The sequence below is a fragment of the Eubalaena glacialis genome, chromosome 19, assembly GCF_028564815.1.
Source record: "Eubalaena glacialis isolate mEubGla1 chromosome 19, mEubGla1.1.hap2.+ XY, whole genome shotgun sequence".
Lineage (NCBI taxonomy): Eukaryota > Metazoa > Chordata > Mammalia > Artiodactyla > Balaenidae > Eubalaena > Eubalaena glacialis.
In genome coordinates this window covers 51,031,867-51,170,937 of record NC_083734.1, presented here as the reverse complement: position 1 = coordinate 51,170,937, position 139,071 = coordinate 51,031,867, and the positions used below count along the sequence as shown (strand labels likewise).

The 139,071-nt window shown below is 51.8% G+C and overlaps 7 protein-coding genes, 1 long non-coding RNA gene and 1 other non-coding gene across 16 annotated transcripts; 5 read left to right on the top strand and 4 right to left on the bottom strand.

The window, feature by feature from the left end:
• Positions 1-12,842: 12,842 nt before the first annotated feature.
• LOC133080867 (testis-expressed protein 19-like) lies at positions 12,843-13,421 on the bottom strand. The gene has a single exon (XM_061176948.1). The coding sequence runs from the start codon at positions 13,419-13,421 to the stop codon at positions 12,843-12,845; it is 579 nt and encodes a 192-aa protein (XP_061032931.1).
• Positions 13,422-29,825: 16,404 nt separating this feature from the next.
• Positions 29,826-30,404, top strand: LOC133080865 (testis-expressed protein 19-like). The gene has a single exon (XM_061176947.1). The coding sequence runs from the start codon at positions 29,826-29,828 to the stop codon at positions 30,402-30,404; it is 579 nt and encodes a 192-aa protein (XP_061032930.1).
• Positions 30,405-42,331: 11,927 nt separating this feature from the next.
• On the top strand, positions 42,332-43,486 carry UTS2R (urotensin 2 receptor). Its single transcript, XM_061176586.1, has one exon. The coding sequence runs from the start codon at positions 42,332-42,334 to the stop codon at positions 43,484-43,486; it is 1,155 nt and encodes a 384-aa protein (XP_061032569.1).
• A 10,338-nt stretch (positions 43,487-53,824) lies between these two features.
• OGFOD3 (2-oxoglutarate and iron dependent oxygenase domain containing 3) lies at positions 53,825-73,598 on the bottom strand. Its single transcript, XM_061176522.1, has 9 exons — positions 73,385-73,598; positions 71,136-71,353; positions 68,098-68,173; positions 66,924-66,966; positions 64,394-64,458; positions 63,779-63,835; positions 62,688-62,841; positions 59,263-59,386; positions 53,825-55,877 (listed from the first exon to the last, which is right to left on the bottom strand). The coding sequence occupies exons 1-9, from the start codon at positions 73,456-73,458 to the stop codon at positions 55,741-55,743; spliced, it is 948 nt and encodes a 315-aa protein (XP_061032505.1). The 5' UTR covers positions 73,459-73,598; the 3' UTR covers positions 53,825-55,740.
• Positions 73,369-91,823, top strand: HEXD (hexosaminidase D). Of its 5 annotated transcripts, none has more exons than XR_009698538.1 (15): positions 73,369-74,136; positions 74,439-74,488; positions 76,265-76,405; positions 79,164-79,273; positions 80,982-81,069; positions 85,787-85,951; positions 87,076-87,259; positions 88,099-88,170; positions 88,301-88,496; positions 89,274-89,356; positions 90,288-90,366; positions 90,442-90,543; positions 90,728-90,817; positions 91,193-91,336; positions 91,428-91,507. XR_009698538.1 is itself a non-coding variant. In XM_061176519.1 (15 exons), the coding sequence occupies exons 2-14, from the start codon at positions 74,474-74,476 to the stop codon at positions 91,292-91,294; spliced, it is 1,371 nt and encodes a 456-aa protein (XP_061032502.1). In that variant the 5' UTR covers positions 73,369-74,136; positions 74,439-74,473; the 3' UTR covers positions 91,295-91,336; positions 91,428-91,507. The 5 variants fall into 5 exon arrangements, 4 of the variants coding, with proteins under 4 accessions (XP_061032502.1, XP_061032501.1, XP_061032503.1 ...); XM_061176519.1 differs by having other exon boundaries at positions 91,249-91,336; XM_061176518.1 differs by lacking the exon at positions 91,193-91,336 and having other exon boundaries at positions 91,428-91,823.
• Positions 91,770-102,642, bottom strand: LOC133080563 (cytochrome b-245 chaperone 1). Of its 4 annotated transcripts, none has more exons than XM_061176525.1 (10): positions 102,622-102,642; positions 99,179-99,262; positions 97,941-98,159; positions 97,348-97,587; positions 96,767-96,894; positions 95,890-95,931; positions 95,214-95,287; positions 94,530-94,626; positions 93,760-93,904; positions 91,770-93,347 (listed from the first exon to the last, which is right to left on the bottom strand). In XM_061176525.1, the coding sequence occupies exons 5-10, from the start codon at positions 96,849-96,851 to the stop codon at positions 93,227-93,229; spliced, it is 564 nt and encodes a 187-aa protein (XP_061032508.1). In that variant the 5' UTR covers positions 96,852-96,894; positions 97,348-97,587; positions 97,941-98,159; positions 99,179-99,262; positions 102,622-102,642; the 3' UTR covers positions 91,770-93,226. The 4 variants fall into 4 exon arrangements, with proteins under 4 accessions (XP_061032508.1, XP_061032507.1, XP_061032506.1 ...); XM_061176524.1 differs by having other exon boundaries at positions 97,348-97,566; XM_061176523.1 differs by lacking the exon at positions 97,348-97,587.
• A 152-nt stretch (positions 102,643-102,794) lies between these two features.
• NARF (nuclear prelamin A recognition factor) lies at positions 102,795-123,463 on the top strand. Its single transcript, XM_061175322.1, has 11 exons — positions 102,795-102,978; positions 103,923-104,003; positions 107,016-107,159; positions 109,661-109,793; positions 112,351-112,485; positions 116,370-116,488; positions 117,084-117,213; positions 118,235-118,298; positions 119,237-119,374; positions 119,655-119,812; positions 121,802-123,463. Exons 1-11 carry the CDS (start codon positions 102,952-102,954, stop codon positions 122,041-122,043), a joined length of 1,371 nt encoding a protein of 456 aa, XP_061031305.1. The 5' UTR covers positions 102,795-102,951; the 3' UTR covers positions 122,044-123,463.
• Positions 123,464-126,592: 3,129 nt separating this feature from the next.
• TRNAM-CAU (transfer RNA methionine (anticodon CAU)) lies at positions 126,593-126,664 on the bottom strand. Its single transcript has one exon. It is a non-coding gene; the product is annotated as a tRNA-Met (tRNA).
• Positions 126,665-132,651: 5,987 nt separating this feature from the next.
• Positions 132,652-133,738, top strand: LOC133080587 (uncharacterized). The gene is made up of 3 exons (XR_009698547.1): positions 132,652-132,722; positions 132,820-132,883; positions 133,499-133,738. It is a non-coding gene; the product is annotated as an uncharacterized LOC133080587 (long non-coding RNA).
• The last annotated feature ends 5,333 nt before the right edge of the window (positions 133,739-139,071 follow it).

The window sequence follows — 139,071 nt, the reverse complement described above, 5'->3', positions numbered from 1 at the left end:
TTATTCTTTTTAAAATGGGGTTTGAACCAGAGATTAAGCCATCGAAGTAGGCAGATAGTGGAAGGAACATGACTGTATTCTGTTATCATGTTCTTCTGGGTCCTTTCCAACTTTACGGAAATAAAAGCAAAGAGAAATCTGTTTTTTTACACAAAGGCAGCGCATCAGTCTGAGTTTGGAGCTCGGCCGTTCTTACCAGCTCTCCTGGAGACCTCCCTGCCTGGGGCTGCACAGGGCCTGCTGGGCCACGATTACTCACAGTCCACATTGCACGCGGGCTTTGGGCTTACTTCTGACCTTGAGTGATCTTGTGATGGATGCCCTGGTTCATTGCTTCCCTAAGCAGGCTGCCGACTGCCTCTGCTCTGCGTGTGCTGTGGTGGGGGTGGGTTTGTCCATCACCCCTAAATTGGCTGCACCAGGTCCCACTCTTATTGGTAGATAGAGGGCCCTTGTGGCCCTGAGAATGGCTGCGTTCTGCCTTGGTCCCTGAGCTGTGGCCTTCCCTCTCTGCACTCTTGCCTCCTCAGGCTCTGTGCTCTAATATCACCCAGGGCCATGCCAAGTTCTGGACAGTCTGCCCCCCTGTGCCAGCCTGAAGCTGCTTGTCCCCAGAGAGCCTCCTTGGCAGGATGTCAAACAGCCACATGGGTCATTTCTACGAGCAGAGCCCCACAAGGTTAGTCTTCTGGATGCAGCTCCACATGGCAGAGCTGCCCAGCCGGCCCCTGGTGTCCGAGATCTCTGCCGTAGACACCACTGGACTGAACTTCCCAGACCCTTTGCATCAAGACGGGACTCAAAGATACCCGTTGACCTGAAATAATAAAATCCAGTGCCATTCCTAAAAGAATTTTTCATGAGATTAGAAAAACTGGTTCTGAAATTCATATGAAATAGGAGTGTCAGGAGTGGCCAAACCATCTTTGAAGAAAAACCGGGGTCTTACCTGCTGACCTTAGGGTCCACATGGCTCTTCTGGCTTCCCCGGCCCCCAAGCCTAGGCTCCGATTGTGGGGGGCAGGGTCACCTCCGGAGCAAAGAAGCCAAGGAGCAGGTGGCCAGAGGTCTGGGTCCTCAGGGAACATGGCCAGCCCAGACCAGAGCCAGGAGGGGTGTGCGTTCTGGGTAAAGCTCTCTGACCTTCCACATCTCGGGTGGGTGTGTGAGGGAGGTAGTGTGGGTGTTGGGGTGTGTGCGTGCGTGCATGCGAATGTGAGGCGGTGTGTGAGTGTGAATGTGGGGGTGAGGCACGGCAGTCCTGAGCTGGGGGCTCTGAACCAGACGTGATGGATGAAATATCCTAAAGGCACAGTGAAGGTGCAGGTGAGCTTGCCCCCTAGCGGAGGGCGGAGCAAATTGACCCCCAGAGGGCGGCGGTGACAGCCGGACACACTGCCCTCAGACCCTCGGACGCTTATTCAGAACTTGCTGCAGAGCAGAGGAGGGGAAGCCTAAGCCAATGGCGGGATGTGGCCCCAAGGAGGCAGGTGGCCAGCCCAGCAGGAAGCGCCAGTCCTGCCCACCTGCCCTGAAGAACAAACACACACAAGCCCTCAGGGCAGCACTAGTGAGCGTACGGTGCAAACCCCCACGCCCCCTTGCACACGCACACTGCACACAGCCTCACATCTGTGTATACGCACGTGTGCGCTCACAGACGTGGGCTCACACGCCTGGTGTGAATGACCCTGTCTCCGGCCTGTGCACACCTGGGACACCTAGTCACATGGCGGCTTTGGCTCCGCAGGTCTGGGCGGCTGGGATGCTGTGCGCTGCTCACCAGCTGCTGCTGCTCCTGGGCCCCCGGGAGCGAGTTGTGCCCACCTCACACACCTGGTGGCCATGGAAATGTCAGAGATTTGTTTCAGGTGGGTCCGAGCTGGCTCCGCCGGCATCCAATGGCCAGCCTGCCCAGTGGTGAAACCTTTCCCTGTGGCTGGAGACCGGAGGGAGAGGGGTCCCTGGCTTCAAGGGCTGGTCAGTGGGCAGAGTTCTCTGTCTCCCAGGACACACAGCCAGGGTAGGTCACAGTACAGCCCTGGGAGAATCAAGGCCCGTGATGCCCAAAGGACTTTTACGTGTTTTTCTTTCGTTAGAGCCGATGCCTTCTGACTTTCTGATTGGTGTTTCCTTCGAGGGACCTCATGTTATCCTGTCCCCACTGTAGAAAGGGGGGTTTGGGTTTCTATTTCAGTTCTGGGGCCTGGTGGTTGGAGCGATGGAAGATACTAGAGTCTGAGGCCATACAAAATGTACCTGGAGCTGGAGGGGCGGGCCCCCAACTGCTGGCCAGGGATCCTAGGGCTGGCTGCTGCCACCGTCCTGCCCTGGCCATCACCTTGTAACTTTTCATCATCTCTCTCTCCTCCTCAGACTCACTCACCCCCACATCTGATGCACATTTCTAAAGGTATCTATTCATTGTAGGTTAGCAAACCAACGTTTCTCTTTTTTAAAGAAGAAAAGACCATATTGGTCAATTTAGAGCTACTGTACAAGTGAAATAAATGTAAATTTTCTTCCCTATGCTTATTCAGAAATCCAGCCCTGAGCTGGAATTGAAGAGTCAATAATAAAACAGGGGGGACCTTCCACCCAAAGCGTTTTCACTCCCCATGATCCTCCATGAATCATTGACAGAGATACAGAAGGAGAGTCCACAGGGACCTCAGCACAAAGGCTGGGCTTCACGCCTGTGACAAGGACTGGATGTGGGTGTCCCCCCAAATCCACTTGTGACATCCTGACCCCCACTGTGACTGTGCTAGGAGGTGGGGCCTTTGGGAGGTCAGGAGGTGGAACCTCATGAAAGGGATTCGTGTCCACATAAAAGTGACGGGAGAGCTCCCTCTGCCTTTCACCATGTGAGGACACAGTGAAAAGGCACTGGCTATGAACCAGGAAGACGGCCCTCACCAGATACTGAATCTGCTAGCACCCTGATCTTGGACTTCCAGGCTCCAGACTGTGAGAAATAAGTATCTGTTGTTTATAAGCTGCCCAGTCTGGGGTGCTCTGTTGTAGCAGGCCAGGCTGACTAAGACACTCCAAGTGAACAAAAAAAAAATCCAGTTTTTAAAAATACCAAGGGGATAGTACATGTTCATTATGGAAAATTTGGCAAATTCAAAGCATTGTGCACGAAGACATAAGATACTCAGATTCCCAGCATCTAGAGATAGGGTTTCCGTTCATTCATTAAGTTGCAAAACAGTCTTAAGCATAGCCGTGTGCCAAATTCTATCCATGATTTTGCAGTTTTCTTTCTGGACTTTCCCTGCCAGGTCATTATTTTCAGACATTCCTTTGTACGGTTTCCTTAGGAGTCTGGAAAGTACACCTGGCCCCCGGGGCCAGGGCGGGGTAGGGGGGTGGGGGGGTGGGCGTGCTGAACCTGCAGGTCGCTGGGCCACCCTGGAGACACACCAACCACACAGGTGTGGAAGGGTTTCCGGAGGAAGGGAGGTGCTAGGATGAGGGTTTTCATTGGGATCACAGTGAAAAGTCAAGGTCACAGGGCAGAAATGTGGAGGTTGGCAGCCTATTGCAAAAGCAGCAGGTTCCTCCTCCTTCCTGAAACATAAGTGCCCAGAATCAGGGGAGCAACAAGCCCAGCCCCTTTGCCCTTTCAACCTCAGCGGCTTGGAAGCCAGGCCTGGGGCATCAATGGCTTTAATTAGTGGGTGATTCCATTACCTCCTCCACCACATTCCTGGCCCTCCTGGTTTCCTGATGCTTGGGAAACGTGCTTCCTTTGCTGACTTGCATGCAGCTTAGATTTGGAGACCACATGCATGGTTTAATAGCATCTCTCTTAGTGGTTTTCCTAATTATAAAACTGTTGCAAGTGGGGAAACATCTTCTAAGACCCATCAGTCCTGTGCCCCCAAGCCACTGATGTAAAGGACTTTTAAACTTCTTCTATTACCGGGAGAACAGTGTCGACTTAAAAAAAATGCACAATGTGACAGTTGTGAGTTAAGTTTTATTTGGGGCAAAATGAGGACGGCAGCCCGGGAGACAGCATTTCGGATAGCTCTGAGAAACTGCTCCAAAGAAGCAGGGGGGAAGGTCAGTATATATGTGATTTTGGTGAAGGGGGAGTACATTCAATCAAGCACATATTTTTTTACAGAAGGTTTCTGCTAGTCTCTTGCGGGTTACTGCTACTCACGAGGAGCAGATGTCACCACGAAGGATTTTAGTGCTTTTCTAGATACAAGGAGATACAAGAATTGGGCTCATAAATTCAGGTCCTGAAAATATCTAACTATCTGAAGACCTGTTCTGCCAGTTTTTCCCAGAGCACAGAGTGCTTCATTTCTGCTCTCCACCTGAACTCCCTTCAGGGGGTGTTGAAAGTCAGCAGCTGCAGCAGCACATGATTTAATCCTTGTAGAGGTAGACGGCAAGTGCCAATGGAAAATGCCAATTTGTAGTTGACAACTGCATTTATTTATTTATTATTATTTTTTAAATTTTATTTTATTTATTTATTTATTTATTTGGTTGCATTGGGTCTTCGTTGCTGCACGCGGGCTTTCTCTAGTTGCATGGAGCGGGGGCTACTCTTTGTTGCGGTGTGCGGGCTTCTCATTGCAGTGGTTTCTCTTGTTGCGGAGCTCGGGCTTTAGGCGTGCGGGCTTCAGTAGTTGTAGCACGTGGGCTCAGTAGTTGTGGCTCGTGGGCTCTAGAGCGCAGGCTCAGTAGTTGTCGCGCACAGGCTTAGCTGCTCCGCAACGTGTGGGGTCTTCCTGGACCAGGGATCAAACCCGTGTCCCCTGCATTGGCAGGCGGATTCTTTTTTTTTTTTTTTTTTTAATTTATTTTTGGCTGTGTTGGGTCTTCGTTTCTGTGCGAGGGCTTTCTTTAGTTGTGGCGAGTGGGGGCCACTCTTCATCGCGGTGCGCGGGCCTCTCACTATCGCGGCCTCTCTTGTTGCAGAGCACAGGCTCCAGACGCGCAGGCTCAGTAGTTGTGGCTCACGGGCCCAGTTGATCCGCGGCATGTGGGATCTTCCCAGACCAGGGCTCGAACCCGTGTCCCCTGCATTGGCAGGCAGATTCTCAACCACCGCGCCACCAGGGAAGCCCCTGGCAGGCGGATTCTTAACCACTGCACCACCGGGGAAGTCCTGACAACCGCATTTAAATTGACACAGATTTCCTGTGTCGTCTGGGGCTGAGCATGTGAGCGCATTTTAGCTCAAATGTCTTGAGAGTCCAACACCTAGAATCCTGCTTTTTGAATGGGAGCAGAATTTGCAGCTTTAACCAAGGGCTGTGCATGGGCTGTCTGACATAAGGTGTGTCATTTCCTCCCTAGGCAGGCCCCATCCCACCGCAGGGACAGCATGTCACTCTGCCCTATTACTTGGTGTGTTCAAAAAGCATAGATGTTAAGAGATGGTGTTTTAGGCCAAAATGACCCTGGAATCAGGCCCTTTCATCGCAATGCATGCTGTCCAAGCACGGCCCCTTCTCGAGCCCTCTCCCCAGTTCCCTCAGGGCAGAGAGTGTGGTTTTCAGAACAAGATGCCCAGGGTGTGAACCAGTCAACACCAGGCCCTGAACAGGCTGCAGAGAAGGTTCTGTGTGTGAGGGTGACCTTTGGCCCAGGATGCAGGGCCCTGGATTCTGACACGGCACCTCGTGCTTCTCCAGTTCTCAGGGGGCCTGACCCAGCCTGGAGCCCAGCTGAGGGGACACACCCGGCTGTCGGGGCTCTGGGCCCCATCAGCCGGTGTGAACTTGGTTGTTTGAAGCCTCTCAGCGCTCGCCTCACACTGTCTTGGGGTTGAACGCCCTGTGTAAGTACACGCATGTCATCCGGGGCCTGGCACAGGGTAAGCCCCAGAAAAGCGTGACTGTTCCTGGAGTTGTGTTACAAAGATCAGCTCCAGGACCCAACTTGGAGTCCCCCCAGCAGCGTAACCTGCTCCCAGAGTCACAGGGAGTGTTTGTGGGAGCCCATGCTGCCAGCCACGGCCTGTTTATTGCAGAGAATCTCAGTTGTCACAGAAAGAAGTAAAACGGTCCTTGAGGACAGTGCCACATCAGTCCTGGCTGGGTGGCCTCAGGCCCCGCACCGCCGGTGGAGCTCAGCACAGTGACATAGCACCCCGCACACCTGCACCCCACTCACAGGCCTTGTTGCAGCAAAAACAGAAATGAGTAAACGGCCTTAGGCACATACCAGCCAAACAGGCCTGCAAGAGTTAAGCAATCTTGGTTATTCTTTGGCTGTTACTACTAACAAACACTTGTAGCTAGACTTGTCCTTCACAAAGCTAAACAAAACTAATCACTCTCTGATTCCATATGAATTATACTCTGCACCTGGCATTCTTCTCCCCCTACACTCCCTTATAGGATTCTGCATCTCAGAAGGAGGAAGGTCACCGCGGATAACTTCAGGGACACCAGACCAGGTTGCTGAGCCTCCTGACACCAGCTTTTGGCTGTAAATTTGCAGATGAAAAAAAAAAAAGCAAGACCTTCATTGCTTTGAGCCTTATTACTTACCCGCAGACCATGAGCCCCAGGAGGTAAACCTCTCTCTATTCCCAGAAATGGGGAGCACAGTTCTTGAGGTGCTAGCCTGCTATGTTACCCCCTTTGCCAGGCAAAGATTAAAGCCATTTTTCTCATTCCTCCAAAACTCTGTCTCGGTATTTCTTTTCGGCATTAGTACATAGAGAGCCAAGATTTTCAGCATCAGCCTCTGCATGGCCTGGGTTTTCCATCTGCAGGGGGAGCCTGGATGGGTCACCCCCTTGGCCCTTCTCGATGCTTCTCTGTGTCTCTGCCCCACCCAGACTGTGGACATGGGCTGCAGACAGGGTGAGAATGTTACAGTCGTATGTTTTCTTATTTCCACAGTAGTTCTTGTTCATTTTATTTATTTAGGTTTTTTTTTTTAATGTGGACCATTTTTAAAGTCTTTATTGAATTTCTTACAATATTGCTTCCGTTTTATGTTTTGGTTTTTTGACCACAAGGCATGTGGGATCTTAGCTCCCCAACCAGGGATCGAACCTGCACCCCCTACACTGGAAGGCGAAGTCTTTAACCACTGGACCGCCAGGGAAGTCCCCAGTTCTTGTTCATTTTAGAAGCCATGGAAAACACAGGCAAGCAGAAAACCCTCCCCAAAGGTGGCCTTGGCCAACATCTGGTTCTCAGTCCTGTAACTTTGTGGTCCCTGCGTTTGGGGCCCAGCCCTCTGTACCCCAAGGTATTAATCAAGTCTTCTATTTACTTCAATTCACCAGAAATGGACTGGGTGGGTGGGGCCTGGGAACCAAGGTACCTGCTCTGAGGGCCCCGGGGACGAGCCCAGTGGCAGGGGAACATGCATGCAGCTTAGACACTGCACACCTGCACTTGCACACGCAGACATGTACCCAGTGCACACTCACAGCAGGTCTCCAGGGCTGGGGTGGCAGCAGAACTGGACTGGGGGGTGGTTTGGACATGCCCCCAGCCCACCAGATGGGGCTCTGCCGAGAGAGGACTCAGGACCCTGAAGACCCCATGTCAACGTCCTGATTCTACAGATCAGAAAGCAGAGGCCAGAGCAGATCGCAGAGTCGGGAGTTCTCTGGAGGTTTTAAAGGACAGGCCCTTAGTTCTGGTTCTGTCGGGAGCTGGGCCGGTATTCATTGGGCTGGGGCTCCTTTTAGGAGGCCATGGTTTGGGGTAGGGACACACCAGTCCACAGAGCCTGAAGTCACCACCAGGGGATGCCATTGGCAAATGGTAAGTTGGTGCCGGAGTCCCAGGCCTGGAAATGGATGCTGCCGCCCCAGGGCTGCTCCCCAATGTCCCTGCGATCCCCAGGAACGAGGGCCCTGCCACAGGCCAATGGGGCAGGTCAGGGGCGCCTGGAAGCTCCTAGTTTCCGTGATCTTTTCACCACCCAATGATTTATGGGTGTGATTCAGTCTCATGTTTATGTGCTGGTTTTCTCTAGTTGTGGGTCTTTAAACAAAAGTGCAATGCAGGGCTTCCCTGGTGGCGCAGTGGTTAAGAATCCGCCTGCCAGTGCAGGGAACACGGGTTCGAACCCTGGTCCGGGAAGATCCCACATGCCGCGGAGCAACTAAGCCCGTGCGCCACAACTACTGAGCCTGCGCTCTAGAGCCCGTGCTTTGCAACAAGAGAAGCCACCACAATGAGAAGCCCAAGCACCACAACGAAGAGTAGCCCCTGCTCGCTGCAAGTAGAGAAAGCCCGCACGCAGCAATGAAGACCCAACGCAGCCAAAAATAAATAAGTAAAATAAATTAAAAAAAAAAAAGTGCAATGCACAGCAGGGATGGGGCGCCTGAGAAGGGTCCTTGCACACAAGGGGCTGTCATATCCACACTGCTGCTTCCAGATGAGATCCTCATTTGGCAAGGGGTGGGCATGTTCCCCCCACCTTCACGGGAGAAGGGAGGCAGCTCAGAGCCCGCTGCCTTGGCAGGAGCCCAGGAGCCCACCCACCTGGAGCTGGAGCTGGGAGCTGGGCCAGTGTGGTAAAGCAGGAGGCATGGCTGTGCTGCCCCCCTGGGGCCGTTTGTGTGCCTGGTGGTGTCCCCTCATGGCATCCCCTCCTGGTATCCCCTCTGAGCGTCCTCTCACGGCTCCCCTCAAGGAGTCCCCTCATGGCTGCCCCCCTTGGTATTTTCCTCACGGCATCTCCTCATGATGTTCCCCCATGGCATCCCCGAATGATGTTTCTTTCCCTCATGGTGTCCCCTCATGACATCCCCTGATGATGTGTCCCTCATGGTGTCTCCTCCTGGCCCCCTCATAGTGTCCTCTCTTTGTGTCCCCTCATGATTCCCTTCCTGGCATCCCTTCAGGACACCCCCTCATGGCATCCCCCACTGTGTCCAGCAATGGGATCCATGGTGGTGACGACAGCTGCCCACGTATGTTCGGTGGTTTCTCCAGTGCAGGACTGTCCACGGCCTGTGGATGGGATCCTCATGGAGCGGAAGTTGAGTCAATGTGGCCTGTGCCTGTGTCAAATGTCTGACCCTCCCAGCTCACTCTCTGTACAAGTTTGGTTTTGCTCTGACTTCAACACGAACAGATTAAACTGAAATGAATATGAAAACTGTTTTTAACTGAAAAATGTGTTATTCATCGAGAGCCTCAGTCTTTCACTCCAATGACAGACAGTGATGAGCTTGGTCTCCGTGAGGGCAGGCTGGCAGTCGCTGAGGCCACATCGCTATGGTTTGCCCAGAATTTTTAATCCTCAGCATTTTTCCTTAGTTTCCTTTAATGTGTGTTTTTAAGGAGATGACATTTTTATAGGGTGATGAGAGGAAAAAAAAGAAAATCTACCAGGAGCATCCCAGGTTTACGTCTTTCATGTTTGGTGTATTTAAGCAAAGGGGTCTCTGGCTCACGGGTTCCACATCCATGGGGCCGCCTCTCCATTTCTCACGTGGGGCCAGAGCGGGAGTCTTTGTCCAGATCAGCACCACTCAGCCGAGTCCCTTCCGCCCCCTCACTTGCCATCCCCCACCCAGCCTGCAGTGACCCCGCCTGCCTCAGGCACCCACGAGACAAGGGGGTGAACCCACAGCCACCCTCTCCCCACACCCACACGTGCAGGTGGCTGTGCTCACCATGAATTTGGAGGGCAGGTGGTCTGAAAACAGAACCCTCTGCAAGAAGAGGCGGCTTTTAGCTGTGAGGTGAGATGGACATTTTGAGGTATCAGGTCTCGGCTGCTAGCCTCCCATGTAAACTTTCTGAAAGAAAAAAACAATATTGCTACATTCCAGGGAAACAAACACAGTAAATCCAGGTGGTCTGTGTGGCCCTGAGATGGGGCTGGGAACCCCAAAGGCTGGAGGAGTGTCAGCCTGATGCAAAGGCATTTTTGAGGGATGCCCTGTGCCCTCAGACCCTGCCCTGGGCCCGACCTGGTCACTGGCTTGGGGTCTGGCCTGTCTGGGGGCAGCATTTCCAAAGGTCTGAGCCTCCGGAGCACCTTGTCGGGCCTTTCCCTGACCTCTCCCCAAGAAACACCAGTGCCCCCCACTCACGGGGCTGCTCAAAGCTGTGTCAAAGACCTTCCCAAGCAGGTCTCTGCTGACTCCACAGGGCAGCCTCTGCCCTTGCTGTTGTTGGCGAAACCCCACCCCGGGGAGGAGGGGGGTCTGCTTCCACCTCCCCCACCCCCTAATTTGGTCCCCAGCTGCCCAGAAACCCACCTTTAAATGGTGTCAGGTTATCTGCTAATGTGTCCGGCTACAGTGGCAAGGACATGCATAATGGTGAGGAAACCCCCGTGCCCCTTCAGGCAAAGGGCTCTGTGGTTCCCACACACATTTGCTCCTTTCCTGCTCAGGGACTATTGTCTACACAACCTGCTGGGGCTTCTGGACCAGTCACAGACTCTGGATTCAGAAGGGGAAGCCCTGGCCATGAGGGAAAATAGTGGACTCTGAGCCTCAACCAGGCTTTGGACCTGCCCGGGGCAGATGATAATACCCACCTCACCTAGATCCCCCCCGAGAAGTTCTCAGAACAGTGCTGGCCACAGCTGGATGTCGGTGCCCGGGCCCTCTCTTCCTGCACCTCCCGAAGCCATTCTTCCTACTTAAGAGTAACATGCAGAGACCACACTTTAAAAATATATATTTTTTAGACAAAAAATTCTAAATATCTACAGAAAAATGAATAGTACAATACATACCAAACATCGACAGCACTCTCTATCTCTGAGAGTTGTGTTACCGGTGATGTTAATTTTCCTCTTACTTACTTATCTGTTTCCTAAATTTTGGACAATGGATATGCATTATTTTGAAATAAGCAAACAATACTGGAGGTTATTTTTTAAAGGACAGTCTCTCAATGCATGATGACCAGAGCACGCGAAGACGGACTACAGAGGTTCCCGGTCTCACAGAGCTCTGGTGAGAGACGTGACCAGGGCACGTGGATATGCTTCCACACTGCAGTGTCCTGGTCCCCTGGAAGGAGAGAGGCAACAAGAGGTCAGTAGGTGGGCAAAGCAAATAAGACAAGGAGGGGTGGGCTGGAAGGGATGGGAGGCTCTCTGGAAAGTGACTCACTTGGCACATCTGACTCTCCTCATTCACCACATTCTACATTCTCAGGTGTCTTTTATCACCCGTCTCCTTCCTAGAGCGGAAACTCCATCCCGTAGAACCCTCCTCCATCTGTTTTCTGTACTGACATATCCCTTGGGCCTGCAACAGTGCATGGTGCACAGTAGGGCTCATTAAATGTTTAGAGATTGATGGTTTCCAGTACCAATCACAGAACAGTCATCACACAGATGTGAAATGTTGACCCCAGAATTTACTGACATTCTATTCACCCAAAGGTCTGCATGGCACGTGCCTATGTCACAAGGTCATTGGTGTGAGTTAGTGTGAATGTGAATGTGTTCGTGTGTGTTGGATCCAAAGTTCCATAAACCATGCCTGGGATTTTGACTGGATATTCATTTGGTTATCAGACTATCTGGGGGAAGAAGGGGAAACAGACACTGCTCACCATTGCATCCACTCTTCCAGGAATACTTTCTCTGGGCCAATCCTCTGTCCTTCCCAGGGATTGAAATAGGAAAGGCCCAGACAGGGTCACCCTCAGGCTTCCTAACCATCACTAACCTGGAAGCTATAGATTTTCTTAGCCATCCTGGTCAACTGTGACTGCGGAAGCGGGAGTTGCCAGGATTGATCTGTTCCTGAGAGGGAGAGGAAAGGAGAACCAACAAAGACTTTCTGAGGAAGAGCTCTGGACAACACTTGATGCAAAACTCTATGACTTTATTTAGTTAAAAATGACACAAAACAGGAACTAAATAAGCAAACTGCATAAAACTACCAATATTTGAAACAAGGTCTCTCCCACTGCAGAGTCCCCAGTGCTGATAACTGGGTCCTGTGGAACCCAGAGGCCATTGGGTAAAGGCAAGCACATGTCCCTGTGGTCCCCAAAGTCCAGCGTGTTCCTGGGAGTGTGTCACACCTGAGACATCCCTCCCCACAGCCAGGGTCTGCGTGCTGTTCCCCACTTCACACACTGCACGGCAACCACTCACCCAGCACATCCTGAATAGCCTCAAATTCCTAACTCCATGACATTTGACAGAGAACTTCTCTCCCAGTTACAGGTGTTTGGGTCCCTTCCCCCTTAGGCTGTGGTGGGTGCTGTTTCTCAGTCTCTGGGCCACTCACCATTCTTCCTCCCCATGCCCAAGTCTCCAACCTTTGCTAATTGCTAATAACAACCCTGGCTGTTGTGGAGGGGTCAGTCCGTCCCAGCCTCTGGTGTCCTGGGGAAGCCAGGACAATGGTGACCACTTGGGCCTCAGTTCCTCAGTTCAGGGGCCCTGGGCTGAGCGTCTGGAAACATGGCAGCTCCCCCAGGGCTGAGGCTCCCATGACAGCCAGGCTCTCCCCAGGCCCTCTGGGCCCACTGGTGCTGGGATCCCATCCTTGGGTGGAGGACTGTGGCCTAGAGGCCGAGTCCCCCTCCTCTGCCTCCCTCTTGGTCCAGGGTGAATAAGAGAGGCTGGTGAATCCCCTCTTAAGCAGGGCTGAGTCCGCAGGGACCAGCTCTTCATTCTGCCCTGGAGGAGAGGATTCCAGAATGCTTAGCCTCCACCGGCGCAGGTCCTGCTTCTGGGGTGCATCTTGGAGTCTCACCACCCTCACCTCATCAGCCTCCAGCAGCAGTTTCCAACACTGGTCTGGGGTCCTCAGGGCCCATCCTGGCTTCATCTTCCACAGGTAGACGGCATCCTAGCAGCCCACCATAAAGATGACCTGCAGGTCCAGTAACGAGGCCTTGGCCTCAACAGGGTCCGTGGCCCGGGTGGTGCCCAGCTCCAATACCATGGGCTCCCGCCGGGGGCAGGTCCACTTTGAAAACCTCCTGCCATGGAGGAGAGGGGCTTGGCCAGTGTGAGCAGGTAGGGAGTCCCCCAAATCTCCAGGGAAGGCTTTGGGTCCAGTCAGCATCCTCAGCACCCAGGCCCAGGGCTGTGGCATCCTGAGGCTCCAGCTCGGTGGGCACAAAGTGATCGTCCAGGCCCACCTCTTCTGACTCCACAGGGCCTGACGCCAGGGTGCCCGACCCCCAGTCCACAGACCCACCCTGTGCAGGCTGCCCTTGGCCCTGCCCCCAGCTTGGTCCCATCCCCGGGGATGCCCCCTGCTCAGACCCTGCCTCAGTGTGGTCCATCAGCTCAGGGTCCCAACCTTCATCTTCCCAGTCTTCCGGCTCCAGCAACTGTCTAAGGTCCAGAAAGGCAGCCTTGAAGCAAGCGAAGCAGACCCTTAGCTGGCTGCCATGTTGAAGCTCATACATCCAGGACGTGTGGAGGTAGGACATGCCCTCCGCCTCACACCGCATGCTGACTGGGGGGCACATGGCCACGCCGCCTACAGGACTTGCTGGGATCTTAGGGGGTCTGGCCCACAGGTGGGGGGCACAGTGAAGTGCTGGGGGGGGCAGGGAGGAGGGGGTGTGAGAACGAGGAGGAGAACGGTGCGGATCAGGAGGAGGACGAAGGTGTTTCCTGTGTGGGGATTTGGGGTGGGGGTGGATGAACTGGGTCCTAATCCAACAGGGACCTGCAGAGGTTGGGAGGGACAAACTTCTGGAATTGTCTTCAGCTGATGCAAGTGTTCTGTCCTCTGGGAACTGCAGAGGAAAGCAGTGAGGTTAGGGCCCCCCAGCAGGCAGGTGGGAGCAGGTCACGCAGGGACGAGTTGGGTGCAAGGACCTTTGGGGTCAGACCCGGCCCTTTCGCTCTGCCTCTGCTCAGTTTAGCTGATCTGGGGCCAGTGGGCCACACAGCCTCTCCCCCACCCAACTCCCTACCCTCCCACCTCAGGGATCCCCAAACCCAGTCCGCCTTGCCTGATGGAACTGAAGGAAACTGAGGCAACCTGTCACAACCTGAGGGAACCTGAGAGAACCTGACTGAACCTGACAAAACCTGAGGGAAACTGTCGGAACCTGATGCAAGCTGTCAGAACCTGAGGGAACCTGTCAGAACCTCAATAAATCTCACAGAACCTGTCAGAACCTTATGGAACCTGACAGAGCTGTCAGAACCTGACGAAACCTGAGGGAACCTGACAGAACCTGAGAGAATCTGTCAGAACCTGAGGAAGCCTCACAGAACCTGAGAGAACCTGACTAAACCTGACAAAACCTGAGAGAAACTGTCGGAACCTGATGGTAGCTGTCAGAACCTGAGGGAACCTGTCAGAACCTGAACAAATCTGACCGAATCTGACAGAACCTGACAGAACCTGACTGAATCTGAGAGAAGCTGTTGGAACCTGACTGAACCTGGGAACCTGAAGAAACCTGTCAGAACATGACAGAACCTGAGAGAAACTGCCAGAAACTGAGGGAACCTGTCAGAACCTAAGGGAAGCTGTCAGAACCTGATTGAACCTGAGGGAACCTGTGAGAATCTGATAGAACCTGAGTGAACCTGCGAGAACTTGACGGAACCTTACTGAACCTGTCAGAAACTGATGGAACCTGAGGGAACCTGTCAGAACCTTACGGAACCTGAGAGAGCTGTCAGAACCTGACAGAACCTGAGGGATCCTCACAGAACCTGAGAGAATCTGTCAGAACCAGTCAGAGGCTGACCAAATCTAATAGAATCTGACAGAACCTAACAGAACCTGAAGGAGTCTGACAGAACCACCCCCACCTGAGCTAGACCGTCTGGCCTGAGGCCATGCTGGACCACATGGGCTCTTCAGCCTCCAAGCCCCACACTCCACCAGCCCGCAGGCCCCAGACCCTCTCCTCAGTCCGAGGGGCTCTCTCCTGGCCTGGTGCCTCCCTCCTGTGGGCACCTGGGGGGAAAGGAAGGGACAGAGCCCGCCTAGGCATATAAAGGGCCATTTCCCATAGTGCTCTGGGCTCATCTGCATATCTCCCATGAGCCTCAGCCCACCAGGAAATGAAACTACTGAGTCATCCCCCTCCCCCACAGGAGAGCCTGTGCAGCCCCCAGGGGAGGGCATGCCTGTTTCCCCAACACTGTCCGCAGGGTGATTGTGCCTGTGATATTTGCTCCTCTGAGGGCTGAGAAGACTGTTCCTATCAGTGTTTCATTCTGCAGGTTTCTGAAATTGTGTGGGCAAGCATATCTCTTATGGTCATTGTCCCTTCATGGGTCCCTTGGGTGACCTACCTGGTCACGGGTCCTGTCCTTCTGTGGTTAAAATGGATTCCTTCTTTGTATCTCTTGATTAAAGTTTCTTTATGAATTTCAGAAACTGATCGATTGCCAATTATTTACATTTTAAGCACATTTCTGTCTCTTTGGCTTTTCACTTTTAAAATAAAGGCTCTTTATCTACAAATAATAATACAAGTAATAAACGCTGGAGAGAGTGTGGAGAAAATGGAAACCTCCTACATTGTTGGTGGGAATGTAAATTGGTGCAGCAACTATGGAGAAAGTGTAGAGGTTCCTCAAAAAACTAAAAACAGAGTTGCCATATGATCCAGCATATATCCAGAGAAAACTATAATTCAAAAATATACACACACCCCAATGTTCATAGCAGCACTATTCACAATAGCCAAGACATGGAAACAACCTAAATGTCCATCGACAGGTGAATGGATAAAGAAGATGTGTTATATATATACACAATGGATTATTACTCGGCCATAAAAAAGAACAAAATAATGCCATTTGCAGCAACATGGATGCAACTAGAGATCATCACACTAAGCGAAGTCAGAAAGAGAAAGACAAATACCATATGATATCACTTATATGTGGAATCTAAAACACGACACAAATGAACATATCTACGAAACAGAAACAGGTTCACAGACATAGGGAACAGACTTGTGGTCGCCAAGGTGGATGGTGGATGTGGGAGGGAAGGATTGGGAGTTTGGGATTAGCAGATGCAAACTATTATATACACAATTTTTACAAATTGTAAAATTTTTTGTTCTAATTCTGTGAAGAATGCCATTGGTAGGCTGATAGGGATTGCATTGAATCTATAGGTTGCTTTGGGTAGTCTAGTCATTTTCACAATATTGATTCTTCCAATCCAAGAACATGGTATATCTCTCCATCTGTTTGTGTCATCTTTGATTTCTTTCATCAGTATCTTATAGTTGTCTTTTGCCCCTTAGGTAGGTTTATTCCTAGGTATTTTATTCTTTTTGTTGCAATGGTAAATGGGAGTGTTTCCTTAATTTCTCTTTCTGATATTTCATTGCTAGTATATAGGAATGCAAGAGATTTCTGTGCATTAATTTTGTATCCTGCAACTTTACCAAATTCATTGATTAGCACCAGTAGTTTTCTGGTGGCATCTTTAGGATTTTCTATGTATGGTATCATGGCATCTGCAAACAGTGACAGTTTTACTTCTTCTTTTCCAATTCCTTTTATTTCTTCTTCTTCTCTGATTGCCATGGCTAAGACTTCCAAAACTATGTTGAATAATAGCGGCAAGAGTGGACATCCTTATCTTGTTCCTGATCTTAGAGGAAATGCTTTCAGTTTTTCACCATTGAGAATGATATTTGCTGTGCGTTTGTCGTATATGGCCTTTATTACATTGAGGTAGTTTCCCTCTATGCCCACTTTCTGGAGAGTTTTTATCATAAATGGATATTGAATTTTGTCAAAAGCTTTTTCTGCATCTACTGAGATGATCATATGGTTTTTATTCTTCAGTTTGTTAATGTGGTGTATCACATTGATTGATTTGCGTATACTGAAAAATCCTTGCCTTGCTGGGATCTCGCTTGATCATGGTGTATGATCCTTTTAATGTGTTGTTGGATTCTGTTTACTGGTATTTTGTTGAGGATTTTTGCATCTATATTCATCAGAGATATTGGTCTGTACTTTTCTTTTTTTGTGAGGCACTGTTTTTAGAGCAGTTTTGTGTTCACAGCAAAACTGAGGAGAAACTACAGAGAGTTCTTATATTCCCCCTGCCCCACACAGGCACAGCCTCCCTGTCAAACTCTGCACCAGATGGTACATTTGTAACCATCAGTGAACCTATAGTGACACACTAGTATCACTCAATGTCCAGTTTACATTAGGGTTCACTTTTAGTGTTGTTCAATCTATGGATTTGGACAAAAGTTTAATGACATATATCCACCGTTACAATAACATACATGGTAGTTTCACTGCCCTGAAAATCCTCTGCGTTCTCGCTATTCATCTCTCCCTATCCTCATCCCTGACAACCACTGATATTTTTTTCTCCATAGTTTTGCCTTTTCCAGAATGCCTTATAGTTGGAATCATACAATATGTAGCCTTCTCAGATTGGCTTCCTTCACTTAGTAATATGCATTTAAGTTTCCTCCACGTATTTTCATGGCTTGATAACTCATTTCTTTTTAGCGCTGAAAATTCCATTGTTGGGATGGACCACAGCTTATTTATCCATTCACTTACTGAAGGACATCTTGGCTGCTTCCAAGTTTTAGCAATTATGAACAAAGCTGCTATAAACATCGTGGGCAGAAAAAAAAAAATCATGTGCAGGTTTTTGTGTGGACATAAGTTTTCAACTCATTAGGCAAATACCAAGGAGTGCGATTTCTGGATCACTTGGTAAGAGTATGTTTAGTTTTCTAAGAAACCGCCAAACTGTCTTCCAAAGTGGCTGCACCATTTTGCGTTCCCACTAGCAATGATTGAGTGTTCCTGTTGCTCCACATCCTGGGCAGCATTTGGTGTTGTCTTTGTTCTGAATTTTGGCCATTCTGATAGGTGTGTAACGGTATCTCATGTTGTTTTAACTTTCAATTCCATAATGACATATGATGTGGAGCGTATTTTCACGTGCTTATTTACCATTTGTATACCTTCTTTGGTGAGATGTCTGTTCAGGTCTTTTGCCTATTTTTAAATCAGGTTGTTTATTTTCTTATTGTTAAGTTTTAAGAATTCTTTGTATATTTTGGATACCAGTTCTTCATCAAATGTGTCTTTTGGAAATATTTTCTCCCAGTCTTTGGTTTGTCTTCTCATTCTCTTGACAGTGTCTTTTGCAGAGCCGAAGTTTTTATTTTTAGTTAAATCCAGCTGATCAATTATCTCTTTGATAAATTGAGACTTTGATGTTACATCTAAAAAGTCATTGCCGGACTTCCCTGGTGGCCCAGTGGTTAAGAATCGCCTGCCAACGCAGGGGACACGGGTTTGAGCCCTGGTCCGGGAAGATCCCACATGCCATGGAGCAACTAAGCCCGTGCGCCACAACTACTGAGCCTGTGCTCTAGAGCCTGTGAGCCACAGCTACTGAAGCCCGCACACCTAGAGCCTGTGCTCTGGAACAAAGACAAGCCACTGCAGTGAGAAGCCCGTGCACTGCAATGAAGAGTAGCCCCCACTCACCGCAACTAGAGAAAGCCCGTGCGCAGCAATGAAGACCCAACACAGCCATAAATAAATAAATAAATAAATAAATAAATAAATAAATAAATAAATAAATAAAATAAAAAGTCATTGCTGTATCCAAAGTCATCTAGATTTTATCCTGTTATCTAATAGGAGTTTCACAGTTTTGCATTTTACATTTAGGTCTATGATCTATTTTGCATTGGTTTTTTGTGTAGGATCTGTGAATAGATTCATATTTTTGCATGTGGATGTTCACTGTTTGCAGCACCATTCGTTGAACAGACTATCTTTTCTTTACTGTATTGCCTTTGCCTCTTTGTCAAAGATCAGTTGACTATATTTATGTAGGTAACAGACACTTTTTAAAACAAAGACTTGTTTAGAGCCTTTTAGATATAATCAAATGTTAATCTTTTCTTTTAAAAATTTTTTTTGTCTTTTAAAATATATCCTACAGTTCCAAGGCCATGATGTTAGTTTACTTCATCTAATTCTTACTCTCTAATATTTTTGTTTGCTTCTTGTATTAGTCAGCCAAGGCTGCCATCAGAAAATACCAGAGTGAGTAGCTTAAACAACAAAAACTTATTTTCTCACAGTTCTGGAGACTGTAAATCCTAGATTAGGGTGCAGGATGGTTGGGTTCTGGTGAGAGCTCTCTTCCTGACTATCCAGATGGCTACCTTCTCACTGTGTCATCACATAACACAGAGAGGGAGATCTCTCTCTCTCTCCCTCTTATAAGGCCACAGTCTTATCTGATTAGGGTGCCACCGTTACGATTCTATTTAACCCTAATTATCTCCTAAAGATCCTATTCCAGATGTAGTCATATTGCGGATTAGGGCTTCAACATATGAATTTTGGAGGGACCAATTCAGTCTACAGCCCTTCTCTTTGCATTTTTATACAAAATGCAATTTAAATGGAAGTTGCTTTTATTAATAGTATAAGAATGTAGATAGGCAGCTTTTGGGATGGTTTGCCAAGTTAATTGGGTAAGTCAGTCCTTCTTTCCAAACTTCAACAGATATATTCAAGCACACCAGCAACGTCTCCCCCTAGATGTTTGTCGAGCACCCCAGAATGAAGGAATCAGCAGTCAGCAGCTGGGCCTGGATTGGGCAGTGCCTGCAGGAAGGAGACACAACCACGTCTAGAATTAGACAACAGCGAAGGTTCTTGGATAAGTGGCTCCCAGATTTTGCCGCAGGTTAAAATTTTCTTGGGAGGTTTGAAGAGTCCCAATGGCCACTTCATAGCATGTGGCAGACACACCTAAGGTGACCTCCAGTCAGTCACACCCTCCCTGTGATTTGGGGTGGAGCCTGTGATTTGCTTCCAACCAAAAGCAGTGGTCAAGGTGGTGGATGTCACTGCCTTGATGAGGTTACATTATGTGGCAAAGTGTCCCTTCTGTGATGACATTACCCTAAACTTACATAAGACTCCTACACAGCTCTTGCTCTCTCCTGCTGGCCTTGAAGAGGGACACAGCCATGTTGTGAACTGTGGATGGGAACTGTGAATGGCCTCTGGGACCAGCTGACAGCCAGGAAAGCCAAAGCCATCAGCCCTACAAGCACAAGGAAGTGAATTCTGCCAGCTAAGAGCACAGCCCGGCCAATACCTTGGTTGCAGCTGTGTGAGATTCTGAGCAGGGGGCCCAGCCAGGGCATGTCCCTACTCCTAACCGATGGAAACTGAGAAAATAAATGTGTGCTCCTTTAAGCCACTAAGTTTGCTGATCTGTTACGAAGCAAAAGAAAACTTACATTCACCCCTTACCAACGATAGCGGAATTCACACATGGGACGCAGGCATCAGTGTCTTTTTAAACTCTGCAGGTGCTTCCAAAATGTACACTTCAAGAATTAGTGCCTAGACCACTGGGTGAGGTTAGAACTTTTCACATATATTGGGTCCTTTGATCCCTCCTCCCTCCCTGGTAAACGTGGTCTGAGTCTAGTCGATACCCAATCCAATCTCCACAGGGACCCCCAGTAGCCATGGTCCTCTGACCACCTGATTGCCCCACCCTGTGACTCAGACACCCCACTGTGACCTGCCACAAACTGAGTAATTGGTCCTGCCTCGAGTTCCTGACCCACATGGCCCTCATGGGGCCAGAGTCACGGTCAGGAGGCCAGCAGGGCCCAGAATCTGGCACCCAGACCTGTCCACTGCCCAAAGCCCACCTCTACGAGCCCGGGACACATGAGTTCTCACAATGGAGAAGGGGGAGAGAGAAGATGAGGGTCAGTGGGGCTGACAGACCAGAAGGGCACCAGGATGACTGCCCTGGTCAGTTTAGGGCCCCATTGCCCGGCGGGCTGGGCGCAAACACTGGTTGAAACCTGCGGGAGGAAGGAGAACGAAGCCCTACCATGTGCCCCCAGAGCACCAGCGCCTTCGAGCTGCAGCAGAAGTTACCAGTCTCACCCACTTGGCCTTCTGCAGTTCCTGAGGCTCAGAGAACATTCCAGAGAGGTTTGTGGGGTGGACACATTCTTGCTCCTTCTCTGGCTTGGTGACCTCCATCCTCAGGATAGCCAGCCATCACAGCGTTCCCAACCTTCTGTGTTCCCGGGCATGGCCCCTGCATCCCTGGATGGGTTCAGAGCCAGCCTGGGTCAGTGCCTTTCCCAGGCACAGGCTCTGCCAGCGCGTCCGGGAATCTAACCTCAACACGGCCAGTCGTGCCCAGAGAAACCACCCAACCCATGAAGCCCTCAAGGCCCCACGGGCTTGGATGCGTGGGCAGGTGACCCAGCTGGTGTCAAGCCCTGACAAGAAAGAAAAGTGTGTTTAGACAATCAAGTGACGCACCAAATAAAACCTTCTTGAAAACTGTTGTAATAATCAAGATGAGGAAGGGATCACTGCCTATTCCAGTGAAGTCCAAGTACTTGGATCTTAAACATTTACATCGTTGCTCTTATATTACAAAGCAAAGTCCAGCCCTTACCTCCTGTCTCCGTATTTGCGCCAAGCATTTCAGTAGACTTTTTTATTGGCTTTTCCCTCTCATTCCTCCTCACAGGCAATAAAGGAGGAGATGAACAGTTTAACACTTTCTTGCCTGAATTCACTACAGAGAGTTCTTCAGAGGGACGCTGCCTGTTGATGCAAAGGAAGACCTCTGCTTCCACGGGGAGCAGGCACCCGGTGAGGCCCAGAGGCTGTGAGACACCCCCATTGCCGTGGAGAACAGATGTGCTCTGAAAAGTTGCCTGTCTGTTGATTTTCTATTTTTTTACTGATTTGCCCATAAAATTAGAGTTGTGTTTCCAAAAGGAACAGAAAGCCACAAAGACAAGGACGAATAATAATTCTCTGACCAACTTATGCTAATAAGACTCAAAGTCAGCCATAGTAATGAGTAAGGTTCATGAGTTTACTGTAAAATAATGTACAGAGCCACTGGTTTCTGTCTTTGCAATCCCCTGGGGTATAATTGGGGTCTCACATGAGTGGGGGCCTCTAGCACCACGCTCCGGCTTCCCTTAGAGGCACATACTTCTATAGGGACATTAAATTTTGAATGCCATGATAAATCTGAAGAAATAGCAAGAATCTTAGATTTCCATTTTCATATCATTTGCACCTAAGCGTGTGAGAGTCATTTTCATTTGTTTCCCTCTTACCATTAGAATTTTATAGAATCAAAGAGTTCAGCTGCTTCTGTTCTCCTTCGGTCCTGACTGGTCTTTGTCTCACATCCAGTCATGGCCCCATCATCCTTTCTGCCTCCAGCTGCCACCAATTAGAGGTCCAGCCTCAAAGGATACCTTCCCCCAACAGGCCTTTTGCCTTTTCCAGTCTCCAGGCAGCACAAGCTTCGGGGGCTTCCTGGGGGGGATAACATATTGCAGATTGCGCCTCCTTACGCAGGGCTTGCCACGTGTCACATTGCAGGGACATGCCCTGTGCGTGGCCACACTCTCCACGACATCGCCCCGGACTTCTACCATCTGAAATTAAGGTGTTTCTCTGCTGAGGAGATTATTGTTAGCTCCTCCTCACTAAAATGGAGCCTGCAGAGCAAGAAATGGCACTTTTTTTAACCCCCTGAATTCCTCAACCCAGGACAGGCCCTCAACAGGCATCTGTCCCATGGGTGGGCGGGTGGGCGGGTGGGCTGTCAGTCCCAGCAGCAGGAGTCCCACTGGGCTCCAGAATCCAGCTGCACTATGTCACTGCAGCTGGACCTCCATGTAGGGGGAGACACGCCCAGCCCTCCATACCAAGTTGACCTGCCAGACTCAGATTTGGGGCTGAAAGTTCTGTGTTTTACCAGAATGAGGTAAATGATATTGTCAAACGATACTAACAGGCCGTGTCTTATAGCAGGAACTTGGGCTGCAGGGTTTCCAGGGAAGGGCCGCCGTGGACACAGTGGGGCCACTGCGGGAGTTGATGCTACGATCCCAGCTAGGAAGAGGGCACGTGCGGGAGGGGAACGCTCGTGGGAGACTCAACATCCCGGGCAGACGCGGGAAATCCGTTTAATTCTTCCTTCTCTCTTCCGCTGCTGCTTCTCACGGCAAATGTGCATTTCGAGTCTCTGTGGCACCAACCATCTGCAACTGGATGAATTCATTTTCTTCTCAAGGGTTGTAGGAACGCCCTTTGGAAACATGGATCGTTTGTGCAGAGATTTCATTTTGGGAACATCTGGGCAGCAGAACCCTCTTCATATCTGACACTGAAAGGAGATTTTTTTTTATCATTGTTTAAGCTTTGTTCTGTCAGGTGTGGGGCATGAAAAAGGCCAGAACAAGAGGGAAAGGAGGCGTGTGCTCCGAGAGCCTGGCTTTTCTCAGCCCCTTGGGAAGATGCTTGTGACAAGTTGTCCCAGAACTCGGAGCAGAGGGTGGCCTTGAGCCTCCACTTCTGACTCATGTGAGCTTCTAGTTCGGCCCCGTATAAGAAGTCGGCTTCTGAGAGCCAGGGCACTTCCCATGTGTCCTGAGAGGAAAGATGTTTCCAGAACTCCAGAGTTGGACAGGAACAATGGAGAGCACAGGATGGCTGAACAACGTCCCCAAAGATGTCCACTAATCCTGGGACCTGTGAGTATGTCACCGCACACAGCAGAGGCTTTGCAGGTGTGATTAAGTTAGGGACCTTGACGCGGGGTGGGCGTGGGGGTGGCCTGGACGCCAGTGGGACCAATGGCATCACCAGCATCCTTACAAGGGGAGGGGGAGGGGGGCAGAGTCAGAGAGAGAAGGCATGAGGACAGAAGAAGAGGTCACAGATGATGCTGCACTGCTGACCTGGAGATGGAAGAAGGGGCCGTGAGCCAAGAAGTGTGGCTCCTCTAGAAGCTGGGACAGGGGAGGGAGGGATTCTCCCCTGGAGCCTCTAGAAAGAACCAGCCCTGGACCCATTGAAGACATCAGACCTACAGACTCTAAGAGAAGAAATTGTGTGTCTTTAAGCCACTGAGTTGTGGCAGCCACCGCAAACCCACAGGATGAACGTGCTTCTGCCTGGATGGTTCTGGGGGTCTCTGGAGTAGGGGACACTGAGACGTCCCATGTCCAATGCGCTCCCTGAGGTGGAGGCAGCCATGTCGAGGGTGGCATCCAGAGCAGGGATGGGTGCCTCCCAGCAGAGTGTGACCAGAGCAAGCCTGGGCTGCTGGTCACTGCATGTGGGGACACGGGGAACACGTGATGATCACTTGCTGGGGGATGTTCACCCTGAATCTGGCTCTTCTCACGGCTGCTGCAGCTGCTGGAGCCTCCGCTGCCTGGAAGTAACCGTGGCAATGGCACAGCTGATGGTTGTGTGTACAGCCGCTCAGGGTCTGAGTGCACGTGGAGGCTGTGGCTACAGGGGAGCTTCAGACACTCACAAGGGCTGACATGAAAGAACCTGAGGGTGGTTCCAGGTGCTCCGGAGTCATCCCCCCAAGGGCTCTGGGCAGCGGAAGACCCTGGGAAGGAGGTCCAGCCCTGCCATGGTCTCGCGGGACAGCACTCACCCCCGCCATCCTATCCATTCACCGAGTGCCAGTCCCTGGCTGGAGTCTGCAGGTGTGAGGGTCCGCAGTCCATGGCAGCCTAACAGGCAGGTGCTGGAGGGTGGCTGGGGGAGGTGAGCAGTGGGGAGAGCCGTGCTCAGGGCTCCAGCCAGGAGGGGCTGGTCTAGACCCCACCACCACCCACAAAGCGCTTCCAAGGGCTTTCAGTGGCTTCCAGAGGTGTGGTCATAGCACATATTTATTCTAGAAAATTAGGTGAATATGGAAATCTATGAAGAAAATTCAATAACTCACAATACCACCACCCAGAGGTAATCACGCTGATATTGTGTTTCCATTCTTTATATGCTTGCAGGCATGTGATACCCAACATGTGTGCACAGGGCACAGACGTGCCCAGACGCATGGCACTTACGTGTGTACACGGGCAGGAATCCACCTGCACGTATCACACCTGACATTTGCACACGTGGCCACAGATTTTTTTCTTCTACAAAATCAAGGCAATACTATGTACACACACAGAGACTTCCCTGGCGGTCCAGTGGTTAAGACTTTGCCTTCCAATGCAGGGGGTGTGGGTTCGACTCCCTGGTCGGGGAGCTAAGATCCCACATGCCCCTCGGCCAAAAAAACAAAACATAAAAACAGGAGCAATATTGTAACAAATTCAATAAAGACCTTAAAAATGGCCCACATTAAAAAAATATTTTAAAAAATACTATGTATACAACTTACAACCTGCTCTTTTCTTTTCACTGGGCAGATGCTGATCACTTCACAGTAGATCTTCTTTGAAGCTTGTTGTCTGTGGCTGTGTGTGTTCCATCGTGTGGCTGTGTGTGTTCCATGGTGTGGCCGTATCCTGTGCATTCCTACCGGTGGACACTGATATTGCTTCCCAATTTCCACTCCTCACGTCGTTCCAAAATGGACCTCCAGTTTTGCAGTTTTAAACTTATTCCTGTAAATATCAGCATCTTTGCTGACCTCTCGCGGGAATGGGTTGCAATCTTCCTGTCGTGCAGGATCATTCCCTTCTGTCTCTCTCATGATGTTCATTATTGTCTTCGTCCTTGGCCACTGCCTTTGGTTTCTGAAGAGACCTGAGGGGAGAATCCACAGGTCTGAGGCTCCCCAGGCTGTCCTAAGTTCTAGATCGTTCATTCCGTGGACCTACCTGAGCATTCTGAAGGGTGCGTGGATGTTGGGAAGCCTGTGCCCATGTCTCCATGACACCGAGAACAAGTCGCTGTCCCTTCCAGCTTGGGAACTGCTCCAGAAGCCTTGCTGGTCCCCAGTGTGGGAAACTGTTCCCAGAACCTCGCTCACGTCGTCCTGGCACTGTGCTGGCCATTTGTTCCGGCCTGTCTTTGGACGATTTTGCGTCCTGAGAGGACAAGCGCTCAGCACAGGGCAGGGGCAGTTAGAGCCTGTTGAACAGACGTGTGGATGGATCAATGAAAAACCAATGACCAGAATTTTATAGATGTAAAAATAAAAACAAATAATCTAAAAAATGGCATTTAAAAAACTAGTCCTCATAAAGAGAGATCTTAGTTAATCATGTCTGAATTCACTGAAGAAAAATTGATTGAAATATTGAGGATATTGTTTCTCTTGAGTAACCCTAACTCTGTCGTCAGGAATGATAAGATTTTTATAACAAAACATATTTATATTGTTATTGAATTCACACGGATTAAGAGCAAGTTTAATCATTTTCATCTAAGAAGTGATTATTCTTTGAAGAAATTATAATATTAAAGCACTGGGTTTAATATATGAACACATGATTAACCTTTTTACAATTTTGAAAAAAAAAAAATCAAGGACCGGATCCACAGGAAGCGAGACTGTCCTCTGATTCTCCGTGCTGATCTGGAGTAGATCCGGAGTGGATCCCTAATGCCGGGAGGGGGAGGGAATGGGAGGATGGGGGCTGCCCCCGCCAGGTGTCTAAGTGCCTTCACTCCCCTACGTCTCACACACACACACACACACACAGCCGGGAGAGCCAGGGTGGGCAGCCCATTCCCACCCAGGCTCAGGGTGAACGAGCCAAGACTGTCACCTTGAATGCTGGAGTCCATGAGAGCTCACGGCTGAGGGCAGGCCCCTCGATGGTGAGCCCCAGTGTCGGGTGGCAGAAGAAGGTTCGACAGGCCAGGATTCAGATGCCCACTCTTGGCCTCCTTGCTGTGGGGGCATAGCCCCCCAGGCCTCAGCACTGCTCATCTGCTGGAGGGGACAGCTGGGGTCAGGTAAGGGGTTGGGGGCACAGGCTCTGCCACAGAGATGTCCTGGGTGGAGTCAAAGCCTGACAAACCCTGGGCACTGAGAAGGGAATGGGAGAATCTCTCTCCAAATGATCACGTTTTATGTTCTGAGTTTCCTCTTTGAATACAAATACAGAGACCTGAGTCAAAGTCAGTCCTCTGCTCTGGGTGCTCAGCCCAGAGGTGGTGATAAAGGCACGTATAGAGGACAGACTAATGCTGGGGAGGCAATGGCTTGCTGGGCTCAGCAGACAAGTGAGAAGTCACCAAGAGGGTCACTGCTATTTGTTAGTGTCCCAGCCCTGGGAGGGGCCAGAGAGGGGGCACCTCGTGTCCCTGCAGGTCACAGAATGTCCCTCCACCTCCAAGTCCACAGCTCTTCCAAACCACCCGAGGCAGCCACCTGTCCCTCACAGTCCCTGCCCGGCAGGCGAGGGCCAGGGGCCCCAGAGCTCCAGCCTCTAGCCAGTCACAGCACAGAGCTTTCCTTCCCTAAGACCATGGGAGAGCAAGTGCGCGTCTGCACATGTACATGTGTATATGTGTACATGTAGATGATGTACATATGTATAAAGATATAAATATTTGATAGTGTATGTATGTATAGAAAATAATGTGTAATATATAATATATGCAATAATGTACATATATATAAAATAATGTAATCAAGAGGGCGACATCCATCACCTTGTCACTTTTGTTGGTTAGAAGCAACTCACATTTTCCCCTCCAATCATGAGGAGGGCATGACTGCCTGGGGGTCATCTCAGGGTGTCTGCCACATGCTGTGACATGGGATTTTTCAAACTCCTAAGACGATTTTAACATGCAACAAAATTAGGGAACCACTGATCCAAGGAACTTTACTGTCATCTAATTCCAGAGGCAGGTGGGTCTTCTCCTGCAGACCCAGATGCTGACCAGGAGCCTAGATGCAAACTTGTTCACTTGGGAACACTCATCAGATGTCCTTGGGGAGACGTGGCAGATGCAGTTGGATGCACTGGTTGGAAATTTGCAAGGAAGGGCTGAATGATGTGATTAATTTAGCAAATTATTTAAAAAGCCATCTACAGGTGTCCCCCACTATCCAAGTAGAGCCTACCTATGAAATCTTTCATAAGCCGAAATGGCATAAAGCGATGAAACAATCACTTTTTTCGTAAAAGCAAAAATCCTCTTGGGATTTCTTTTGGCTAGCAAAAACAGGTATTAATGTAGGTCTTTCATAAAAAAGAAGTGGTGTAAAGAGCACTTTTGAAAAGCGAGGGATACCTGTACCTATTCTCTTGTATTACATTGTTTTTTTTTACAAAAGCAACTTACATTTAAATGAAAAATTAAGAAGCAAAAGAAACAAAAAATGTGAAAGAATAATATGAAGATACAAGAAACTAACATTGTGGTCTTGGAGAACTGAAGATGTTCTTTACAAAGACCAAAAAAATATTTTCTCAAAAAAGAGATGGATACATTTGACCATACCTACAGACTTTAAACAAACTGAAAAGGTGAACCACAGAAGTGTAAAATGTGGTTAACATGTATTTTCAAAAAAGTGAAAGAGGCTTAAAGGCTCATTTAAAGAGCCTTTATTTTAAAAGTGAGAAGAGCCAAAGAGACAGAAATGTGCTTAAAATGTAAATAATTGGCAATCAATCCGTTTCTGAAATTCATAAAGAAACTTTAACCAAGAGGTACAAAGAAGGAATCTGTTATAACCACAGAAGGCTAGGACCCTTGACCAAGCAGGTCACCCAGGGGACTCAGGGATAGAACAATGACCATAAGAGAGACACTTGCCCACATAATTTCAGAAACCTGCAGATTGAAAGAGGGATGGAAACAGTCTTCTCAGCCCTTAGAGGAGCAAATATCACAGGCACAATCACCCTGCGGACAGTGTTGGGGAAACTGCCCTGCCCTCCATGGGGGCTGCACAGGCTCTCCGCGGTGGGAGGTGGGGGGGGAGGGGAGGAGAGGAATGACTCAGCAGTTTCATTTCCTGGTGTGCTGAGGCTCATGGGAGATATGCAGATGAGCCCAGAGCACCATGGGAAATGGCCTTTTATATGCCCAGGCGGGCTGTGACCCCCCACCTCCTTTCCTCCCAGGTGCCCACAGGAGGGAGGCACCAGGCCAGGAGAGAGTCCCTCGGACTGAGGAGAGGGTCTGGGGCCTGCGGGCTGGTGGAGTGTGGGGTTTGGAGGCTGAAGATCCCACGTGGTCCAGCGTGGCCTCAGGCCAGATGGGCTAGCTCAGGTAGGGGTGGTTCTGTCAGGCTCTTTCTGTCAGGTTCTGTCAGATTTGGTCAGGTTCTGACTGGTTCCCTCAGGTTCTCTCAAGTTTAGTCAGGTTCTCTCAGGTTCTGTGAGGCTTCCTCAGGTTCTGACAGATTCTCTCAGGTTCTGTCAGGTTCCCTCAGGTTTCGTCAGGTTCTGACAGCTCTGTCAGGTTCCATAAGGTTCTGACAGGTTCTGTGAGATTTATTGAGGTTCTGACAGGTTCCCTCAGGTTCTGACAGCTTGCATCAGGTTCCGACAGTTTCCCTCAGGTTTTGTCAGGTTCAGTCAGGTTCTCTCAGGTTCCCTCAGGTTGTGACAGGTTGCCTCAGTTTCCTTCAGTTCCATCAGGCAAGGCGGACTGGGTTTGGGGATCCCTGAGGTGGGAGGGTAGGGAGTTGGGTGGGGGAGAGGCTGTGTGGCCCACTGGCCCCAGATCAGCTAAACTGAGCAGAGGCAGAGCGAAAGGGCCGGGTCTGACCCCAAAGGTCCTTGCACCCAACTCGTCCCTGCGTGACCTGCTCCCACCTGCCTGCTGGGGGGCCCTAACCTCACTGCTTTCCTCTGCAGTTCCCAGAGGACAGAACACTTGCATCAGCTGAAGACAATTCCAGAAGTTTGTCCCTCCCAACCTCTGCAGGTCCCTGTTGGATTAGGACCCAGTTCATCCACCCCCACCCCAAATCCCCACACAGGAAACACCTTCGTCCTCCTCCTGATCCGCACCGTTCTCCTCCTCGTTCTCACACCCCCTCCTCCCTGCCCCCCCCAGCACTTCACTGTGCCCCCCACCTGTGGGCCAGACCCCCTAAGATCCCAGCAAGTCCTGTAGGCGGCGTGGCCATGTGCCCCCCAGTCAGCATGCGGTGTGAGGCGGAGGGCATGTCCTACCTCCACACGTCCTGGATGTATGAGCTTCAACATGGCAGCCAGCTAAGGGTCTGCTTCGCTTGCTTCAAGGCTGCCTTTCTGGACCTTAGACAGTTGCTGGAGCCGGAAGACTGGGAAGATGAAGGTTGGGACCCTGAGCTGATGGACCACACTGAGGCAGGGTCTGAGCAGGGGGCATCCCCGGGGATGGGACCAAGCTGGGGGCAGGGCCAAGGGCAGCCTGCACAGGGTGGGTCTGTGGACTGGGGGTCGGGCACCCTGGCGTCAGGCCCTGTGGAGTCAGAAGAGGTGGGCCTGGACGATCACTTTGTGCCCACCGAGCTGGAGCCTCAGGATGCCACAGCCCTGGGCCTGGGTGCTGAGGATGCTGACTGGACCCAAAGCCTTCCCTGGAGATTTGGGGGACTCCCTACCTGCTCACACTGGCCAAGCCCCTCTCCTCCATGGCAGGAGGTTTTCAAAGTGGACCTGCCCCCGGCGGGAGCCCATGGTATTGGAGCTGGGCACCACCCGGGCCACGGACCCTGTTGAGGCCAAGGCCTCGTTACTGGACCTGCAGGTCATCTTTATGGTGGGCTGCTAGGATGCCGTCTACCTGTGGAAGATGAAGCCAGGATGGGCCCTGAGGACCCCAGACCAGTGTTGGAAACTGCTGCTGGAGGCTGATGAGGTGAGGGTGGTGAGACTCCAAGATGCACCCCAGAAGCAGGACCTGCGCCGGTGGAGGCTAAGCATTCTGGAATCCTCTCCTCCAGGGCAGAATGAAGAGCTGGTCCCTGCGGACTCAGCCCTGCTTAAGAGGGGATTCACCAGCCTCTCTTATTCACCCTGGACCAAGAGGGAGGCAGAGGAGGGGGACTCGGCCTCTAGGCCACAGTCCTCCACCCAAGGATGGGATCCCAGCACCAGTGGGCCCAGAGGGCCTGGGGAGAGCCTGGTTGTCATGGGAGCCTCAGCCCTGGGGGAGCTGCCATGTTTCCAGACGCTCAGCCCAGGGCCCCTGAACTGAGGAACTGAGGCCCAAGTGGTCACCATTGTCCTGGCTTCCCCAGGACACCAGAGGCTGGGACGGACTGACCCCTCCACAACAGCCAGGGTTGTTATTAGCAATTAGCAATTAGCAAAGGTTGGAGACTTGGGCATGGGGAGGAAGAATGGTGAGTGGCCCAGAGACTGAGAAACAGCACCCACCACAGCCTAAGGGGGAAGCAACACAAATGCCAATATTGGGGAGGGAAGTTTTTACCTGTCAACTGTCATGGAGTTAGGGACATGACACCGACAAGGATGTGCTGGTGTGAACAACTGCTATAGAGTGTGGCGTGGAGAGCAGGGTGCAGTGCCATGCCCCAGCCCTGCCCTGGACTTGTGGAGAGACGTTATGGGTGGGATACACACTCCCAGGCACACTCAGAAGTCTGGGGTGACAGGATCAGCAGACGGTCTCTGGGGCTCCACAGGACCCTGTCAGCAGCACTGGACACTCTAGTCTGTAGCGGGAGAAGACCTGGTTTCAAATGTTGGCCATTTAATGCATTTGACAGTTTAGTTCCCGTTTCTTTGTTTTTTTAATTAAATAAAGCAATAAGAGTTTTGTGTCAAGCCCCTGTGCTGACTATCCTCAACTAGTCCTTGTGGATTGGCCTCGTTGTCTCAGTGTCTGGGTGGAGTCACTGTTACATGTTTAAATCCCCTGGGAGCAGGGGACAGAGGGGGGAGCAGCACAGGCCAGATGAGGGTTCTGGTCAGTTTTTCGGCTCATGGTGTTCATAGGTATTTATCACATTATAAAGAACAATACATACACACACGCCTAAAATAAGGAAGGGAATGCTTTGAACAACAATGAGAGTGTGTCATCAAATACAGATTTTAATGAATCTAAATCTGTGCCCTTGATATTAAAAAAAACAAAAACAAAAACAACTAGAGGCAGAACCATGTGCAAAGATTGCTAATAATGTTCATGACACCAGGGATAGGGGGCAGTATGCATCAGCCTACCCATTCTCTGCACAGACTCACTGGAGAAGGAAGCTCTGGAGGTCTTGTCACCAGGGTGCTATGGGCCAGGAAAAAGCTCTTAATTGGCAGTTTCTCTTTCTTATAAATGACCAATCTGGAGGTTTCTACAATCCTCCGTTGCGACTCTCAGCTGGCATATCCTCCAATGATTCAAGGATGGGCTGTATCCCTTTCAGTGAAAGATGCAGATCTAAGGGTCTACTCTGGGGGCGTGGGGGGTGAGGGGGTGCTGCTGTGTTAGGTATTAACAGTAGCAGTGAGATCCTTTCATCGAATTTTAGGGGCAGTCTTTTTCTCTCGTATCTTTCAGAAGTAAGTCTCCAGGTCTTAAATCATGAAGACTTCCAATGCTAATTAGATAGAGAGAAGGCATTAATGCAGCAGCCATTCAAAACATTTCATTTCAACACGATCTCATAATTCTGTGGGCATTTATCGACTTGGAATCTGTATTCAAACGTGCACCTGGCTCTTCTTCCAAATAAACTCAGCATGGTCTTGCCTTCGTTCCTTCCTCTTTCTGTTCCTCCAGGTTAAACAGTCCGTTTATTCATCACTCCAGCAAACCCTTGTTTTGGGCAGACTCTTTTTTTAATGACCCATCTGCTTTGCAGTATTGTGGTGATGCGGAGGTAAGGAGAAGGCAGCCCTGCAGCAGGATCCAAGCAAGAGCCCCAGCTCTTTGCCAAGAGGCTACAGCTGGTTCCTCAGCTCTTCTCATCTGAAAATGGGGGGAAAACATCAACTCGCAAGGTTATGGTGAAGATGAAATAAGATCCAATGTATCCTAAAAAAATTAAACATATAATTACCATACGACCCAGTGATTCTACTCCTAGCTGTATACCCTAATAATTTAAAAACATATACACACATGCTCATAGCAGCATTATTCACAATAGCCAAAAGGTGGAAACAACCCAAAAGTCCATTAGCTGACGAACAGATAAACTGTGATCTAGCCGTACAAAGGGGTATTATTCAACCATAAAAAGGAGTGAAGTTCTGATGCTGCAAGGTGGATAAATCTTGAAAACAGTGTGATAAGTAAATGAAGCCTGTCACAAAAGACCACATATCGTATGATTTCATTTATATGAAATGTCCGGAATAGGCAAATCCATAGAGACAGTAGCAGATGAGTGGTTGCCAGAGACTGAGGGAAAGGGGGAGGGGGAAATAATTGCTTAATGGATGTAGGGTCTCTTAATGGATGTAATGAAAATGTTCTGGAACTAGACAGAGGCGATACTTACACAATTTTGTGAATGCACTACATGCCACTGAATAGTTGATTTTATGTTATGTGAATTTCACCTCAATTAAAAAAAATCAAATGTAAAAGTTGTAGCACATTGGCCCAGAGTAGGGATAACTGTCCGTTCTCTTTCTAGAGGACCTGTGAAGAACAGCCCCCAGTGTCCTCCCAGCCCCCACCCCCCGGCAATGCCGTTCCAATGTGAATTAATTCACTCTTTCCATTAAAACAGCTGCAGTGGCTTCCCTGGTGGCACGGTGGTTAAGAATCCACCTGCCAATGCAGGGGACACGGGTTCAAGCCCTGGTCCGGGAAGATCCCACATGCCGCGGAGCAACTAAGCCCGTGCGCCACAACTACTGAGCCTGTGCTCTAGAGCCTGTGTCCACAACAAGAGAAGCCACTGCAGTGAGAAGCCCACGCACCGCAACAAAGAATAGCCCCCGCTCGCCGCAACTAGAGAAAGCCCGCGCGCAGCAACGAAGACCCAACTCAGCCAAAATAAATAAATTTATTTAAAAAATAAATAAATAAAACAGCTGCTGTCAGTTCTGGGCTTTAGTGGAAATGCTGGCCTTCCCACTGCATACAGTTACATGGTGATTTTCTCTCGAATCTAAAACAGCAGCACAATTACGCTTACATTCACAGCCTGGGTTCCTGTGGAGGGATATTCCTGTCAGATGTCCCAAATAGCATTAAAAATTATTTGTCATTGTGATCAGCAAACAAAATTTAACTGGGTCCTGTATTTTATCAGTCGACGTTGCACCAGCCCCATAAGTGCAGACCTGGCGTGTGTCTGTGAGGAACTAGGCCAAGAGCACTGGACAGATCACAGGACAGAGAAAGTGGGACCCAAATGGAGGGGAGGTAGACACAGGGCATGTGGTATCCCACCTTCTGTGCTGCAGGCCCCTTCCAGAAACATCTACTGTGGTGCTGGCAGTGTTCCCAGCCCTGGGAGGGGCCACAGAGCCTTTCAGAGGGTAAGTGAGCTCGTATCTGTCAGGTTGAGAGAAAAGATAAAAGTGCAAAAAAATAGGTACAGTATGTCCCATTTACAAAAATTTTAAAGCACATCATGAATTTCACATGGAAAAGACATGATCAAAAACAAAGTTTGGCAATCCAGTCAAAAAATGGGTGGAAGACCTAAATAAACATTTCACCAAAGAAGACACACAGATGGCCAAGAGGCACATGAAAAGATGCTCAACATCACTAATAATTAGAGAAATGCAAATCAAAGCTACAATGAGGTATCACCTCACACCAGTCAGAATGGCCATTATCAAAAAATCTAGAAATAATAAATGCTGGAAAGGGTGTGGTGAAAAGGGAACCCTCCTGCACTGCTGGCGGGAATGTAAATTGATACAACCACTATGGAAAACAGTATGGAATTTCCTTAAAAAACTAAAAATAGAACTACCATATGACCCAGCAATCCCACTACTGGGCACATACCCTGCAAAAACCATAATTCAAAAAGAGACATGTACCACAATGTTCATTGCAGCACTATTTACAATAACCAGGACATGGAAGCAACCTATGTCCATTGACAGATGAATGGATAAAGATGTGGCACATATATACAATGGAATATTACTCAGCCATAAAAAGAAATGAAATTGAGTTATTTGCAGTGAGGTGGATGGACCTAGAGTCTGTCATACGGAGTGAAGTAAGTCAGAAAGAGAAAAAAAATACTGTATGCTAATGCATATATATGGAATCTAAAAAAGGTATGGATGAACCTTTATTCCTGCAGGGCAGGAATAAAGATGTAGACATAGAGAATGGACTTGAGGACACGGGGTGGGAGGGGGAAGCTGGGGTGAAGTGAGAGTAGCATCGATATATACACACTACCGAATATAAAATAGTTAGCTAGTGGGAAGCAGCAGCATAGCACAGGGAGATCAGCTCGGTGCTTTGCGATGACCTAGAGGGGTGGGTTAGGGAGGATGGGAGGGAGGCTCAAGAGGGAGGGGGTATGGAGACATATGTATGCATATGGCTGATTCACTTTGTTGTACAACAGAAACACAGTATTGTGAAGCAATTATACTCCAATAAAGATCTATTAAAAAATAAAAACAAAAAAAATTTTTTTAATAAATTAAAAAAAAAAAAAACTTTGGGAGTCGCCCCAAGGTCAGGCCAGCAGTGCCTCTAGGGAGAGAGGACAATGGGAACGTGGAGGACTGGGGATGCATTATTTCCTTAAACAACCATCTGAAGCAAATATGGAAAAATACTGTCACTTGAGTTGATGGGGGTGCCCAGGTGTGTATTATGTACTGAGTGAAGGTAAAAATGCTGCTGCTGCTGCTACTGGTGATGATGATGATGGTGGTGGTGGTGATGGAGATGGTGATGAAGTTGATGGTGATGATGGTGGTGGCAAGGAAAGTCCCCAGGAGAGACTTCACCTCTGTTCTTCTGTAGCAACAGAAACCCCCACTCTTGGATTTTGGCTGCTGCAGAGACCCCTCCATTAGTCTGGGGGCTCAGGCACCTCACTGCTGTTTTCATGGATGGGGCTGAAGGGCCTCAGGAAGAAGGTGGTGTCCTGACCTCCTTTCCCAGGGAGGCAGGGAGGAGTGTGATGGCCATGCTGAGGGGAGAGGTGCCTCTACAGTCTGTTACTTGGACAGAATCAGGAGTTAGAGTTCACCGACACAGTGAGGACATCTGGCCTCGGCTGTACTGCTTTCAGGAGAAATCTGGAGCCCCTGGGGTTTCCGCCTTCACTCCTGCATTGACTCCCACCTTTGCCATCCCCGGAAGTTCTCTCAGGGCCTCTGCATCCAGCCTCTTCACTCAGAATGTGCAGTTTCATGGATCCTGAATTGGGGCCCTTTTCTGCAGGTCACCCAGCCTGAGTGGGCCCCTGGGACCTGGGAGGCGGCAATGTTGGACCTGCAGCACCTCTCTGAAAGGCAGAAGGTCCACGTGGCTTCCCTAGGGACCCCAACGTCGATTCTGAGAGAGACAGTGTTGTGTGTACTTGACATTTCTCCTCCCTCTCCCTTGCATCCAGCTTTCCCGAGCTCAGGCATTTTCAGTCGGGACCTCTCCGAACTCCATGCTGTTTCATGCCAGCTTTGCACTTCAGTCACGTGGATCGCTCAGATGCTGGAGACTCTCCGTTAATTTATAGGGGCCCGCCTCCAGCTGGAGACCTGGGCATGTTTTAATTGGTTTGATTGAGATCCTCATCCCTCCAGCTAGGTCTCAGATCTTGGGTATTTGAGACAAGGATTGGGGAAAATGTTGTTTTTGAAACTGAAATCAAGTAATAACGTTAGCAGCAGCACCAAGGGAAGGGTCTCCTGGAAAAGCACAGTTAGCTATTGATTGCAGAGGGGCCCTGGGCTGGTGTGGAGGTGGGGGCCGGCCGAGCAGGTGTGTCCCTTCTAGGACCTCCTTCTGGGGCAGGTGCCCCCAGCTGGGCCCCAGGCAGCCTCTGCCCATGACTGAGCCCTAGGTGGGGTTACGCCAGCCATTTCTGCCCAGCTCCGGCCTCCCCCTAGTCTTTGCTCTCTTGGGAGGGGCTGGCCTAGGCTCTCAGGGGTGCATCGAGGCCTGTGCGCCCCCCACCCCCATTCCTGCTCTCTCCCCTTTCTCTTTCCCAGGCATTTTTTTTGAGGGGGGTGGGACAGGGCAGTGACAGGATATGTCTCTGACAAGTCTGTGGTCAGGCTGGATGGGCACCTGTGAAGAGACTCCATGAAGCCAGATTCTGCCTATGGAAACTCATTTGCCCAGTAATTTAGTAATACAGTTGGGAAAGAGTTCTTGCAGAAAAATTATCATTTCAAGACATAATGAACCCATTATATGCAGAGCAAAGCTTTAAAGTCACATTTGTGGAAAGTGGGGGCTTTATGATTATGATTTATGATTTAATGGTCCATAAAGTGAATCGGAGATGGGCAGAGTTATGTTTGCACAGAGCACAGTAGGTTTTAGGGAGGGGGGTCCACCAACCCGAGGGCAGCAGCATCAGTTTCCTGCAGGATCCCGGTCCCCTCTCCTCGCGCCTCCGACCTCTGCGGCCACTTGGATCCTCTCAGATCCAGACTGAGGACACTGTGCCGTAAAGGAAGGTTCTCAGGTATCTCCCTGATGGCACCCCTTGAGGGGACATACCGGCCACCAGCACCTTCGTGTCTTGCAATATCTCCCTCCTCCACCCTTGGCCTCTGTTGTTCACACTCAGGACAGCCCAGCCCCTACCCTACTGTCCATGGGCTCTGTCTAGCATGCGTGCTGGATGGGTGTCTGTCCTTCCCTCGTGGTGCAAATAGAGAGAAGGCCATGGGCTGTGTGGCCTGCAGCTCTGCAGGACATCATGACCAGGAGATGAGACCAAGTCTTCTCTGAGATGGGCAGGGAGCTGACCAACACTTAAGCAGATGCTATCCTTGGTCATCCATACATCCTGGCCTGTGGCCTTGAGGGCCTGTGTCAAGCTGGGCTGCTCAGTGACCCTGGCAGCTGGCCCTGGCTGTGTTCCTGGAGGTTTCTCTCTGTAGCCTGGGCCCACTCTGGGTTACAGGGTGCTTGGACCAAAGGCAGCAGATGGGCCTGAACACCATGAGGCTGACCAGCCTGAATCACCTGCCCAGAGAGCAGGAGGATGAGAGCAAGACCTGTCCATGAGTCCACCTGTCTGAGAGCTGCGGTGGCGTGACTCAGGCACACCCCCATGCCAAGAGCATCCTGGCTCAGGGTCCCCATCTGTCAATGAGGAGTGGAGAGCAGTGCTCAGAGGGTCCCAGGCTCCCTGAAAATGGAGTCATCTGAAAAAGACCTGACAATTAATGATGGTTAGGATTTTTCAAAGAGATAAAGGAATAAATATGATCCATAAAAGGAACAGGAAATTGTGAATCAAAATAGCAGCACTAGTCACCATCACCAAAAGGGGAAAACAACCCAAGAGTCCATCACAGATGAAGGGATAAACAAATGTGGTGTGTAAACAACGGAATAGTATTCAGCCTTGAAAAGGAAGGAAACTCTGACACTTGCTACGACATGGAGGAACCTTGAAGACATCATAGTAAGTGAAAGAAGCCAGACACTAAAGAACAAAAACTGTATGATCCCACTCACAGGAGGTGGGTTCCTAGAGTAGTCAAATAAAAAATGGAGACAGAAGGAGAACAGTGGTTGTTAGGGGCTGCGGGGGTGGGATGCAGAGTTGTTTAATGGGACAATTTCTGTTTGGGTTGATAAAAGGTTTTGGAAATAGAGACGAGTGCACATTATGAATGTCATTAATGCCACTGGGTCGCGGCCCCGCCTCGGTGTCTCAGAACCACCACCCCCTCACTGTGTCCCCACCAGGTGCACGGGAGGGTCCAGGGCTTGATTGACAACCGCTCAGCGCCTGGGAAACTGAGGGGTGGGGTGCAGAGGGCGAAGGGAAGCAGAGACGCCCCGCGCAAGGTCTGCAACCTGCCTGGACTCGGCTTCACCCCACGGCCGAGGCGTGACCTGCCCCCTTCCCTGCGCCCCCCCCCGCCCCCGCGCCGGCTGCCCTCCCCCCTCCCCGCGCCTCCCCAGCCGCCCCAGCGCATCCCCGCCCCCCTCCCTCCCGCGGCCCCCCCGGGTTATTAATGCCCAGGCCGGGCGCAGGGCCGCGGCGCATTCCCAGCTGGCGGCCGGGCAGGTGGCGGCGGCGACAGGGGCCTGGGCGCGGAGAGAGGCTCTCCCGGCGGGACCGGCGGGCGGGCTCCCTTCCACCACGCGCCGCTGGGAGCCCGCACGCCCCTCCGCGCTCCCGACCGGGACGGAGCCCTCGGGAAGGCTCCCGGAGACGCGTGGCGGCGAGGAGGACGTCCCGAGCGCGACCCCGGGGCTCGGCGCACAGACCTGATGGCCCAGTGACCGAGGTGGGCATGGGCGCTGAGAGGGTGCGGGGCGGGGGCGGGGGCGGGGGCCGGGACCTGGTGCGCGGGGCGCCCTCCCCGCCGGCCCTCACTGTGCCAGGTAGGATCGCAGGGCCACTGAGCCCTCCTCGCGCCTCGGGGAGGATGTGCGGCGCTTCGGGTGGCGAGCGGTGAGGTGCGCGCCGCGGGCTCGGCGAGAGCTTCGCGTCCCTCCCGGGGGCGCCCTCGGCTCGGTTCGCTGCAGCCCCTGGGGGAGGGCTCCGGAACCCTGACCCCAGGGGGGGGGCGGCGGCCGGGGAGGGAGCCTCCGGCCAGTAGGAAGGCCCCCAGCTGCCCTCGCCAGACTCGAGGCTGGGCCGAGTCCCGCGGAGAGGGGGTCTGGGGCGGCATTTCTGCACCCAGGTTCCCTTCTGCACGGAGGGCTCAGACCACGTCGGGTGGACGCCCCGAGTTTATCCGTGTTAGTGTGAACGCTGGACCTGTAGAGGGAAAAAACCTGGTGCCAGTGTTTTCCCTGGATGTGGGGAGATGGGGCGATAGATGGGCCTCTCCTCTCAGTTCAAGTATTTCCAGTTTTAGGTCTTTTTTTCTTATGACGGCAATTTTCACACAGTACGGGTCATAGGCGTGCAACTCCGTGAGTTTTTACACGTGTCTACACCTGTGTAACCACCACCACATGAGGACACAGCACAAGTCCATCCCTCAGAGTGCTCTCCAGTGCCCCCTACCAGTTGACACCCCGGCAACAGCTATCATAGAGATTTTGCCTGCTCCCAAACTTCAGGTAAATGGAATCACAGTGTACTCTTTGTGTCTGTTTTTTTGTTTTGTTTTGTTTTTCTCAACATAGCATATTTGAGTTTCATCAAGTTGTTGACTGTAGGGTAATTCCATCTTCTTCATCATCTCAGAGCATTTTTATGGAGGGGTCACAGTTTCTTTATCCACACTACTATTCATGGACAGTTGGGTGGTTTCCAGCTCCTGCCTGCTGTGAAAATTCTCACTCTTGATTTTTGTGGACATTTGCACTCATTTCTCTTGGACACGAACCTAAGAGTGGAACTGCTGCATGAGAGGACATGCATGTGTCCAACTTTACTTTTTGTTTTTGATGGTGCCAGATTGCTTTCCACAGGGGCTGCACCATTCTATGGCCCCTCCAGCAGTTCAGGAGTCTGGTTCCTCCACATCCTCCCAGCACTTGGGATCTGCCTTTTTGATTCCAGCCATCCTGGTGAGGGTGCAGAGGTTTTTACCCTAATCTCCTGGATGACTAATGATGTTGAGCATCCTTTCATGTGCTTCTTGGCCATTTGGACATCCTCTTTTGAGAATTTCCTATTCAAATCTTGTCTTTGTTTTTTCTTCCAAATGAGTCATTAGTCTTTATTGATTTGTAGTTCTTTCATATATTTTGTTTACTAGTTCTTTGTCTGATATATGTCTTCTGATAATCTTTTCCTAGTCCATGGTTTACATTTTTTACTCTCTCAGTGAAGTTCTTAATTTTAATGAAATCCACTTGATGGGTCTTTTATTGCAAGTATTTCTTGCTCTTTTTTTTTTTTTTTTTGAGAAATCTTTGCCTTCCCAAGGTCATGCAGATATTCTCCTATGTTTCTTCCAGAACTTGATTAATTAATTGATTTACTCTGTTACATACAGGTACACAGTCCATCTTGAATTATTTTCACGTGTGGTGGGAGGTAGGCATCAAGGCTCATTTTCCCCATGTGGATAAAGAGAGATTACAAGGGCTTTCCCCTCTTTACCAAACATATTTTCCTATTTGAACTTTAAAGTCAGCAGATACTACTTTTGCAATCTGAACAAAATGTATTTTTTAAAACATACAGGAGAAATAAATTGGGAGAAAGGATGCAGGGGTCAGCACGGTCTCCCTGCCCTTCACAGATGAGGAAGTGAGGAGGCCTAGGGAGGACTCCTGGTTCCATCCACTGCTGACCCCACCCCCGCGGGCTGCCTGCTGCGCTCTGGTTTTCAGAAAAGTCCAACCAGATTCTAGGCAGCTGCTGCAAAGGGTAGCAGTGTATCCTGATTTCAGAGAAACTGGAGCACCAAAGATACTTCTCCTCAGTGCACTTTGCTAAGCATGAAGGGAAGTCCAAAAGCTAAAGGCTCTATCAAAGGCAGTCCAGCAATTTGTTAAAATATCCCAACTGCAACTCCCAACTCCCAACTCGTGCTCCCAACTGCAACTTCTAAATAACACACTCGATCAGTCTTCCAGTCCTCAGCTCAGTTTGGTCTATGTATCAAGGTACTTATCTTGAATTCAAAGAATGTTTTAATGTTTAAGATGCTAAAGAATATAAAGACTGACAAGACACTCCTGTGAATTATCTGAGAGAGTTGCCTGCTAGAAAAAAAGTTTTCATTACAAAATACATGCTCATCACAACAAATTCAGGCAGTAAATGCACACAGTAAAACGAGACAGTCCCTTGCAGCCCTGAGGTAACTATTATAATTTGATAAGTTGAAAATTTGAGTTGGTAAAATAAAACTCTGTGTGTTCAATAAAAAAAAAAAAAAAAAAAAAAAAAAAAGTCCAGCCAGCCCAGAGGCCTTTGGACTTGCATTGAGGCCCAGGGTGGGGGTGCTGCCGGGGCACACACGGGGAGCAGCTGGTCTAGGCGGTCCCCCTACATAGCTGGGGAAACGAGGCAGAGTGTTAGAGTTTTGAACGAAGAGTGCCCAAGGGGGTGTTGCAGTTGGCGAACCCCATCCCTCTGCAGGCCTCCCTAGCCCAGTGGGAACTGTGTCCTCTCACGGCCTCCTGGGAGTGGGAGGGGGTGCCTGACCTGCATCTTTTTTTTTTTTTTTAATTTATTTATTAATTTATTTATTTTTGGCTGTGTTGGGTCTTCGTTTCTGTGCGAGGGCTTTCTCCAGTTGTGGCAAGCGGGGGCCACTCTTCATCGCGGTGCGCGGGCCTCTCACTATCGCGGCCTCTCTTGTTGCGGAGCACAGGCTCCAGATGCGCAGGCTCAGTAATTGTGGCTCACGGGCCTAGTTGTTCCGTGGCATGTGGGATCTTCCCAGACCAGGGCTCGAACTCGTGTCCCCTGCATTAGCAGGCAGATTCTCAACCACTGCGCCACCAGGGAAGCCCCCTGACCTGCATCTTTAATGGGCATCCTCTCCCGCAGGACGAGCTTGTCATCCACAGATGCCCCTTCTCTGCCTAAAGGAGCAGCAGGCCCCAGCCCCAAGCCCAGTGTGAGGCGGCAGAGATGGCGCTGAGTCCAGAGCCGTTGAGCAGGTTCCCTGTGCTGGCTACGACAGGCAGCACCATGCCCGAGCCGCCTGGCGCCCCCAATGCATCTCTCAACAGCTCGTGGGCCAGCCCAGCAGAGCCCAGCTCCCTGGAGGACCTGGTGGCCACGGGCACCATTGGGGTGGTGCTCTCGGCCATGGGCATGGTTGGCGTGGTGGGCAACTTGTACACGCTGGCTGTCATGTGCCGCTTCCTGCACACCTCAGCCTCCATGTACGTCTACGTCGTCAACCTGGCGCTGGCGGACTTGCTCTACCTGCTCAGCATCCCCTTCATCGTGGCCACCTACGTCACCAAGGCGTGGCACTTCGGCGACGTGGGCTGCCGTGTCCTCTTCAGCCTGGACTTCCTGACCATGCACGCCAGCATCTTCACCCTGACCCTCATGAGCAGTGAGCGCTACGCCGCCGTGGTGAGGCCACTGGACATGGTGCAGCGTTCCAAGGGCTACCGCAAGGTTCTGGCGCTGGGCACGTGGCTGCTGGCGCTGTTGCTGGCACTGCCCATGATGCTGGCCATCCGGCTGGTCCGCAGGGGCCACAAGAGCCTCTGCCTGCCGGCCTGGGGCCAGCGCGCCCACCGCACCTACCTGACGCTGCTCTTCGGGACCAGCATCGTGGGGCCTGGTGTGGTCATCGGGCTGCTCTACGTCCGCCTGGCCCGGGCCTACTGGCAGTCGCAGCGGGCTTCCTTCACGCAGACGCGGCGGCTACCCAACCCCAGGGTGCTCTACCTCATCCTGGGCATCGTGCTGCTCTTCTGGGCCTGCTTCCTGCCCTTCTGGCTGTGGCAGCTCCTCACCCAGTACCGCGGGACCCCGCCGCTCACGCCCCGCTCCGCCCGCATCATCAACTACCTGACCACCTGCCTCACCTACAGCAACAGCTGCGTAAACCCCTTCCTCTACACGCTGCTCACTAAGAACTACCGCGACTACCGCCAGCGCTCGCTCCAAGGCAGGGGCGCCCACCGGCCCGTGGGTATCCACAGCTTCCCGCAGGGCCGCACCGGCTGCCAGCGCGGCTCAGGCCGCTCGCTGTCCTCCAGCAGCCAGCAGGCCAGCGAGACCATCGCGCTGTCCCAGACGGTCCCTAGGGGGCTCTGCACCTGAGCATCCCCGGCCTCCACGTGGGCGCTGGAGTGGGGGTGGGGAGTGGCCCCCAGAGCCCAGGTCACTCCTGGACTCCCCCACTGACTGCCTCCCTTCCTCAGTCCTCTTCCAGAAAGTTCCCTGCTCTCCCTTCCCCATCACTCACTTCAGCTCCATCAGCCTAGCCACCTTCCCTGTAATGCCCAGAAGTCCCCCCTGCCCCGTCCATCTATGAGGGTCTGTAGGAGGCTCAGGCCCAGGACCAGTTTCTGAAAACGGTGGTGAGTGGAGTCTTCACTGCCCCCAGCAGATGTGAGCACCTACATGACGCGTGGCGGGGCACACACTGGCAGGTGACAGCGTGTAGGCACACAGGCTGCCTGCATGGGACCCTCCTCCTGGCTGGTGCATGGCCCTCTCCCCATCCCTCCCGGCTCCCACGTGGCTCCACCCCTCACAGCTTCAGCACCTGGAACAATAAACTCTGAGCTCTTCGAGCCTTGTCCTGCCGCAGCAGTGTGGGTGGGATGTCAACGGAGGCAGGACCCCTAGGACGTCCCCCCGCACTTGGACGAGCCTGTCCACCTGGCTGGGGAGGAGACACGTCCAGCCATTCGGCCTTCCTGACACGGTGGGCGGGTGCCATCAGGCCTGAGCTGGGCTCTGGATGTGGGGCCTGAGACCCTGGGGCGAGGCAGGGAGCCACCAGCCTCAACCTGCTCAGGGAGGAGGGGCAGCTGGGGCATCACTCCAGGGCAGGAACTCGGCACCTAAACTGAAACCATGAGCCAGAATTCCTCTCCCTTCAGCAGCTCACCTGCCTCTCCCTCCCCAGACCTGGGGGGGTGGGGGTCAGGCGGGGGGTGGCTCGTACAACACACGTAGGGGTTTATCTCACGCCTCCTGTGTGCGGCATCCGAGCTGGGCCTCCTGTGGACATCAAGACCACTGGGCCCTGCCCGCAGAGAGCCTGCAGACAGGGAAAGGTTTTGGACCTCTCCCCACCCCTACCCCACCGTCCAGCGGCCTGTACACTCCACATTGTGGCCCCAGCTCACATCCCACAGCTGGGTCTCAGCCTTGGCTGCACATCAGACTCACCACCGACCAGGCCCCTCCTGGACCCCTTTCAAGACCCTGACAGGATCCTAATGTGTGGGCAGGTGGAGATCTACACCTCCCTCCCCGCTGGCCCCTAAGTATGGGGTCCAAGGCCACCAGTGCAACTTGGGACCCCAAATGTTTTTGGAAGTAAACAGCCCAAAGTTTGTACCTTGACCAAGACCCTGGGTCTCTGCTTCCCAAGTCCTGATTCCAGGATGTGTTGAGAAGGCCCCAAACTTAGAAAACTAAGACCCCCAGAAGTGGCCCTGCAGCCCCCATTCATCCGCATGTGTGAAGGTGCTCTGTGCGCTGTTTCTCGGAGTGATGCTGAAGAAGTTACATTTCTGGCTCCAAACTTAAGACCTGAGTACCCTGGTTAATGCTCCCAGGTGGGCCGGGCGAGCCTCCACCAGCAGGCCTGGGACAGCTGCAGGGGGTGTCCTCCCATCTTCTGCTTGGAAGTGCCCAGCCTCTGGGGAGCCTCATGATGACACCCTGAGTGTTTCTGAGTGTTTAAAAATGTTAGGCAGGCTCTCACGCCTGTGCACCCACACACACAGCCACGAGGAGACTCCCGCTGGCCTACTGTGGCTTGGCCGAGCTCCCTGGATCCACCGCCCACAGCCTCTCCCTCTCCCCTCACCCCGGGCCCCCAGGACCTACCAGTCAGGGACGGGTGATTTATGGAGGCCTAGTCTGGCTCAAGACCCGCAGTAATCAGCCCATCAGGCATGGTGCCCAGCCCTTGGCAAGCTGGACAGCAGAGGGTCCCGGGGTGAGGGGCCAACCGGGGCATGGCTAGAATCGGCTCTAGCAGGTGAGGGCTCCTGTTCAAATGCTACAGCTTTATTGGGGGCAGTCTCACACCCTAAAACTCACCCGCTTAAAATGCAAGTAATGATTTTCAGTGAAAAGACAGAGTTGTGCAACCATCATCACAATCCAGTCTCAGGACATCTGTCAGGCAGGGACCTCCAGAGAAACTGACCAATAGGACAGACATAAATAATAGAAGGTTCTATGAAGGAATTGGTTCAGTGATTAAGGGGCTGGCATGTCTGAGATCCGTCGATGGGGTGGCGGGCTGGAAACTCAGGCAGGAGAAGATGGTGCAGCCTTGGGGCAGAATTCCTTCTTTCCCGGAAACCTCCAGTTTTGCTGGAAGACCTCCATCCGCATGGAGGAGCCTCACGCGCCACATTCCGGGAACAGGCTGCACAGCGTGGGCAGAGCTGAATGTGCCCCGTTGGATGAACACGTGTCGGTTTGGGGCATCTGAGCTGCTGCCACGTTTTCTCCAAATGAACAGGGCTGCCGTGGACACCCGTGTGCGCGTCTGTGTGGAGGCGTTGCTGCTCTGGAACCTCTGGACTGTTCCCGGAGGACTGCGCATCTGCCGCTCCTTCCAGCTGCCCTGCGTAAGGGCTCCTGTCCTCCTGGCCTCCTGGCCTCTCCATCCTGCCCACACTGCCCTCCCTCGGGGCAGGCACTGTTTTATGACAAAAGAGCAGCTGTTCCGGGTAAACTCGGATTAAGAACGGGCAGCTCCGGATGGTGACCGTCTCTCAGAGTCACACGTCTGTGGGGCTAGGGCCACAGGCCTTGCTCAGATGGGCAGGGGCGGGGAGGGCAGTGCTGCCCGCAGGCTGTGGGGGGCAGGGGCACCCCCCTTCCCATCCTCATCACCTTGGCCTCCAACGGGAGTGAGTCCAGGCTTCTTCACCTCCAGTTCTGTCCCAGCCACCTGGGGCTTTCCCACCTGGCAACATGTACTGAGGGAGGGGCAGCCGGCAGGGCCCCTCGAGAGAAAGGGACATCATCATGGCCATCTTCTCTATGGATCGTCTTGCTTCTATGGGTCATTGGAACCCTTTTGGCCACCTTCCCCTGTCCCCAGAAAGGCACTGACCAGGTCACCACCACCCCCTGTGACCTGGGGAAGGCACCGACCAGGTCTCCCGTCCCGTCTCCAGGAAGGCACTGACCAGGCGTGTCCACAGGTCTGGCTCCTCTCACATCCTGCTGGGAGGCTGGGGCTGCTCCACATGCCGAGTCTTTTCCAACAGTTCAAAGGCAGGGAGGAGGGCTCAGAACCCAGGGTTCACTCTGCAAATTCCCTCATGGTATCTGACGCTTAAGACCACAGGGCTTTGCTGGAGATCTGGCAGTGTGGACGCTGTGGGGGCAGGTCACTGGGAACAGAGCCAGGGAAGCCCCGGGTGGATGTTCACCCCTGGGCGCTGGGGCGCTCTGACCTTAACTCCCACACTCCCCAACCACAGTTGGAGTCTGAGGTGCTCTTGGGCCTGTGGTGAGGGGCCTTGTCCTGCAGGGCCCCCCGGGGGCGGGCACAGGTGCTGTCAGCACCAGCATGGGCTGCTCCCCTGCCTGCATCCCGTCCCTTCCCTGCCTGCCCCAGAATCTCAGGCCCCCACAGGTGCCAGTGGGCCTGGGCCTCTGCCCGGGCGTCCTTCCCCCATTGTCAGGGCCCCCCGTGCCCCAACAGCCTGCACTGGACGCCCTGGATGATAGCATCTGCTCATCCTGAGCGGGGGACCACCAGAGCTGTGCACAGAGCTACTTCACACGTAACCATGGAGGGAGGGGGACACAAGCCACCACTCCAGAAAATCGTGACAGTGCCCCCGTCCACTCTGCAAGCATCAGATCCAGACCGCGCTCCTGAAACCTGGAGGCCTCACCTGGGGCTACCGCCTTCCTGGGCTGAGGAGCCAGTGGGGGGAGTGGAGAAGGGAGGAGGAAGGAGAAAAGGGGAGGGATGGGGGGAGAGAGGAGGGGGAGGGAGTGGGAAATGACGGGGAGGACCAGGAGGAGCAGCCGGCACCCTTCTGCTACAGCACTGGATGCCAGGAGCTGAGTGGACCTTCTGTGTGAGTCCAGCCCTGGCCTCCAGGGCAGTGGTGGTCAGTAGTGGGGACGGGAGGGCTGTCGGCTGTCTGATGGATGAGCACTCGGGCTGAGGGTCACTCAGGGTGATGGACGAGGTCTTGACATTTCAATGCCATCCACCCAATACCCAGACTTGCAGGTGAAGAGGCAAAATGCCAAGGCCAGGCTCAGCCCACAGTGCTCCTGATGGCTTTCTCTGGAGGCACTGTTGCCCTGACTTCAGTCCCGACCACTGCCCCAGGGCCACCCCCACCCTGCACTGGGGGAACGAATTTCTTTTCATACATGGCTACTGGGATCCCTTTGTGAGACACTGTGCTCAGGTGGAAGGTTTTGTGAATTTGGACCTGGTTCCAGGGGGGCTCCCTTGAAGCTGGGTTAACGGGGTGTGGGCTGGGCAGGGAGGCCTTTGCTGGAGGTGGTGCATGAAGCTCCTCTGGAAGACCTTGGGCACAGAGCCATGGGGACTGGGTGCCCAGCTGCATCGGGAGGGAGCCGTGTGCCAGGCCTGGGGCATGTCCCCGGCCCCATCCCCACCCCCTGCACCCTCTTCCCTGAGTTTCCCCACCCCACTCCCCTCGGTTCCTATAGCAAAAACAAGGAGTGGGGACAGGGGTCAGGCAGGCGGTGGGGCCTGTGACCAGGACAGTGGCGGCCAGCACCCAGTGGGGAATGAATGAATGAATGGACAAACTGTGCCTCCACCAGGGACCCGCTGCCCTCTCTTATTCTGTCTTCTGTCTTCCTGGAGGTGGTGGAGGGGGTTGGTGGAAGGTGGGGAAGGAGCCAGAGGCGGGTGAGTTCACAGCCGAGTTCACAGCCAAGCTCACAGAAGGCGCAGGGATCCGGGAGCCTAGTGGCGGAGGATCGGATGATGGATGATGGATTTACCAGGTGCAGCACATTCCTGCTTCGCAGGCCAGTCAGTTTCCAAGAGGCTCAGGCTTGGCCGGGATTTGGCTGCTGACCTGTGGGTTTTTTCAGGCCCAGGAGAGTGGCCTGGCCCAGTCCAGAAACCTGTGCCTTGAGCCCCTCCCTGCCACCTTCTGTGGGTCCCCGGGGGTGGAGAGCCCAGGGAGAGCCCAGCTCCGCAAGGAGACACACCAGCGCACAGAGTGCGTGTCACCAGGCTGCATGCCCAGGGCTGCTGCACTTTGTGTAAATTACTCATCAACAAAGATACACACGCAGTCCAAAGTTTCCTCTACTCCTAATTTTTCCAGGAAGTCATTCTTTGGGAATTGAGTTGCACCTACAACCAGTAGACACATCGCTTTTACCTGCCTAGGGAGCTCTCTGCTCTTGTAGACCGTCCTCACCAAATGGAGCTCTGGGGGGCAGTGCCTGGGGCCATGGGTGACACAGTGACAGTGGCCCTGGCTGGTAGGGTGGCCTAGTTCAGGTTTGCAGAGACCTGAACTCTTACCTGATTCCACACCTGAACACGCCCAGCTGACTGGTGTTCCTGATCCAGGTCACCTGGAGGGCCAGCCTTGCGGGGTGGTGCTGGGGCTCCTTCTTGCCCTGGAGAAAGCCCTCAGCTCATCGGCACCTTCACTCACACACCCAGCATGCAAGAGAAAGGAGGGGGCTCAGCCAGCAGAAGGTGGGAGCCCCCATCCCAGGCAGGGGGTGGGGATGACCAGAATCTAGCCTGGGTCCCATACATCTGCAAACCACCAAACCGGGAATCTGAGAGCCACAGGGCCACCTGCAAGAGCAGGTTTTTTTCCACTGGAATTCCAGACAGATGACGCTCTGAGCAGGAAGCCCGAGAGGCTGCCAATGGCCAGCAGCCAGGAGCTCCAGACTCCTGCCTTTTCCAGGCCGGCCGAGGGCCCAGCCCCACACAGGGGGTGGGGCCCAGTTCTCCTGGGACCCCTTGAGGGCCCAGAGGAGAGCCCCATCCCCTGAGCTGCCCAGAGTGGGCCCCCAGGCTGGATGGCTCTGTCCTGCCACCTTTCCCCTCCTGGAGCTGTGGAGACCAAGGCCTGGCAGGCCTGAGTGGTGAGCAGGTTCAGAGCCAGGAGGCAGCTGGGGCGGTAGGCGGCCTGGGGACTCCGGTCCAGTGTTCCAGCCCCTCTCTGCCCTTCCTCCATGTGCAAACTCCCTGGCCCTCAGGTGGCCCCCTTGGCGAGCTCACCACTGGGTCATCTTTTATACAAAATTCTCTTATTCCTGTTTCACAGCTGAGGAACCAGGCCACACGGGACCCGGGACCCGCAGGAGCTGGGAGCATCCACCCGCCTTTGCCCTTTGTGGCTCGAGGCACCCCGTAGCGTGATTGAAAGCCCAGAGCCTGGTCTCACCCCAAAACTATGTGTCAGCGTGAAATACCGAGGCTGCCCGGGTGTCAGAGCTGGCTGCCCTGCACCAAGATTCCTCCCCAGGGCCGGGGCGAGTAAGGGCTGGGACTGGGGTCTGATGTGGGGGGGGACCTCCATTTCTGCCCTCAGCCTCCCAGCGCCTTACCCACCCCTCTCCTCATCCTGCCCCCTCCCCCCAGCCCATGGTGGCTGGGCAGAGCTGGGATGGACTCTGTGTGCCCCACAATGCGCCAGGCTGGGCAGCAGGCAGCTGGAAGCCAGGAGCCTTCTCCATCACAGATGTGGCCGGGAGGTGGTCCTGGTGCACGGGTGATTATAGAGATGGGGGGAGGTGCTGAAGGATCAACGTGAGCCCACATGCCCACCTGTGATGGATGCATGAAGGCTGCCTGAGCTGAAAGCGAGGTTGGGGTGCTAGCTGGGGTCTCGTGGGCAGGTCCTGACCCGGCTGAGGGGTCTGGATTCCCCCTCTGAGGGGTGTGTGCCTGATGCCATGCCCCAGGAGGCAAGACCCATACACCCTGGATGTGAGGCCTCAGTGAGGGCTCCAAGGGGCCAGTGGGGCGTGGAGGGCAGGGGTCCCCAGGGAACAGCAACTCCACCCCCGCCCTGCATTGGCCTCATAGAGACACGGGCACAGGAGAGCACCCACTGCGTGGCCCCCACCTCACTGCCATGTCCACCTCACCCCACAAGCCCTGCTAAGCCCCTTGCAGCCCCTAAGGGTAAGGACAGGGGGAGGGGGAGATTTGGCTACGTGGGGTGGGCAGGGAGAGCTTGTGGGGGGCTGGGGACTCTGGGATGGGGCAGCAGGTGTAAGCACGTGGCCCACTTTTTCCTGGGGAGGACGTCTTGGTCCAGGACCCACCCGGGGTGTGCAGAGACACTGGACGGTGCCCACCCACCTCCCCCTTTCTCTCCCCTCCCTCCCCCTCTCACCGGAATTTTCCAGGAATGGGGCCCTTCCTAAGAGACCCCCCAGCTGTCTGTTCTTTAACAAGGGGCATGGGAGGAGACAGGTGAATGCCCCCAGGCCTGGGAAACCCAGGGACAATTGCTGGGTGCAGGGGGCTCAACCTGGGCACCTGGCCAGGTGTGTGACTGCAGCAAGATTCCAAGCCTCCACCTTGCGTGTTCACTGGGATGGGGGGTGGTAGCCACGACCCCCATGCTGCAGGGTGGGAGAGGTGCCCTGCGCTGGGGCAGGCAAGGCCCAGCCCTCCCAGAGCCCCCACTGGCCTTCTAGGGAATGGGGGCTCACCTGAACCCCCAGCTCCATTGGGATCTGCTTGGCCTCAAAGGTGCTGAAATGGAAGGAACATCGAGGTGATGCCAAGAATCCTGGCTCTCTGTGCACCGATGCTGAAAAGAAATACGGAGACAGAGTTTTGGAGGAACGAGAAAGATAGCTTTTCTTATTCTTTGCCTGGCAAAGGGGGAACACAGCAGGCTAGCGCCTTGAGAACTGTGCCCCCCTTTTCCTGGGAATGGAGAGAGTTTTATATTCCAGGGCTCATGGTCTATGAGTGGGTGATAAGGCTCAAAGCAATGAAGGTCTTGTATTTTTTTTTTTTCTTCTGCAAATTTTCAGCCAAAAGCTGGCGTCAGGCAGCTCAGCAACCCAGTCTAGTGTCCCTGAAGTTATCGGCTGTAACCTTCTTCCTTTTGAGATGCAGAATCCTACAAGGAAGTGTAGGGGGAGAAGGATGCCAGGTGCAGAGTATAATTCATATGGAATCAGAAAGTAATTAGCTTTGCGAAGGACAAGTCTAGCTACAAGTGTTAGTAGTAACAGCTAAAGAATAACTGAGATTGCTTAACTTTCAGGCCTGTTTGGTTGGTATGTGCCTAAGGCCGTTTACTCATTTCTATTTTTTTATTTTTTTATTTTTATTTTTTGCTGCAACAAAGGTGGGGCCTCAGATCTGCAGGGGACAGAGCACAGCCATCAGTGCTGGTCCAGAGCCTCCCCTGCCACTCTGCAGGGCATGGTGTGCTGGCCAGCAGGGGAGGTTCAGGCCCCTGAGGGTGAACAGGGGTACAGAGGGGCTACTAGGGGCTGAGTTAGTAGACAGGAGCCTGCAGGGCCCATTCCTGGGGCGGAATGGGGGCCTTAAACTCAAGATCAAGATTAAAAAACTGGTATTTATGTGTCAGTGCATCCAAGGAGACCCCAAGATGGGTTGGATGTGGACTTAGGATGTTTCCCTCTTCCCCGGGGCTGCCAGGAGCCTCCGGCCTGAAGTTTGATTGACATCTGGTTCACTGGTGTTCTCCCCTGCTTGGCCTCAATCTGCTATGTCATTTTGTCTGTCTTACTGCTTTGTACTTTGTCAACACTTCTCAGATTGTCCACACGCTGGGGAATAAACTCTTGCTGCTCCCACTTGCCCCCACCCGCCTCCCCCCGACACACCCTGGCCCCTGCCTTCCAGGCTGAGCACTGCCAGGGCCCTGAGTTTGGTGTGACTGGCTTGGTTTCTGGAATACGCTGCGTCATTCAGGACTCACATTGCTGGGGTCTTAGGTCCTCGGCCCCCAGTCTCAGGGATGAGCAGGTGTCCCCAAACTCTTCCTCCCTGTGAAAACCTCTAGAAGGTGTGGGAGGCTCTGAGACGCTGTGACTTCAGAAGGCAAATGAGCCAGTACCCCGGGGCAGAGATGCTACCAATTAGGGGGCTGGTGGCTGGGACCACTTCCCTGGACTGCATGAGAAATACCTGCGCCCGAGGCCCCACAGCACAAGCCCAAGAGATGCCCGGGAGCCAGTGCTGCCTGGGGGCTGAGGGCTGGTGGGGACTGGGGCAGCTCGGTCCCAGTTCTCTTGTGAAGACCGGGTTGGAGGAGAGAACACGGAAGCGAAGTGGCTCCAGGATTAGAAGATCAGGACTGAGAACCAGCATGGATCCTGAGACCATTCGAGGTGGTTCCAGTTGTAACTTGAAGGGGAACAAACAGGCTGGTGTTTTGCTTTGGGGCCAGCCCTGAGACAGGCTGGGCAGCTGCGGAGATTTCTATAAACAGCAACCCCCATGCTGTCCCGCCAGCGGCATCCCTGTAGCCCCTGCGACAACCACCCGAAGCCATGGCGCCCTGCTCTGCGGCCCCTGCCCACTGGCCCCGCCCTAATCATGGGGATGCCACAGCCACATCCTTCCCGCCCGCCCACGCTCATGCCCGGTCCCGCTGTCTGTCGCTGCCGAGCACCTTCCGAGCCTCCCGGAACCCCAAGGCAAGGCGAGGAGTCAGCCACACCTGCCTACCTGGTGAGAAAGCAGAGGCCCTGCACAGCGGAGGTGCCAGGCAGTGACCGGCAAAGCCAGCCTCAAGGTGGACACAAAGGACCCCACCCTCCCTGCACTGGCCGAGCCCAACTCTCACACAAATGATGGGGCCATACCTGCCCTGCATGCCCTCCCTGGACGCCCTCCCTGGCACGTTGTGGCCACTTCTGCTTCTGGGATCTTCTGCCATTTTCTCCTGCGTGGGGCAGGTGAGGTAACTTGCAGCTGGCTTGGACCCCGTCCCACTGGGTCAGCTCCTGACCTGACGTTTCAGCTTCCGCTCTCACGGAGGCTCCGCCGTGCTCAGGCCTGGCCCTGGCGGCCAGCTCGCCGGGAGAGACGGAGCGGCAACACCTTCTTTCCAGCAGTGAGACCAATGCTCATGTTCTTTGATTCAGACTAAACACTTTTATTAGGAAATAAATCACTCAGCAGAGGACGTGCCAGGAACGTCCTCTTCTCCCTGGAACACACCACATCTGCTCTCAGTCAGGACCGTCCCGTAGGACGGAGATGCCCACGCGGCCCCAGGTGAGCGCTTCTGGGGGTCACCAGCATGGGCTACGCATCTTCTCTCATTTTAAAAGAAGGACATTCTTTTTTTTTTTTTTTTGCCACACAGAGTGGCTTGTGGGATCTTAGTTCCCCGACCAGGGATTGAACCCGTGCCCTCAGCAGTGAAAGTGCAGAATCCTAACCACTGGACCGCCAGGGAATTTCTGAAAAGAAGGACATTCTTGCTTTTGCCCAAATATCTTTATTTCTTTGTCCAAGTACCTCTCTGATGATTATGAACAGGATAAGTAGCAAAGAATGTCAATTAAAACCAATACCTTACTTATTTCCAAAGCACTTCAACCACAACTAAACCATCAGACCCCCCCTCCTTAGATGTAGTGAGTGGCCACGTGGGCTGTGGAATGCCCGAGAACGTCTGCCCATCCTCACACCGAGGGTAAGGCGTCATTCAGATAACATGAAGGTTACAGAACAAAGTGAGGCCTGCACGGGGCTTTCCTGTCGGAATTCGCATCTCAACCTGAGACCAGAGCAACAAACCTTTGAAAAGCCAAGACAGGAGAAGCCAGAGGACAACCTGGATGGGAGGGGGTAGCTTTTCCTGCACAGGACTGAGGCCAGCTGGTCCAACCTAGAGACAGTGTCCCCAAAGCATCGCCAACCCTAAGGTCAGCCCTGCCCGCCACCCAGAGCGTGGGCTTCATCCTTCCCAGATCTGCCCAAAGTCCTTTAAAAACAGGAACCACGATCCAGGCCATCATGTGGGTGGCGGCCGCGACTTTCTGGAAACTGCAACCATGACCCAGAAGGGAGCAGATCCCAAGCCACTGTCTGCACGTGGAAGCTCGGCCCCTACAGCCCTGAGACACGCATATCATCACCACGGTGCAGGAGGGACACCCGGCAAACCGAGGGGCGGACCCAGGGGTCCTGGCTTCCAGACCCTCATGGAGCCTCCTCAGGTGCCACGCAAATGGCTCATCCCAGGGTCCAGGAATGCTGCCCCTTTCTGTATGAGCCCAAGCAGCCCTGTGACTGCAGAGTGTGGGGAACGCGTGGGGCTGCGCTGGCCGTGTCCACATGTCAATGCTGGGTGGGCGAAGGGGAAAATGTTGAGGCTCCTCCTGGGTCAGGGTGGCCGGGAGAGTCCTGCTCCCATAGCCATTTCTGGGGATCCCTTTGCACTCACAGGGGGTGATTGGCTGTTCTCCCAGAAGGTGCCCAAACCCCAGGCCAGTTGCTTTGTGGGGCGGCCCTGGGACCTTGCCCGACCCTGGCAGAAGCCAACTGATGGACGTGCCGCCCTTATCCTGGGGCCGTGCTACCCAGGCTTCCCCCATGGCCAGTTTATTCACTATTCCTGGCTCCCCTGACTGTTACTTTTATGTAAAAGGCATGGACAGCTCCAGGACGAGAAGAGAGTTGCTAAGACCTGAACCTGAGCAGACAGACCCTCAGCTGGGCAGAAGGCCCCAGGCGAGCTGCGGATGGCCACGCTGGGAACACACTCGGACCTTGTGTCAGGGACCCTGGCCGGTGATGGGGCAGAGCCCAGCCTGGCATGCACATGGTGCCAGGGTGACTCTCAGTGGCCAGCAGTGTTGGGGGCTCTGCCCAGAGCCGCCAGAACATCAGATGTTCACCTCCACCCAGAATCCAGCAGTATCAGCCCTCCCAGCCCTCCGGCTGCTGTTCCCAGAGCCGCCTGCCCCCGGAACCTTCTCCAAGGTGCCTTAATGCTGATTCTGCTTCCCCGAGTGGAGGCTGCTGGCCCCACTCAGCTTCATCCACACTTAAGTCGGTCTCCAGTGGCCGGGTAATGACCCTCTGTCTGCTGACAAACAGGGATTCCACCCCGGGCACGGGATCCCTTCCTGAGAAAAGGAGGGCAGGGTGGCCCTGCCAGCTCCCGGGCCCCACGTCAGCATAGCAAAGCCAACGCTGATGCTTGTGAGGGGAAACTGGTTCCCTCCATTTACTCACAGTTGAAAAATGATCAAATGTTAGCAAATCAAAATTCAGGATGATTCGTAAGGCACCTTGTTCAGTGGAAATGGGCTGAGCGAGAGGGAAGGGGTGTGTGTCCAGCGTGGCTGCTTCCCTGCAGGGCTGCTGGACAGGCTTCCCGGGGCTATGTGAACGTTGGGTCCGCAATGCCATGGTCGGGGTCGCAGGTGAAGGCGATGGTGATGGCGTAACGGGTGCCCCAGTGAACCTTCTCCACCCGGTGCAGGTTCTCGGACCCCGAGGTGAAGAAGGACACCCGACCTGGGAGAAAGGAGAGCAGAGCATGACCTCAAGGCCACATGCGTGGCCGGGCCTCAGAGGACCTGTGTTCAGGCCAATGCAGCAACACAACCAACCCGGCAGGCTGGAGAGACAGCTGATGCAGGAAGGCGGGGGTTGGAGACAAACCAGCAGGAGAGCCCTCACACAGGACGAAGGGCACCCCAGCACCCGGCCCAGCCTCCGCGGGCTCTTTGTGGGGCAACCTGGACTTGGGGTGAGGCCCTGCTGCCACCCCCAGGGGCCTCTACAAGCCATGTGACCTCCTCGGGCCCACCTTATGATCTTACTTCTAATCACACATGGAACAAAACCAAACCCTGGAAGGTGATGACAATGTTTTAGCAAAGGATCAGGAAAGACACGTCGAGACAAACACCCAGCACCTGCAGCTCCCTCCATGGCAGCTAAAGACAGGACTCGGGAGGTGGCTTCCGAGCGTCCTGGAGTGGGGGCCCTCCACCCATCTGTGTTCAGAGAACCCCGTGTTTATGTGCTTCCGTATTTAACTGGCCTCAAACACACCACCGTAGATTTTTTAGGACAAACGAGTTGACCATTACAGAATCGTGGGGGAGGAGCCCCGGGATCCTGTAGGCGCCGCGTCGCCGCCACACGGCCCTGCACCAAACGTCCCATGACAACTTCATTTCTCTTCAAAAGGTCACTGCCAGGAACTCGACTGCTAAATCTTTGAGAGAGGAGAAAAGTCTACCCCAGAGTCTGCTGCTTTCTGGTTGTAAACAGAGAACCGTGCTCTGCCCGGAAACAAGGAAGCAAAAGAAATCGTGTGACACACGGAAACCTCTGCATGGGGGCCTGGGGACACCAGGAACTCAGACCCTTCTCTGGACCAGCCAGGCTGCCCCTGACCTGAAGGAAACACTCTTTCCCAGAGCAATCTGGAGTCACGCCACTTTCTGAGGCTCACGTTGCTAAAGGACGTTTTGTCCTCAGTTTTTCCACTTTCAGTCACACCTGAGACCTCGGACACGTAGCCAGGCCCGTCTGCCCATCCACGCCATCTGTGCACGCCCCCGCCACCACCCCGCTGCAGACACAGTTATCAAATGTTGCCGACCTGCAGCAAGAGTGGGGGTCTCTGGGCATCCCCCGCCCCAGCATTTCTGCACACTTTTCAAACAGAGGCACCAAAGAACAGAGAAGAAAGGGACTGAGGAAAAGTGAAGCTCCTCATGGCCTGTGGGACAATAGGAAACCGTCCACCATTCATGTTGGAGCCTCGGAGAGAGGAGAGGTTCATATTGGGGCAGGAAAAGGCGATTTGAAGAAATAATGACCAACACTTTCCCTAATGTGATGAAAACTTTGACTTTTAATCCAAAAAGCTTAGCAGGATAAATACTCCAAGTGGGATAAGTACAAACAACTCCACACTGAGGCACATCATAGTCAAACTGATGAAACCAGAGATTAGAGAACATCCTGGAGGTGGCAGAGCAAAGAGGCAGCTACTATGCGGCAGTGACAGCGGTGACAGCAACAGGGGAGCCAGAGGAAAGGGGGGACGATGCCTTTAAAGAAAAAACCCCACCAATCCAGAATTTCACATCCAGTGAAAATATCCTTTAGAAAAAAAGGTGAAATAAGGACATTTTCAGAAAAACCATCACCAGCAGACCTGCACTCCGAGAAATGCTGAGGCGGAAGGGGAATGTACCTGTTGGAAACCTGGATGCACAGGAGGGGACGGAGGGCTCTGGAAAGTGAGTAAGTGGGAAAACTGAAAACATTCAGCATACTTTCCTGTTAATTTCCATAAGAGAGAATGAACTCTTCTAGGGAAAATGATAACCCCTTTGGCACAGCCTGTCAGAGCAGCTGCATCACGCTCCCTGCCAAACGCCAGGCTCCCTGTGACGTCTGTGCGGATGGGACAGAGTTGGTGACTCTCGTCCTGTCGACCTGGAACGGGAATCCGCTGACCCAACCCAACGTCAACGTGATAGCTTGTTGAGGAAAGGCCCACACGGGCTCACAATCTTGCCTAAGACCTTCTTTCCTTTTTAATGCACCAGTAGTTAAGCCCCACACCTATTGTGACAGCTCCCAAGTCCAGAGTGATCAAGACAATGACGGGCACGACACAAACGCCAGGAAGAACCCGAGGGCAGGCCGCCAGTCATCAGAACCAGGAGGAAACTGTTGGGATGAAATCACCACCCGCGCAGTGACCAGCAGGCCGGCGCTGGTAACTCACCCTACAAGGCGTAACATTCACACGGAGGCGACGGCCCACCCAACCCCAGAAACGTGAAACTTTCAGCATTCATGAACGCTGCTTTCTGGCTTTTTATTTTCTTCAGTAAACAACTATTAGATTATCACCCACTTCTTTAAAGCGGGATTTAGCTTGGCAACTTAGTAACCAAAAATACAAAGTCATCTCAGTTTTTGGAACCCACCTGTATTTCTCCTCTTAGTCCACAAGCATTCCTGGACACCTCCCAGAAGCACGTGACATGTGACCCCCAGCCTTAGCACCAGCATCTTCTCTGGCTCTTGGTCCATTAAATCCTTGGAGCTGCAGGGAGTTCTGAGCCCCTCCTGCCCGCTGACCTGCGCCTGGGTCTGCCCCCCTCCAGCACTCACCCCCTGAGGGAAGAGGGCCAGCCCTGAGCTGTTTAACTTCCTTTCTACACCTTCTGATGTCCAAGCCACTTCTGCGTGGATTCAGGGCTACTGCAAGGAGCATTTGGACTCAGTGGCTTGCAGGACTGCCTCATGGCTAACGGGAACGTTCTAAACCAACACAGGTGGACAGCCTCGTTGGTTTGAGCTGCCTGCTGCCAGGCGGAAGCGGACACAGCTACACACCCAGTAAGCAGGGTGACGCTGTGGGGTCGGGTGAGCCACGGCAGCAGGTGAATGGTGCTGGCACAGTCGAGGTGCCCAGGCCAGAGCCAAATGGCCTGGCTCTGTCTCTGAGTCTCATCTGGGGCTGGGCCGGGGCCTGAGCTGCCCCTCAGGAAGCCCCTGGGGGATCCCCGCCCCTCCCCACCCCAAAACCTGGGGAGGAGAGGGGACGATTCCTCGCTCCACGCATGCTCACTGAGCAGCACTGAGTGTCCGAGCTGGGCTGGGGGCAGCGGGAGCTCTGGGACCACCAGGTCGGGGAGGCAGGTCCCTGTGCTTGGTTTACCGACATTAGGTCAGGATCACTGCCTCGTCTTAAGCTTCGAGTCACTACAGGGGATGGAGCGGGGGCTGGCTCTGGGAACTCACTCCGCAGTGACAGCAGTGACCGTGGCCACGCCCTCCTCCTCCTCTGACGAATGTGCTCCATGGACACACTGGACACACCGTAAACGCAGCACCCCGGGAAAGGCCCGCCCGTGAGTCCTACCTGCTCTCGGCTCCACCGTCTTGTTGGCCCCCTCCTCCATGAACACAAACCGCCCGCCACCGAAGTCATCCAGGTAGTCGGAGAGGTACAGCAGCGATGTGTAGTCGAAGGAGCCGTAGGTCACCTGCAGGCAGAGCGTGAGGGCGTGTCACGGTCTGCTTGCGGGAGGACTCGCTCCTCAGGAAGGGACAGACCCAGGCCTCGTGCCGCCTCCCAACTACAGAAAACCCTCTGCTGAGCACAGACGTGCGGTCCTGCCTGGCTCCCCGCGCAGTCAGAGGCGCAGCCCACGCCAAGAAGCCCACACGCGTGACCCCCAGGGCCGCCACGCCACCCACCCACCCACTCACAGGACCCTCCCGCGTCAGCACAGGGAGCAAAGGTGGTGCTTCCGCTCTTTCTCCAGATGTGGGCACCCCAGGCTTTCTTTTAAATTGTGGTAAAATACACAAACCATACAATTTACCACTTTACCCATCATTGAGTGCACAGCTCAGGGGCACTAAGCACATTCACACTGCTGTGCACCCAGCCCGGCCGACCATTGCCAGAACGCTTCGTCCTCCCAAACTGAAACTCTGTTCCCATTAAACACGAACTCCCCCCCACCACCACCCAGTGCCCACGCTACGCTGTCTGTCTTTTCCTGTCTGGCCCTCTTTGCGTGGACATTCTTTTGGAAGACGGGCGGTGGAAAGCAGGGGATGGGGGGTGAAATCTGTGCTCTGGGCTCATAGAAGCGTAGACCTTCTGGGCCTGGGTATAATGTAAACAGGAGGCGCTATCATTTGTTTCCCAAGGACCCCTTGAAGTCCGGGAGGGGAGGTGGCCAGATAGTTGTCCCATCTGTGGATCTTCAGGACTTATTATGGGTAAGGGGTGCCATATGAAGAACTTGATTTCAATGTGAGATAGAGGAGTTTGTTGTCTGTAATATGCGAAGCAGGTGTTGTTTCCAAGGACATAAGAACTCACACAAATTAGCACCTACTTAATAGAGGGAATCAGTGAGATAGGCTATTCCACGCAAAGACAGTGACTTGCATGTACAAGGAATTTTAATCACATGATAACAGCTCCCAGCCTGAGGAATCATTCAATTAGCAAGACTGGGGTAAGAGATAAGGAAGAATGAAAGAGTCCAAGGACAGCAGCCCAAAGTCATCCTACCAGTGCCCTATCCCTATCGCACAGCCCCAGGCTCCTGTTATCTGAGCTGTTGCGTTTAAGGATAGATTCTTAAATGATTTTACTGACACCTGTAAGCACCATGGGAGCAGTACACAGAAGCCCCAGGTCAATATCCATAACACATTTGATCAAGGCTCAAAAAGTCCAAAAGCCCCGCTCCCCCTGCAAGCAGCTAGACCACCATCACCATGACAGTGGTCATCTCCTGAGAGAGGGTAGGCTGACCAGGAGGGAGAGGCAGCAAGCCTGCCAAGGTGACTGAGTCCCCGTCACCTTCTCATGAACTCAGTACCACGCCATCTGTGGGACTGGACTTTCTACACAGACCTGAGCTCCCTCCACCTCCCCCACCAAGACCCCATTTAGGGGCCCCTTATCCAGCATCAGGGCACCAAACAAACATCAAAGTGACCTAAACCTGAGAACAGTCCAGGGCAGTGCTTCTGAATCGCTTCAGCAGTGAACCTCATGTCCACTACCTGCATAAAACATAAAAGAGACCCGGGGGCGGGGGGTGTCCAGGAGCCTGACCCTCTCCTACCCACCCAGCTCAGATTCTGCAAAGGAACCACCCCAAACCCACATGAACACAGTGACCTGGGAAGGAGGCAGGTTATGGCAGGTGACAGGGATGGCAGAGGCCGGCAAGGCCTGAGCTGTCCTGAGCTAGAGGCTGGAGAGCTTCAAGGCAAGGAGCAGATGCATGGAGTCCCCTCGTGCGAGGATGTCTTTTTGCTGTGTCCACGTGTGAGTGACCCCTTGGCTGTGATAGCCACCCTGGTCCTGTAGACCCTGTCCCGAGGCCTCCTGGCTCTGAGATGTCTGAGGCTACCCCACTTGTCACTGTTGACTCGTTTTCTCTGCCTGAAGAATTTCTTCCTTATCTTTCTTCCTTTGAAGTTGGATCACCGAACCAGGCTACATTCAGTGTTGTCTTTCCTCAACCCACACTTCCCGGTACATGGAGGGCTGCTCTTCCTTCGTTGCAGGGAAATTCTCCGGACTCCGTCCCACGCGTGAGGCTCCTTGCTGTGTGAACCTGTCTGTCCTCCACACACGTCGTCTTTGCCCTCAACCCCATAAAACCCTGTTTTTCCCTCTGCAATATCTACGATGATCTTATACTGAAGGTCTCAGTCCTGGTCCCCTAATGAAATAATGCACCTGGGCAATGGTTATCAATGGGTCAATGGCTGCTAGAGCCATGAAGTGAGGGCGGACAGGAAGCTTGATCGTGGGTGGATCAGTCCGAACCCACTGATCAACCTTAAGCCCACGGGAAGAGAACAAGCACACCCTGTACGCCCCCTTAGGGTGAAGCCCACACTTCCAACCCGAGCTCCATCGAGCCCTCCGAGCTGCACTGGCTCAGACAAGCCACTGGCCACATAAAGCTACTTCAATTTAAGTTAATTTAATTAAATACTGGGTTCCTCAATCTCACTAACCACAATTAAGTGCTCCCCTCCTCCATCGAGCTCAGTGGAGATTATTATAAACACATGAATGTCTGACTGAATTTCAGGCAGAAGCCCAATCTGCGAGCTTCTGCCCAAACCCTCTGCTTATTTTTCACTTCGCTTCCTTTGTTCCAGGGTCAAGCGACACAGAGATTATCTGGGTCACCTGAGCACACCCGTGGCTGGGGTGACCGCCAACAGCCCTCAGACGTTTCCGCGGCCAACTGTCCCCTGGCGCCACGCTGCGTGTGCTGGCTGAGTGGGGCAGGGCAGTGGCTGCAGTGCAGGCGGGAGAGGGCTTCAGTTGTGGCTGATCAGGACCATTGATTGATTAGGTGCCACTGTGTCTAGGGAACAACAAGAGATCAAGGAAGGGGAATCTGCAGAATCTGGAGTGGTCGAGAGATCTTCCCAAGAAAAGGTGAAAAGTGGGGAGAAGGGGGCCTCCTGGGCAGGGTGCGGGACGCAGGCCCAAGGGGAGACCACATGACAGAAAGGCCAGGTCAATCAAGGCCGGGTCAGGTGACATCCGACGAAGTTCACAGCTCAGGTGGAGACAGCTCTTCGTCTGGGAACAAGTAGCAAAGGATGGTCCCCATCAGGCCCTCACTGTTCTGTAATGTGCTTTTCACAGTCTTCTCTCACCTCATCGCACGAGAAACAAATCTTATCTCCTCGACAGCATCAGTGAGAGAGGAAACTTCTAAAACCGTGACCACGTGAACAGACAGCACCCAGCTTGGGCCGTGGTGGACAAGCCCCAGGTTCGCTCACCTTGTCCACGTGCGCGTGCCAGTACTCGTCATGAGCCGTGCGGGCCGCCGTGCTGTTGATGCGGGAGAAGAAGGTGGGCTTCGTCAGGTGCAGCAAGGACGCGCTGATGCCAAATGCCTGGGCGATTGCCAGCTGGACCTTCTGCCGCAGGTCCCTGCCGAGAGGACACAGGTCTCAGCCACACAGGAAAGAATTCTCCCCGGGCCCATAGGGCCCGCACCGTGTGACACGGAGCAGGACCCTCTGGTCCTTGCCCCCAACCCCCATGTTCTCAGCCTGCCTTTTGTCTGTGGAAACACTTTACCCAAAGAATAAGTTTAATCAGAGAAGTGAGAAAATGCAGAAACAAAGGAAAATAGTCAAACGAGACCAAATAATAAGTTTAGTCATTAAGCATAATCAAGGACCTTTAGTTCCTCCTTAAGGGCTCTAGATAATATTCTGAGCCGTGTCCTGTGAGCTGTTTTGCAGATACTGAAGCCCCCACCAGGTAGAGGAGGATGACTACATGATGACCAAACTGAAGCCATGACATAAGCTACTCCACTTCACACAATTCGGAGAACTGGCCTCAAAGAAATGGGAACAAACCCTGGAACTAAAGAGTAACTGTACTTAAAACAACCAAGGTGACGCTGATCAGACCACCACATTACTGGTTTCAAGATGACTGTCAGAACTGACTACGCTGTTCTGCTCCCTCCCTCTGCCTATATAACCCTGAAACTCCCCTTTAAAAGCCCCTGTCCCCTGAGCAGCAATCAGGAGTTGGTTCTCAGACAGGTGTCCACCCTCTCCCCCGGTTGCTGGCCTCTGAAATAAAGCAACCTTTCCTTTCCCACCAACACTTGTCTCTCAAGAATTGGCTTTCGAGCAGCGAGCAGCCGGACCTGGGTTTGGTAACACTACAGAAAGACAAGGGCTGGCAAAGGCGAAAGGTGAACAGATGCACACACAGGTCCGCACACGTGGGACAGGGTATCATGTGCACACCCAGGAGCCTGAGGGCCAGTTCTCTGCAGGACTGATCCCAGCACTCCCAGCCCCGCCACCACCTTCCCCTCTCCTGACCTGGGCATTCCTTCCCTCACCGGTACAACTGGAAGTCCTCTTCTGAGAAGATAGTTTGTATTTTATCCCCAAAGTATCTGTGAAAAAATAAGGAGTATTAACAAACGTGATGTTTTATTAATGTTTCCTTATTTCCTTTAAATTCAGCCTTTCCTCCAGTTAACCAGCAAGTCCCTGAAAACCAGCTGGTCCTTATTATCGTGGAGCTGCTCCTTCTACAATGATAACTGTGTGATAAAAGGGAGGAGGGTGGGAGGGAGGTACCTGGCAGGTGGGGTGACATTTATCAAGGTTGGGGGAATCTCTTGCTTCTCCTGGCCCTCGGGGAGGAGCAAAGCCTCTCAGGAGGCAGCTCTCAGGAGCCTGGCCTGCCACTCACCTCTCCCACCTCTCCCTCCAACCCCACCCCTTGGTCCATTCCTAACTAAGCTGTTCCCTGAAGCTACTGGCAAGGATCCCGCCCCTCGGAAGAGCTGCACCTTCCAGTTCTCATCTGGCCTCAGCCCGACGGCAAACGTCGCAATTTACCCAAGACTTGAAGCCGCTCTGATCCGTACACGCAAGCCTCACTCAGGTGTCTCCAGCTAAAAAACGAGCAGAGACACGCCCCCCGACCCCGACCCCGGGGTTCTCACCTGTACAGGTTCACAAAGTGCTTCCCGACAGACAAGGCCCCTGAGTGCAGGTCCAGGATAGACGCCTGGAAAAGACGTTGGCAGGGCGGCGTGAGGGCTGCCTGGCAGGCGACCGAGCTCTAAAAGCCACCGACGTTAAACACGTGTTCCCGAGACCCATCTTTGTACACCCGGGTCAGGGCGACGATGCACACGGGCTGGGTTTCAAGACATTTGGACAAAAGTGTGTGACGGCGGATATTTCTCTCCTGCCCTAAGAATGAAGACTCTCTGGTCTAAAACTCTGAAAACGGTCCACAGATACAGCTCCTCCATGGGTCTAAGAACAAGCCCTTCCCCCGGCTTTGCTGTGGTATAACCAACACACAACGACCTGCTCCTGTTTAAAGTGTTCAGTTTGGTAAGTTTTGATGCTGGCATGCATCAGCGAAACCACCATCACTACCAGGATAGTAAACACATCCATCACCCCAAATTTCCTTGCACCCTTTGCAACCCCTCCCTCCTGCCCCTCCCCAGGTGCTTTCTGCCACAGCAGTCGGTTACTTTCTAGAACCTGAGGTCCTGGAGTCACGCAGGTGCACTCACTCTTGGCCTGGCTCCTTTCACTCAGCATTGCCTCCCTGTGACTCCCTCACGTCGGTGCAGGTACCTGCTGCCCACTGTCTCATGGCCAAGGGGCACCCCTCGTTTGGGTAGGAGTCACTTGTTGGTCCATTCACCTGGAGACGGACACGTGGGCTGTTCCCAGCTTAGGGCTGTTGTAAATGAAGTGGCTGTGACACTGGGACAGCATTTCATCGTGGGAGATGCTCTCGTTCTCCTGGGTAAATGCCCAGGAGCAGAATCGCTGGGTCATAACTCTAATGAACAGCCAGTGTTTTCCACCCCTGCCCACCCTGCCTCCGGGGGGCCTTCCCCACATCTTGAGAGGGGAGTGGGCGCCAGCATGGACCACCTCTACCCTGTCTGGGTGTCTTTTCTCATGGATGCAGCGATCAGCCCAGGGGTTTGTTTGAAGACAATTTGGGCTTTAAAAATGTTAACTGCACTTAAAGGCATCAAACCTGGATGATTCATTGCAAGACAACTTCCCGAGTAAATGCTGAGCAGAGAGTAAAAGAAGAGTCCACGTGGGGCTTCCCTGGTGGCGCAGTGGTTGAGAATCTGCCTGCTAATGCAGGGGACACGGGTTCGAGCCCTGGTCTGGGAAGATCCCACATGCCATGGAGCAACTAGGCCCGTGAGCCACAACTACTGAGCCTGCGCGTCTGGAGCCTGTGCTCCGCAACAAGAGAGGCAACGATAGTGAGAGGCCCCGTGCACCGCGATGAAGAGTGGCCCCCGCTTGCCGCAGCTAGAGGAAGCCCTCGCACAGAAACGAAGACCCAACACAGCCAAATAAATAAATAAATAATAATTAAAAAAAAAAAAAAAAGATGAGTCCACGCACGAATAGGTTTTTAATAAATATTCCCCCTGAACTGAACCAAAATAAAAGGAGAAGCTTAATTTTCAGAACTCAAGAGGAAACAGTCTGCAGAGTAAAAGACTCATGGAGATAATCACCAAACTATGCAGAGGAGAGTGGATCTTCCTACGGGCCCACATGCCAGGTGAGGAGATCCCCATTTGGGACCACACGAGAACTCCGGCCAACGTAAGATGCTCGCAGGGGTGGACTCCTGAGCCTGCCCAGGAAGTGGATGAGATGCAGAGCTGCATTGGCCTGTCCGAGCTCCCCATGGTTGCTGTAAACAGTAGGCTTCAAACAGCAGGAATTCATCCTCTCCAGCTCTGGAGGCCAGAAGGCCGAGATCAAGGTGTGGACAGGGCCCCGCTCCTTCCAAAGGCGCCAGGGGAGGATCCTTCCTTGAATCTTTGGACTTCTGGTGGTCCCAGGGGTCCCTTGGTTTGTGCCACATCACTCCACCTCTGCCTCCATCTTCACACGGCCTCCTCTTCAATCTCAAATCTCCCTCTGCCTTCCTCTTACAAGGACTCTTGTCATTGGGTTTAGGGCCCATCCTGATAATCCAGGAAGATCTCATCTTTAGACCCGTAACTTAATGACATCTGCAAAGACCCTTTTCCCAGATAAGGTCCCATTTACAGTTCTGGGTGGATGCATCTTTCAGGGGCCACTGTTAGACCCCCTGCAGTCTCACCTGGTGGATGACAGTCCCAATCAGCATCTGTGGGAGCCTCCTCCGCCTTGCATGGTCCTCACTGTTTCCCGCCAGCTCCTCCTGCGCATGCTGGCTCTCCCATTCCCAGGGCCGTCACCCTCCTCAATGGGCCCCTGCTCGTCACCCGCTCTGTTCACTCCCTGCCTACGACCTCCCCCCACTGCCCCCAGCCAGGGTGTCTGACACAAAGATGTGATCCAAGCAGCCCTCCTGTGAAGGGAGGGGGCACGTCATTCCCAGGAGCAGGGCCTGCACACCCGGCGCCCTCGCCTTCCCCTCGGAGGGAGAGCAAAGTTAAAGGGTTAAAAAGAAAACCGAAGCAGGAACGGCACACAACTCACCCCTCCGTCAGATCCTCCCAGGGACAGCCCCTTCTCAGCTATGCTGTGGGGAAGACCGTCTTAAATCAGAATTCAGTTAACAGCATCATCTATGATACATCTAGACACATATCAATCAGCATGACTAACACAACGTTTACAGACTGCTTAATGTTTATGACAAAATCACATGTTTAGACCAAAGGACTTGACTTTCAAGCTAAGTGAGTAAATGTTAATATTTTGTCACCATCTCGTTAACCACGTATGACATAGCTTGGGGACAAGTGGGCTTAGTTTCCATCTTTAGCTCAGAGACCTGGTGCTGAGTTGAATGGGTTCCTCTGCACTGGAAGGTCCCTCTCCTGTCATCACAGGCTGGGGGGCAGCCTTTGTAATCACCAGCTCAGGAGGCAGAGGCCACATGGTGGCCTGTGCTGGAGCTCACAGGACCACCCACGTCACCAAAGATGCAGGGGCTTCTGGTGCCTCTGACAGATGCTTCGTGGCTGCCCGGGAAACTGACTGGGGGCTGGATCCATCCCTCACACCAGGGACCCTCCCTACCCAACCAGCCTCTACAATGTTATCTAGAAACAGGAGGAGCGTCTCCCCTCATGACGCAGCTCGGCATGCGGACCAGACGCTGCTCCACTGGGCACATGCTTGTGTCTGAACTCCGTGTTGGAAAATCAAAGCTTCAAGATCTTGTTTTTAAAAGACAATAAGGAAGAATCCAGTGCCAACTACTTCTGAGTAAGACTTCCTGCCCTGTCATGAGTCACGGCTAGGAGGCAGAAGGGCTAATCCCAACCAGTTTTGGAGAGGAGACGAAAATAGTCTAGTGACTGCCTGGGGCTGCTGGGTGAACACACTGTCTCTACACAGGCACCTGCTGGGCCCCTCAATGGCTGACGGGAGAGCATCCCCCCAACCTCCCCACTGGTCCAGAACTGCTGCCCCTGGAGAGGGCCCAGGCCTCTGGAAGGTTCCGTCAGCATCTGCATCACTGATGACAACAGCCTCTCCTCCTGGAAATCAGAAAAGCCCCTCTTTGCCTTGGAAGTGCAAAGGGGAATTCTTAGGGAATTCTAATGAATTTCTTTAAATCATCCTTTTAGTAGTAATTCTCTGTGCTTCACCCACAGCCCCACTCTCCTGCTCGTTCAGGACAGAAGCTCAGAGACACGAGTACCTGCGAATCCTCCGGGCTTCGTCCCTGGTGATGATGGCATCGCTGACGCCCCGGCCACACTTCCTCGGGGAGCAGCCTGGAGAGAGTCGAGCCAGGATGAGACGCCACCCCCGCTGAACCCCGACAAAAGAGCTGCCTGCTGCTGTCCAGGACTCACCTGTGGGCGGCCCTCCCCAGGGACAACGGAATTTTGTGGGATGGGGCCTTGCCTTCCATGGGATTAGGGGGCCAGGTTTGGCAAATAAAATATAGGCCACTCGGTCAGATGTGAATTTCAGAGAAGCAAGGTGACTTTCTAGTACAAGCAGACCCCCTGCGGTGCACACATCTCACTGGGAGGGAGTGGTCCTGGCAGCCCCACACCAGGCAGGTCACTCCTGAAGCAGCTGACACTCTGCCCACCCTCGAGAAAACAGCCCAGAGGCGGCATCCACGATATTCTAGAACCATCACTGACCACAGATCCAGACCCGTGCCTCCTGGATGACCAAAGCTGTGCTTGCAATTGTAGTCACTATCCTTCTGCAGCGCCTGGCAAAGCTGCCCCAAGGGCTCACCACACACTCCACCCTGCCTCCTCCTGCCTCTGCACCTAGGGCTGAGCTGCTTAGAGGGAGGAGGATGGGGGAGCTTGGATGGGGATGGGGCCAGGGTCGGGGTGAAAGTGGCCAGGGTCGGGTGGACACGGCCAGGGTCAGGGTGGATAGGACCAGGGTTAAAGTGGCCAGGGTTGCCACTGGGTTGGGGTGGACAAGGCCAGGGTCAGGGTGGAAAGGGCCAGGGTCAGGTAGATGGGGCCAGGATGAGGCAGAGCACCAGAGATGGACCAGCTTAGCAAGCCCCTGGTATTCTGGCGCCAAGGGCAGGCTGGCTGCCTCGCACTGGGTGGGCCCTAGGATATGTCCTGGCCGATGAGATGGAGCCTTGGGACACTCTCAAGACACACTGGGCTGGCTGACCTTTAGCTTTCATCCTCCTTTCCCTCCTCCTGCTTGGAACGTGCCTGGAGGTGGAGCGATTGTCCTGGGACCACGTGAGCCACACGCTGAGTGGGAGAGCTGGGGCACTCGGCCTGGGGCGCTTACAGGGAGCCAGGCTGGCCTGGGGTGCCTTTCTCTGGGTCTCGTCATGTGGGAAAAATAAACTTCTATGTGGGGGTCATTAGGGGAAGGGTGCCTCAGTTTCACGGAGCTAAATACAATCTATTAATATAGGTGTTTTTATTAAAACACAAAAATGCTTTTTATAAGGGTTGAAGGTAAAGGCAAAAACAATGATAACCAAAAGACAGCTTGGGGAGCGACATCATATCAACAAATACACTTTAACACAAAAGAATTGTGAGAGGGGAGAAGATTGATAACAGGAACAGTTTCACCAGGAAAATGCAGGGGCAACAAAAGCACCAAGTGACATCGCCTCAAACACCTCTGGTGGCGAGGTGGCCACCAGACCCAGAGTCTCAGTGGAGACCCTGCCTCGCGGCTCCCAGTAACTGTGGACGGCGAGACAGAAGTTCAAGAAGACAGTCTGCACACATGAGCGGGAACTAGGAAGCACGCAGAGCTCTGCAGCAGCCATTCAGAAACACATTTTTCCAGGTACACGTGCAATGTTAACAAAGACATATTAGCCCAAAAGGAAAGTCGGTTCAGCGTCACAAGGTCTGTACCATACAGGTTACAGTCTCCAGCTACAGTGCAATTAGAGAGAACCCAAACCCCATCGACCTTGAAATCTTAAAATCCAGCAGCGACACAACATGCTCAACGTGAATGAGCATCAAAAGCATAATTTGGGTGAGAAAGTGAGTTGTGAGTGGCTGACGATGTCAGTGCACATACACGAGTGCACACGCCGCAAACACGCACACACCCCACCCAGACACACAGGTCCAGGGCAGGCGGAGCCCCTGTCAGCTACAGGAGGAGAGAGGGGCGAGGGAGGGGGGAGTCCAGAGGCTTTAATGCACACTCCACCTTTTTTTTTTTTTTTTGGTAAAATATATATAACCCCAAATTTACCATTTTAACCATTTTAAAGTGTACAGTTCAGAGGCGTTAACTACGATCACATTGTTGTACAACCATCCCCACCATCACCCCCAGAACCTTCTCATCTTCCCAGCTGAAAACCCATACCCGTCTACACTAACTCTCCCTCCACCTCATTCCAACTGTTTTTAATGTTGATAAATTATTAAATGGGTAGGAAAAATACGTTCTCAAAAGCTGGGACTTTAGAGTGAAAAAGCTGACCAAGACAGAGAGAGCATGCCCACAACAGAACCTATCCACTTTCCTGACCCCTGAGGGGAAAGGCAGCCCCCATTCCCTGGGCGCGTCTTTGCCTCCCTTCCTCTAAACCCCGCTTGTGTGCATCACAACGGCGCCCCTTGGTGGAAGGATTTAGCAATATTTTCTTGGTTCAAGTCCAAAGCATTGCTCTGAAGAGAAAAATAAACTGAATTTTGTCTTTAAAACCCAGTCACTCTGGTTAGGTTTTTAAAACTGCTGCCCTCGAGCAGAGGAGGCAGGCGCTGGGATGGGGCACACGACATGGGGGAAGGGCCTCTGGTACCTCCGTTCCCTGTTGCAACATTTTCTGCAGTAACACCCTAAGACAGAAAATGCCTTTTCTGGGTTCCGCTTGCTCATCACTATCATCCCAATTCTGTTACATCCTTCCAGGCAAACCGCCTCTTCCATCAGATGGCACCCACAGTGTGGGGGGCCTCAGTGAAACACTGGCCACGGTCTGGGCAGTGAGGCCTGGGCAGTGACCAGTGGGCCTGCCCCTGCACAGGCAGGGCCTGAAACACCCACACATCCGGGTCCAGGTGTGGGCTAACCAACTGGGGGCGGGGGAGGGGGCCAGCGGGCGGGGGTGGGGAGGAAGGTCACCTGCCCAACCCCACCCCCACACTACTTTCAACCTGATTCCCATCAATTCATTGTAGCAAAAAAAGACGCATTTTGAACACACTGAATTCCATGTTAACATGCTGCTCTTTCCCGGATCACCTCGGCATCACGTACCTTCAAACCTTCGGTGACTGTCATAGTCCTCGGAGCAGGGCACCTCGATGAACCTGCCTGGCAGGACCTCACTTCGATGAGCTAGGACCTCAGTGATGCTGTCATCACCCCCCAGACTGCCCCAGAGCAGGAGCGCGACGAGCGTGGTGCAGGCCCCCAGGACCGCAACTCTCAGCCACTTCTTCCACACATCCCGAGGCGCCCGGACACTCTTGGTGCTGAGAACAGAAAACAGCTGTGGTCACCCAAATGCACCTGCATGTGCTGAAAATGCAGACCACAATGACCAGAGACCACAAGGATCAGAGACCACACCCACCCTTAGTACAGACTTAAACTGTTCCCACGCTGGCCGTTGTCAGAGCTACTCTCAATCAATCCAGAGGCACTCGCCAGCATGGGAGGATGTGGTGGGGAACGTGCCCCTCACCCCATATGACCAGACAGGGCTCACTTGCTCCCAAGGGCAACAAGATGAACTGCCTGTTGGTGTTCCTCCCAGCCTGGCCAGGCCCATGGAGAACCTGTCTGCGAGGTCCTGGCAGAGTCTGTGGCACCAATCAAGTTGCCTGCATTCAAAAATGACTGCCACAACCCCATGCATGTGGTCCCAGTGCACGTGTGTGTGCATGCATGCACGCACACACACACACACACACAATGTGAAGTAAGTTAAGCATGAGTCAAGCCCACTTCACTAAAACCACCAGCCAGCCACAAAGAGAATACAAGTACAACAGAAATGATTCACCAGTAAGACACTTTCTGTACCACCCAGGTTAACTGTGGCATTCACACTGCCTGTGCAGAAGTTGTAGGCATGTGTGTGTGTGTGTGTGTGTGCACATGTGTGTCTATGTGTGTTTGGGTGGTATATAACCATGCATATGTGTGTCTGTGTACATGCACGTGTGTTTTCACATGTGTGTAACTGAGCAGCCGTGCACTCTGTTATCTAAGAAAAACGTGAAGGGCTTGAAGCACTGGCAGAAATGAGAAATGAGATCCAGGCATCCTTTCATGAGATGCACCTCGTGTCTTCAAGTATATGATTAAAAGCAGGGAGCCTGCCTTCTATTTTTATATGTCTCTCCACACTTCAAATTGCTATATGTGTAACACACAAATTCCGATTAAATAAATCCCAAGGTGGGCACAGCTCAGTCAGACTAGGTTGGGTGAATACATGATCATTTTAAGCAGGGAGCATAGTTGCCCAGAACACAAAGACCCCCACCCCGACTCCTAGAACTGCTGTCTAGCCTCCAGCCCACCTGGCCTCCTCTAATTAGACCAGGGTGGACACCTCACTCCGGTGGCCCCATCATTTCTCTTCCCCAATTCCGAATGGGGCAGGGCGACTGCCCGCTCATCTCAGCAGCAGGGGCTGGAACCCCAACTGCAGGTGCAAAGCTGTGGGTGACACCTTCGCCTGGTACAGCCCGGCTGCTGAGACAGAAAGGGACAGAGAGGAAGGTACAGAGACAAGAGGGGAAAAAACAGCCTCCTGGGCCAGATTCGGATGCAACACTCCCCTGGAGGTCTCCTCAAAATAAGCACCCCTGTTCAGGGTAAGCTCGCTCAAGCTGCACCCCGAGAATCTTGCCAAAACAGAAGGGGATTTGGAGCAAGGTCTATGGCCCATGGGGCAAGCACGACGACAAGGTAATTTATCCTGGAATGATTAAAATACACCCCTGGCTCTTAAAGCTTTAGGCAGAAGCCCCTCGAAGGCTACGTGATGAGACCACTTTTTCATTCATCGGGCCCCCCAACGGGGAACCCTCATGTGCACAGCCTTGAAGAAAGTACACAGAGACCAGACGATGGGGGTCCCGGAGCCGTCGTCCCCGTGCGGGAGGCCAGGCGTGGAGCCCTTGGCACATATGGGTGAGAGAGGTCAGAGATGATTCCCGACGGGCTGCCCCCCTCCTGGGCCGCCCCCCACCCAGCCCCGACCCTCCTGGCGGTGGCCTCGCGGGATTCTGCAGGCCACGCCCCCCAGACAGACCACACCCCTCTAGAGCCCGATTCGCCCAAGCACATACCACGCCCCTCGAGGCCAGGCCACACCCACACTGCAGGCCCGTGCCGGGAAAGGCCCCGCCCACACTACGTCCAGCCTTTCCTGACCGGGCCCCGCCCACAGCCCCGCCACACCGCGCCCCCGCCCCTCCAGGCCAGGCCCCTCCCCCTCGACCAGGCCCCGCCCACGCCGCTGTCCGCGCGCTCCCAGCGCTGCCCAGTACCTGCTCGGGCGCCGGCGCTCCGCTGCCCCGCTGCCCTCGGGCGCCTTGGGAGCGCCCCTCCTCTGAGGTGCCATTGGCCAGGCCGCCGCGGAGCCGGGTCGAACGCGGGATCCGCCGCGAGCCCGGGACGAGCGCCGCGAGAGGTAGCGCGAGACCAGCGCAGCCGGGGACGCGGAGCGACGCGTTCCGCCGTCGACCTCCGGTCTGGTGGCCAGGCCTGAGCAATCGGAGGCCGAGCGCCGAGCGGGCGGAACGGGGACCCGTGCGCATCCGCGGCGCATCCGCGGCGCACCCGCCCTTGCCTGCCTCCTCCTCCTCCCCTGCCTTCCGCGGAACCCGACGAGCCTCCAAGCCTTCGTCTGAAGTGTGTCCTCGCTCCGCCGTGCGTGCTCTCCCGGAGTCTCCAAGCCCACCTCCCGGGGGTATCCAAGTCCTCCTCCCAGGGCTCTCCAAGCCCTTTTCCCCCCCGGGGTCTCCAAGCCCTCCTCCTAGGGACTCCGCACCCTCTTCTGTGGGGTTTCCACGCCCCTCTCCCCCGGCCCATGCCACACCGGAGGGCACTGGGTCCAGTTGGTGCTCAGTACACATGTATCCGTTATGCCCTGCTGCTTTGTTTACACATTCAATTTCCCTAGAGAACCTTACGTCCAGTGGGCAAGAAGTAAGATCTTAACCAGCCCTGTGGAGATACCTGACTCTGAAAGAGAGGAATTAGCAGTGAGGTTCATTCATGAGGATTAAGTCTGAAGAAGGTGAGTAATTTACTGATACAGGGGGAAAAGAAAACCTACTTAGAGTCATTGAACAAGAAAAGAGCTCTGCCCAACAATCCCGAAACTGGGGAAATCAGATGCCATTTCCTGGTAACTTACCTGGAAGCCCGAGGAACTGGGACAATTGCAGACCTGCCAGGTTGTCTGGTAACAATAATGACAGTTGACCCAAGTCTTTGAAATAATCACATTTCTATAGACTTCATGCAGGAGGGAATCAAAGCAAAGAACTACACATTCACAGGATGGATTACTGAATTCTCCCTCTCCTTTTCCTTTAGATTTTGCAGCAACTTACATTGGTAAACAACTCTGAATGTGTCTGATGCAGGTAAGATGTTTGTGTTCATTCCTACTCTAGGGCTACAGGAATAATAGGAGGATTTCTTTCTGAATACGAGGAGGCACGCACAGGACCAATGCAGACTTCTCAGCTCAAAATTTTTTCTGTTGGGACTTACCTGGTGGTCCAGTGGTTAAGACTCTGCACTTCCAATGCAAGGGGCGCAGTTTCGATCCTTGGTCGGAGAACTAAGATCCCACATGCCGCACGGTGCAGCCAGGAAAATATTAAAAAAAAATTTTTTTTTCTTTTAATTCTATTCCCAGGAAAATAGATTTGGGTTTTTTTGGGGGGGGGGTGTTTTTTAAATGTAAAACAATTCAGCTCTAAAACATTGCAGTTTTTCAGAATGCTTTGTCTTAAACTCATCCACTTCTCAGTGGTAATTTAGGTAATTGCTTTAAGAACTTTGTCATTGAGACTGTCTTGAATATAGTTTATTCTTAAAAAAATCAAACTGATTGGTTTCTGTGTGCATTATATTATTTCCTCTGTTATATTATGGATTCCTTAAGGTCAGGGATTTATGAATCCTTGCACAGAATGAGTAGTTTGAATTACTGATCTGAATATATGACCAATACACAAAGATTTTCTTTCGTCGTCCCATCTAATCCTTTGTGTTTTATGATAGAAGAAATAAGATTTCACTGTTTCCCAGCTGCTTCAGTATCATCCAGATACTTTCTCTAGTTTAATATAAACTAGCCAGCACTGATAAACTTGTGGCTTACTTGTTTTTTAAATTATCAATGGCCTATTTTAAATCATAGACAGTTTTCTCTGACCTAGAATAAATTTTTAGAATTTCTTCCTCCGTACAACCAAGCTGACTCGAACTCTAGAAATATAAATGTTTTTAACGCTATTCAAAGTAGAATAAAATTGAGGATAAATTTGCTACAAAAACATCATATTGTGGGGCCTGAAAAGTGTTCGAGATATTTGCCTGTTTTCACTGGCATAGTATACATAGGATAAGAGGGTCTTTAAAACAAGAAATTATTTTGCAGTCATTTGTGTTATTACAGATTATAGCCATCTTATAAGGAAACAATGCTGTTCGATTTTAGGGACAAATCACAACTAAATGTCAAGGGTCCCTATGTTTGAACATGGAGACAGACATCTTTTTTTTGAGTTGGCTGCGCCGCATGGCACGCGGAATCTTAGTTCCCCGACCAGGGATCAAACCCATGCCCCCCTGTAGTGGAAGCATGGAGTCTTTTTATTTATTTATTTATTTAGTTAGTTAGTTAGTTAGTTATTTTGTCTGCGTTGGGTCTTTGTTGCTGTGCACGGGCTTTCTCTCTAGTTGTGGCAAGCAGGGGCTACTGTTGCGGCGCGCGGGCTTCTCATTGCGGTGGCTTCTCTTGTTGCAGAGCACAGCTCTAGGTGCGTGGGCTTCAGTAGTTGTGGCACGCGAGCTCAGTAGTTGTGGCTCGCGGGCTCTAGAGCGCAGGCTCAGTAGTTGTGACGCACGGGCTTAGTTGCTCCGCGGCATGTGGAATCTTCCCGGAGCAGGGCTCGAACCCGTGTCCCCTGCGTTGGCAGGTGGATTCTTAACCACTGCGCCACCAGGGAAGTCTGAAGCATGGAGTCTTAACCACTGGACCGCCAGGGAAGTCCCAAGACAGACATCTTGATTCGACTTCATGTTGGTGAAATGAGTTCCCTCCCAGTTCATATCAGAATTGAAACAGACATTGGAAGGACCAGGCCAGTTGAGCCTCTGGAGTCTATAACCCTGAATTTCTCCACTAGGAAGAAGTGCCCAGACAAGAGGTTTTTTTGTTGCATGACTTCACAAAAAATAGTATGATGTCGGGTTCCTCACCATTTAAGATGCGACTAGTTCATCTGGACCTGAAAGGAGCCCCACCGAGGGTCTGCTACCTCTCGGAGGTGAGAGCTCCCTTTCTCCTCTAGAGAATCACTTTGCCTTGGGTTTGGTTATGAAGTTGTGAACAATCAGTGTTCTGTAGACGTGTGCTTGGAACACAACTGTGGGTTCTGAGTTGGGGCACGGTGGTGGCAGCAGCATAGATTTTGAATTTCCCCCAAATCCCCTCACAAAGCAGACAGCAACCAGGATAGGAAAAGGAAAAACAGAAAGGACAAAAGAAACACACAACCTCTTCATTGTGAGCCGAATCATGTTTCCCAAAAAGATATGTTTAAATCCTAACCTGTCGGACCTTGGAATGTGACCTGATTTAAAGATACGGTCTTTGCAGATGTCATTGACATAAGATGAGGTCATATGGAGATAGGGTGAGCCCTAATCCAATAAGTGGTGGCTTTATAAGGAGAGGAGAATTTAGACACAGAGACATACACAGAGGGAAGATGATGTGAGGACACAGGGAAGGTACCACATGAGGACAGAGGCAGAGATTAGAATCGATGCATCCACAAGCCCAGGAGGACCAAGGGTGCTGGAAACTCCCAGAAGCTGGAAGAGGCAGGAAGGATTCCCCTTACAGCCTCAGAGGGGGAGCATGGCCCTGCTGACACCCTAGATTTTGGACTTCTGCCTCCAGAACTGTGAGAGAATAAATTCTTACTGTTTCAAGCCACCCAGTTTGTGGTGACTTCTTATGGCAGCCACAGAAAACACATGTACTCTAAATCAAAAGTGGGCATCAGGGTATCCCCGTGAATTCCAAAACGCAAGGGGTGGGGCCAAACCATCGACAGCACAACACCCACGTGGGGTTAGCAGCCGGGCAGGGGGTGGTAGAGGAAAGAGAAAAAAGAATTCAGACGATGTCAAGACCAGAGGACCCAGAAAAGAGCCCAACGAGTAAAGGTCTGTCAGAAACTGGGCGAGTCATCCCTGGCTCCAGGTTGAGGGTGAGTGCCCAAGGCCTCAAAGCACTGCAAAATACCTTCCAGAAACTTCTTCCAGAAGGACAGAGCCCACACTAAGGACACAGTGTTGGGGAAAAAATCCACATTGAGCTGGGCAGGAACACTGAGGGTGAAGTGGAGAGAAGTTTCAAATACTGGGGGGACGGGATCCAGAGGGAGTGGAGACCACGTGCTGTGGCAGTAGCTGCACAAAGTCCGTAACTGCTAATCCTTTATGTAACAGCATCAGAGGGAGCCCTGGGCTGGCCCAGCTCCATCCCAAACAGAAGAACCTGCTCTCAAAAACACAAGAAAACACATCTCATTTAAAAATGAGCAACAGAAAAGGAGTGTGGTTGTGCCACACAAAGACACTGTAAGAAAAAAGAGGACAATGATCTGAGTAACAGTGAAGGTGCACCAGGAACGTGTGACCACAAAGCAGATGACATAGTTCCACAGTATTTCAAAATCAGAGCAGAGATACTAAGAAAGTGATACAGTTATGGAAGAACAGCATAAGTCAGAAATAGAAAAGCCCAGAAATGTGACAGCCAGACGGAAGGAGGTTGTGAAAAGATTGCCTCCAGACTCGGGAATGAATTAGAAAGAAAAAAAAATCAGAAACGGAGACTAAACTAGAAAAAGAACAAAAGTGAATAGACGCCATGGGAAACAGTATTGGGAAATAAATGGCCGAGAAGAAAAAGTCAAGTGTGAAGAGATAAAAGCATGGTGACAAATGGATAGATGTGGAAGACAGGCAAAGAAGATCCAGCTTATGTGTAGCTGGAGCCCCCATTTCATTACCTGCTGCTGCTGACAGAGTCAGAGGTTTAGACAACAATTTCTTATTCCTCCTGTTTCCACAAGTTGGCTGGGTGGCACCCTTAGGCTGAGCTTAGCAGCCTGTTAGCCACCCACAGCACCAAGGATCCCTACCACCCCCAATAGAAATGCCAAAGAGGCCACCCAGTGGTCAGACGGCCGAAAGGCTACAAGGGAAACCAGGAACAAAAACGCTGAGGAAAATACGAAAATGCTGTAACCATTATGTTCCATTTGTGTAAGTGACTGACCTGGGTTGGTTTGACTCCTTTCCACAATCTGCCTCTTCTTGTAATTTGCAGTCAATTATTGATTACCCATTTTACAATTATCCCAGCTAATTCTTAGTCCCAAGCTGATTTCCTCCTTCCATGCAGCATGCTTCAGAACATCCCCATGTTCTTGGGGAAAGAAAACTTCTGATAGCAACATCAACAAGAATGCTACAAATCACATAAAACTCACAGTGGCCCTTGTCTGGAGGTGGGTTACTATTCTAAGTTTCTGCAGGAGCCCCCTCCCTTAGCGCCCACCCCTGACCGTGACGCCAGACTAGAAGAAAATCTCAGTCCTGTGTACAGTAGACACAGTCCTAAAAGCCCTGGAGGATAGGGATCCATGTTCTTTGAGATAAAGGTAGAGAAAGAAGTGGGGGAGAACCAGGGGAGGGACCCCATGAGCACAGTGGGACAGCCTCTTTCCTCCTTCATCTCCCTCCTCTAGGCTCCTTCCGGGTGCTCCAGTAACCCTCCAGAGCCCTGTAGGCTCCCCTTGCCCCAGCACCCCCCCATTCCGCCCCCTTGTATAAAATGAACACATCACTACATTAGAATTTGATTTGGCGTCACACGGAGTACACGGGAAAAATACAAAGATCAACTACAATCCATGTCCATCAGCTGGAAGAACAAGTCCATGAGCTTCACATGTGTCACTTTCTGTTCAAGTAGTCATTTCTTCATCACATCCCCTTCTCCCCCAGATATTCCCCATGTTTCGTGCCCTGGGTGCAAACGGCCTCCTCATCGAGTATGAAGACATGTTTCCCTACGAGGGCCACCTGAGGCTGCTGAGGGCCAAGCACGCATACAGGTACCCAAGCCGCCAAGCAAGGCAATGCCTCTGCAGAGAAAATGGGGTGTGTGGGGCGGCAACCTGGAAGGGAGGGGAGGCCAGGCGAGAATTGAACGACAGCAGGACAGTCCTCTTCTGTCTTGTTAAATGCGTGTCTTTAATCATAAAAATAAAGCATGTTCACTGAAGAGAATTTGGAAACGTTTAAAAGAAAATAAGCATCAGCTATAATCCCCCACAAGGAAGCGCTGTGATCTGTTTCAGTCTTGTCTGGGTGTGAAGTGCGTGGAGGACACTTTGACAGGTGTCCATGCAGGGGAAGGAGGGCTACTGTTTAAGGCGGGATCTTCACCAGGAAAGTGAGGATTAAAGGGGAGAGGATCAGAATCAGTGAAGCCAGATAGCGTGGTCATGGGTGCACCCCACTTGGCTTTAAAATTATGGGTATCCATGTAAATCAGTAATAAATGGCCCAAAAGAAAATGGGCAAAGAACATTTTGATCCCCAAAAAAGAAAGAAAAATAGCCAATAAGTATATGATAGTAATAAAATAACAGTGAAATGCCATTTTGGCTACCAAATTGGTGAAGCTTTTAAAAAAATGATAATGCTCTCTGTCCACGAGGGTGAGCAAAAGCAAGCCTCCCACTGGTGGGCTGTAAAGCAGCCCAGCCGTTCCGGAGGGCAGCTTGGCGCCTTGCGGTAGAACTCCCAGCACGTACGTGTGGGCAGGAAACCGGAAAGGCATGAACCAGAGCATTAATGTGGTGAGATGGCGTAGGTATTCGTGTTTATTCCTACAATGAACACGTTTTGTTCCTTTGTTTTTGAAAGTGAAAAAGGTGCCAGGGTTCCGGTGAAGCTTGAAAATGGTATATTTAAAGACAGAACTTTATATAATCAATTCATTTATAGAACTGGTTAACTTTAGAGATGGTTCGAACACATACAGAAGTTGAGATAAATTCACAAATGACAACTCACGGCGGAGCAGGCAGTAGGCCCTTCCAGCATGGCGTCCTCAGTGGCCTCAGCGACGGAATGCTGGCCTGAAGGGACACTCCCACCCGAATCTTGAAACTTCTTTTTTCTTTCCTTTATTAAAGGGATCACCAGCCTTTTCTATAAAGGGCCAGACAGTAGATATTTTAGGTTGTGCAGCCCATCTGATCTTTGTTACAACTATTAGTGGGGCAAAGGCAGCCACAGGTGATAATAATGAGTGGGCATGGCTGTGTTCCAATAAAGCCCTATTTGTGGACACTGAAGGATGAATTCCATACGATTTTCACATGTTCCAAAATATTCTTCTCTTGAGTTTTCTCAACAATTTTAAAACAGAAACCATTCTTAGGTCACAGGCTGTACAGAAACAGGTGGTGTGTTTGTTCTCAGGCCTGTCTTCCCACCCTTGCTCTAAAATATGATTGCTTGTGTGGCCTAGTTTCTTGTAAAATGACTTTAGCCTCTTGTCGAGTTTGGGTCAGAATAGCTGGTACTATTCTCACAAGAAGTAAACTGTTACTTGACATAACAGAGCATCGTTTTCCTAAATTCTAGCATGGGAGTCTTCTCTGAAAACTTAAGAATATCCATTGGGCTTTTCAGAGTTAGCGACCCTGCTAGTTTCCGCAGTAGACTCCCCCAGGAACCTGATGAGGGGGGTTGGGGGGAGCCTGAATGGAAGCCAACGTGAACCTCTCTGGGTGGTCTTGGTCTCTCTAGCCCCTCCGAAATCAAAGAGATCCTGCATCTGGCCACACTGAATGAGCTGGAGGTCATTCCCTTGGTGCAGACATTTGGGCACATGGAGGTAAGTGGGAGGAAGGGAAGTTACCTGGTACCCAGGTGTGGGGTTCAGGGGTGCACGGACGGGGCCAGACACAGGCAGGGAGCAGCTCAGCACTGTACAGAGAGGCTCTGTGAACAGCTGAGGAGCTCGGAGCTCTAGGTGGGAGCACCCTCTGTCCAAGGAGGGGAGGGGAAGAGCTGGATGGGGGGCCTGATTCCCACAGAGCCCTGCAGACTGGGTTGTTTTCCTTTTTAACGTGTATTCATCAAATTATTATTGTGCGAGGTGAAATACAACATTAAGAAAATGTGCTTTCTAGGACTTCCCTGGTGGTCCAGTGGGTAAGACTCCGCACTCCCAATGCAGGGAGCCCGGGTTCAATTGTGCTGCCAATGTGGGGGGCCCGGGTTCAATCCCTGGTCGGGGAACTAGATCCCACATGCATGCTGCGCCTAAGAAGTCCGCATGCCACAACTAAAAACAGATTCCCACATGCCATAACTAAAGATCCTGCATGCCGCAACTAAGGATCCCACGTGCCGCAACTAAGACCCGGCACAGCCAAAATAAATAAATAAATATTTTTAAAAAAATATTAAAAAAAAAGAAAACGTGCTTTCTGTGTTCTCCTTTTTCACTTAATGTTGAAAATATTTTCCCAAGCTCCTATGTGATCTTCAAAAATATTTTTCACGTCTGTCTCAGATAAGGGGAAGCAAATTAAACATAATACTGATTTAATGGCTCTCAGGCTCCGTTTAGATCTATCAGCAGTCCTTCCCCCACATCTTCACTTTCACTTCCAGTGATGGCGCTTTCTTTCCTGTTCAGGGATTCTCTCCCACCATCTGTCCTCCAGCTCTCCTGGTTGACTCTCCCTGCTGTGCTCTCTGGGCTCCGGTCCTGACACGCTCTCGTTACCCACAACCCCCTCCTCCTAAACCCTACGGCCTCCTGGTCCCCGGCTCTGGCTGTGCCCGGCATCTTCTCCGTGTGCTGTCCTGTAGCTGCACTGGACTTGGCTGTCCCCATGGCACCTCTTGAGGGCCCTCTACTCACTTCACACTCCTTCTCTGGACAAAGCCATTTCCCCTCCTGCTTCCCTCTCCTGTCCTCAGTGACTCCCAGGACCCCTGTCTCTAGTGCAGACCCTGGGTTCTAGTCTACAGTTGTCTGCTTGGCGTCTCCGTTGAGAGGCCCCTTCCAGCCTCAGGGAGGGGCTGTACCATCCCCAACCCCCGACACCAGCTGCATTTCCTGTCTACTGTCAGGACCTATCCTTTGCTCCTCTGCCGCCTGAATCAGCATTCCCTCCGCCCCACTGTCACCATCCTTGTCTAAACTACTGCCTGACCTGCTGTGAAGTCCTCCAGTGGGTCTCCCAGCATCGCTCCGCCCATCCCCACCCCGCGCCCTGCTCCCCACCACAGCTGATCTGAGCGCCTCAAGTACAGCTCCATCGTCCCACGCCCTCCTGCTCCTTAAGTGGCCTTGCTCTGTGCTTACAGTGGATTCGTCTCCTGGGGCTACCATAGCAAAGGACCACAAACCAGGCGGCTTAAACTACAGACATTTGTTCTCTCACTGTCTGGAGGACAGCGGTCCAAAATCAAGGTGTCAGCAGGGTTGGCGAAGACTCTACGTCTGGTCACTTGCATCAGAATACCCTCTTCAGCAGTGAAGCACAGTTCAAGGATTTTGCGCATTTTACTTTCTGAACTGTTGAGTCTTTTAAATTCTTTGTGTATTCTGGACAAAGTCTTTTGTTAGATACATGATTTACAAACATTTTCTCCCAATCTGCAGTTTGTCCTTTCATTCTCTTAACAGTGTGTTTCAAAGAGCAAAAGTCTTTAACTTTGATGAAGTCCAGTTTATCGGTTTTTCTCTTCGATGCATCATGCTTTTGATGTCATTTCTAAGAACTCTGCCAGTCACCAGGTGATGAAGATTTTTCCTGTTTTCCTCTAAAGTCTTACACTTGCACATTTTCCGTTTAGACTTATGATCCATTTGGGGTTAGTTTTTGTGTGAGGTGTGAGGTGGAGGTTCATTTTTCTGGCATGTAGTATGGCACTACTTGACCAATGGTGCCAACACCATTTGTCAAAAAGACTGCTTTCTTTGAGATTTGGTATTGCCTTTGCACCTTTGTCAAAAATCAATTGACCACATTTATGAGAATCTATTTCTAGACCGTATTCTGTTCCATTGATCTATGTGTTATCCCTTTGTCTATACCACATTATCTTGATTGTTATAGCTTTATTGTAAGTCTTAAAATCAGGTAGTGAAATTCCTCCAACTTTATTCTTTTTCAGAATTATTCTGGCTATTCTAGTTCCTTTGCCTCTTCATATGTATTTTAGATTCAGTTTCTCTAGGTATCTACAAGAAACCTTGCTGGGATTTTGATTGGGATTGTGTTAAATCTGTAAATCAGTTTTGGCGGAAAATTACCTCTTTACTGTGTTGAGTTTCCCAAACCACGAACGTGGTATGTCAGCCATTAATTGTGTTATTCCCCTAAATGTGCCTTTTAGGTTATGATGTGTCCAGGTTTGGGTTTCTTTGCCTTTATCTTCCTTGGAGTTTGATGAGCTTCTTCACTTTTGTGAAGTTTGGGGCCATTTCTTCATGTTTTTTTCTGTCCCCTTCTTTTGGGACTCCTTTGCTCATGCGTTGGTAGCTCGATGTTGCCCTATGGTCTCTGAGGCTCTGTTCATTTTCTTGTACCTTTCCTCGGTTACTCAGATTGAATAATTTCTGTTGATCTTCTGTTCCAATCGCTGACTCTTCTGACATTTCAAATCTGCTGCTGGGCCCATTGAATGGATTTGTCTTTTTCCACACTGCGTGGCTTGCAAGATCTTAGTTCCTCGACCAGGGATTGAACCTGGGCCCTCGGCAGTGAAAGCGCAGAGTCCTAACCACTGGACAACCAGGGAATTCCCCCTGAATGGATTTTTAATTTCCCTTATTGTAAATAGTTTCCTTTAGTTCTTTTTTTTTTTAATTTTTAAAAAATTAATTAATTCATTCATTTATTTTTGGCGCATTGGGTCTTTGTTGCTGCACGCAGGCTTTCTCTAGTTGCGGTGAGCGGGGGCTACTCTTCATTGCGGTGCGGGGGCTTCTCATTACAGTGGCTTCTCGTTGCAGAGCACGGGCTCTAGAGCACAGGCTCAGTAGTTGTGGCGCACGGGCTTAGTTGCTCCGCGGCATGTGGGATCTTCCCGGATCAGGGATCGAACCCGTGTCCCCTGCATTGGCAGGGCGATTCTTAACCGCAGCGCCACCAGGGAAGCCCTTCCTTTAATTCTTGGAACATATTCATAATAGTTTCTTTGAAATAATTGTCTGATAAATCCAACATCTAGGCCCACTCAGCATCAGTTTCCATAGAATTGTTTTTTCTTTGAGTCTGGGTCCCACTTTCCAGTTATTTGCATGTCTCAATTTTTGGTTGAAAACTGGACATTTCAGATCATATGTTATAGCAAGTCTGACTTTTCCCCCCATGGGTAGTTGTAAGTTGCCTGGATTTAATCTGTCTCCCCAGCTGTGTGTGGTCACGGATGCCTCTGTTGTTTTTGTATTCTTGTTTTTGGTTTTTGCCCTAGGGGTCACTCTTCGGTCTTCACAGCTGATGATTCCGCAGGGTTTGGGTGGTGGTTGTGCCCGAGCCCATAAGGCCCCCTTGTGCCACAAGGGTTGGGGGGCCACACTCAGGGTTCAGGCAGTTCTCAGTCTGCCGCGGCTTCTGCTTTCCACCCAACCTGCTCGGGCCCCCGGGTGTGTGTGGCCCCAGCCAGCCGGTGTGTAAGGAGAACATGTGTCACCTCTGTAGCCCTGTGGGGACCGCAGAATTCAGAACAGTTTGCCACTTTTACTGACAGGTCCCCAAAGGCCGGGTTTACCCACAGCCAGCCATTGTGGGGGGTGGGAGCACCTAGGCAGAAGCTGCAGAATCTGTTTTGTTTTTTTTTAAAGTATTTGTTTTATTTATTTATTTATGGCTGTGTTGGGTCTTCGTTTCTGTGCGAGGGCTTTCTCTAATTGTGGCAAGCGGGGGCCACTCTTCATCGCGGTGCGTGGGCCTTTCACTATCGCGGCCTCTCTTGTTGCGGAGCACAGGATCCAGACGTGCAGGCTCAGTAACTGTGGCTCACGGGCCCAGCTGCTCCGCGGCATGTGGGATCCTCCCAGACCAGGGCTCGAACCCGCGTCCCCTGCATTGGCAGGCAAACTCTCAACCACTGCGCCACCAGGGAAGCCCCAGAATCTGTTTTTACCCAAAGTTATGGCAGCCTTTCATGAACACGCATTTCCCAATTTGTTGTTCACCTTTGGTTGGTTTCTGGAGCCCTAAAACGGTCATTTTGGACAAATCATTCCACTTTGTACTTGTTTTGGGGAGAGGATTTGCCAGCCCCTTCACTTGAGCAAGAAGTCCACCCGTGTGTAGTTCTGTTGTGAAGGGAAGCTGTCTTTTCCGTTTTCTCATTCAGCCCAGTCAGAGTTGGAAGGGAGAAGGGCTGTTGACCAAGCAGCCATGTTGCTCAGAGACCCGCCCACTTGGCACCCTGGCTCTGGTCCGCAGTGCAGCCCTGCCGGCCCCTCCGGGGACTCTAATAGACGTAAGGCCATCAGGACTCAGAGGCAGGAGCCGGACTTCGGGGAGCTCGGGGACAAGCTCCTCCCCAGGGTCACCAGCTTTCCTGTTGTCTCCCCACAGTTTGTGCTGAAGCACGAGGCTCTCGCTCACCTCCGGGAAGTGGCACTTTTCCCCAACACCCTGAATCCCCACAAGGCGGAGTCCCTGGCACTGGTTGGAGCCATGATTGACCAGGTGATGGCGCTGCACCCGGGCGCCCGGTGGCTTCACATCGGCTGTGACGAGGTGGGTGCCTTGTCTTGCCTTGACAGCAGGCGGCTCCCCCAGCTCTGCAGCAGCCCCTTTTCTTCACCTCAAGGTCACCTTCTCCCACCTCGTGGGTTCTTCTCTTAAATAGAAAAGTAGTTCCGAGGATAAGTGCTGGCCGAGGAGATGTCCCCAGTGAGGGCCTTGGTCCCAGCTGACGGGTGATCTCGCGCCGGCAAACCTGCCGAGCCAAGCAGGGTGCAGTGGGGTGCAGGCACCCACGGGACAGCAGCAGAGCAGCCCCTGGTTACGGCACATTCACGTCCTCAGGGTCAGTGTGGCCATGAGTTTGAGCCGGTTACTTTCTTCCAATTGAAGAAGTGCAGTTTTGGACTGTGGGAGAAAGGAAATACCACTTTAGGGCCGTGGAGCACTGGCTGGAAAGGTGGTTCCCGGGGGTGCCCTCCTTGTCCTTGAGAAACACAGTGGCTAGGAAGATACCAAGCCACCGAGCACAGTGACCCAAAGGCCTCTGCTCATCTGAGCTTGGGCATCTGAGATAGGATGGTGGTTTGTAGACATTTTACCCCAGAGCTTGATCCTCTTCTTCAAAAAAAATCTCTTTTTTTGTAGTAAAATACACATACCATAAAATTTACCACTGTAACCACTTTAAAGTGAATAATCCAGTAACTTTTAAGTCATTCTCAGTATTGTGCAGCCCTCTCCCCGGCTACTGCAGGACCTCTCATCTCCCCGCCCCTCTGTCTTCCGCCCCTGCATCTATCAGTCTCCTTTCCATTTCTGTGTTGCCCCCTAAGCACCCCATAAACGGAGTCCTGCCCCGTGCGTGGGCTTCTCTCACTGGGCACCTTCTCCAGCGTGGCTGAGTGACGTTCCAGCGTGTGGATGGGCCACGCTCTGTTTATCCATCTTGTGTTGTTGGACGTCTGGTTATTTCCACCTTCTGGCTGCTGTGGAGCCCCTGTGCCCAGGTTCAAGGGAGTCTTGAGTCGAGGTTTGGGTCTCGGTGCAGAAGGCAAGGGCACCCTTCACTGTCTCCTCCCCATGGGCAGCTGCCCCAAGAGTCTCCCAGGCCACAGCGTGAACCCGTGGGTGAGGATGGGTAGTCCTGGGGCAAACCCACCTGTGTCTCCTCCCAGGTCTACTACCTCGGAGAGGGTGAGGACTCAAGACAGTGGCTGCAGCAGGAGCCCAACACCAGAGCAGAGCTGTGTCTGTCCTACATGGAGGCGGTGGCCAGCCACGTGCAGGCCCAGCACCCCACCACGACGCCCCTGGTGTGGGACGACATGCTGCGGGACATCCCCGAGGACCAGCTCTCAGGTCGGCCAGGCATGGCCCTGGGGGGCCGGCCAAGCTCCGCAGGGCGCTTCCTGGTGCCATGAGGGAAGGAAGCCGAGCTACTCTGAGCCCCCGACTGTCAAGGAGAGACTGTGTAGTAGATCCGCACCAAAGCTAACTCCAGACCATCCTGTTAGGACTGTTTCTCACGTGAAAATGCCATTCCCCTAAAAGGCCTCCTGGAGCCTTGCCAGGAGTACTGTTGTGAGAGATCTGACCCAGAGAGCAGCACGAGGCCCCGAGGGGCGCTGGCCATCAAAAGGCAGGGGTGCAGGGCGGCAAGGGCCCCTGGTGGCACTTGAGAGCTTCTAGTGCTTCTAGGGACCTCGGCCCCACACACCTGCACGGCCAGCCCCGCAGGGGCCTCTACTGAGGTTCACACCGGCTGGTGGAGGGAAGCAGTGGGCCCCCAGCGCTCTGGGACCCAGCCTGCCTGAGGCTCTAGGTTGAGACAGGGAGGTCGTGGCCCACGCTTCCGCAAGGCCCACCCAGGTGTCCTCGCTGCAGCCTCTACCACATGTGGCCACTTGGGTTTTAATTAATTATAATTAAGTCCACTTAGCAGTATGTTCCTGTTGCACCTGGGCCGGCCCCACGTGCAGACAGCGTGTCCCCCCTCGAGGGAGCTTTGGGACCGCTGGCCTGGGGCTCACCCCTGGCAGCTCCAGCAGTGTCCAGTCACTTCCAAAGCCAGCTGGCCTTGTGGCTGCGGCATTTACAGCCAAAATGATAGCATAGTATTGAGTCTGTACTTAAATCCATTTTAACGCAAGAAGGGAGAGTTAGAGGGACACGCCCTCACAGCCTCTCTCCACCCCCAGCATCGAAGGTGCCGCAGCTGGTGGAGCCTGTGCTCTGGGACTACGGGGCCGACCTGGATGTCCACAGCAAGGGTCAGTACCAGAACAGAGCCCAGCGGTCATGGGCTCCTCCCGGTTTTCCACCCGGACAAGTGTGTGTTTTGGGCTTCCCGGCTGCACCTCCTCAGGGTCTGCCACTCACACCTCTCACTTGCTCACCCAGCGCTCCTCATGGAGAAATACCGGAAGAGTGGCTTCTCCTGGCTCTGGGCCGCCAGTGCCTTCAAGGGAGCCACGGGGGCAAGCCAGGCCCTGACCCCCATCGAGCACCACCTCAGAAACCACGTGCAGTGGCTGCAGGTGGCGGGCAGCGTGCCAGCGGACACGCTGCAGGGCATCGTCCTGACTGGCTGGCAGAGGTGAGGCCATGCAGGCCCCAGGGACGTTCTCGGGGCCGGCCTTTCCCGGGAGGGTCAAAGCGGTTCCCGTCACCTAGGACACACCGCCCTCCTCGGCCCAACCAGTCTGGGCCTCAGTCCTTCCCGCCATTCGGTCAAGGGGAAGCAGCCGGCCCTCTGAGGAGGGTGTGGAAGGACCAGCTGCACAAAACAAGCCACTTGGGGTCAAGCCCCTCGCACCACACTCTGCAGAGGGGACGCTGCTCGGGGTGTTCAGGGCCCTAGGGCACTGGCCCTCCTGGCCCATGCCCTGTCCGAAACACACGTCTCCGCATGTTCACCCCGCCCCGCCCCCTGCCCGAGGTCATGTTGGGAGAGGCATGAGGACAGACTTCGGCTTGTTTAGGATTTCACACCATTTGAAAAGTAGAGCTACAGGTAAACCCCTGGTCCCAGGCAAGTCCTGGCCTCAGGTCCCATCCTGAGGGGGAGGCCAGGTGGCCCTGACACCAAGAGCAGGAGGCCCTGAACCCACAGGAGGTAGCAGGAGGCAGGGCTGACCCACTGGACCTCAGCCCTCACTCATAAAGCTGAGTCAGAGGTTAACTTAGGGATTTCAGGGTGGCAACCACAGAGCATTAAGTCCAGGCAGGTCACTCTGGGTGGGGTTCCTGCAAAGCCATGGAACCTTCCAGAAGCAGCAAACGCTCTGCAGAAGCTTCTAGATCCCTGTCCTGTCTCGCGGTGGCTCGTGTTTGAGCATCTGCTGTGCTGAGCGCCCCTCTCCCACGGACTTAGGTATGACCACTTCTCTGTGCTGTGCGAGCTGCTGCCCGTGGGAATCCCGTCCCTGGCTGTCTGTCTGCAGGTGCTTCTACATGGTATGGTCCCCTGCTCCTCCCAGGAAGCCTAGTGCCCGGGGCCCCCAACTGCCACTCCTTGGGGCTGGACTGTGGTCTTCCAACCGGTGCAGGGGAGGGGAACGCACCCGTGGCCCCAGCTCAGCCACCCACCCACCCCACTGCAGCCCGGGTCTTTGAGCCTAAACCAGGACACAGACCAGGAAGTTAGGGGGACATGCCCCGCAGGCACAGTGAACCCACAAGAAAATTCATCATGGATAGGGTGCAGGAGAGGGTCCACCTTCGCTGCATAAATAGCCTGAATGCCCAGTGCTGGTGGGTGTGGCCCCAGAGGGGTAGCTCCCTCACTTCTGGTTCTCGAGGGAGCAGCCAGGTGTGGGCATAGGTGCTTAGAGACAGAGGAGACCAGCAGGCAAGGTTGGTGACGAGGCCCTGGTTACATAAACTCCATGTTATATGGGACCAGGTGGGAATTTAAGTAGCAACGTATGTGGTGTTGGCACAGAAAAACGTCGAGGTGGTTGAGGAAAGTGAGGACTGAAAAATAAACACACTTTGTATTGTGCTGAGCTACAGGGAGGTGGAAGGACAGATACTGGGACTCTGGCTTATCCTGTTTTGAAGGGTCAGTTCTGAACTCTTTGGGGAAAGGTACAGACAACAGAGCAGATGCCTGTGCTAATAGGAGCGCGTTGGCCTTGGCACCCCTTCCCCAGGAGGCAGGCAGCACAGAGCCTCCAGCGTGTCCTCACCTCCCTACCAGGCTGCAGTAGCCTTGGGCTAACCCATCCCTGAGGTCAGCATGTGCCCAGCTGGGCCTGGCCGGCGGTCCTTCTCAGTTGCTTTGCCCACCACCCATGCCTGAGGGCCAGGAGGTCCAGCCAGCACAGAGTCCAGGCCACCTCCTCCTCCAGAGGCCCCTCCAACCTCCGTCTGTGGTTGGTTTTAGGAGGCTTTGCCGAAAACATTAAAGCAAGAGTGGAGAACTTTCTTGGGACTTCGAGCTTGGAAGCAACGGATTTTAGGAGGTAATACCCTCACCCCCAGCCCTGCCTGTCCCCTCATATTTGGATGCATCCTCAGCACAGCGGCTCCCTGTGCAGTGAGAGGGCCGGCTCCTTCCCTGGCAGCGACATCTTGAACCTCATCACACAAGTCAGCCTCCATCTGTGCAGCTCCGTGGATGCGCTGCTGGAGAGGGACAGGTGAGTGGGCAGGGGAGTGACCCCCCACCCAGCAGGGTGAGGGCCAGCCAATCCTGCAACACTTTCTGGGCGGAAAACAACTTTTTAAAATTTCTACCAGATTTTCAAAGGTCTTATTTTACAACCACCGAGTCTGCCTTACGAGCCACAGTGTGCCTACCTGTGTGTGTGGATTTGCCCCCAGGTATGTGACTGGCTGGTTCAGCCCCTACCATCGCAGACGGAAGTTCATCCACCCCGTCATGATCCAGCACATCCAGCCCCAGGCACTCAGGTAGCCCACACCCCTCCCAGCCGTGCCCATCCCCGAGGCTGCCCACCCTCTACGGCATGCTGGCAGCTTTCTGGACAAGCTTTCTAGGTATTGCAGCCGTGGATTCCTAGGTGACTCAACTGAATCAGCTGTGCCTTTAGGCTTTAGAGAAGCTGGGGCGTTCCTGCCTGAGAGGGTGAGGGTCACCAGATGCCCTGAGCAGGGTCCAGGGCTCACCATAGAACCAGACTGCCTAGGGCTGATCCTGGCCCTGCAGCTGCATGTGTCACCATGGGGACAGGGTCCCAGCCAGCCCTCCCCAGTGCTCTCCTGGCTCTGAGAGAGGCCAACACAGACTGTCCCTACTGAGTATAAGATGCAGTCAACTGTCAACAGGTTCATGCACCAAGAAAAACCCTGCCAGCCAGTTGTGAAGTGCCTTCTAGTTTCAGAGGTCAAACTGTGACAGTCATTCACTTATTCCCAACAACCCTATGAGGCTGGTGCTAACGGCCCTGTTCTATGGATGAGTAAACTGAGGTACGGGATGTACTGACCCGTGGGGTTCTGGAGGCCATGAGGTATGCCCCAGGGCCCTCGCCAGGCAGGCTCACTGCCTCCTGGTCTTCAGTCTCCTGGCCAGGTGGAGCGTTCTCGTGGGGGAGCTGGAGGCTGCCCTGCAGCGTGTCTTCTACCCAGACGCGGTGGAGGAGTGGCTGGAGGAGAACGTGCGCCCCAGCCTGCGGCGGCTGCAGGCTCTGCTGCAGGATCTGGGTGAGGCAGCCGGCCCCAGGCCTGACTCGGGTCAGGACCCCTGAGGGGAGGGGGCCAAGCTCAGGCTGTCGGCTTCCCTGCACCCTCATCCAGCTGCACCCAGCCCCACGTGTGCCTCCTGAGCCCTGGGCAGCCGTGCCAGCAGACAGCGCCCACAGAAACAAGAGTAAACATGGAAGGAAAAGACACTCTGGGCCTATGCAGTGATCAGCATTAGAACTTTAATTCTTTCAAAATAAAAAGGAGAGTGTAAGCCAGAAATCTGAAAGACTTAGTTACTGGCCCTCACGATGGTCTGGAGACCCTCCTCACCCAACCCAGCCCTGGGAGAGGGGAGCTGGCCAAACGCCCTCCCTCCTCCAGCCCAGGGGCAAACACACAAGAAACCAACCATAGCTGTTTCACACCTTTTAAGAAAAAAGTATTTCAGGTTTAACCATTTAGAAACCTAACTTTGGCATGTTTAAATGACCTTGTGCCCAAACTAAGGGCTGGCTGGCGGCCACCACTAATAAGGGAGAGGATCTCATTTCTCTGGAGTTCCCTGGAAGTTGCTGTCTCTCACCCAGGCAGCCTCAGAACCCCTGGTCCATGCAGCCGTTCCCAGGTGCACAGCCTCATGGGTCCCTCACTCAGAGGTGCTCTGGGCACATGCTGTACCTTGGAGGAGCCTAGGTTCAGAGAAGGCAGGAGAAAACCAATAGTGCAGTTGAGGGTCAGTGTGGCTGGCACCCAGACTCCACGAGGGTGGCTGCAGCTAGCTGCTCAGGCGCTGCTGAGGGGCACCCCTAAGCCCAGCGATTCTGGGCCCAAACACACAAGCCCAGCGCCAGAGTTCGAGAGAAGCTGGGAATCTGGGTTCTGAGGGATGGGTCCAGGTTTTTAAATGCTGCACGAAGCTAGAAGAGAGAACTTCTGCCTACACTGGGGGCAGGGGCGGGAGGTTATCCTCTCTGTGAGAGCCCGGCTGCAATCCTGGTTGGACATGAGATGAGCCACCTGAGTGGACAGCGGTCTGGGGGCTGTGGAAGCCTCAGGAGTGGCTGCAGCACACCACCCAGGTGTGCCCCTTGGCGTCCACCCTGAGCCCCGGCAGCTCCGCAGGCAAGCACCTCACTTCTGACCACTGAGGACGTCCGGCTGCGGGGAGGGACGGGCATGGGGAGCAGGGCAGGAGATGGGATTCCTGGGGATGACATGTGGCGGCAGCATCCTCAGAGCCTAACCCAGCTGCTGGCCCGCTGGCACCTCACCGCAACCCTCAGGACCTGGTCCTGGTGAACCTCCCAACCCAAAGAGCTCAGCCCTGGCCCTCACACCCTGGGACCCTGGGTGTTCTTCCTTCCCATTTCAGAGGCCTTGAGCCCCACACAGCTAGCACGTCTGGCCTGTCCACACCAGGCCACTGCCCCAGCGGGCTGTCTGATTCCAGGAAGAGACAGATCTGAGGCCTGTGCCCTCTCTGGACCCCTCGGAGCCTGCAGAGAAGGTCCCACTGTGGTTTTGCTCAGAGGACAGAAGCAAGCAGCAGGAACGGCTGAGGGTCCTGCCCTGGGGCTTCCAGGGACACAGCCGGGAGCTGAGGAGGAGGACTTGTAGGCGGCCCATCAGTCCTGCTGGGGCCCCACCAGAACCAAGGCGGGGGTCCCGTGGAGGTCAGCTCTGGTCCCCGAGGCCATCAACCTCACTGTCACTGCTCTGAGACAGCTCCACGAGACTCTCAAGGCAGTGCAGCTCCAGGAAAGTAGTGATGAGCTTGGCGATGGCTTCCACGTCACTGGTCCAGACCGGCACCGGGAGGAAGGGTGGGTTATTGTGACAGAGGTACTGGCCACCCCGCAGCAGCCACAAGACCATACCAGTCTCACCCCAGGTATCTACCTCCAGGGTAACCCACTAGGACCCAGCACCTTCAGTCCTGATCCCCACCCTCACCTGACACTAGCCCACTCCTCTGTGCCCACCAGGGACCCCTGATGTCCCCATCCCCTCTCTGTCCCTGTGGGGACCCCTGACCTCCCCCTAGTGGGTGGTGGCAGGCCTGGCCCCCCGGCCTCACCTCCTCCCCCACATTCCTGAGGCCTCTCTCCATGCCCTGCCGTGCTGGGCAGTCCCTGGGGAGGACCACCTGACTGGGGGCGAGGGCGAGGGGCAGCCCTGGCCAATCAAGTCACCCGTCCTCAGCTTACCTGCGGTGGTCCATGACAGCACTCTGCGTGAGGGGGTGGGAGAAGCCCGTGGCAAACCGAAGCACCACCACATAGCCCTTCCCGAAGTACCGGACCTTCTCCTCCTCCACGTTCACGTCCCGGATGTCACTGAGCAGGACCACCACTGTGGGCAGGGCCCTGTCAGTGGCCGTGTCCCCCACCCACCCTGCCCCTCCCACCTGGGTGCTGGCACAGTTGCTTCGGGGCCATGATGCAGAGGATCACATCACGCTTGTCATGAAGCAGAGAGCACGTGTCACGCCATGTCTGAGGCTGGGCCCCAGAGGATGCCGAGACCCTGACCTTAGATGTCACAGGTCAGTGACCACAGTGCAGGGTTGTGTGGCTGCTGGTTAACGTCCAGTCTGGGTGAGAAGGAATGTCCAGCAGGCCCACTGTTGCCTTGAAAAGCCCACCCCCTCTCTCAGTATAACACGTCAGAGGGCGGCTAAGCACAGTGCTGCCCAGCTTTCTGCTTCATTTTCCCCAACTGCTGGAAAATGCCTTCCTGGTTTCTAGTGGCCAGTCACTAAGCTGGGGGCTGCCCAGCAACTTCCTTTGGGCCAGGGCACATCTGGGGTACACAGCGTCCACGAGGCAGGACACAACCCTGGTCACTGAGTGGCCAGCTTGGACCCAGCCCATTTCCAGGCCTCAAGCCTGCTTGCTCCCTGCCATCACACACAGACGCTCGCCGCCCTCCGTCCATCCCAGAGTAACCTGTGTCCTGTTCACTCCCTACGCCTCACCTTGATCATGGCCTGCTCTGCAGAGAGTCAGCAGCTTCCTATACAAGCTGAACGTCTTCAGCACGACCTTCCCGGTGCTCTTATTGAAGACGGCTTCCTAGAACGCCAGACACAAGGCAGTCACCTGGCTGCTAGCCTGTGAGCCAGCCCAACACACACAGACTTGCCGACTGCGTCCCCACCCTCACCAGAGCAGACACTCAAGGAGGCGGCCCCTCTTCCTTCCCATCCCAGTCAGAACCCCAAACCCCTGCAACCTGATCCCTCCAGGGGCTGGGGTGTGAAAAGCAGGAGCCTCTCCTCTCCGCACTCAAGAGAAGCGAGCACAGTGGGCAAGGTCATCAAACGAGGGAATGGAGATCGGCAGTCAGAGAGCAATACTGGGGCCAGGCGACCCAAAGGACACGTGAAGAGGGACAAAAGGGAGGCGAGGGAGGTGGCCTTGCCCTTCTATTCTAGGAGAACTTCTGGGAGAACAACAGCTTTAGAGAATTCCTTCGCCTAGGGATGGTTACAGACAGGCAATGTCCAGAGGACAAGTCCTGCTATCCAGAAACCACTAAGCTCAAGTTTCAGGATGGAGCGGGGCATTAGGCCCCTGGAGCCTTTCTTTCTGCTTTGATTCGCACTGCAGGGAAGCCCAGGAGCCCAAAAGCCTGGGCACCCTTCCTGCACTGGCCTCACCTCCCAGTCCTCCAGGTTCTGCACGGCCACGAATAGACAGCCCGTGACATAGAAGAGCTTCCAGCCCAGACTATCTGGGGAGCAAACACAGGAAACAATCAGGCGAGGGAAGGCAGCAGAGGGGCGAAGGCCAACGTGCCCAGAGACGGTGACCCCTCCCCAGCACAGCTGCTTCCCAGACCGAGGGCAGGAGTGGCACCTGGGGGCCTGGCTTGCTGCCCATGCCTGCAAGGACACCCCACCCCCGCCATGGCCACCTAGCACTGCGGGCCCTGTCACGTGGGACAGGACGTGCTCCACCAGTTCTGCCCTCACTCTCCCCCTGGGTGTCTACTCGTGATGACAATCACGGCATGGTGAGTGAGAGCAGAAAGGTGGGAACGCTTACAGGGAGCCGCTGAAAGCACGGATCATCCCTGCAACAGAACATGAGGCAGACACAAGAGTGCCTTTCTGAAGAATATTTTATGATATATGAAAATGCTGAAGATATACGTGAAAAACGTAAGGTGCGGGGGACACACCAGCACATGGAAGTGGGCCACATCCGCAAACAATTTAGAGGCAGAGGCAGTCCCCAAAGCCATGCCCTGGCAGATTACAAATGATGGGCTTTCCTTTTTTCCCTCTTCCAATCAGCTGAGGAAGTTCCTGGGGGGCAGATAATGCATCTCACCTCCACTGTAGTAGGCAGCAGCCAGGCCAATCGACAAGATTCCTGCGAGGAGAAAGCAGGTACCTTCCCATTGGGCCACCACCAGCCCAGAGCCCAACTCCTCCCAGGACCCACAGACCCAGGTAAGCAGGCCCTTCCCATTGCCAGGGATGGCTGAGCACAGGGAGCAGGGGGCAAGAAGACCACCAGGCTCAGAAGTGGGGGAAACAACCGGGAAGTCTGTTCAGAAGAATGTTCTACACCAGTCACAGTATTCACTGGACACACGTCTATGTGAGGTTGCAGAGCTGACGGGGGAACCAGAAAGAGGAACCTGATGTGGGTTTTACCCACTGATGGCACATTGTGTGGAATGAAGACAAGACTGAAGGTAAAGAATCACAACCCGGCACATGAGACAAATCAGGCAGAGTCCTGGGAAAGAAGGCCCAGAGCCAGGCTGCTGAAGGCACAGCAGCATCTCCCCACACACCTAGGTTCCAATCAACATGGTGCAGCTGCCCAGGGAGTGCAAGGCCCTCCAACGGGTACTGACAGGGATGGAGGCCAGGGCCCCCACCGCCTTACTCCTCACTGTCTCCATCACGTGGGCCCTGACATAAATCAGATACCTGGGACTGGGTGTATGAAAACAAGCAAAAGGGGAAGTACGGGGACCTCAGAAGAGCATGCAGAGTATTAACCAAAGGATGTTAAATGGTGAAAAAAGACAAAACAGACACACATCATCTGTAAAAGCACACGTAGAGGATAAAAGTTGGAAAGGCACAATAGTTGCTATATCTTGGGGTAGTAGAACCACGGAAAAATTTAGTTTAATTTTCATCCTTTTTTAAAGTTAGATTTTTAACTTGAGGAGAAATATGAACATCCTTACCAACCAGCAGGGACCAGGACCTGATGCCTGGAGCCCTCTTCAGATGGAGGCAGGAACTGGTGCGTGTCTCCACCTGCATATACATCCCTGGAACGTGCTGCCACCACTTTCAACAGGAGACCGGGGGGCTGGGGAAGGGCAGATAAGACAGCTGGAGCCCTCGAGCCACTGCCAACAGACAAGAACCCAGCTCCTCTCCAGAACAGGAAGCCAGGCTGCCCACTAGCAAGGCCCACAGAGGCTCAGGAACCAGTCAGCCCGTGCTGACCGCAGTCTCTGTGGTCGGGCAAGTCACTTAATCCCCCAGAGACCTGTAAGGAAGGTTCTTCTCTGCTCAGTTGTAATGGTTGCACTGGGGCTTTGTCCCCTGCTCCGACTCACAAAGCATCAACAAGCACTTGATCATCACCTGCTCCCTTCCTACCTGGAAACCTCAGTCTCTTGGAAACCGTTAGCCCCCAGCAGGCTTCAAACTTCGGCACCCTACCGGAACCTACCAGAACACCCTCATTTCCCTGTGCTGGCCTCTGAAAAAGGGAACTGAAAGTCTCATCATGGTTTGAGTCTGTATTGGCACTGACCGAAAAAGCCAGCTCTGCGGTCTCCTACAGCTGCCAAGAAGAACAGTCTGCACCCAGCAGAGGGAGCGGAGGGTCCGGAGAGTCCAGAGCACCGGTTTAATGAACGAGTCAGCAAAGGGGATTGATCTTCCACACGTGGAGAATTCTGCCCTGCACGCTACAATACGCTCCAAATGCTGGCTCCAGGGACCCCGTTCTGGGTAGCTTTTCAGATATTCCCTGTGAAGTCAAGTCAAATTTCTGACAGCAAATAATTAATTCAGTTCACACAAACAAAGCCAGGATCCTGGGACATCACCGGCTCCTTCCCCTGACATGCCTCAACTGTCTCCACGCGCGACTCAGCCGCCCGCGAGGCGAGACCACGCCTGTCACCGGCACAAGCCACCCTAGACACGCCCCGCTGACCCCTGCGGCCACACCCGGCGCCCCGCCCGGCTCGCACGCCGCCAGGCCTCCGGGGCATTGAGCCGGGCCGGGTACCGAGACCGCGCTCCCGGCAGGACCCCGGCTGCGGGAGCCGCCCCCCAGCCCACCCCGCACCTCCCACCCGCGACGGCTGCACGGCCCGGGCGTCCACCGCGGACACTAACCTGCGGACGCGGGGAAAGGCCGGACCTCTAGGCTTCAGTACTCGCCGGCCTCCGACTTCCGGAGCTGGGGGCTAAGCTGGTTGACTTCCGGACCCGCGGGGGCGGATGGGACAGCTGACTTCCGGACCGGCGGTGGGGCGGGCGGGCGGACGCTAACTTCTGAGGCACCCATTCAGCCTTCGAGGTGGGAGAACGGGCGGGGCTACAACGGGAGGTCGCCTAGGGAGCAGCAGAGGCGGCCGCGTGGTGTGGTGTGCGCGCCCGGGCTCTGAGCAGATAGCGTTTGGGGTCACAACCCTTAGAAAGTCCGCAGAGGGGGGCTTCCCTGGTGGCGCAGTGGTTGAGAATCTGCCTGCCAGTGCAGGGGACACGGGTTCGAGCCCTGGTCTGGGAAGATCCCACATGCCACGGAGCAACTAGGCCCGTGAGCCACAATTACTGAGCCTGCGCATCTGGAGCCTGTGCTCCGCAACAAGAGAGGCCGCGATAATGAGAGGCCCGCGCACCGCTATGAAGAGTGGCCCCCACTTGCCGCAACTAGAGAAAGCCCTCGCACAGAAACGAAGACCCAACACAGCCATAAATAAATTAATTAAATAAATAAATAAACCCAAAAAAAGTTAAAAAAAAAAAAAAGAAAGTCCGCAGAGGAAGGTGAGGTGAGCTGTACCACGAAACATCCGCTTAGGATGGTGAGAAAACGTGAAGTACGTAGTTAACCTCACAACAGATACGTACGAACATTATGGTAGATTCTGTAAAAACTTAATAAGAAATATTAAAGTAGAACTAACATAGTTGTTCATGGACTGGAAAATTATTGTAAAAATGTAAATTCTCCGAACGTGATCTGCAGATTCAATTGCGAACCCAGAAAGAATATCAACAGGTTAAAAAACTAAATCTGAACAATGCTGCAAGGCACAGTGGAGGAGGGTAGGGGAAAACCAGAGATCCTTGACCCCCAAAAAACTCAGTGTAGCTGGGGAAACTGAACATTCACATGTTCGTGATGGCAGTTTTTCTGCTGCTCAGAAGCTTGCCCCAGTGTCTGGGAAGGAGGATTGTAGTAGGAGAGACAGTTTTCTCCAAGAAAATCTTGAATGGCTGCTTCGGTGGCCTCCCTGCTCCACTTGCCACCAACACACTCAGCACCTGTCCCCACAGCCCCCAGATGAGGCCCCAAGCAGGACCCTGACTTGCCTTTCTATTTTCCACCAGATGGAGAAGGACCCTACCTGGAACAGGAGAGCCTCCACCACACGGCCACTGCCTGCTTCAGTGACCTCCAAACTGGGATGGTCAAGATGATCTGTGGAGTGCTAGAAAAACATACTAGAGCTTGTATTCCTACTTATTTTATGTTTTTATATCTATTGTCATGTGTCTTATAATTTACATAAGATTAATACACAGTGCACATTACCTTATAAAGAAATATACATACATAGATATGCATAACCCTAGATGTTTTATCAATATAGGCACAATGTCAAAAATTTGGAGATGACTTTTCTATTTTACCAGTCTCCGTATACTCTCCGCCTGTGGTTCAGAATCACCCGGTGGGTTTGTTGAAACACAGACTGTTGGACCTGTTCCCAGCAGTGGATGGGGCCTGAAATGTACATGTGCTGCTGCTCTGGGAACCACACTCAGAGAACTTATGCTCTAAGCTGGAACAGAAGAAGGTTCTGCCTGAATGCGGCAGGTTTCCTGACCTGATGCCTCAGCTCACATTCCATCTTCCTGAAATGCCTTCTCTGGTAAGATCCCACACCATCTTGAAGGTCCATTTGAATTGGTTAGCACCTCCTTTAAGTCCCTCTTGCTTGGTGCAGCTGAAAGTGATCTTAATTCCTTAGGACTTAGGGAGAACTGAGTTGATACCCAGAAAATTCTACTTTGCATTACAGTTATTTGCATAATTTCACCTTTTGTACTAGAGTACAAGCCATTTAAAAATGAAGCCTACACTAGCTTTCTACTAATGTTAAATGAGTGAACAAATGATGTCTGATTTGGTTAAAATCCTGCTGAATACTGATAAGAGCAAAAGTCTGGAAATAAATACAAAATCCATAAATAGGGGACTGAGTAAAATCTGCATATTTTGCCAGTTATCAGTGCATTATATCTCTGTTCTAAATTCAGACTTCATTGCCTGTTCTATGAAAATGCATCTGAGCCCTTATTTTGTTCTGTGCTCTCTGGCATGATATTAAGCTTTGTCAGTAGAGGGTGCTGGAGACACTTGGAGGAAGAGTTTCCTTTCCTGGTTCTGGTTCTGTTGTGCTGGATCCACAGGCTCCTGCAGTGCACAGGGCTTCTCCAGTGTCCAGCTTTTACAATACACACTGGCCAACTGCACCCAGCATCCACCACCTTCCCCAGCAACCCCTAAGTGGTTTTGTAGCAGAGTGCCTCCAGTGAGACTGATGTCAGGTCTGAAGTAAGAAATGTACAGGGAAATGTATTAAAAAGCAAAGAGACTGGGCTTCCCTGGTGGCACAGTGGTTAGGAATTCGCCTGCCAATGCGAGGGACACGGGTACGATCCCTGGTCCTGGACGATCCCACATGCCGCGGAGCAGCTAAGCCCGTGCGCCACAAGTGCTGAGCCTGTACTCTACAGCCCGTGCTCTGCAGCAAGAGTAGCCACCGCAATGAGAAGCCCGCGCACCGCAATGAAGGGTAGCCCCCGCTCGCGGCAACTAGAGAAGGCCCGCGCACAGCAACGAAGACCCAACGCAGCCAAAAATAAATAAATAAAATAAATAAATTTATTTTAAAAAAAGCAAAGAGACTATTAATGTCTTGTCAGAAGAATTCAACAGCATAATCAAACAGTGGATAAGAGGAATTTCTCATTATGTAAGTAGTCCTGCTAATAAGTGAAGAAGAAATGATAGGAGTAAAACATCACCCTAATGAGGCTTCCCTGATGGCGCAGTGGTTAAGAATACGCCTGCCAATGCAGGGGACACGGGTTCAAGCCCTGGTCCGGGAAGATCCCACATGACGCGGAGCAGCTAAGCCCGTGCGCCACAACTGCTGAGCCTGCGCTCTAGAGCTCGTGTGAAACTACTGAAGCCCGCGCACCCCAGAGCCCGTGCTCCACAACGAGAGAAGCCCGCGCACCGCAACAAAGAGTAGCCCCCCGCGCACCGCAACAAAGAGTAGCCCCCGCTCGCAGCAACTAGAGAAAGCCCACACGCAGCAACGAAGACCCAACACAGCCAATAAATAATTTTTTAAAAATCACCCTAATGAATTTAGGCAATCTCATCAATGGCTGCTAATTAACATCACAAAAAGGACAGACAATAGAACCCCCTGAAGGGATTTCACAACACCATCTATGAAGTAGTCTTGCCAAAAAATTTTTACCTAACTGTGATCAAGCCACTAGAATGTTTTAACTACCCTTTGCTGAAAATTCAGAACAAGGGTATGCTAAAGAACTCCACATGGATGCAGTCAGCGATTGCTGAAACCCCTGCAGTCAACCTGATTTCTTTATGATATGCAAGGAGAGAGGGGGGTATGTGGATGGAACCTACAGATTTAAAAAACAAACCAAAAAAACTCCCAAAACCTTAAGACTGGGAACTCCCTGTACTATATTTGTTAACTTCTAAGTGAGCCTTATTTTTTTTTCTAGAAACAAAGATTTCTAAGAGACAAACACACAAACCAATTGAAATATAGACTAATAAAACATTGAACCTTATTTAGATCCTGATTGAAACTAGAAAAATGATGAGACCATTGGGGAAACCTGGACAGAAACCTGGACACTATCTACACATTTGATTAAACTAATTGTAACTTGCTTTTTTCACACATGATGATACTGTTTATGTTTTTAAAACATTAACAAAATATATACAAATGACAACCTAAAATTATTCTTTTCTTCAAGCTGATAATTGAAGATGTTTCCTGAGAGGTGCTGACATAGATTTGAGTAATACAATGGGTTAATCTGGCAGCCAGTTAGGACCTCCTGAATTTAACTGATAGCATTTATAAAAAAAAAGTGGTACGAACCAAAAACTATTAAAAAAAAAAAAAAAGGTTTTAATGGGGAAAATTTTAAGATCCTAGTGAGGTTCTGGGACGTGGAATATACTTGAATGTTTTGCTGACCTCTGTGACTTCCCCCCCAAGGTTAGGAGGAAGAAGGGTCCATTCCTGAGATTCCTGTGAACTGCTGGTGTTTGATAGAGACACCCTCATGCTTTTCTTCCAGGCGTATTTCTCATTTCCGATGGTACGATGACCATGCACAGACTTCATAAAATGTTCACAGTGGACAGAGTTCAGCATCTCCACTTAGCCGTGTATCCCCCCCACCACCCCCAGTTTGCTAGAGGCAGCGGAAGGACGCAGGTCCAGCACCACCGCTTCACAGGTGCCTCGCGCTCCCGACGGCGACACGTGCTCCCGACCCGCCGCGCGTGCGCACTGCCGCCCCGCCGGGCCTACGTGACGCCTCTCAGGGCGGAAATGGCGGCGGGGCGGCGCCGTCTCGGCCGGCCCGAGCCCGGAGCGGGGCGCGCGTCTTGCGCCGAGCTGACGCGCCCGAGCGCCCTGGGAACGATCTCGGGCCGTCCCTTCGGGACGGTGAGCTAGCTCGCCCAGAGCCGCCGTCAGAGCCGAAAGCCGCGGAAACCCACCTGGGAACTGGCAGCGGTCTCCGCGGGGGTCCCGCCCGCTCCGCCCCGCGTGCTCCTATTGGCTCCAGGGCCTGACCCGCCCCTTTCCCGCGGTCTCATTGGCCTAGGCAGAGCCCTAAAGCGTGGAGCCGCACCGCTCTCTACGCGCTCCTGTTGGTTCAGGCTTGTGGCTCGCTCGCTCCCGGAGCTTTCATTGGTCGAGCGGAGCGGCGAAGGGTGGGGCCGCGTCGGAGCAAAGACAACAAAGGGTGGCGGGCGGTGGGTGGCGGTGGCCGCGTCTCCCGGTGCTCCGCCAAGGCCGCGCACCCGGACCTGCCAGCCCCGCTCCAGATGAAGTGTGAGCACTGCACGCGGAAGGTGGGCTCCGCGCGCTCGGGCCGGGGCGGGGTCCGGGGCAGGGTCCGGGGCCCGGAGGAGCCTACGCTCGCAGAGCCCGGGGCCTCGGGGGCGTCGGGTGCCTGGCAGCTCCGAGCGCCTCAGCCTCCGCGTTGTCGCTGACAGAACCTCCGGGCGCCGGCCCGCAGCTCCCGTTCTCGGGTGTGGAGGCCGCTGAGGGTGGGTCACCCGCGCGTCTGGTTCCCGCTCCCGTCTCCCGGAGGCGGCGTGACGTCGGGGCGCATGTCTATCCTTTCAAAGTACCTTCGAAGCCAAAAACCACCAGAAAAACCGACCAACCTTTGCTACCAGTCAGGGCACTCACAGCAGACACCATTCTTAGTGTGAATTAGCGATATGGTGATCAACAGTGTTTTTAGGGGGCTTTATGCTACTTAAAAACTTTCGTGCTTACAGTAACGAAAACGATACAGAAGTGCAGGAAGGAAACACGGGCTGGGCCTTCTGCTACCTGGGTAACCACAGTAACTGTGATAGCCTTACCCACTTATTTCTAAGCTGTGATGCACAGGGGGGGTTCTGTTTGTTTTTTTAGAATTGGATCGCATCATAAATGTTATTCCATCACTTGCTCTTTCTTTCATTCAACGTTATACAGGAGATACCTTTTCATAGCATTACACACAACCATAGTTCGTTGTATTCCAAGTATACACATGTCCAGGTAGTCTGGCATTAATTTACCTGTCATGAGAGGCCACATTGCTTCTAGTTTTCATTTGCTGCAAACAATGCAGGTATAAAGGTGTGTATGGGTGTGTTTGTATGTCCACAATTATAAGTGCTTCTATTTCTGTAGAAAAGATTTTTAGACATGCGATGAATTCATCAGCAAGTATGTATGTTTTTTTAAATTCACAGAGTCAGATTAAAAGTTCTTTCATATGTTCCTTTGCCTTTTCAAGGAATGTAGTAAAAAAACAAAAACCGATGACCAAGAGAATGCATCAGTCGATGTACCAAGTCCAGCCCACGAGAATGGAGAGGCAAGTAGATTTTTCAGTTTTGTATCAGCCTGGAGTAAACAGCTGCTGCTGTTTTTCTCCTCTTTGGGGGCTCACATCACCAGGTACATCATTGCTGTAAGAAAGAAAGAAGCAAGAAATGCAGGGGCCAAACGTGCAGGTCAGTCAGTTGGAGGCACACGATCTTCAAGGTAAGTGCACGAAACAGCGTCTCTTCACAGAACACACCAAGCCAAAACATACCATGTTAGGGACAAAGAAAAATGTTGTCCTTGGCTGTTTATTAGAAATAGAACTGTAATGTTTAAACTTCCTTTTTTTTTTTTTTTTCTAGTGAAAAGTTCTATTCTGTAAGATGGGATTTTAGGTAGGTAATTTATAAAATAATTCAGATTTCCTGATTCTGTAAGTTTATTTTTCTAATGGTTTCTTCTCTCAGTTCTTGAGTTTTTTAAGTTTTCCTTAGCTAGTAGTGACAGTTTACAATTACTGGGTACATACCCTGAGCTGGGCGCTAGAGAAAGTGCTTTGTACATGTGATCTCACGTCGTGCTCAGAATGAGCATTTCAAGTATGCCCTACTGTTGTCCCCGTTTTACAGAGAGAAGGATGCGGTACAGGGAGGTTAAGGTTACTTCTTCCCTTAAAAAGTACTGGTACCGGTTTTAGAAATGGAGAATTGGCAACATGGGAGAAGCAAGCAGCAGGTTTCCTCTTTAGTTTAGGAGTCCTAATACAACATTGAGTCAGACAAGCTTCGATCTGGTTCTCTCATGTACCAGTGCTGCTGTGTGCTCTGGTGACTGTACGGCTTAGTGAGCAGCAGGGGACGAGACAAGCATCCAGGGCACTGAGGCAGAAGAGAGGCAGGGAGCACCTGGGGCCCTGCAGCCCCAGAGCACCTGGCCTGGGGCCTCCCACACCCACCCTCTGGCTACATCACCTTGGACAGACATCTAATCCTGGGAGCCCCAGTTTCCTTATCAGTGACATGGGGAGTTGGGTTACTTCTCTCCTAGGGCTGTGGTAGCTGGGAGATAATGTGTGTACATGGCTTAAATGGGCGCCCTGCCAGCACAATGGGCGGACCCCCTGATGGGAAGAGCCAGTCAGGAAAGTGGCTACTGGAGTGGGCCCTGAGGGTGGGGGATGTAGGGATGGGGTGAAAGCTCATCAGGCACAGGGAAGGTGTTAAGGGCAAGGAGACAGATTGGATGCATGTTTTAAGGCAGGTGGCTTAAGCTGACTAGAGTAGGGGAAGAATAGAAGGAAACTACTTGGGAGGCTGAGGGTGGTGAGGCCTGGGTGGGCCAGCCAGAGTGGCAGAAGCAGGAAAGGGGACGCGGCACAGGTAGCTGAGTGCAGTTTGAGCTGCATGGACACTGAGCTTTGCAGGATATCAGTCTGGAGCTTGGGAGGGAGAGAGCTCCCTGGAGGCAGAGATTGGAGAGGTTGAGTAGGGGCCTGACGCTGCTCTGAGAAGTGAGGCTGATTGGAGAGAAGCGCCGATGGATAGGCTTCTGCAGAGAATGCCCATGTTTAAGAGGCAGCAGGAGAAAGAGGAAGGACCGCAACAGGTGGGAAGGAACCAGGCCTGGCCCTTGAAAGCCTGCAGAAGGATGAGGATGACGGGGTGGCGTGTGGCTCGTAGGCCGGGAGGGAGCCCTGCTGCCCGCGGCGGCTCAGAGCGTGGCCCTGGGCACCTCTGCAGGGGCAGTGGAGGCAGAACTCTCAGTGCCGCTCAACAGTACCTATTAGGCACCAGCTGTGTACCAAGCCATGTGCTCCAGACCCTTGGAGCAGCAGCTCTGGCCCCACCTGGGGGCTTGTTAGAAGTGCAAACCCTTGGGTCCTGTCCATACCTCCTGAATGAGCATCTGCAACATAACAAGGTCCCAGAGTGAGCGCTGCACAGTGACACCGGGGCACATGGGGAGGAGGGAGGTGACAGTGTGCACTCCTGTTCAGAGCTGCTGTGGACGGGAGGGCCACACCACCCCCACCCCGAGCCCTCTCTCACCAAATGTTTGAAAGAAGAACCAATGTACAACCATCAGGAGCTGTTGAAATGGCTCTAGTAGGCTTCAGAATATTCATTATTATGAATTTATTTGTTGCAATGGCTCTAATAGGCTTCAGAATATTCATATGTTTATCCACCAAATATTTATTGAGTGCCTTCTGTATACAGGAGATGTCAGAGAACAGAAGAGAATGAGACAAGGTTGCTCCCTCAGAGCTTGCATTTCAGGGAAAAGAGGCAACACATAGATGCCAGGGGGTGCTGTTCTGGCAGGTGTCTGCAAGGGTCTGAGGGGTGAGCCAGGCTCTCAGGAAGCATTTCCCTCAGGGAGACCCAGAGCAGGAAGGGCCAGAGTGGCTAGAGGTGAGAGCTGGGAGGAGTGACGGCGATGAGGGCCTCCAGCAGCGGAGGTGTGGCTTGTGTTCTGATGGACCTCTGCCTAGGGAGGGGGCTGCAGGGAGCAAGTGGGTGCAGGTGTAGCCAGGAGAAGACGAAGCAGCCAAGGGTTATTGTCTTGGCGTCTAAGGGAGCAGAGTCACTGATGTGTGAGTTTGAGCGTCACAGCTCTGTGACGTGAAGGCCCTGTTGCCCACGGGTCAGCAGTGAAATACGTTAGTTCTAAGCCTCTCAGGGAGGCCAGTCTGCGGGCTTCCATGGGAGGCTTCTGTGGGGAGACGTGGGACTGGGCGAGCTCAACAGGGAGTGCAGAGCAGGCCAAGGCAGGAGCCCCCAGTGGCAGCAGGGAGAGGCGTGGGGGCAGGAGAAGCCCAGAAATGTAGCTCTCCTCCTGCCACATTTGACAGTGCTGGCCTGCTCCCCGCATAATGCCATCCGTGGGACCCTGGTACCATGGTGGCTGCAGCACCTGGAGCTCCAGGCCTGGCCTGGATGTCTCAGGAATTCTGCACCAGTTTTCTGTATTATGTTTGTGCTGTTACTTTTTCTAAAGAAGCAAGCATTAAAGAGTTTTTGTTGAAGAATCAGGCCAGAGCATCATCTTTCTTTCGTAGAAAGGAGAATTCCATAAATTGGCTGATGCCAAGATATTTCTGAGTGACTGCCTGGCCTGTGACAGCTGTGTGTCTGCAGAGGAAGGAGTCCAGGTTTCCCAGCAGAACGCCAAGGACTTCTTCCGAGTTCTGAACCTTAACAAGGTACGGCATCCCGGGCGCTCTCTGGCGCCAGAGGTGGGTGGAGGTCAAGGTGAGGCGTGAAGCCTCTGCTGGGGCTTGGGGAGTGCATCTTGGCCCTGGCCCTGTGTTCCTTGCTGTAGTTGACCCTCTCCATAGCCCTGTCAGAACAAAACCGCACCCACAGTCACACTCCCTCATTGATGTGGGCAGCAGCTATGGCCAGCACCACCGATCAGGCTCCCCTGGCTTGGGGGAGGCTTCTGCGTGCTTGGTCATGGGATGGTGCGGCGGCTCAGCTGCTGCCGCTCTGCCTCTGCAGCATTCTCAGAGGCAGAACTTCTGTCCTCACAGGCTCTGCGGCCTGGGGCAGGGCTGTGGTCCTTCAGCTCATCCCTGCAGACCCCCTGTACAGACAGAACTACTCAGTGTCGCTTGTATGCCAGTAGTGACAGGAAGACAGGTGAAGGGGAAAGACAGGAAAGACGGAGGCAGATGAGGCTGTAAAGCACATCTCTGTTCGCCCTCACTCTGGCCTGGGGTGTTTCTGTGCCCTCACAGCTGCTTCCCAGGAAGTGTGTGTACTGGCTCTACACACAGTGCTGGGCGCTTTGGCCCATGTGACAGTGTGGGTACCATGTGAGGCCCAGGTTGCTTTCTAGGTGTACTGACTACAGGTAACAAATTTTATCTTTTCCAGTCTGTTTATATCTTATTTTTTCTTCTGATGGTATTGTCTAGGACCTTTAAATCAACCTGAAATAACAGTAGTGATAAAAATAGTACTAATGTCAGGACTTCCCTGACGGTCCAGTGGTTGAGGCTGCACACTCCCAATGCAGGGATCGCAAGTTCGATCCCTGGTCGGGGAACTAAGATCCCACATGCCACGTGTGGCGTGGCCAATTAAAAAAATAATAATAAAATTAAATTAAAAAAAATAGTACTAATGTCTTGTTTCAGACTTTAGTGGAAATGCTGGTAAAGTTTTACTATTAAATAGATGTTTGCAGAATCTTTTACTATTAAAGAGATGTAGATACTCATACCAATCAGCATTTTGGCTATAGAAAATGGATACCCAAGTCAAACTAGCATAAAAAGGAAATGCTTAGTTATTTCATGAAACTGAAAGCTTAGAAGTGGGAGAGGTTTTTGTTTTGGCTGAGTCAGTCAGGGCTGTCATCATGGAAAAGCAGTTTCTATTTCCCTGCTGCCCTCGGCTCTGGGCTCAGGCTGATCCCCTCTTGGTCATAAATCGGCTCCCTCAGAGGAGGTGATATTTGAATGAGAATGAAGTGAGGAGTGTGCCCTCGCAATTCCCTGGACAGGGTGTCAGACAGAGGGGCAGGAAGTGCCGAGTCTGGCTCCTGAAGCTGGGGACAGACCACCCTCTGCCCTTCCTCCTCCATTAGCATTTGAAACTTGCACCCCCTTGTTCCTGCCTCCAAATTTATATTAGGATGCTGCTGGTCACAAACCACAGAAACCATGCCTGGCTGGCTTGGGCATCATAGGAGTTTGTGAGGGAGCTGGAGGTCGGTGTGTGCCAGCTTGGTGCCCTGATGGATTTGTTGGGTGTGGGCTTCCCAGGCATCACATGAAGGTGAAATCCCATCCAGAGGAGACAGGCAGCCTCAGTGTTGTCTCGCCTGAGCTTCGAGGCAGGGGCATGGGGACAGGACCAGACTGTCCTGTCTGTGACCAGTCCACAGGTAGACTGTGGTGGAAGGTGACCACTGAACACGTCTGTCCAGGTTTCCGCTTTTCCTAATTTGCAGGCAGTGTCTGACCTGAACAGTCTCTGTCATGATAATCCTGCATCTTTTCTCCTCTAATCCCAGGTCAAGGGATCCCACTGCTGACTTTCTAACGCCCGACGTGCTTGCTCATGCTGCTCCCCTGGGTTACATCCTGCGTGTCCGTGATGAGTCAGCACACTTCTAAACTCAATTTGTTCATATTTTTCTAGGGATTTCTTGAACTGCCAGGATCTGGTTTTGGATTCAGGCTGTGATAGCCTGGTTTCACGCTTGTTTCTTTGGTACTTATTAAAGACTTCACAGAAAATGAGGATCATCTACTACTTAAAAATTTGCTAAAATTTGCCACTAAGTGACCTGGGCTTGAGGTCTCTTGGGGACAGACCTCAGGGCCCCATTTTCATGTATTTTCATTGTTATGGGTCATTTCAGTTATTTACAGTCCAATATTGTATGTAACTTTTATTTTTCCTTTAAATTTATCCATTTTCTCCAGATGTTTGCATTTATGTATAATATCGATATGTATTTTTCTGATTTAATATTGTTCTTAAAATTGATAAAATCTCTTGGAATGTCTCATTCTTTTCATTCTCGTTTTTTTTTCCTTTTTCTTTGTGCTTGCCAGTGTCTTGTATATTTTATTAGTTTTTCCATAGGGCATCTATTATATTCTGTTTGTTCTAGACTTTTCATGAAGGTGTCTTACTTTCACTCCCTGTGTAATCACCACATGTCCATGTTCTTCTCTGTTTCTCCTAGAAATGTGATACCTCAAAGCACAAGGTGCTGGCAGTGTCGGTATGTCCTCAGTCTCTGCCTTATTTTGCTGCTAAATTCAGCCTCAGTGTGACTGATGCATCCAGAAGACTCTGTGGCTTCCTCAAAAGTCTTGGTGAGGTGCCTTTTGATATTATTTATAGCAAATAAATTTGATTTAATTTGAATTTATAACTTGAGTTTTTAACTGCCCTTTTAATCTCTAGAGTTCAATTTTCAAGGGCACAAGATAGGTAAGAACTTCCATGAGAGTTTTGTGGAACATAAGAGGACCGTGCCTCTGACCCATGCATGGTAGGCTGGTGTCACTTACCCTCTTGCCATGCAGATGGGTGTTGTGTTACGGCCGGGGCTGGCCCCTCCGGGAACAGCAAATGACCATCTTAGGGCATGTAGCTGGGGACACCTGGGACCCACACTTGCCCAGCAGTGTCGAGTTGCCTGGCTCATAGGGGTTACAGAGAGTGTTTATTTGATGGAGAATCACATCTACAATGATTGGCATCTGGTTTCCCAGGAAGCTCTCTGAAGAGCAGAGCAGGAAGGGAATGGGCTATGTCCTTTGTGTGAAGAATGAAAGGTCAGTACATGAGGACTCAAATGTGAATGAATACTAGAGTAATACTGCCTCAAACAGCGATAAGAATGCTTCTGTCTTGTCTGTCATGTCAGACTAGAACTTCCCCTCCAACCCAGAGTGTCCTACAGGTGGGCTCAGAAGAGGAGAACTTGAGCCATTTGCCAAATAAGAGTTTTCACTGTTCCTCAATGGATTTTTAAAGATGTAAATGCATTGGGATTACTAATAAAATAAGATGACACGTAGACTAAATGTCCTCGCACCGGTCTGCCTGCCTCGCTGCTCCGTGTTGCTTTCCACGCGGAGCTGTTTCTTGGTGCACTGCCTGCCACAACCAAAACTAAGGCTGCAGCTACCAGCGTGGACTCCTTAAGTCATCCTTCATGCTTTTAATCTTAAAAAGCCTAAGTTTAGTTTAGTTTTACCAGAGATCAAAGTTATTAGATGCTCTGTCTTCTCATAGGGAAAGGCCCTATTTTTAGGGGGGGGATTTTTAAAAAATAAATAATTGGGCATTATATGTTAATATTAATAAAGAAAATATATCCACAGTGAAACTGATATTTTTAAGGTAACTCTTTAAGGTGACACAATATTTATAATATTTCTTTTTTTTAATTATTTTTTATAAATTTATTTTTATTTTTGGCTGCATTGGGTCTTCGTTGCTGCGCGCGGTCTTTCTCTGGTTGTGGCGAGCGGGGCTACTCTTCGTTGCAGTGCGTGGGCTTCTCATTGCGGTGGCTTCTCTTGTTGCAGAGCATGGGCTCTAGGAACACGAGCTTCAGTAGTTGTGGCACGTGGGCTCAGTAGTTATGGCTCGTGGGCTCTAGAGTGCAGGCTCAGTAGTTGTGGCGCACGGGCTTCATTGCTTCTCGGCGTGTGGGATCTTCTCGGCCAGGGATCGAACCTGTGTCCCCTGCATTGGCAGGCGGATTCTTAACCACTGCTCTACCAGGGAAGTCCCTATTATATTTCTTTCTAAGAATAACTGGCTGCTTTTAAGGTTTAGACCAGCTGCAGATATTAAAATTATTTGCTTGCTTTATTTTATTGTAATTATTGAAAGCACATTCTTTTGTTTCTTTTGTCTTAGGTTTATTTTCCAATATTAAGAACTTATTTGCAGTAACATGGATGGACTTGGAGGGTATTATGCTAAGTGAATTAAGTCAGACAGAGAAAGACAAATACTGTGTGATATTTCTTATATGTGGAATCCAAAAAAAATATAATAAGCTAGTGAATATAACAAAACAGAAGCAGACTCACAGATATAGAGAACAAACTAGTGGTTACCAGTGAGGAGAGGGAAGGGGGGGAAGGACACTATAAGGGTGGGGGATAAAGAGGTGCAAACTATTAGGTATAAAATAAACTGTAAGGATATATTATACAACACAGGGAATATAGCCAAAAAAAATTGTTTTTTGGCCACGCCACGCGGCTTGCAGGCTCTTAGTTCCCTGACCAGGGATTGAACCCGGGCCATGGCAGTGAGAGTGCTGAGTCCTAACCACTGGACCGCCAGGGAATTCCCTATAGCAATATTTTATAATAACTATAAATGGAGCATAACCTTTAAAATATGTGAACCACTATACCATACACCTGTAACTTATATAATACTGTGTATCAACTATACTTCAGTTTTAAAAAAAGAAAAATATTTATTAAGAAAAAGATAGCTAGTTAAAAATCAACATAATAAAGGTATGCTCAGCCAGTTTACTCATTTTGTTTATTTTAAAGATATCAAAGACCATTACAGACTGGAATTTAATTTAGCCAGTGAATTGGAAGAGAATACTGCTGGTACGTTGTAATATTCCATTAATTTATATATGGAGTACGGTAAGGTGTTTGTGTACATGTAGAGGGGAAAAGAGGAAGCAGGAGAGAGAATATATATGTTTTATTGTGAAAAATGATACGTGCTGTTGTTTGAAAGAGTAAAGGGCATAGTCCCCTACTTCGGCAGCTAGCGATGCTTGTGGAGTCTGCCCTTTCAGTTCGTCGCTGAGACTCCAGACCCTGAGAATAGATCCCACATTCTGTGATGTGGAGCCGAATGCGCCTCTCTTCCCTGCAGGGGTGCATTATGTCTTCGATACAACAATCGCTGCAGATTTCAGCATCCTGGAGAGTCAAAAAGAATTTGTGCATCGATTCCGCCAGCACAATGAGGAAGAGCCCACGTTACCCATGCTGACCTCTGCCTGTCCTGGTGAGCACAGGGCCTGCGGCTGGGCCTCTGGGTGCCTGAAGCACCTTTTCACATCGGTCTGCGTTTGGGGGCAGGCCTAGGCAGTGGATGAGGTCAGGTGTTAGTGGGTCTTGGGGAGGAGTTTGAGCCTTGAGTAGTTTTACATCGACCAACATATTTATTAAAAGTATGACATATTTCAAATGTCCAAACAATTATAGGTAATATGAACACCCATGTATCTTTTGCCAGCTTAAATAGAAATTACATAATAAAAAATATTTCTTTACATTAATACTAGATTCCATCCTGGAGCACTTTTTAAACCAGTCTTTAATTAGTTTTATTATATAGAGCTTGGTGCCTGAGGTAGAGAAATTTTATCACAGGTTTTTTAATTCTGGAAAAATAGAAAGTTTTGGAATAAGAAAATGTTTAAAGATGATGCATAAGGGAAGGGAGGAAGTGCTGTACTGGTAAGTGACATTTAGTGAAAAAATTATTTCTAAATAAATCAGGTCTGTGAGAGCCCCGTTATGGTCTACATAATCTTAGGTTTTTGTTCACGTTTCTATTCTCAGTTTATCCCTCCTCCCCCACCATGGTTCCAAATTTTTCTAGCATTTTACATGTCACCCATCAATTGTTAGGATTACGATTTAATAAAGTTGAATGTTGACATTAATGGTTGCTTAGAATTTGGAAATACTTTCCACCCACTCGTAAAACCATGGAAAGGAAATTTGCCATCTGTCCAAGAGGCCCATGGGTTGATTCATTAACTGAGCGATGTTGTTCAGCGGCCCACAGGCCGGTGAGAGGTGATCAGCATCAGGTGAGGCTTATTTCCGGTGTGTAGGTTGTCCTCCTGGAAAGGTGACCCCCCCACGTGGATGCTCCCAGCTCTCCAGGCGTGTCAGGCAGTTTCTGTATCCAGAGTCTACGTATAAACTGACTCTGAATGCACACTTTGCTGGACTGTGGTGTCCACTTCTGCGTTTACGTCCTTGTAGGTGTTTTTGCAGCTGCTTAGGAGTAGATATGCACAGCTGAGGTCTCGGGGAACCACCTGGCTCTCCAAGGGCACTGCAGAGGTGCCCCTGCCCCTGGGATCCCAGCACCGGATCCTTGTGGGGCCCTCACTCGATGCCACACAGCCAGTCACTGTGGCTCATTCCCACCCATCCAAGGAAGAGGCAGTATAAAATGACCCGAGCTCGGCACGTGCCCCCAGGGCAGTGGTTCCAGACTTCCCATTCCACGTTCCTATCAGCAGGATCACAGGAATTCCTGTGCTGTCCTGACACCAAACCTTCAGATAGCGATGGATTCCTTATGTGGGAGGCCCTGTTGGGATGGAGCCTGGGACAGAAGCCTCCACTCCTGGCAGGAACTAGCCCTGCTGACCTGGGTAGTAAGCAGGTGATTGATTCCTGCAGAAAGCAATGAGCCCTCTGTCCTTGGAGTGAGCGCAGCGCTGGTGGATACCTGGGCTGTCTGCTGTTGCTGCAGACCAGCCATTCCCACTCCTCCAGCTTGGTGTTTGCTGCATTTGGTGGTCTCCTTGAGCTGCTCAGGGCTGTTTACTCGTGGGTTTGGAGCTTCTCCGAGTTTTTTCCTAGATAATGATGCATTTTCCTTCGGGAGCTCTTCGTAGCTAAGCCAGTCAAAACTGTAACTGTTGTTCAGGTTTATGCCACCTCTCAAATTCAGGGAGATGAGGTGAGATCTGGTTCGGACCTAACCCTTTTCTAGAATTTGGTGCTGACGTTTTGCTTCCCTATGACAACTTAGGGAAATTAAAACAATACCAAGTCGGATGATTTGACCTGGCGTGCAGAATCAAGCTATAGGTGGTCCTGGACTGACTCGCCAGGCTTCTGCACGCAGGGTCCCTATGTCCCGGTCGTGCTTCCTCAGACTGGAGGGCAGCACATCCAGGCCGGGATAGGGACAACTGGGCAGGCCCTTGCTGCCCACAAGCCGATGGAGCACCACCTTGCCAATGCACCTTTGCCCACTGGGGGTGGGTGGGAGAGGGGGTATTGAGCTGCTCAGTTCTGGACATGCTCATGGGTCTTGGGCTTTGTGATATCCCGCCAAGCGCACTCATTGAGCTGAAGTGTGGGAAGTAATCTCTCCAACCCAGCAGAGTGTCTGGAGAGCGGGAACCTTGTGCCAGGCACTTCTCTGAGCAGGTTCCCTTTCTGCCTTCAGAGAGGGTCACTGAGAAGAGGTGGGTAGTCTGACAGGGTGGGATTTGGGTGCCCTATCCACACCCATGCTGCCACCAATTGGGCCAGCGGGGCTTACCAAGCCCCACGCCAGTGCTGGTAGCAAGTTCTGATCAGGGGTGCCCGTGAGAAAGTGCTAGCCTGTCTGGTCTCCTATGCCAGGTGCTGCGGACCCTGTGACCTGGTTCCTCCTCCTCATTCCTGTTTGGTCCTCTTCCCCACCCTGGCCAGGAGGTTCTCCGGGGCCCTGGCTCCTACCGCCTGGTGTTCTGCCTGATCTTTTGCGAGGCCTTCACAGCACATAGCACGCTCGCCCGCAGCATGGAGCTGGGGTCTGCCTGAAAGCCGAGTCTGCAGGTGCGGGCACTGACGCTGAGACCAGGGTGCACAGGAGCCTTACAAAGCCAGACCTGTGGTGGGAGTGGCCTTGGGCCCGCAAACGCTCAATGACCTTTGATAGTGTTTCTTTTTTCTTTTTACTTATTTATTTATTGGCCGCGCCGTGCAGGTTGTGGGATCCTAGTTCCCCAACTAGGGATTGAACCTGGGGCCCTGGCAGTGAAAGCGCTAAATACTAACCACTGGACCACCAGGGAATTCCCTAGTTTTTCTTTTTTAATGTGAACCATTCCATGTACACGTGCAGAGGCTGGGAACGAGGGGAGCCATCCTCCAGCAGCATTTCTCTTAGGGGCTTCTGCTGGTGACCATGGACATTTCCTGAGTATGCTCAGGCCTGCAAGCAGGTGATGGCTGTGGTTTGAGTTTGTTCAGATGGATTGGCTGGTGCTTGCTGTTCCTCCTTCCGGGAGTGGGCATGGGGAGGTGGCTGCCCCAGGGTTCTGGTGGGCAGCTTGTCTCCAGGCTTCCTCGCCCCCCGCTCCCCCCCGACACCCCTTTCATGGTGCTGTGGTGTGCACACCAGTCTGCAGGATCAGCAGTGTCACCGGACGCTCTCCCCACCAGGTCGTGCCCAGCGGGAGAAGGGAGCAGGCTGTTGCTCCTGCAGGTTGAGCTGCTGGCTGTGTGGTCCGCTGACCTTTCTGACCTGCAGTCCACCCCGGAATCTGTGGCAGCGGTGGTGCACTCACAAGGCATTGTGGGAGTCAGCGACTCAGGGGAAATGCTAAGGACCATGCTGGGCATGCCATGGGCACGCTGCAGGTTGCGCTGCTTATTGTGCATTGCTTGGGGAGTGTGGGTTTCTCATATTTCATTGTCCTAAAAGTGGGCAATTACTGGGCTGTTAATTTCCAATAGGTGAGTGAAGCTGGGTGGGCCTGGTGGCCATTGGCTCCTGTCTGAGCTGTGGCCACCCATCCTGGCTATGAGAACAACTTTGCAGCTGGCAAGGTGGAGCTGGAACCAAGCCGCCCAGGACACCACCTCGTAGCTGCTCCTCCAAGTTTGTTCTCAATTTGGGGAGACCTGCTACCCCAGCTCTTACCTTCCTCTTGCTCTGTTCTGTCTGGTCTGGGGCCGAGGGAGGCGCGCATTCCCGGCACCCTCCAGTTTTGTGGCAAACGCACCTGGGATTCCCGTGGCCGAGCCGCTGAGGAGAGGCGGCCTGGTCAGAGGGAGCCTGTCACGCACTCCTGAAAGAAGACGTGTCCTGCTCTACTCCGGGTGAGGCAGCCACGAGGAGCTGACACGGGGCCCTTCCCTCCTCAGGCTGGGTCCGATATGCTGAGCGGGTGCTAGGTCACCCTGTCACCCCCCACCTCTGCACTGCCAAGTCTCCCCAGCAGATTATGGGATCCCTGGTGAAGGACTACTTTGCCAGACGGCAGGTAAGCCGGCCTCTTCCTGAAGGGCAGCATGCAGGTCAGGCGACGAGCTTCCATGTGAGGACAGGTGCTGATGGGAACTGAGGGCAAGCGAGGGAGGGCAGGGGAGGTTCCACCGGGCATGCACGGTGGTCTCAGCCCCAGGCTCTGCTGATTGAGGGGGCATCCAGACACCTGGTCACTCAGCTTCCAGCTTCTGGCATTGCCACCAATTCCTGCTCAGTCGGGGGCATGGAGAGGGGCGGCCTGGTCTCTTGGGAAGCATCTGGAAAGTCTGCGGGGAAAATGGCTGGGTGTTCATTTACAGCCCAGCAGCGGCTTGTTGTCACGATGTTTGGTCACCATGTGCATAGTTCAGGGGAAACAGGCCAGCTTCTGGCTTCTCCCTGTGAGTGTCCAGGCAGCAGGTCTTGAGCGAGGTGGCGCCGTGGGTGGGCTTGGGGGTGCTGCGGCTCAGGAACTTGGTCTGTGGGAGCCGGGGCTTGGACCCCGAGAAAGCACCAGGCCTGCTCCCTTGCGGCATGTTCTGGCTCCAGTGCGTTAAGCTGCCCCCTCCCTTCTGCACGGCCCCCAACGTGGATTTGCTTTTCCTGCACAGAACCTGTCCCCAGACAAGATTTTCCATGTCATCGTGGCCCCTTGCTATGACAAGAAGCTGGAGGCCCTTCAGGAAGACGTTCTCACGGCCTCGAGGGGTTCCCGGGGCACTGACTGCGTGCTAACCTCAGGTGAGGGTAGGGACTCGGGAAAGGCAGTAGGGGGAGGCCAGCCCCGCGGCCGGTGCGTGTCCACGGTGAGGGCCTGACACCCAACCACACTGGGGACACGGAAGCTTCCTCCTTCAGAGCAAAGCAGAAAGCACATGTGTGACCGGGGACATTGCTGGGGGACTCCTCGTGGAGGCCCTGCCCCTGGATTTGTGCAGAGAGGCCGCAGCACCTTCTCAGTGTTGGGATGGGGGTGATTCCCTGGAATCCTCAAGAGCCATTCAGAATGCTGCCATCAGTTGAGGGGTAGATTAAGTCTTTGCTGAAGCCCAGGTGGGTGTACTTTAAATGGCCTTGAAAACAGGTCCCTACGGCATGGAGGCAGAGTGGCTGGCTCTCTGGCAACCTCCGAGGACAGTGGGTCCCCTGACCAGAAACTCACTCCCCACGTGGAAGCCCATGGAAAGGTCCCCACCGCACAGGCTCCTATGGCGGTGACGGGGGTGAGTGGGGTGGGAGAGCCTCAGCCACAGCCCTCTGCTCACCTTAGATGATGGGTTTTCCTAAGAAGCACACTCGGGCATCTTTTCTTTGAATACAGTAGATTTTTACTCTTTTTCACAGATGTTCAGTCTTCTCACACACACCTGACACCACAGCAGTTGGTTCAGGATACACCCTTAGTGTTAAGGGTTTCTTCAGGATCCCTTGTGCAAAGGGAGATACAAAAGTGGTCCTGATTTTCGATCGGTCTTGTTGCAGATAACTGTCATCCTATCCACATGAAAGCTTTCCACTCAGGAAACAAAAACACCGGGAGACGTTTGTAGAAGCCCCCGTTTCAGGGCAGAAGGAGGAATTAGACTCTTCCCTGGCATTTCATCAGTGTTACTTTGCATCTGTTGCCTGTGACAGGCGTGATGACCAAGGTCATTGTAACCTAGAATGTCCTCTGGGGGAAGGAGGTGACACCGGGAGAAGCTCCTGAGGAAATGTGGGCCATGTCCTGTCACGGCATCTTACGTCGCTTCTTTGTCTGTAGGTGAAATCACTCAGATGATGGAACAAAGTGACCTCTCGGTGAGAGACGCTGCTCTGGACACTCTGTAAGTGGCTTTGCAGGGAGGGGCACCCTTGCACCTTGGGGGCCTCCTGTGTGACCTTGTGACCTCTGCCAGGCGCATGTCCCAAGGCCTCCCTCCTTTACAGTGAGGCCATGTGCCACACTGAGGCATGGGTGTGGTGAGGCCCCTGGCCTGGGGGGCCACTCCCTTTGTTGCCCCACTGCGTACGACCCTTGGCTCTGAATAGAGCACGCGCAGCACCATGGAGTGGACACCGTTCACCTGGTGGTCTGACGTGGACACCAGCACCCCCCACTCCTGAACTTCACATGTTCCTGACGTTACACCTGGACCTACTGGGGGATGGGGGGGCACCTCCAGACACAGAGTGGCTCCCTCAGGTCCGTTTGCCCAAGAGCAGCAGACTGGGTTTCTGCCATCAGTGGTGACCCCAACCACTGGCCGCACTCCTGCTGCATCCTGTTCCCCAGAGTGCACACAGACTGCAAGAGCACGCGGGGGCCACAGGGCACACACGGGCTGCGCAGCAGATCCTCCCGGCAGTGATGTCAGGCCCACGTGTGGCCCTGGTGTGGAAGGCGGACCGTAAGCATAGGATGTAGGCGACTGGTGTGCCTGTGGCCAGAGCCCATGCTTGGGCCCAGGCTGACCCAGAGGCCTCGTCCTGGCCAGGCACAGATGGTGTGCCCTCTCAAGTGGCCCTCAGATGCCTAGTTCTCGTGCCCCGAGTTGTGAGGTTCTAAGGGTCATACCTTACCACACATGCAGCCAGAGGAAAGGAGTCATTCGGGCAGTGGTGGGCACGCCTGCACCTGCAGGCTTCACGTCAGCCAGTGAAACCCAACACAGATGAGGTTTTTGCCCAAAGTCTAAATACTTGTAAAGGTTTTCGCGACCTTGGATCATAAAACTTAGGGAGTTGGATTTAACTCTTGCTGTCACTTTTCCTGCCTGGTGAGGTTTGGAGACGTGAAGGAAGAGGAGGTTAGGCGCCATGACGGAGCCAGCTCCGACGGATACCTGGCGCACATCTTCAGACACGCGGCCAAGGAGCTGTTCAACGAGGACGTGGGGGAGGTCACCTACCGCGCCCTGAGGTGCGTGGGGCTGGGGTGGCCCCTGTCTGTCTGTCTGTGTGGTCAGCGCTGCCTGTCAGGTGTAAATTCTATAAATAGGACCCCCGCCCCCCAAAGCCAGCTGCAGGTCCGGGAGGGAGGTCCTATTTATAGAATTTACACCAGTATAGATCGAAAGGCCTTTTATGTGTTATTCACAGACTTTTAAATTTTGCTGACACTCCAAACTTAGATTGGAAATAATCCTCAAACCACAGAGGAAGGACCCTACAGATCAAAGTCTGTGTTGTTGATTTTATAGGAACAGAGACTTCCAGGAGGTCACCCTCGAGAAGAGCGGGGAGGTTCTCTTGCGCTTTGCTGCTGCTTATGGCTTTCGAAACATCCAGAACGTGGTCCTAAAGCTGAAGAAGGGCAAGTTCCCGTACCACTTTGTGGAGGTCCTCGCCTGTGCCGGGGGTAAGACTCAGGGGCCCAGGCTGAGCTGGGCACCTCCGAGCCCCGTAGGAAACGGGCCCTATTGGCCACCCCCAGCCTCACTCAGCTCCAAGGGCTTTGTGGGAGTGTGGATGCTGCCCTGGTGGTTGTGGCATGATGGTCCCTCTCCTTCCCTCACACCCACATATTGGAAAGTGCAGGCTGGGAGATGTCACCTTGGAAAACCTCTTGGGGACATGGTCCCAGAGAAGAGTTGCTTGGCTGGCACCAGCTGAGAGCCGGCTCGTGTGGCAACTGGTGTCGAGAACACTGAGACTGCCCGGTAGCTTGCATGGCCCCTACCTCCTCCAGCCAGGTTTGTCAGTGAGTGATGGGAGAGACCCGTGTGATGGATGGAGGCCCATGAGAGGGGGTAGGGGTCCCGCAAAAGGACCTGCTGGTGGAGTCGGGCAGGAGGGGAGCGTGCGGCCCTGACCCTGACCCTGACCCTATGGCCCATCAGGCCCCTTGGTGGTGATAGAGCCAACTCAGAGAGGGGGTCAGGGATGTCTGTGCCATTCTGGGGTGGGGGGTGCCCACAAGATATGCAAGTGGAAATACCTGGGGGGGTGGGGCGGATCCAGGTGCGAGACAGGCTCAGGGAGAGGAGGCCCCAGTGCGGGTGGCTGAGGGCAGAGAGGCGAGCGCTGGCCATGGGGGTGGGCAGCCTTGGAGACCTCGCTCCAGGGACCAGGACACAGAGGGCAGATCCCATGGTCCAAACGCAGGAGTGGACAGGAGATGATGAGGAGGCAGCGGGGGAGCTATGGGCTTGAGGGGTCCACGCAGGCCCTCCAGGAGAGGCACCCCATACCTGCATGCCGATCAGGGTAGAGGCTCAGCAGGACTCACTTGTGCCCTGTAGTTAGAGCATCAGCTGGGGGAGCAGGAGCCGGGATCTGAGGAGAGAGAAGCAGGCCTCTGGGGAAGTGAGACATGAGGTGCAGAGGGCAGCTGTTGGGTGCAGCCAAGGGATAAGTGGAGGGAGGTTTGGAAATTTGCTGCAGGTTCTTTTATTTTTATTTTCATGTTTTTATTTATTTATTTATTTATTTGGCTGTGCCGTGTCTTAGTTGCGGCATGCAGGATCTTTGTTGCTGCGTGTGGGATCTTTTAGTTGCGGCATGCTGGATCTTTAGTTGCAGGCATGTGGGATCTTTGGTTGTGGCATGCAAACTCTTAGTTGTGGCATGTGGGATCTAGTTCCCTGACCAGGGATCAAACCCAGGCCCCCTGCGTTGGGAGCATGGAGTCTTAACCACTGGACCACCAGGGAAGTCCCACTGCAAGTTCTCTTAAATGAATTTTTATCTTACAAGTCACGACATCATCTAACACGTTTGAAAATGAGTAGCACCAATACGTAGGAAGCATGTTCTTTATTCAGGCCGAGGTGTTAGGGTGTTGGGCTCCTTTCTGGGCTCATGGGTCTTCATCCACCGTCCCCTTCCCCTGTGCAGCCCAGATGTGGATGCACACGCTAAAGCACTATGCAGACACCAGTGATTTAGCTGTTCATTAATAATTTCTGTGCTCTCCTGGTTTTGAAAAATTTCAAGAGAAACTGGAAATCCAGATTTGCATACATAGCCACTCAGTTCTAAAAGGTTGGCAAGTTATTTCGGCTTTAGGTAAAAACATTTCATGGGTAATGTAAATAGAGAATAGGAAGCACCAGGGACTGTGAGCCTGTGACCGGGGTCTTGGGGCCCAAGGTCCAGCTCCAGGCTCTGGCCACGAGACACTGCACACTGCTGTCATTCCTCTCCTCTTCCAGAACCATCTTCACTTTAAGATGAAAGGTGGGGGACTTCCCTGGTGGTCCAGCAGTTAAGACTCCGTGCTTCCACTGCTGGGGGCGAGGGTTCGATCCCTGGCCAGGGAACTAAGATCCCACATGCCATGTAGTGCGGCCAAAAAAAAAAAAAAAAGGTGAAAGGAGGGAAAGAGTAAGCTCCCTTTGTTTTTCAGGATGCCTTAACGGCAGAGGCCAAGCCCAGACCGAGGATGGGTGCGTGGACAAGGCCCTGCTGCAGAAGATGAAAGGCATCTACACTGACATCCCCGTGCGGCTCCCGGAGACGAGTGCCCATGTGCAGGAGCTGTACCAGGAGTGGCTGGATGGCACCGACTCCCCCCGAGTCCAGGAAGCCCTGCATACCGCATACCAGGGGCCAGGGCATCCTGCTAACAGCCGAGACATCAAGTGGTGAAGGTCGAGGAGGCTGGGAGGCAGGCCTGTCAGCTGCCTGAGGATGGAGGAGCTGCCACGTGTGGGTATCAGAGACACTGGAAGAAAACAGCTCAGCTTTTCTCTTACTACTTTGGTTTTTCAAAATTCTCTGCTACCCCCATTTGTCAGCAGCCCCCTCCCTCAGTTCGATGAGGTGCTATCTTCGTAATATGTATGTGATTGGAATATTTTAATGTGAGAGAAGGGTGCCCCAATTTGAGTTTCCTTTAAGACTGAAAAATTCCAAAGAACAAGAATGGAGACAGAGTACTGTCTTCTGGGCTTAATAAAAATCCAGAAAGTGTCCTGTGAACAGCTAAGACCCCAGAAGTTCTGATTCACATGCCTCAGAGAGATTTGATGTGGAAATGACAGGAAGCGGGCAGGCTGTGGGGGTCTATGGTCTATGGTCAATAAGTTGGCTGTTATTTTTACCCACTTATTTTATTCATAAAAATGTTTTTGCCAGAATGTGAATAAACTGCATCCTTTAGGAATCAGGGGGCTCATAAATATGAATCTGGATTTTCAGCTTTTCTTCAGAAAAAGTTCTGGCAACAGTGGGCCGCGTTCCTCACTGCTGTGGTGTCGAGTGCAGTAACAGCCGCCTCCTGGGACCAGACCCTCTAACTGTGGGCCCTGCAGGCTCTGGCAACTTACGTCCCAAACTCATGCTTTCACATTCAGTCTTTAAGTGAACTCACCTCGAGGCAGAAGGAGGCCTGCGAAAGGTGACAGGTGTTACAGATGGAAGGACAGAGAGGCAGCTGCCCTGCTCAGGCCAGGCTGTGTGGTCGGCAGTCAGCCTCCTCCATCCTTCCCTGGGTGGGGTCAGGCAGGTGACGGCCCTTCTGACCCTGAACTTGGGTGAGGCAGCTTCCTGATGGTCCAGCCTCTCCTCGTTCTCCTCCCCGGCGTCCTTTCCACACACCGTGGGCCTGGCTCGTCCACAGAGCTCGGTGAAGCCTCCGTGGCTCCTGACGGGACTCCCCCACCTGGCATGTAGTGCTCATGTGAGCTCGCCTTAAAGAAAGGTGGAAGAGAGCAGTTTACCCACAAACAGAAAGGGCTAGCAAAGAATTGGAAATTATGGAATCATGGAACTCCATGTCAGGGCTCATCCTGTGAAAGACATCTGTGGATAGGCCTCCAGTTGGTTGTTCAAAGCACTTGAATTTTGTTATCATGGGTGGTGACGTTCTTCTTGGATCCCTCAGTGCTGTAAAGCCTGAGCTGGTAGATTTCCTTCATCTACTCTATGTTGTATTGTACCTGTATACCTATCTGGGTTGACAACTGGATATAATGTGTGAAATTGTATATTTTTTGCTTTCAACCTATATACAATTGGGTTTCTATCCTCTACAGTAACTGATTATGGAATAAACACTTGAAAAGTGTCTGAGTGTGGAGAGTGCGTGAACCAGATGCTGACTTCCCAGCCAGGCGCCTGTGTGTGCCCTCCCTCACCAGCCCCACCCAGGCAACTCCCTCGTGCTTTGGGAGCCAGCACCAGCCTGGAGCAGGGGAGCATCTTTGCCCGAAGCCCTCCGCGGGCCAGGGATGCCAGGAGTCGGGTGGGGCTGCTCTTCTTGCTTCAAAAGCCACCTCTTCCAGCTACAACAAAAACACCCCTGAGCCAGGGCCCAGGCTGGGGGACTGGGCGTTCACACATGCGGTGTCAGGTCCTACCCGCAGCTGACCTTTGGTTACGGCCGCATGAGAGGAAAGTGGAATGAGGATTGGTTTTCCTTCATTATAACTCAAGTGATATGAGCAGTCACAGTGAGGGGTGGCGCCACGATCGGGCTGGGGTGGTGTGCAGGGGGTGTCTGCTAGTGAGCAGTGCTATCCTGGCATGAGGAGGGGAACAGAGTAGGTCCAGATTCGTGTCACACCCAGCAGCTGCCCTACAGGAGTGCTGTTGTCTGAGTCCTGGTGCCACTGATACCTCCAGTGGCCCGTGATCATGTCCTGTAGGTGTGTGTATGTCGGTCATCCTGGTGAATAACTGTTCTCCAGTGCCCTTGCTCTGGACCATGTCCGAGCCCAGATTTCTCAATTCTGTTTCCTCCAGGCCTGTCAGCGTGGTCCAGTTCCAGCCAGTGTAGATACTGGTGCTTCCTCCTCAGCTTTGCTGGAGTAAGGATTGGAGTTCATGCACTGCCCACACATCAGTTTGATGCTGGCCTAGGGTGTAAGGCAAGGGCACTGCCTGTTACAGGCTCTTAAGTTCTGCCACTGACTTAAAGGTGTTCTGTGGCCTCACCTGCTGGCCCAAAGCTGAGCAACAGAAGCTTCTGGACACACCGCCTGCAGTGAGACCTCAGGTCTTCACACAGTCCAATCAAACGCAGGTGAGGGGTGTCTCACCTGGTGAGGGGACTGCGGCTCAGGCAGGCAGCTCACTTGCCTGAGGCCACCTGGCCATCAAACGTGAGCTCCCACCTTGGGCCCAACCTTGGTACTTAGATGCCATCTCCTTCCACACAGGCGTTGGCCTTGCTCCTGATCAGCAACAGCAGACATAGCATTCATCTAAAGCAAATGAACCCTCAACTCTGATGTTCTGGGAAGCAGGGAGCATGGTCTCATGTTTGGACAGAGACTGGCCCCTGAACTTTCTGAGTAAGGATAAGCCATGTGTTCTGGGGTTTTTTTGTTTTTGGTTTTTTGAGTCATAGATGTAGTGTACTGGATAAGAGACCCGTGGCACTAGTCTTTCTAAGGCTACACTGAAGCTGTGAAAACCCTGGCTTTTTAACTGGGAAAAAGTGTCTTCTTTCCCGTGTCCCTGTAAAAAGTGTTCCACATTAGTTTTACATGGATGTTTCCAAAAGCTTGATGAAAGAACTCAAGCACAGCGTTCTAAGAGTGAAGGGTAGTTACACTCAGTGAGTCATGCAAGTAGTGAATTGTATGTGACATAAAGCACTAGTATTTCTAAGGCTACATTGAAGCTGCCAAAAGCCTAGATTTCTTCAAGGAAAAACCGTGTTTCTTACCGTCTCCTTGTAAAGACTTCCTTTTAAATTAGATTTATATAGACTTTTCTTACAAGCATCATGAAAACTTTTAGGCACAATGTTCTTTGAGTGAAAGGAAATTATTTTCAAGCCGTACGTTTTAAAGACAAGGAGAGCAGGTACCAGAACGGAAGTCTGATTTTTAAATTGAAATCAAATTGCACATACACATACATGCACGTGTGCACACATGTATATGTGTACATACACGTGTGTGCATATATACACGTGCATAACTATATGTGCACATATACATACATGTGCACATACCCATGCATACACATACATGGACATATGCGTGCACACATACATACGGGTGTGTGTATGCATATACACATGCACACGTGTATATACGCATACAGTGCATGTGTACACATACATATACACTGACGTGTGTACATATATGTGTGCACATACATATATACACAGGCATATGTATGTGCACACGCACATATACATGTGTACACGGACATGCACATGTAAGCATATAAGCACATATACATATATACACATACACACATAAGCATATACTTGGGCACACGACCTATGAAGTATTGGTGTCAGTGAGAAGAGCAGGTGCACTTGTGGGCAGTGTCACTCTCAAGAGCCTTTCCTACGACAGTAGCCACCCAGGGGCCCAATGGGCAGTACCTGAATGGACCCTTTTCTGCGTTTGCATGAAGAGTAAACAGTCCGCACTGAAAGCTCGTCAGTGGAGAAGATTAAGTAATTGTCTGTCCTGACATGGGATTCTAGAGGTTAAATGTGCATGATGGGACATCTCAGAACTAGAGTATGAGCCCCTTTGGTCTCCTTTTTTTATTTTATTTTTTATTTTAATTTTTTTTGGCTGCGCTGTGCGGCTTGTGGGATCCTAGTTCCCTGACCAAGGAATCGAACCAGAGCTCTCGCCAGTGAAAGCTTGGAGTCCCAACCACTGGACGGCCAGGGAATTCCCCTAGTCTCCTTTTTTTAAAGCCAAACTGGGGGGCAGGACGGGAGGAAGGACATTAAAAAGAACAAAGAGATCAGGAAATCCCTAACGTGGCTCCCTCTGGGGTGGGGGGAAGGGGAACACTGGTGATCAGTGGACTGCCAGGGTCTCAGAGTTACCACCTATCCTGTGCCAGACTATGTCCCTGTGTCCCACTGCTCGGGACACAAGAGAGGGAGACAAAATGGTCACAGGCAAAGCAGGTTCTACCGAGATTTGAACTTGGATCTCTGGATTCAAAGTCCAGAGAGCTAACCATTACGCCTTAGAACCATATGCCACTGTGTCCCTTTGCTGGCCACCCTTGGCCTAAGTGCCCCTAGGAAGGGACAAAAGGGGTCCACAGGTCCCACTGAGATTTCGACTCAGATCCCTGGACTCAGAGTCCAGAGTGCTAACCGTTACATCATAGAACTAGCTGCCACCCCTGGACACCAGGGTCCACAGGCCGACCTTGCCCCACAGCTGGGGACCCAAAAGCCAGATATAGCAGGCAAAATGTAAGCTCATAGCAGAGGATGGTTTCGATCCATCGACCTCTGGGTTATGGGCCCAGCACGCTCCCGCTGCGCCACTCTGCTGTAATGTCCTTCCCCCTGAGCCTGCCTGTAACAAGCCCTACAGCCTCCCTGGGGTACAGCCCAGAAGACAAAAGAAAAGGGGTGGGGGGAGGGCGTCTCCTGCAAGTGCCCTTTTAAGAATAAAGTGGATTTTTGCTCTCCCTCCCTCAACTTCTTACCCAGAGAAATCTCTGAATTCACGTCCTTTTCTGCTGTTTAAAAAAAGTCAAGAAACACAACCTTCAGCCCAGAGTGTCTTTGGACAATGGTGGCAGGTTCTGTATTGCAGCGATGCTGGTTGGATTTCGGAAAACAACAAAAGCAACGTTTCTCCCCATCATTTGAAAAAGACTCCTAATTTGTCCCAATTATCAATAAACTATCCTTTTAATTCGGCTTCTTCTCTTGACCTACTTCTTCCCCATGGCCAAGGAAGCTGTTTTATCCATACAAAACTGCTTAAAATTAAAGTGTTATGAAATCTTGCTGTTCAGCTTTATAATTTGAAGAAAAAATTAAAAATAACTTTGCATTTCAAAGAGGTAGAAACTATTCCCCCAAGAACATTCTGGATATAAATCCTTTGGGGGAAAAAAATCGCTGAATTTGTGCTGAACCTTTTCATGTAAAAAGTGTCCATGGAACTTGCCGTTGCAGATAGTAGGGTGTCTCCTCTCTCAAGCCAACAGAATCATCAGGAAAAATAAACACAGAGACTGAAACTGCTGGAGTTCTATGGCCAGACTATGAACACCAGGGCAGTCAAAGGACATGGAACTATTTCTCTTTTTTTTTAACTTTTTATTTTATATTGGAGTATAGTTGAATAACAATGTTGTGATAGTTTCAGGTGTACAGCAAAGTGATTCAGTTATACATGTACCTATTATTTTTTCAAATTCTTTTCCTATTTAGGTTGTTACATAATATTGAGCAGAGTTCCCTGTGCTATACAGTAGGTCCTTGTTGGTTATCCGTTTTAAACATAGCAGTGTGTACATGTCAGTCCCCAACTTCCTAACTATCCCTCCCCACCACCCTTCCCCACTGGTAACCATCAGTTCATTCTCTAAGTCTGTTTCTGTTTTATAAATAAGTTCATTTGTATCATTTTTCTTAGCTTCTGCAATATTTGTCTTTATCTGTCTGACTTACTTCACTCAGTGTAACAATCTCTAGGTCCATCCATGTTGCTGCAAATGAGATTATTTCATTCTTTTTAATGGCTGAGCAATATTGCATTGTATATATGTACCACATCTTCTTTACCCATTCATCTGTTGATGGACATTTAGGTTGCTTCCATTTCTTGGCTATTGTAAACACTGCTGCAATGAACACTGGGGTGCATGGAACTATTTCTACAAGCAGGGTTAAATGAAGCCACAGGCACGGTATGCAGTCCCACACTGGCCACAGCGCTGAGCCGTCAGAATTCCAAGGCCTGGAAGCTGGAGTTCCTGGACCCAGTGAGAACAGGAGCTGTGGCCTTTTTCCCTAGCAGGTTGTGGACCTTCAGCTAGGCAGGGAAGAACTGAGGAATACCCAGGCCTTCTCCCCCCTCCCCCAACCTCTAATCTCCTTACCAGTGCCTCTCATTGGCTGCAGCCACTCAGCTCTCTTGCCCTCCAGCTTCCTGTTGGTCTTAGGGAAGAGGAAGGTAGTGGTGGATCTAGAGGGGAAGCAGAAGACACCCAGAACTGCAGAACACAACTAGAATTGTGACGTACAACCACATTGCCAAGGGCTCTGAAGGGAGAGCGAAGATGAGGGAGGAACTTTAGCAAAGGCCTGGGCAAAGCTACCAGGCAGGGACTTCTGCAACTTTAGTGACACATCCAGCACAAGAGGCACAAGGGGCAGCCCCTGGCTCAGAATATCAAGACAGACCGGCAGTTGCCTTGGGGTATAAGGCTCCCTGAAATGCACCCACAGGGCTGTACCGTGAGCCTGAATCTCCACCACCCGGGTCTAGGATATTGTCTGAGTCTGATAAATCTAGCCATATAGGTACACTGTGAGGCAAAAAGGTGGCCACTGGGAGAAGACAGGGGGAAGCCCTCTGGGCAGCACATCTCATCAATGCCTCAGGCAGGGCCTGAACAAAATCACATTGGAGGGTTGGGGTCAAAGCTCTTTGCCAGTGAGGTGTGGGGATGGACTTTTCTGAACAGGTCCAGAATTTGAGAGATTCATATTCCACACAAAAGCTCTTCCAAAGGTCTCTACTGTGGGAAAGGCTGAACCAGGTGGCCTAGGTAACCTGCAGATATCTGTCAGACTCCTTCTTCAGCCATCCTAGTGATGCTTGCTTAACCGTCGGACCGAATTGGCCATGGGGACAGGGAAGGAGACTCTCCCACTAAGCCTGCCCTGCCTGACTCCCACGTACAAGTTTTAGTGGCCAACCCTAAATCCCAATATTGGCTGCGGGGCAGAGCGGGCAGCCAGCCACCTGAGGGTGAGGCCACGTCGGAACAGACCCTAATTCCGGACCTGGACTTATTTGCTTTCCATTCGGGCACCCCACTGTCATCGCGCCCTTCACAACACCGCTCCCAGCAAACCACGGGGCTTTACAATGACAGGTCTCTGCTCGTGGGAAAGGATTTCTCTTTTCAGTACCTCACCACCAGAGGCAGTGCCCTAGAAAGGCGCGTCAGCGCCTATTTGTTTCCTCAGCACAGCTGAGAAGGGAGAGCGCAGGACCAAAGCGAAGGAGCGCTCCGTTCCCGCTGACAATTGTGCCCAATTGCTCGGCAGGAGGCCGCCTCGCTTTCCGCCTTAAGCCCCGTCGAACTCGGGGCCCCGGGCCCACTGCCAAGCGTGGCACCCGCTCCACTCGTCGCCGAAGGAGGCGGCCACACGGCCCCAGACTCAAGCCAGGACCTCGCCAGGTCTCGGCGGAACCCGGTTCCTCCCTCTGCACGGCGTCGGCGGTCACGTGGGCGCGGTCACGTGGGGGGGGCCGTCACGTGCCCTGCGTAAGTCAGCGTCAGGCGGCGGCGCTGCTGTCTACCCCTGGCGGTTGCGTATGTTTCGCATCTAGTGGCGTGGGTCGGGGACCCTGGTGGCCGCGCTGGGGATAGGGCGAACTCCGGGCCTGCCCCCTCCATGGGGCCGCGCTGATTGATGCCCCTGCCGTGCAGACGCTGCGCGCTCCCGATCGGGCCCCAGGTGCCCTGCTCCACGGAGGGCACAGGATGGGTGGGGTCTCCAGCTTGTGCAGTTTGGAGCTCCCTTTTTAAGAAGAATACGGAATTAGATACGAAGGTGAATGTTGATAAGAATAAGTAACCACAACAAACTGCAAATTATACACAGCTGATTAATATCACAAACTTTAAACAGTTAAAACATTTCACTAGGACTACCTTGGTGGCGCGGTGGTTAAGAATCCACCTGCCAAGGCGGGGGACACGTGTTCGAGCCCTGCTTGGGGAAGATCCCACATGCTGCGGAGCAACTAAGTCTGTGCGCCACAACTACTGAGCCTGAGCTCTAGAGCCTGTGAGTCACAACTACTGAGCCTGCGGGCCACAACTACTGAAGCCTGAACGCCTAGAGCCCGTGCTCTGCAACAAGAGAAGCCACTGCAATGAGAAGCCCGTGCACCGCAACGAAGAGTAGGCTCTGCCCGCCGCAACTAGAGAAAGCCCACGCGCAGTGATGAAGACCCAACACAGCCAAAATAAAATTAATTAATTAATTTAAAAAAATTTTTTAAATAAAACATTTCACTAGTTAACTGCCTAACACACCTCATATATTTTTTTCTTATTTTTTTTTTCTTTTAGTTGCATCATGCGGGATCTAGTTCCTTGACCAGGGGTGGAACCCGGGCCCCCTGCACTGGGAGCGTGGAGTCTTAACCAATGGACCACCAGGGAAGTCTCAATTTTTTCTAAATTTTAAAATGCAGACCTTAATTGCTCCTTCATATGGGAATGATTTGGTAATACTGTTTTTATATGGTAAATAGATAATTCAGTCTTTTCTTTAGCAGGGTTAATCAAATTTTGCTTTTTATTATTAATAGTTTAGAAAAGATTGTCCAGAGTTGCATTCTTTTGATGATGTTACATACTCTTTCAGGGTTGCCATCAGACTTGGCCAAACCTATCCTGTATGTCTGGAGGCAGGAAACCACATCTAATCCGTGGTGGCCTCACAGTGACTTGTTAGGAGCTTTGTGTCATGTATTTCATGATTTGTATTTCATGTCAGACCAGGAAGAAATGGAAAACACTTTCCATGTTTGCTTTCCTCATCTTCACAAATCGGATCGCATACGTTCTGTGTGTTTCCGACCTCCTTACAGAAGGAGCCTACTCTGTTTTTATGTGATTTGTGTGTGGCCCAAGTAAACATGTTCTTGTGCTTTGTGCAGTCTTCATGATTTTTGACAGTTCTAAAGACATCCACTGATGTGAAAGTCTGTCTGATGTCAGTGATGTCTGTCTTGTTGAAAACTACACAAGCAAAACAATACAGGCAATGTTTAGTCTTGGAATAGGCTAGTCAATATCCTGTTAAAAAATAACTTTCAAATGTTTTTAAGAAGCATCTTTTTTGTCTGTTGTACCTTGATTCTTTGTAAATGGAATCATAATTTTGAACGAATGAATTTTTCATTAAACAGGGTTGGGGGAATTAGTGTTCATTCTAACAGGTTTAGTGAAGTAATCAATGAAGTAAAAAATCAGTGGGTGGGGCCACCTGGTGTGTCCTGCTGAGTGGACTGGTTGTGGTTTTCTTTTCTGTTACCATCATCTTCCTTCTGCTTTTTTTTCCTTCTGTTTTTTTTTTGTTTGTTTTTTGCTTCCTGTTTAGGAGTGTTCTGACTCTCATAATACCTTTCATCTCTGTGTTGTCATTTTCATTACCCATATTTTCTTAGATGTCATGATTCTTTCCCTTCATGATTTTGACCATTATCGTTTTTAGTTTCCATTGTGTTACATTTGTTTTGATATTTTGAAGTTTCTACCAGACTTTTTCTTTCGTTTTTTTTTCTTTTTTTTCCCCTCCCTTCCAGTAAAATACTTCCTTCTGTTTGAATTTTGATATGATCAGTAATTCTTTAAAAGTATACAAAGTTAATCTGAATTTAAGGCAAGTACAAGTACAACTCAAATGCATTTTTTTATTGCCCCTACGTGTACTGAGCTCCATGACTATGAAATAAAATAACTGTACACCACATACAGTGATTTACAGGTGAATGTGTGAAGGAGTTCTATCATAGGAAAACACATTTCTTCAGGCCCTTTTGCTGTGTCATATGAAGGATGAAATGAGTTCATACTGACGTTTCCAGCTCTAGTCCAGCTTCATGGTTTCCACGTGGTTTCCTCCAGCCTTTCCTTGCTTCTCTGTAACTCACTCTCCAACATGAGAAATCTTCTTTGCCCACTTTTAAAAATTGTGGTATTTGATTTGTTAGAGGCAAGATCCCTGTCTTCTCATCTTTTTTTTTTTTTTAAAGATATGAGACAGTATTTTCCATATAGTTTTTTTTTCTTTTTTTTTAAATATATTTATTTTTGGCTGTGTTGGGTCTTCGTTTCTGTGCGAGGGCTTTCTCTAGTTGCGGCAAGCGGGGGCCACTCTTCATTGCGGTGCGCAGGCCTCTCACTGTCACGCCTCTCTTGTTGCGGAGCACAGGCTCCAGATGCACAGGCTCAGTAGTTGTGGCTCACGGGCCTAGTTACTCCGCGGCATGTGGGACCTTCCCAGACCAGGGCTCGAACCTGTGTCCCCTGCATTGGCAGGCAGACTCTCAACCACTGCGCCACCAGGGAAGCCCTTCTCATCTTTTTATTTCCTAAATGAAGCACAGTGTCTCCTACAGATGTAGCTCTGCACCGATGTTGAATTGACATGTTTAGCTTTGATGTTTACCATCAGAATTCTCTACAAAATAGCTGCCTCAGCTTCCATGCTCATGTCCTGACTGCCTGCTTCCTCTCTATTTCTCATCCTTAACCCAGGGCCAGCAGGATGAGGCAAGGTTTTCGTCTTGGTCCTCCGTGCTTCACATAAGCTCAGAGAAGTTTTCTGCATGGGCCAATGGACAGTAAGTGATTGGAATAATCATTCACTCATTATGTCACTTTCCCAAACTTACTCTGCATCAGGCCAGTGCCAAGCCTAATCAGGAGCTCCAATTCCAGGCTCAGAGTCCTGTTGGGATAACATGTACGCAATGACTGTCCCAGACTGCAAGCTGGGAACCAGGTGGGTACCAAGCGGCTTCGAGGGAGGAGCAGTTCTCACTGCATGGCAGGTGGCCGGGGCGGCTGATGGAGGTGCCATGGGAGCCGGGTCTTGCATTTGGGTGGCTGGGTGAGCATGTGAGGAGAGGGGGACCCGGGGAAGGGGGCTGGCCATGTGTGAGGGAATGTGGGCTGCTGGTTCAGGTGAGGAGTGCTGAATCAAGGCTGCCTCCCCTCCCTGTCCTGATGAAGGCAGGGCCCAGGTCCCCTTTGCTCCCTGTGGGCCTGGGCATCCAGCACTGGGCCCAGCATGAAGCTGGAAATAGGAAATGTTTGATGAGTGGACAAGCTAGTGAATGAATGAATGAAAGAGTGAATGCATGAATGGGCAATGAGTAGCCCATGAGTCAAAGTTAGCCTGGAGGTTTAGAGCTCAGGAGATGGGAGGACCAGAGATGCCCAGACAAATTCTGAGAAGCCACAGCCCAGGTTGGGTGGGGCTGGGGCTGGGGGCCCTGAGTCGAGGCGATAGAAGTTCCTCTGTTCAGAAATAGCCTTTAGCTATTGAATCCTTGTCTGTCCTACTGTCTGTGTTTTGCATGTTTTCCATGTGGGCTTTGGGGGACACTAACCTCAGCACAGAGATCCAGAAAGGTCACCTGGAGGAGACTTGGCTGGATGGCCGATGCCAAGGGCAACCGAAGATGGGTCTGCATGTGGCTGACCATGGGACACCAGTCACTACAAGGGGCACGCGCCTCACACCTTCATCCCCTGCTCCCAGGCCATCCCTGGTGTTCTTCTCAAACTTAGGTAAATGTGGCCTGTGGTCCAGTGGTAAAGGATCCGCCTTCCAATGCAGGGGACGTGGGTTCGCTCCTTGGTCAGAGAACTAAGATCCCACATGCCGCAGGGCAACTAAGCCCACGTGCCACAACTACTGAGCTGTCGTTCCTCAACTAGAGCCCATGTGCCCTGGAGCCTGTGCGCCACAACTAAACTAGAGAAAAACCTGGACACCACAACTAGAGAGAAGCCTGCACACCACAACAAAGAGCCTGCATGCCTCAACGAAGATCCCAAGTGCCACAACTAAGACCCGACGCAGCCAAAAATAAATTAATAAATAATAAATCTTTTTTAAGAATGTGGCCTAGAGCACAGAGGCACACAAGACAGCTGGAGCAGGGCCCCCCTGCCCCAGGGCACATTCTGAGGGCTGCCTTTCTGGGAGCATTGCCTTAACCCAGGAGGTAAGTACAGTAAATCCCCTACGTACGAATGAGTTCCATTCCGAGAGCGTGTTCGTAAGTCCAGTTTGTTCATAAGTCCAACAGGTTAGCCTAGGTACCCAACTAACACAATTGGCTATATAGTACTGTACTGTAATAGGTTTATAATACTTTTCACACAAGTAATACATAAAAACAAAACACAAAAAATAAAACATTTTTAATTTACAGTACAATAGAACAGCTGGCATACAGGGGCTGGCATTGAGTGAACAGGCAAGAAGAGTTACTGACTGGAGGAGGGAGAGGAGGTGGGAGATGGTAGAGCTGAAGGATCATCAGCAACTGGAGACAGAGGGCAAGCTGCAATTTCACTCACATTGATGGAATGCACTTTGGAATCTTTGAAAGTTTGCAACTTGAAGGTTCGTATTTAGGGGACTTACTGTACACATAGCCACATATGTAATGGCTTCTGTGACGTGTGAAGAACTATGCAGGGACACACCCAAGGACCCCCTTCCTGCCCCCAGGTGTACAGAGAGTGGGAACATGCCTCCCCCTGTTTCCAAAGCTCCGAAGGGAGGTCTTTGGAGAAGAGGTTTTGGTGGAGGAGGATTAGAAACACACTTTCAGGTCCAGTTAATATCAGCAAATTTAAGGGTATTCTCGGTATTTTCTTTTTAAAATTGGTATTATAAGATTTATCTCTGAAGCTCTCATTTTTAAAAAAAATTTATTTTGTTTATTCGGCTGGGTCGGGTCTTAGTTGTGGCACGTGGGATCTTCGTTGCAGCGTGCAGACTTAGTTGTCCTGCAGCACGTGGGATCTTAGTTCTTTGACCAAGGATCGAACCCACGTCCCCTGCATTGGAAGGCGGATTCTTAACCACTGGACCACCAGGGAAGTCCCTGAAGCTCTCATTTTTTTAGAATGAAATTCAACTAGGAATGTGTGTATTATTCACCTATAAAACTCACTCTTTCCAAAAATCAGACAGGGTTTAAAACATTTTACCAATTTTTAACTTTTAAGTGATCTAATTATGTTTTCCAACCTTAATTAAAATGTAATTTTAAATTGCAATTACAAAAGTGAGACATGCTTATTATTGTTTCTTATTATGGAAAAGGGCAGAATCCTAAGAAGTGGGAGTAGCTCATATGAGCAGCTGGGTGAGTGTTGTTCTGGGCCTTTCCTGGTGAACAGGTGGTAGATCAGCCCTGACCATGGGGCACAGACCACATCCCCATTACCACACCTGGGCAGATTCACCCCTTCATTTCTTTTTTTTTTAATATTTATTTTTTTATTTATTCATTCATTCATTTATGCATGCTGCACCAGGTCTTAGTTGCAGCATGTGGGGTCTAGTTCCCGGACCAGGGATCGAACCCGGGCCGCCTACATTGGGAGCGTGGAGTTTTACCCACTGGACCACGAGGGAATTCCTTTTAAAAATATATATATGTTATTTATTTATTTTGGCACCCCTTCATTTCTTTCTTTAATTTTTAAAATTAATTATTTATTTTAATTAATTAATTTATTTATTTTTGGCTGCATTGGGTCTTCGTTGCTGCACACGGGCTTTCTCTAGTTGCGGCGAGCGGGGGCTACTCTTCATTGCGGTGCGCGGGCTTCTCGTTGCGGTGGCTTCTCTTGTTGCAGAGCACGGGCTCTAGAGCGCAGGCTCAGTAGTTGTGGCGCATGGGCTTAGTTGCTCCACGACATGTGGGATCTTCCCGGAGCAGGGCTCGAACCCGTGTACCCCGCATTGGCAGGCGGATTCTTAACCACTGCGCAACAGGGAAGCCCTCATTTCTTTTTTTAAAAATTAATTTATTATTTATTTATTTATTTGTGGCTGCGTTGGGTCTTCGTTGCTGCACGGGCTTTCTCTAGTTGCATAGAGTGGGGGCTACTCTTCTCTAGTTGCGTAGAGCGGGGGCTGCTCTTCAGTGCAGTGCGCGGTCTTCTCATTGTGGTGGCTTCTCTTGTGTGGTTGTGGAGCACGGGCTTTAGGCACGCGGCTTCAGTAGTTGTGGAGCACAGGCTTAGTTGCCCCAAGGCATGTGGGATCTTCCTGGGTGTCCCCTGCATTGGCAGGCAGATTCTTAACCACTGCGCCAGCGGGGAAGTCTTGGCACCTCTTCATTTCTTTAATGTGTGGATGTCCTAGTAAATATTCAGCTGGCTGCCACTGATGTACATTACAGTGCTGTGTAGATTTCTGCTTTGAACCGTGCAGGAATCAACCTAGCACAGCTGTGCTGGTAACTTGTAAATTCCTACACCTGGAACCTCCAAGTCTGAAGACACCACACTTCCAGCTTTGCTCTATTCGAATGACCCTTTTGTGGAAACTCAAAACACTTTCCACAAAATGCTTATATTAGGAGGCACCAAAGGGCGTGCCTGGGACAGCCTGCACCAGCTCCCCGGAATCTGGGAAGGCGCTCCTGCCCCGCTGCTCCCATCCCATCCATCTGTTTCTCACTTGCCTGCTGAAGACACTCCGGTTGTTTCAGCTTTTGGTTATTACGAATAAAGCTGCTATGAACATTCTTGGACAAGCAATTTTGCAGGCATCTGCTTTCTTTTCTCTTGGGGAAGTACCTAGGAGTACAGTGGTTGCATCTACACATACGCGGTAGGGGTGTGTGTGTGTGTGTGTGTGTGTGTGTGCGTGTGTGTGTTTGTAAGACTTTATGTAAGAAGCTGCCAGGCTTTCTTGCAGAGTGGTGGTACCAACTTTATATTCCCACCGATAGCGTATGAGAGTTCTTGTTGCTTCACATCATTGTCTGCACTTAGAAAGGTCAGTCTTACTAATTTTAGCCATTCTTCCAGTACCTTGTGGTTTTAATCTGCGTTTCCCTGATGACTAGTGATACCAAACATCTCTCCATGTGTATATTGATCATTCACATATCTTCTCTTGTGAAGTAGCTGTTCAAGCCTCTTGCCTATTTATTTTTTCATAACTCTAATTTAGACAATTTTTTTCCTTTTATGGTTTTCATGTTTGGGGTGCTGAGACCCAAAAGACAAGGATAGTTTCCTATGTTTTCTTTTTGGAAGCTTGATAGTTTCAGCTTTTACATACAGCTCTATGATCCATCTCAAATTAATTTTTCTGTATGGTGTAAGATACGGGTCAGAGTTCTCATTTGTGGTTGTTACGATTATTCAGATATCCAGTTATTCCAGCATTGTTTATTGAGCAGACTTCCTAAACGATATAATATGAGGTCTTTTGTGACTGGCTTCTTTTACTTAGCATAATGTTTTCAAAGTTTATCCATGTTGTAGCATGTATTACTATTTAAATTTTTGGTTTCAAGTAATTCTGCATTGTATAGATACACCACATTTAAAAAATTTTTTTAAATTAAAAAAAATTTTTTTTAAAGAATTTTTTTCCCGGGCTTTCTCTAGTTGTGGTGAGCAGGGGCTACTCTTCGTTGCGGTGTGCAGGCTTCTCGTTGCGGTGGCTTCTCTTGTTGCGGAGCACATGCTCTACGCACGCGGGCTTCAGTAGTTGTGGTGCGTGGGCTCAGTAGTTGTGGTTCTCGGGCTCTAGAGGGCAGGCTCAGTAGTTGTGGCACACAGGCTTAGTTGCTCCGCGGCATGTGGGATCTTCCCGGACCAGGGCTCGAACCCCGTGTCCCCTGCATTGGCAGGCGGATTCTTGTTCACTGCACCACCAGGGAAGTCCCCATATACCACACTTTATTTGTCCATTTTTCAGTTGATGGACATTTTAGTTGTTTTGACTTTTTGGCCATTATGAATAATTCTGTTATGAACATTCATGTACAGTTTTCTGTATGGGCATACTTTTTCATTTCTCTTGGGTATATGTCTAGAAGTAGAATTGCAGGGTCATGTGGTAGCTCTATGTTTAACCTTTTGAGGAACTGTCAGACCATTTTTCAAAGTGGCTGCATCATTGTATGTTCTTACTGTAAACAATGTATGAGAGTTCCAGAAGGGTCTTAAATGGAGCTTCTGCCTGTGTGGGGTTGAGGTACCACCCTCCTGGCACATGCATGTGTTCACTAACCTGGGAGCTCTCTGAACCCCATAGTTTAGAAACTTTTATGGACGTTTCATCATATAGTCATGATTAATTATTAACTCAATCTCCAGCCCCTCTCCCAGAGGATGGGGGTGGGGCTAAAATTTCCACTTCTAACCCTGGCTTGGTCTTTCTGGTGACCAGCCCCCATCCAAGAGCCCACCCAGATTTGCCTCATTAGAACAAAAGAAGCTCCTATCACCCAGGAAATTCCAAGGGATTTAGGAGCTCTGTGTCAGGAACCAGGGGCACAGGCCAGGTATATATTTATTATGTCACACTGCCCTTTCCCTATTGAGTAACTTTGGCACCTCTGTTGAAAATCAATTGATTCTATATGTGGAGGTCTATTTCTGGACTTTTTATTGTGTTCCACTGATTTGTCTACTCTTACACCAGTACCACACAATTTTAATTAGTATAGTTTTATGTTGATTTGATTACTATAGCTATACTGTATTTTATTAGCTTTTTGTTAAAGGCTGAATTAGAGAAGGCATCTTATATTCACTTGGTTATTACAGCTTTATTTTAATTTATATTAATATAGCTGTAAATCCTTCAAACTTAGTTCTTCTTTTTCAAAATCATTTTGATCCTTTGCACTTCCATATGAATATTAGAATCAGCTTGTAAATTCCTACAAGCAAGCTAGCTGGGGATTTGATTGGGATGATATTGACTCTATAGATCAATTGGGCCATATAACCAACTTAGCAAATCAATATTCAAGAATACATTACTTTTGTTTAATGACCTATACCAATATAGTTAACCAAACCAATCAGGATGAACTCCACATTGGCAGGTAGTTTTCCACATATAGCATGCCAGTGAAAAAACGGTATTTGTAATTATGATCATGGGCACCGTGAGATCATGAAATGCCTCCT

What these genes read in the sequence shown, in the direction of transcription:
- LOC133080867 (XM_061176948.1), bottom strand. Translation starts at nt 13,421, where the DNA reads ATGTGCCCCCCAGTCAGCATGCGGTGTGAGGCGGAGGGCATGTCCTAC.
- LOC133080865 (XM_061176947.1), top strand. Translation starts at nt 29,826, where the DNA reads ATGTGCCCCCCAGTCAGCATGCGGTGTGAGGCGGAGGGCATGTCCTAC.
- UTS2R (XM_061176586.1), top strand. Translation starts at nt 42,332, where the DNA reads ATGGCGCTGAGTCCAGAGCCGTTGAGCAGGTTCCCTGTGCTGGCTACG.
- OGFOD3 (XM_061176522.1), bottom strand. Translation starts at nt 73,458, where the DNA reads ATGGCACCTCAGAGGAGGGGCGCTCCCAAGGCGCCCGAGGGCAGCGGG. An exon ending in GAAGCCCGGAGGATTCGCAG is followed by an intron (nt 66,967 to 68,097) that starts GTACTCGTGTCT and finishes TCTTCCCCACAG; the next exon opens with CATAGCTGAGAAGGGGCTGT. An exon ending in GAGGACTTCCAGTTGTACCG is followed by an intron (nt 62,842 to 63,778) that starts GTGAGGGAAGGA and finishes TCCTCTCGGCAG; the next exon opens with GGACCTGCGGCAGAAGGTCC.
- HEXD (XM_061176518.1), top strand. An exon ending in CCTGGATGTCCACAGCAAGG is followed by an intron (nt 88,171 to 88,300) that starts GTCAGTACCAGA and finishes TTGCTCACCCAG; the next exon opens with CGCTCCTCATGGAGAAATAC. An exon ending in ATCCAGCCCCAGGCACTCAG is followed by an intron (nt 90,818 to 91,427) that starts GTAGCCCACACC and finishes CCTGGTCTTCAG; the next exon opens with TCTCCTGGCCAGGTGGAGCG.
- LOC133080563 (XM_061176525.1), bottom strand. Translation starts at nt 96,851, where the DNA reads ATGTATATGCAGGTGGAGACACGCACCAGTTCCTGCCTCCATCTGAAG. An exon ending in TGCTGCCTACTACAGTGGAG is followed by an intron (nt 95,288 to 95,889) that starts GTGAGATGCATT and finishes TTTGCTCCCCAG; the next exon opens with ATAGTCTGGGCTGGAAGCTC. An exon ending in CAGAGCAGGCCATGATCAAG is followed by an intron (nt 93,905 to 94,529) that starts GTGAGGCGTAGG and finishes CCCTGCCCACAG; the next exon opens with TGGTGGTCCTGCTCAGTGAC.
- NARF (XM_061175322.1), top strand. Translation starts at nt 102,952, where the DNA reads ATGAAGTGTGAGCACTGCACGCGGAAG. An exon ending in ACTACTTTGCCAGACGGCAG is followed by an intron (nt 116,489 to 117,083) that starts GTAAGCCGGCCT and finishes TTTCCTGCACAG; the next exon opens with AACCTGTCCCCAGACAAGAT. An exon ending in GTCACCTACCGCGCCCTGAG is followed by an intron (nt 119,375 to 119,654) that starts GTGCGTGGGGCT and finishes TTGATTTTATAG; the next exon opens with GAACAGAGACTTCCAGGAGG.